The sequence below is a fragment of the Phalangium opilio genome, unplaced genomic scaffold (genome assembly GCF_054372755.1).
Source record: "Phalangium opilio isolate 3A_F unplaced genomic scaffold, DU_Popi_V2 ptg000329l_1, whole genome shotgun sequence".
Classification (NCBI taxonomy): Eukaryota; Metazoa; Arthropoda; class Arachnida; order Opiliones; family Phalangiidae; genus Phalangium; species Phalangium opilio.
Window position 1 is genome coordinate 2,963,939 of NW_028324226.1, and position 121,896 is coordinate 3,085,834.

Consider the following 121,896-nt stretch of genomic DNA (forward strand, 5'->3'; position numbering starts at 1 on the left):
GTCGCCGCGTCGAGCACCTATACCAAGGGTATATTGTGCGCCCCGAGCTGGTTAGACTGCGAAGAGTCCTGTCGCCTCGATGAATCGGAGAATCCGATTGGCCGAGACAGTAGAGAACTGGTGAGGTTCCATAGTATGCATATCAAAGTGCTCAAATCTCATGGCCGCGAGGTAGTCGCAGCTGCAGAGGATATGGGAGGAGGTTTCCTCTACCTCCCGGCAGAACCTACAGAGTGGGTCATCAACGATGCCCAATAAGTGCAGGTGTCTATTCAGCCGGCAGTGTCCAGTGAGGAGACTGGTGACCTGCCTAATTTTGCTTTTGGTGAGGGCAAGCAGTTCCTTTGCCCTAGTGATAGAAGGACCCGGGACAAACTCCTTGGCTTGTCTCTGCCCATCCATGTCAAGCCAGAGCTGCAGTTGAAGTGCAGACATCCGGCAGTGAATCCTATGGCGAATGATGCCATGGGGGATGGGAACCGCAGGCTCAGGTCCGAAGAACTTCGCCTCAGCCCCCCTTTTGGCATACATATCAGCCCTCTCATTGCCCAGGTATCCGCAGTGCCCTGGCACCCACAACAATTGAACCTTGTTGCGGGCAGCCAAAGAACCCAGCAGATCCAGTCAGCTGAGAACCAGTCTAGAATCGACAAGGCACTGATTTAGTGCCTTGAGGGCGGCCTGACTATCCGAATAAATCTGAATCGTCCGTCCGCGGTAGTTTTCTTGTTGCAGAAATCCGCGCATAAACAAATGGCCATGATTTCCGCTTGGAAAACACTGGCAAAGTTGCCAAGGCTCTCGTAAAAACCAAACTTCTTGGTCAAGGAGTAGACCCCGGCACCAACACCAGAGTCCGTCTTAGAGCCGTCCGTGAACCAGACGGACTCCCCCCCCAGTTCCAATGACTGGGGTAGTCTCCCAAGCAGCGCGACTGGGAAAGTGCAAGCTGAAGGGCTTGTCGAAGTGGTATGATATAACAGACTTATCTGAGACCATCGCAAGTGATGGCTCAGAACTGCTAAACTCACTGAAAAGCTTGGTGTGACTGAAGTCCCATTGCTTGGGCTTCCACCAGCCGAGGTTGTTGAGCCTACAGGCTCCCATAATAGCTTCTTCCTCAATAAAGAGGTGAAGGGGAAGCATATTAAGAAGGATTTCCAGAGAAGCTGTGGGGGCTGTCCTCATGGACCCCGTGATACCTATGCACGCCAGCCTTTGGAGCTTGCGTAGTTCATCTTGGGCTGTCTTAAGGCGAACCCTGGGCCACCAGACAAGAGCTCCATAGGAGACCACTGGCCTGATGATCCTAGTATAAATCCAGTTTACAGCGCTAGGGCTTAAACCCCAGGACTTGCTGACTGAACTCCTTAAACGCCAAAATAGAATTTTGGCCTTCTTGATGCTCAGATCAAGATGGGATTTCCAAGTAAGCTTGGCATCAAGAGTCACGCCAAGATACTTCACCTCGGAGGACTTCTTTAAAACCTGTCCAAAGAAGGAAATATCGTTGAAGAGGTCATTGGTCCTTTTCCGGGTAAACGGTATAAGGACAGTCTTGTTGGGATTGACGGTCAGGTTAACTCCCCTACACCATTCCTCAACATCATGCAGGACAGATTTCATCAGTGCAGCGATAGTCACAGGGAACCTCCCTGTAACAATCACTGCGATGTCATCCGCATAGCCAAAACAGTGACACCCCCCTCCCCGAGTCGACCCAGCAGCTCATCCACCACCAGGCACCAAAGAAGAGGGGAAAGAACCCCTCCCTGAGGACAGCCACGGTCGGTGGAGATCTCCAAGGATTCCCCGAGAAGAGACGCCGTCACCCTACGATGCGTGAGCATGGATTTTATCCAACGACACAAAGTGTCGTCAATACCAAACCGCTCCGTAGCGCGAAGGATAACTTCACGAGGGACCCTATCAAAGGCTCCCTCAATATCAAGGAAGATGGCCAAGGACATCTCCTTGAACTCGATGGCCCTATCAAGGCAGTTCAAGATGCCATAAAGCGCCGTCTCTGTAGACTTGCCTTTCTGATAGGCAAACTGAAAAGTGGACAGGGGTGTGTGGGAAAGAACACCATCCCGCAAATACCTGTCCACCAATTTCTCTAAAGTCTTTAGGAAGAAAGAGGTAAGACAGATAGGTCTAAATGCCTTAGCCTCAAGATAGCTCGTCTTCCCTGGTTTGGGAATAAAGATAACCTTCGAGCGCTTCCAGATATCTGGAATATGGGCCAGAGCAATGCTGGCTCTGAATATCCTGCAGAGATAAGGGCCAATGGCGTCTATGCCTTCCTGGAGGAGGGCGGGAAAGACACCATCTGGGCCAGGGGACTTATAGGGCTGAAACGAGTTTACAGCCCACTTAAGTCTAGAGTATGTAACTATCTTATTGGCGATGCCCCAGTCCGCCCTGTGTGCTCTCCGAAAGAGCACGGGGGGAGCGTCGGTGCTTGTGAGGTCAAAAGCCTTGGAATCCGGAAAGTGTACCTTGAGCATATGCTTAAGAGTATCAGTCCCTGACTTGGTAAACTCACCTTCTGCCACCTTGATGATGCTGAGCTGGTGAGTGTTATCCTGAGCCAGGATCTTCATGATCTTGGCAGTAGCAGGAGTTCCTCTTGGCCTCCCGGATGGCTTTATTATACTTGTTGAGGGTCTGTCTATAAATAGTCCAGTCCCCAGTCCTCTTAGCCCTATTAAAGAGTTTACGAGTAAGCTTGCGAAGCTTGCCAAGTTCCGTATTCCACCAAGGAACGAGCCTCGGCCGGCTGGCAGGCTTCGCCGGACAGTTGTGGTGGTAGGAATTGATAATGGCTTGTTGCATGAGATCAACTGCCAAATCAAATTCCAGCACCGAGGAAAGCTTTGGAGCATTACCTCTGAGTAGGAGGCAAAGTTCCTCCCTGTAGCCGGACCAATCGGTCCGACGGGGGTTGCGCAGTTCCGTCTTAACCGAAGTTGACTTGACCGCGACCGAGCAGATGTGCCTATGGTCCGAAAGAGACGGTTCATTAGACACATGCCAATTAGAAACCGACAGACTGATATTGTCTGTGGCCAGGGTGACATCAATGACCTCCTTTCTGTTAGAAGTAACGAAGGTTGGCTCATTGTGCCTGTTGAGAATATGCAGGTTCGTACCGACCAGATATTCAAGTAGTTCATCACCACGTCTGTTGCAGTCACTACTGCCCCACGTGACATGGTGGGCATTGGCATCACAGCCCAAAATGAGCCTGTCCCCCTGCCTCTCACATCGGTCGACAAGAGCGACAACCTCCTGTGGTGGAGGGGAACCCGTGGCATCACGGGGAAAGTAAGCAGACGCCATGATAAGGCCAGTTGCCACTCCAGAAGAGGAGGGCATTACCTTAATCACAGCAGTATCCCTAGTGAGGTAGTTCGGAAGCGGAAGGATGTCAAGACCCTTCCTGGTCAGAACACACGCCCTGGGGTTGGGTGAGGTAAAGACATAAGAGATATTACCTGCATTCTTTAAACCAAGGATTTTACCATTATGAATCCAAGGTTCCTGAATGAGGGCCACATCCAGGCCCTCTAAGGCAAACCTCCGGCATAGAACTGCCGAGGCTGCTTTGCAGTGATGCAGGTTGATCTGGATCACCTTGATGCTCATGTCTTAGGAAGAGAGGCGGCCCCGGCTACTTGCTTGGCGGTAGCGCGGAGTCCCGATCCAGGACCGGTATCTCCTTCGCCTCCACCAGCAGCACCCTCGGCCCCCAACTCCATCCCAGTAACAGGAGCGTAGGTCCTCTCGGTATCAGAGTCTTTCAAAAAGTCGGACTCTGTCCCGAGGTCTATGTCTGGCGACGTCGCAGTAAGACTTGGTCTTCTTTGACGCCGCAGCTTGTAAGCTAGGCGAGGGATCAGGGTTCTCCGCCCTAGCTCTCTTTCTAGAAAGGGTGGTAGCTTCTCTTGCACCAGGCGTAGAGTCCGTACCCGGGACGTTACTCCCAGCACCCGACAGGAGTCCCATCTCGGCCCGTATCTCTTGCACCCAGTGCAGAGTTCTGGCCACCTTTTTGGGATTGTTTTCTTAGGCGGTTGGCCTTGCGCCTCCTATTAACCTCACTCAACTTGGTGGAACCCGATTGAGGAGCAGGAGGTGACTTTTGGCCTTCCGCCGATTGCGGGTGGGTGCTGCCGGAGCACCTCGCCCAGAAGCAGGTTGGGAGTTGCCTCCGCCCCTGAGAGAAGGCTGGGTACCGGTAGAACCGGCTCCATGCCCAGGTTTGTTTTTGGTTTTTGTTATTAAAGAATCCATAAAGATCCCACGAGTAATGAGGCAAGTAAAAGGTCACCACCCGGTAGTCCTCAACCCGGGTGGAAGGCTAATTACAACGGAGTTGCGCCTGGTGCCCCGAGGGGATCGTTCGAGATACCGTAGATTAACTTCCCCGGTACCACACAGCCCTCAGCACGATACCTGCACACCTTGGCTTGGGAAGGGCGCGTATCAGCTCAGCCCACAAAACGCAGTGGTTGACCAGCTCTCACCACCGAGGAGGTGTGATACAACGCACTGTTGAGGACCCAAGCTGGCGGTCGCGCAAGCGAAAGAAAAGGCAGAACAGCAAGGCAAGGGGGGGAAATTAAGCGCGTCATCCAGCTTCCGTCTCCAACTTCGAGAGCCACAATGATACTAAGAACTTGGGAATCGAGTAAACAGGAGCCGAGAAATTAAGGTAAATGCCCAACTTGGGGTAGATTCTCACTTATAGTTAGAATGTAACTTTTGATATTTCCACACTAAACTTTGACGGCTCGTAACTATGGTTCTACTATAGATACGGGGATGTCCTTTGAGTATCTTATAGTCCTATTTGCTCCCCATCCAACGATACTAAAAACGTGGGGATCGAGTAAACAGGAGGGGTCGAGTAATTAAAGCATATGCGGCTTCATTGGATCCCCTACAAGTTTGCTTTCCTTACGAACTCCAGTTTTGGCTTGGCGAAGCTAGAGGCATTATCCAAGCCAAACCCGGAGTTCAGGAGGAAAGTCCTATTTTTCCCCCATCCAACGTTTGACTAAATCCTATTCGAACTAAAAACTAAATTAAAAACAACAAAAAAAAACACCTGTATTCAATGGCTCTACCAACTGAGCCATGATACACGATGTCGAACCCTCTTTGAGCTAATTCTGAGAGAGCGGTAGCTCTCTTAGATATGACTTCATACTGCTCTTAATGTATAAGGAGGGTTTTTTGTTTGGATGTAGATTTTTTTGTATTGCATTAACTGTTTTGAAAAAATTCCACAGAACTACAATTCTGGCCCACAATATGTGGTTAAAATTTCAAAGAGATCCATTAATTAGTTAATTTTATAAAAAATAAAGTTTTTAAGGGTGGTTTTCATTTCCATAAAATTTTTCACACCTTATTATGAAAAACAGGAATTTTTCCCATAGAAATAACATGGGAAATTTTAAGAAAAAAACATTCCGGTTAATCCGATTTTAGAAAAACTATACGTTTGTTAGACTTGAAAACGGTTTTAAATGGAAGGTACAACACTTAACATGGCGCTAAGCAATTTTCATTGACTATAATTAAGTCTAAGTATGTTTAAATTTAAATCTTCAAAACCATTCCAATCTGCGATATTTAAGCAGTGTAAAGAGTCAGTTTATGATGTTAGCACTTTTAAAGCTATTTGGTTCATATTTCGTGGTGGTTGAAAAACAGAGGGACCTAGCTTTGTGTGAGCTAACAAGTTAAGTTGGAAAAGGTCCCCCACACTAATAAATTATGTAACCAACTGCCTTTGGTACTTGTGGGTACTTGTAGGTGCTTGTAGGTGCTTGTAGGTGCTTGTAGGTACTTGTGGGAGCTTGTAGGTACTTTTGGATGATTGTAGGTACTTGTGGGTGCTTGTAGGTACTTGTGGGTGCTTGTAGGTACTTGTGGGTGCTTGTGGATGCTTATGGGTACTTGTGGGTGCTTATGGGTACTTGTGGGTGCTTGTGGGTGCTTAAAATTTAATTAGATTTAGGATTAACTAATTAGCCAATTGGATTTTCAATTTATCTTTTACGCCAATTTGTTGTAAAAAATCGAGGAATTAACTCTTGATTCATCTATTTGAATATGAAAAAGCCTTATTATATCGATGAGGAAACCTTAGTGCTACTCTAAATTTTTCAGCTCCTCAAATATGAGAGAATACTAGTACTAGTAGAAAATTTCGTAGTTCGCAACTGCCCCATTTCGAAATTTCGACTGTTTTACCTACTCGAATTAATAGCAGTGCGCATGTATTTACTACTCAGGAGTCCATTATAGGAACTGTGGCAAGAAAATGAAGAAATGAGAAAAATTTTAACATGACGGAAGGCTCAAGGCTTGTCTCATTTTTCGAGAATAATTCATGGCTTCCGTACCCGTTTTTCAATGGCATTAAAACATCACCAAAGTACTAAACCCATGAGCACTTTTAAACTTTTATGTTTACTTATGGTTTCTTTTTACCTTAATTAGAAAATAGTAATTCTAATTAATTAGTTTGATAAATAAATGTCTAATTTCTAATTGAACTGAATTAGTTTCTATGTCTAATTGCTAATTTGCTAATTAATTAGTTCATAAATATTTCCCTAATTGCTAATTTACTAATTAATTAGTTCATAAATATTTCCCTAATTGCTAATTCTAATTCAATTAGTTGTCAGCTAATTAGCACAGCTCTGAAATGAAGACTGAAGGAACAGATATTAATCAAAAATGTCTTGATTAGAATCAAGACCTAAAAAGTATCGATAAGACTGAGGTTATCACTTGTCTGAAGGATCAGATATTAATTTTTCTTTTTAATTGAAACTTAAATGCATGTTTAAGAAAAAACAATGTTCCATTACCGTTTTCCGTTGAAATAAATTATTTTACTGGTAATCAATTTCAAAAATTTACTTATCTCGGCTTTTCGACCACAATTCCATTCCCCGAAAACATTTTATCATTACATTAATTACTTTTGGGAGATAACGTGTCAAAATAACCTATAAAACAATAAAAAACTGTAATAGCGGTCTGTTTAGCCATGACAAGAACCTTTTAAAAGTTTCAAGCACTATATAACCCTTTCGAGACTAACAGGACCTGCGCAAACTATAGCTTAACCTGCTACTAGTACGACCAGGGAGAATTGATGTAAACTGGAGTTGAAATTTCATCATGTGTGACCTCGGCCTTGAAATTCCCTAATAGTCCCAGTGTGTGTAGAACATAATTTTTTCGCTGCTATCTGCCAAAATCAATCTTTCTTGGTAGTGCCGCCTCGACCTCACTTGAATTTTTCAGGATATATTAAGGTTTGAACGAACAAAATTCTAGATTACCATTTTCACTACCATGTCCCTCTGCTAACTTGAAGCAAACTTTCCTCTCTTTTTGCTGCTCATTACCGGTGCCATTCCCTTGACTTTCTGTTCGTTATAACTACTATCATGAGTTTATTTAATTCAAACCAAAATATAAAAAAAATCGGATTTTTTTCCTTTTGTGCTACTTAGAATTTACAAATGTATATAACGTTGTCCGTGCCATATCAAATAGTCTCTAACCATTGTTAGAAACTAGAGAGAGAAATTGGGGCAGTAACACTGATCATGCCCTGAACTATGAGAAAGAACAATACGACGGTTGACTAAAGTACACTTGATATTACATCATTTTGCAAAACCGCGAGTAAAAATCTTACTGTCCCTATTGAATTTGGCGCCATTGGTTTTAGAATAATTTAAATGTTCCACTGCGAAGCGCGCCGGTCACGAATGGGGATGTAACGTCTTTAGGAACCTTTTAAAATGCAAAACCATACGCGTACTCTCCCAAAAGTAATTAATGTAATGATAAAATGTTTTCAGGGAATGGAATTGTGGTCGAAAAGCCGAGATAAGTAAATTTTTGAAATTGATTACCAGTAAAATAATTTATTTCAACGGAAAACGGTAATGGAACGTTGTTTTTTCTTAAGCATGCATTTAAGTTTCAATTACAAGTTGGGAAAACCAAAATATTACCTCTCCGAGTCAAGAGGTCTACTACTACAAACTTATTTACCTAGATATGGGATTATTTCTCTTTTTTGAAGTAAAAATTTACGAAATATTGAAGCAGTATTCCAAGCATAGCGAATAATACAGTAAAGCAAACGACATTTTACATCCAATAAGGATAAATCTTGGACACATGGAAATCAGTCAATGGGGAAAAGATCAGGAAATGAAGTCTACGCTTCAGCTGTTTACGGTATATTCTGAGAGCTTCATTCACAACTGGTTTGCAATGTAAACACTCGTCTCGTCTCGCCTCAACAATATTCTTAGTTTGCCAACATGAATGTTAACGTTAATTAACACCAAAGCTAAATTGTAGCTAGACGCACTAATAGTCAATGCGCACCATAAACAGAATAAAAAGTCTGTAGCTACTACCCGTTTACCATTAGCCCTTTTACTATTCTAATTGCCACCATAATCTTTTTTTCTATTATAAAATCTTAACCTGATTATTTGATAGTGTATTTAACTTTCGGCTCACTCTGAACCGTTGATGTCTCTTCATTTCAGAGACGAAAATCAAAGCCCAAAGTTTACTTCACCTCAGGCCTCAATTATTTGTTTCACTAAGCCTATTGCGGATTCTACTTAATATACCCGCCTGAGTCTAGGTCTTATTTTTTTTCATGAAATCACTAAACCAAGCATTATTCTATATACAGATGTAGTATAGCTTCAGTAATATATAAACAGCCATTTCAAATAACAATATTAAACAAAATCTTTGGAATATCAAAATGAAACAGAGCTTTAAAGCTACAAAAGTACTAAATGCATCATAATTACGAAAAATACTTCCACATATTCACTTTATATTATGGATAAAGGGAATATTAAGGTTCTGTATGATTTCTTAACACATCAACACAAGGCTAACTGCTAACGCGACGCGCTAGTGTAACAATGGACGGACACACACAGACAAAAACATAGACTGCTTTTTAACTCTTTCCGTATTAATTCTGAGTTGAGAAACAAGATTATCTTTAATATTTAAATAAATATAATTATTTTTAATTATTTTAATCTTCAATAATTAACATTAATAATAGTTAAATCGTTTAAAATAAAGTTATACCTATTATCATCTCAAACTTTGCTAATATTGACGTTTAAAGTGAAGGGTACCCCTCTTGCCCGCTTTCTTCAAATTTTGGGGTATATATACGATTCGTTTCCATTATAATAGTAAGGAAAAAGCGCAATTGCGAAAACCTTTGGTGGCGATCCCACCTTAAGGAGGCTAGACGTTTCTCGTAACCCTAGCTGATCGCCGCGTATATCCTAAAGCCAAACGACGATAATGGAGTAGAAGCCAATGAGACAGATTGGTGTCTATGTGGAATAGACGGAAGACCAGTAGATGGTGGTGTTTAAAAGCCAGTATGTACAGACTGGTGTGCAAGTGGGATGGACAAAGACCAGAAGATGGTGGTGATTAGAAGCCAGTATGTACAGACTGGTGTCCAAGTGGGATGGACAAAGACCAGAAGATGGTGGTGATTAGAAGCCAGTATGTACAGACTGGTGTCCAAGTGGGATGGACAAAGACCAGAAGATGGTGGTGTGAGAACTCAAGTAGAGGAGCCATTTCCGAACCTGTGAAAGCAGTTCGGAAATGGCGAACACGTTAGCTCCGATTTGGAAACTGCGAACGCGGTCACGTGGGTGTAACAACACACACACACACAAACACACACAAACAGACACACACGATCGTTACAGAACCTCTCCGTGACATACGTCACTCGGAGAGGTAAAAAAGAAAAATTAATATCTGATCCTTCAGACAAGTGATAACTTCAGTCTTATCGATACTTTTTAGGTCTGGATTCTAATCAAGACATTTTTGATTATTTAGTTGTGAATTTAAACTAACGAGCATAAAAGAATATTTCCTCACCCACGTGGGCTCGAACCCGGGACCTTCCGGATGCGAAGCGGATGAGATAACCACTACACAGCACATCCATATACAAGTCGGCATCGTTTGACTAAATCTTATTTGTATAAAAATTCTCAATTTGGCGTAGCGTCTCACTTATAGGTAGAAGGTTACAAATGATTTTCCCACACTAAACTTTGACGGCTCGTAGCTCTTGATCTACTAGAGATACAGGGATGTCCTTTGAGTATGTTATAGTCCAATTTGTCCCCCATCCAACGATACTATAAACTTAGGGCTACGACAAACAGGCGCCAAGTAATTAAGCAAAACGTAAACAAACAAACCCCTCCATAGGAAATGCATTAGACCCAACTTTGCAGGCTCGTAACTCTGTGTCTACTAGAGATACGGGGATGTCCTTTGAGTATGTTATAGCCCAATTTGTCCCCCATCTATTCATACTAAAGACTATGGGCCACGACAAACAGGGGCCAAGTAATTAAGCAAAACGTAAACAAACAACCCCTTCATAGGAATTGCATTAGACCCAACTTTTCAGCCTCGTAACTCTGGGTCTAGTAGAGATACGGGGATGTCCTTTGAGTATGTTATAGTTCAATTTGTCCCCCATCCAACCATACTATAAACTTAGTGCTACGACAAACAGGGGCCAAGTAATTAAGCAAAACGTAAACAAAAAACCCCTCCAAAGGAATTGCATTAGACCCAACTTTGCAGCCTCGTAACTCTGTTTCTACTAGAGATAGGGGATGTCCTTTGAGTATGTTATAGCCCAATTTGTCCCCCATATAACCATACTAAAAACTTAGGGCTACGACAAACAGGGGCAAAGTACTTAAGCAAAACGTAAAGAAACAAACCCCTCCATAGGAAATGCATTAGACTAAATTTTTGAGGCTCGTAACTCTGGTTCTAAAAGAGATACGGGGATGTAAATAATGTGACCTTGACACAAATGTTCGGATAATTATAAAGGTCTTTACATATCCCAAGCGAAAAAAAAAAAAAAACTTCGCGGTTTCGACCCTGTGGCCTTCCGGGAGTGAGGCGGATGTGATAAACACTGCACTACAGATATGTTCATATTTTTAATCGAAAATACAGGCCCAAGTAATTAAGGAAAACGTGAACAAACAAACCCCTCTATAGGAAATGCTTTAGACTATACTTTGCAGGCTCGCAACTCTGTGTCTACTAGAGATACGGGGATGTCCTTTGAGAATTTTATAGCCCAATTTGTCCCCCATCTAACCATACTAAAGACTTTGGGCTACGACAAACAGGGGCCAAGTACTTAAGCAAAACGTAAAGAAACAAACCCCTCCATAGGAAATGCATTAGACCCAACTTTGCAGGCTCGTAACTCTGTGTCTACTAGAGATACGGGGATGTCCTTTGAGCATGTTATAGCCCAATTTGTCCCCCATCTAACCATACTAAAGACTTTGGGCTACGACAAACAGGGGCCAAGTAATTAAGCAAAACGTAAACAAACAACCCCTCCATAGGAATTGCATTAGACCCAACTTTGCAGCCTCGTAACTCTGTTTCTACTAGAGATACGGGGATGTGCTTTGAGTATCATATAGCACAATTTGTCCCCCATCTAACCATACTAAAGACTTTGGGCTACGGCAAACAGGGGCCGAGTACTTGAGCAAAACGTAAAGAAACAAACCCCTCCATAGGAAATGCATTAGACTAAATTTTGGAGGCTCGTAACTCTGGTTCTACCAGAGATACGGGGATGTAAATAATGTGACCTTGACACAAATGTTCGGATAATTATAAAGGTCTTTACATATCCCAAGCGAAAAAAAAAAAAAAAAACTTCGCGGTTTCGACCCTGTGGCCTTTCGGGAGTGAGGCGGATGTGATAACCACTGCACTACAGATATGTTCTTATTCTTAATCGAAAATACAGGTCAAGTTATTAAGCAAAACTTGAACAAACAAACCCCTCTATAGGAAATGCTTTAGAATATACTTTGCAGGCTCGTAACTCTGTGTCTACTAGAGATACGGGGATGTCCTTTGAGTATGTTATAGCCCAATTTGTCCCCCATCTAACCATACTAAAGACTTTGGGCTACGACAAACAGGGGCCAAGTAATTAAGCAAAACGTAAACAAACAACCCCTCCATAGGAATAGCATTAGACCCAACTTTGCAGCCTCGTAACTCTGGGTCTAGTAGAGATACGGGGATGTCCTTTGAGTATGCTATAGTTCAATTTGTCCCCCATCCAACCATACTATAAACTTAGGGCTACGACAAACAGGGGCCAAGTAATTAAGCAAAACGTAAACAAACAACCCCTCTATAGGAATTGCATCAGACCCAACTTTGCAGCCTCGTAACTCTGTTTCTACTAGAGATACGGGGATGTCCTTTGAGTATGTTTTAGCCCAATTTGTCCCCCATCTAACCATACTAAAGACTTTGGGCTACGACAAACAGGGGCCAAGTAATTAAGCAAAACGTAAACAAACAACCCCTCCATAGGAATTGCATTAGACCCAACTTTGCAGCCTCGTAACTCTGGTTCTAAAAGAGATACGGGGATGTAAATAATGTGACCTTGACACAAATGTTCGGATAATTATAAAGGTCTTTACATATCCCAGCGAAAATAAAAAAAAAACTTCGCGGTTTCGACCCTGTGGCCTTCCGGGGGTGAGGCGGATGTGATAACCACTGCACTAAAGATATATTCTTATTTTTAATCGAAAATACAGGCCCAAGTAATTAAGCAAAACGTGAACAAACAAACCCCTCTATAGGAAATGCTTTAGACTATACTTTGCAGGCTCGCAACTCTGTGTCTACTAGAGATACGGGGATGTCCTTTGAGTATAATATAGCCCAATTTGTCCCCCATCTAACCATACTAAAGACTTTGGGCTACGACAAACAGGGGCCAAGTACTTAAGCAAAACGTAAAGAAACAAACCCCTCCATAGGAAATGAATTAGACTAAATTTTGGAGGCTCGTAACTCTGGTTCTACCAGAGATACGGGGATGTAAATAATGTGAACTTGACACAAATGTTCGGATAATTATAAGGGTCTTTACATATCCCAAGCGAAAAAAAAAAAAAAATTCGCGGTTTCGACCCTGTGGCCTTCCGGGAGTGAGGCGGATGTGATAACCACTGCACTACAGATATGTTCTTAATTTTGATCGAAAATACAGAGTCAAGTAATTAAGCAAAACGTGAACAAACAAACCCCTCTATAGGATATGCTTTAGACTATACTTTGCTGGCTCGTAACTCTGTGTCTACTAGAGATACGGGGATGTCCTTTGAGTATGTTATAGCCCAATTTGTCCCCCATCTAACCATACTAAAGACTTTGGGCTACGACAAACAGGGGCCAAGTACTTAAGCAAAACGTAAAGAAACAACCCCTCCATAGGAATTGCATTAGACCCAACTTTGCAGCCTCGTAACTCTGGGTCTAGTAGAGATACGGGGATGTCCTTTGAGTATGTTATAGTTCAATTTGTCCCCCATCCAACCATACTAAAAACTTAGGGCTACGACAAACAGGGGCCAAGTAATTAAGCAAAACGTAAACAAACAACCCCTCCATAGGAATTGCATTAGACCCAACTTTGCAGCCTCGTAAATCTGTTTCTACTAGAGATACGGGGATGTCCTTTGAGTATGTTATAGTCCAATTTGTCCCCAATCTAACCATACTAAAAACTTAGGGCTATGACAAACAGGGGCCGAGTACTTAAGCAAAACGTAAATAAACAAACCCCTCCATAGGAAATGCATTAGACTAAATTTTGGAGGCTCGTAACTCTGGTTCTACCAGAGATACGGGGATGTAAATAATGTGACCTTGACACAAATGTTCGGATAATTATAAGGGTCTTTACATATCCCAAGCGAAAAAAAAAAAAAAAAAAAAACTTCGCGGTTTCGACCCTGTGGCCTTCCGGGAGTGACGCGGATGTCATAACCACTGCACTACAGATATGTTCTTACTTTTGATCGAAAATACAGAGTCAAGTAATTAAGCAAAACTTGAACAAACAAACCCCTCTATAGGATATGCTTTAGACTATACTTTGCTGGCTCGTAACTCTGTGTCTACTAGAGATACGGGGATGTCCTTTGAGTATGTTATAGCCCAATTTGTCCCCCATCTAACCATACTAAAGACTTTGGGCTACGACAAACAGGGGCCATGTACTTAAGCAAAACGTAAAGAAACAAACCCCTCCATAGGAATTGCATTAGACCCAACTTTGCAGCCTCGTAACTCTGGGTCTAGTAGAGATACGGGGATGTCCTTTGAGTATGTTATAGCCCAATTTGTCCCCCATCTAACCATACTAAAGACTTTCAGCAACGGCAAACAGGGGCCGAGTACTTGAGCAAAACGTAAAGAAACAAACCCCTCCATAGGAAATGTATTAGACTAAATTTTGGAGGCTCGTAACTCTGGTTCTACCAGAGACGGGGATGTAAATAATGTGACCTTGACACAAATGTTCGGATAATTATAAAGGTCTTTACATATCCCAAACGAAAAAAAAAAAAAAATACTCCCCGGTTTCGACCCTGTAGCCTTCCGGGAGTGAGGCGGATGTGATAACCACTGCACCACAGATATGTTCTTATTTTTGATCGAAAATACAGGGCCAAGTAATTAAGCAAAACGTGAACAAACAAACCCCTCCATAGGAAATGCATTAGACCCAATTTTGTAGGCTCGTAACTCTGTGTCTACTAGAGATACGGGGATGTGCTTTGAGTATGTTATAGCACAATTTGTCCCCCATCTAACCATACTAAAGACTTTGGGCTACGGCAAACAGGGGCCGAATACTTGAGCAAAACGTAAATAAACAAACCCCTCCATAGGAAATGAATTAGACTAAATTTTGGAGGCTCGTAACTCTGGTTCTACCAGAGATACGGGGATGTAAATAATGTGACCTTGACACAAATGTTCGGATAATTATAAGGGTCTTTACATATCCCAAGCGAAAAAACAAAAACTTCGCGGTTTCGACCCTGTGGCCTTCCGGGAGTGAGGCGGATGTCATAACCACTGCACTACAGATATGTTCTTACTTTTGATCGAAAATACAGAGTCAAGTAATTAAGCAAAACGTGAACAAACAAACCCCTCTATAGGATATGCTTTAGACTATACTTTGCTGGCTCGTAACTCTGTGTCTACTAGAGATACGGGGATGTCCTTTGAGTATGTTATAGTTCAATTTGTCCCCCATCCAACCATACTAAAAACTTAGGGCTACGACAAACAGGGGCCAAGTAATTAAGCAAAACGTAAACAAACAACCCCTCCATAGGAATTGCATTAGACCCAACTTTGCAGCCTCGTAACTCTGTTTCTACTAGAGATACGGGGATGTCCTTTGAGTATGTTATAGTCCAATTTGTCCCCAATCTAACCATACTAAAAACTTAGGGCTACGACAAACAGGGGCCGAGTACTTAAGCAAAACGTAAATAAACAAACCCCTCCATAGGAAATGCATTAGACTAAATTTTGGAGGCTCGTAACTCTGGTTCTACCAGAGATACGGGGATGTAAATAATGTGACCTTGACACAAATGTTCGGATAATTATAAGGGTCTTTACATATCCCAAGCGAAAAAAAAAAAAAAAAAAAAACTTCGCGGTTTCGACCCTGTGGCCTTCCGGGAGTGAGGCGGATGTCATAACCACTGCACTACAGATATGTTCTTACTTTTGATCGAAAATACAGAGTCAAGTAATTAAGCAAAACGTGAACAAACAAACCCCTCTATAGGATATGCTTTAGACTATACTTTGCTGGCTCGTAACTCTGTGTCTACTAGAGATACGGGGATGTCCTTTGAGTATGTTATAGCCCAATTTGTCCCCCATCTAACCATACTAAAGACTTTGGGCTACGACAAACAGGGGCCATGTACTTAAGCAAAACGTAAAGAAACAAACCCCTCCATAGGAATTGCATTAGACCCAACTTTGCAGCCTCGTAACTCTGGGTCTAGTAGAGATACGGGGATGTCCTTTGAGTATGTTATAGCCCAATTTGTCCCCCATCTAACCATACTAAAGACTTTCAGCAACGGCAAACAGGGGCCGAGTACTTGAGCAAAACGTAAAGAAACAAACCCCTCCATAGGAAATGTATTAGACTAAATTTTGGAGGCTCGTAACTCTGGTTCTACCAGAGACGGGGATGTAAATAATGTGACCTTGACACAAATGTTCGGATAATTATAAAGGTCTTTACATATCCCAAACGAAAAAAAAAAAAAAATACTCCCCGGTTTCGACCCTGTAGCCTTCCGGGAGTGAGGCGGATGTGATAACCACTGCACCACAGATATGTTCTTATTTTTGATCGAAAATACAGGGCCAAGTAATTAAGCAAAACGTGAACAAACAAACCCCTCCATAGGAAATGCATTAGACCCAATTTTGTAGGCTCGTAACTCTGTGTCTACTAGAGATACGGGGATGTGCTTTGAGTATGTTATAGCACAATTTGTCCCCCATCTAACCATACTAAAGACTTTGGGCTACGGCAAACAGGGGCCGAGTACTTGAGCAAAACGTAAATAAACAAACCCCTCCATAGGAAATGCATTAGACTAAATTTTGGAGGCTCGTAACTCTGGTTCTACCAGAGATACGGGGATGTAAATAATGTGACCTTGACACAAATGTTCGGATAATTATAAGGGTCTTTACATATCCCAAGCGAAAAAAAAAAAACTTCGCGGTTTCGACCCTGTGGCCTTCCGGGAGTGAGGCGGATGTGATAACCACTGCACTACAGATATGTTCTTAATTTTGATCGAAAATACAGGCCCAAGTAATTAAGCAAAACGTGAACAAACAAACCCCTCTATAGGATATGCTTTAGACTTTACTTTGCTGGCTCGTAACTCTGTGTCTACTAGAGATACGGGGATGTCCTTTGAGTATGTTATAGCCCAAGTTGTCCCCCATCTAACCATACTAAAGACTTTGGGCTACGACAAACAGGGGCCAAGTACTTAAGCAAAACGTAAAGAAACAACCCCTCCATAGGAATTGCATTAGACCCAACTTTGCAGCCTCGTAACTCTGGGTCTAGTAGAGATACGGGGATGTCCTTTGAGTATGTTATAGTTCAATTTGTCCCCCATCCAACCATACTAAAAACTTAGGGCTACGACAAACAGGGGCCAAGTAATTAAGCAAAACGTAAACAAACAACCCCTCCATAGGAATTGCATTAGACCCAACTTTGCAGCCTCGTAACTCTGTTTCTACTAGAGATACGGGGATGTCCTTTGAGTATGTTATAGTCCAATTTGTCCCCAATCTAACCATACTAAAAACTTAGGGCTATGACAAACAGGGGCCGAGTACTTAAGCAAAACGTAAATAAACAAACCCCTCCATAGGAAATGCATTAGACTAAATTTTGGAGGCTCGTAACTCTGGTTCTACCAGAGATACGGGGATGTAAATAATGTGACCTTGACACAAATGTTCGGATAATTATAAGGGTCTTTACATATCCCAAGCGAAAAAAAAAAAAAAAAAAAAACTTCGCGGTTTCGACCCTGTGGCCTTCCGGGAGTGAGGCGGATGTCATAACCACTGCACTACAGATATGTTCTTACTTTTGATCGAAAATACAGAGTCAAGTAATTAAGCAAAACGTGAACAAACAAACCCCTCTATAGGATATGCTTTAGACTATACTTTGCTGGCTCGTAACTCTGTGTCTACTAGAGATACGGGGATGTCCTTTGAGTATGTTATAGCCCAATTTGTCCCCCATCTAACCATACTAAAGACTTTGGGCTACGACAAACAGGGGCCATGTACTTAAGCAAAACGTAAAGAAACAAACCCCTCCATAGGAATTGCATTAGACCCAACTTTGCAGCCTCGTAACTCTGGGTCTAGTAGAGATACGGGGATGTCCTTTGAGTATGTTATAGCCCAATTTGTCCCCCATCTAACCATACTAAAGACTTTCAGCAACGGCAAACAGGGGCCGAGTACTTGAGCAAAACGTAAAGAAACAAACCCCTCCATAGGAAATGTATTAGACTAAATTTTGGAGGCTCGTAACTCTGGTTCTACCAGAGACGGGGATGTAAATAATGTGACCTTGACACAAATGTTCGGATAATTATAAAGGTCTTTACATATCCCAAACGAAAAAAAAAAAAAATACTCCCCGGTTTCGACCCTGTAGCCTTCCGGGAGTGAGGCGGATGTGATAACCACTGCACCACAGATATGTTCTTATTTTTGATCGAAAATACAGGGCCAAGTAATTAAGCAAAACGTGAACAAACAAACCCCTCCATAGGAAATGCATTAGACCCAATTTTGTAGGCTCGTAACTCTGTGTCTACTAGAGATACGGGGATGTGCTTTGAGTATGTTATAGCACAATTTGTCCCCCATCTAACCATACTAAAGACTTTGGGCTACGGCAAACAGGGGCCGAATACTTGAGCAAAACGTAAATAAACAAACCCCTCCATAGGAAATGAATTAGACTAAATTTTGGAGGCTCGTAACTCTGGTTCTACCAGAGATACGGGGATGTAAATAATGTGACCTTGACACAAATGTTCGGATAATTATAAGGGTCTTTACATATCCAAAGCGAAAAAACAAAAACTTCGCGGTTTCGACCCTGTGGCCTTCCGGGAGTGAGGCGGATGTCATAACCACTGCACTACAGATATGTTCTTACTTTTGATCGAAAATACAGAGTCAAGTAATTAAGCAAAACGTGAACAAACAAACCCCTCTATAGGATATGCTTTAGACTATACTTTGCTGGCTCGTAACTCTGTGTCTACTAGAGATACGGGGATGTCCTTTGAGTATGTTATAGTTCAATTTGTCCCCCATCCAACCATACTAAAAACTTAGGGCTACGACAAACAGGGGCCAAGTAATTAAGCAAAACGTAAACAAACAACCCCTCCATAGGAATTGCATTAGACCCAACTTTGCAGCCTCGTAACTCTGTTTCTACTAGAGATACGGGGATGTCCTTTGAGTATGTTATAGTCCAATTTGTCCCCAATCTAACCATACTAAAAACTTAGGGCTACGACAAACAGGGGCCGAGTACTTAAGCAAAACGTAAATAAACAAACCCCTCCATAGGAAATGCATTAGACTAAATTTTGGAGGCTCGTAACTCTGGTTCTACCAGAGATACGGGGATGTAAATAAAGTGACCTTGACACAAATGTTCGGATAATTATAAGGGTCTTTACATATCCCAAGCGAAAAAAAGAAAAAAAAAAACTTCGCGGTTTCGACCCTGTGGCCTTCCGGGATTGAGGCGGATGTCATAACCACTGCACTACAGATATGTTCTTACTTTTGATCGAAAATACAGAGTCAAGTAATTAAGCAAAACGTGAACAAACAAACCCCTCTCTAGGATATGCTTTAGACTATACTTTGCTGGCTCGTAACTCTGTGTCTACTAGAGATACGGGGATGTCCTTTGAGTATGTTATAGCCCAATTTGTCCCCCATCTAACCATACTAAAGACTTTGGGCTACGACAAACAGGGGCCGAGTACTTAAGCAAAACGTAAATAAACAAACCCCTCCATAGGAAATGCATTAGACTAAATTTTGGAGGCTCGTAACTCTGGTTCTACCAGAGATACGGGGATGTAAATAATGTGACCTTGACACAAATGTTCGGATAATTATAAGGGTCTTTACATATCCCAGCGAAAATAAAAAAAAAACTTCGCGGTTTCGACCCTGTGGCCTTCCGGGGGTGAGGCGGATGTGATAACCACTGCACTACAGATATATTCTTATTTTTAATCGAAAATACAGGCCCAAGTAATTAAGCAAAACGTGAACAAACAAACCCCTCTATAGGAAATGCTTTAGACTATACTTTGCAGGCTCGCAACTCTGTGTCTACTAGAGATACGGGGATGTCCTTTGAGTATGTTTTAGCCCAATTTGTCCCCCATCTAACCATACTAAAGACTTTGGGCTACGACAAACAGGGGCCAAGTACTTAAGCAAAACGTAAAGAAACAAACCCCTCCATAGGAAATGAATTAGACTAAATTTTGGAGGCTCGTAACTCTGGTTCTACCAGAGATACGGGGATGTAAATAATGTGACCTTGACACAAATGTTCGGATAATTATAAGGGTCTTTACATATCCCAAGCGAAAAAAAAAAAAAAAAAAACTTCGCGGTTTCGACCCTGGGGCCTTCCGGGAGTGAGGCGGATGTCATAACCACTGCACTACAGATATGTTCTTACTTTTGATCGAAAATACAGAGTCAAGTAATTAAGCAAAACGTGAACAAACAAACCCCTCTATAGGATATGCTTTAGACTATACTTTGCTGGCTCGTAACTCTGTGTCTACTAGAGATACGGGGATGTCCTTTGAGTATGTTATAGTTCAATTTGTCCCCCATCCAACCATACTAAAAACTTAGGGCTACGACAAACAGGGGCCAAGTAATTAAGCAAAACGTAAACAAACAACCCCTCCATAGGAATTGCATTAGACCCAACTTTGCAGCCTCGTAACTCTGGGTCTAGTAGAGATACGGGGATGTCCTTTGAGTATGTTATAGCCCAATTTGTCCCCCATCTAACCATACTAAAGACTTTCAGCAACGGCAAACAGGGGCCGAGTACTTGAGCAAAACGTAAAGAAACAAACCCCTCCATAGGAAATGTATTAGACTAAATTTTGGAGGCTCGTAACTCTGGTTCTACCAGAGACGGGGATGTAAATAATGTGACCTTGACACAAATGTTCGGATAATTATAAAGGTCTTTACATATCCCAAACGAAAAAAAAAAAAAAAAATACTCCCCGGTTTCGACCCTGTAGCCTTCCGGGAGTGAGGCGGATGTGATAACCACTGCACCACAGATATGTTCTTATTTTTGATCGAAAATACAGGGCCAAGTAATTAAGCAAAACGTGAACAAACAAACCCCTCCATAGGAAATGCATTAGACCCAATTTTGTAGGCTCGTAACTCTGTGTCTACTAGAGATACGGGGATGTGCTTTGAGTATGTTATAGCACAATTTGTCCCCCATCTAACCATACTAAAGACTTTGGGCTACGGCAAACAGGGGCCGAGTACTTGAGCAAAACGTAAATAAACAAACCCCTCCATAGGAAATGAATTAGACTAAATTTTGGAGGCTCGTAACTCTGGTTCTACCAGAGATACGGGGATGTAAATAATGTGACCTTGACACAAATGTTCCGATAATTATAAGGGTCTTTACATATCCCAAGCGAAAAAAAAAAAAAAACTTCGCGGTTTCGACCCTGTGGCCTTCCGGGAGTGAGGCGGAAGTCATAACCACTGCACTACAGATATGTTCTTACTTTTGATCGAAAATACAGAGTCAAGTAATTAAGCAAAACGTGAACAAACAAACCCCTCTATAGGATATGCTTTAGACTATACTTTGCTGGCTCGTAACTCTGTGTCTACTAGAGATACGGGGATGTCCTTTGAGTATGTTATAGTTCAATTTGTCCCCCATCCAACCATACTAAAAACTTAGGGCTACGACAAACAGGGGCCAAGTAATTAAGCAAAACGTAAACAAACAACCCCTCCATAGGAATTGCATTAGACCCAACTTTGCAGCCTCGTAACTCTGTTTCTACTAGAGATACGGGGATGTCCTTTGAGTATGTTATAGTCCAATTTGTCCCCCATCTAACCATACTAAAGACTTTCAGCAACGGCAAACAGGGGCCGAGTACTTGAGCAAAACGTAAATAAACAAACCCCTCCATAGGAAATGAATTAGACTAAATTTTGGAGGCTCGTAACTCTGGTTCTACCAGAGATACGGGGATGTAAATAATGTGACCTTGACACAAATGATCGGATAATTATAAGGGTCTTTACATATCCCAAGCGAAAAAAAAAAAAAAAACTTCGCGGTTTCGACCCTGTGGCCTTCCGGGAGTGAGGCGGATGTGATAACCACAGCACTACAGATATGTTCTTACTTTTGATCGAAAATACAGAGTCAAGTAATTAAGCAAAACGTGAACAAACAAACCCCTCTATAGGATATGCTTTAGACTATACTTTGCAGGCTCGTAACTCTGTGTCTACTAGAGATAAGGGGATGTCCTTTGAGAATTTTATAGCCCAATTTGTCCCCCATCTAACCATACTAAAGACCTTGGGCTACGACAAACAGGGGCCAAGTACTTAAGCAAAACGTAAAGAAACAAACCCCTCCATAGGAAATGCATTAGACCCAACTTTGCAGGCTCGTAACTCTGTGTCTACTAGAGATACGGCGATGTCCTTTGAGTATGTTATAGCCCAATTTGTCCCCCATCTAACCATACTAAAGACTTTGGGCTACGACAAACAGGGGCCAAGTAATTAAGCAAAACGTAAAAAAACAACCCCTCCATAGACCCAACTTTGCAGCCTCGTAACTCTGGGTCTAGTAGAGATACGGGGATGTCCTTTGAGTATGCTATAGTTCAATTTGTCCCCCATCCAACCATACTATAAACTTAGGGCTACGACAAACAGGGGCCAAGTAATTAAGCAAAACGTGAACAAACAAACCCCTCTATAGGAAATGCTTTAGACTATACTTTGCAGGCTCGCAACTCTGTGTCTACTAGAGATACGGGGATGTCCTTTGAGTATGTTATAGTTCAATTTGTCCCCCATCCAACCATACTAAAAACTTAGGGCTACGACAAACAGGGGCCAAGTAATTAAGCAAAACGTGAACAAACAAACCCCTCCATAGGAAATGCATTAGACCCAACTTTGCAGGCTCGTAACTCTGTGTCTACTAGAGATACGGGGATGTGCTTTGAGTATGTTATAGCACAATTTGTCCCCCATCTAACCATACTAAAGACTTTGGGCTACGGCAAACAGGGGCCGAGTACTTGAGCAAAACGTAAATAAACAAACCCCTCCATAGGAAATGAATTAGACTAAATTTTGGAGGCTCGTAACTCTGGTTCTACCAGAGATACGGGGATGTAAATAATGTGACCTTGACACAAATGTTCGGATAATTATAAGGGTCTTTACATATCCCAAGCGAAAAAAAAAAAAAAAAAAACTTCGCGGTTTCGACCCTGTGGCCTTCCGGGAGTGAGGCGGATGTCATAACCACTGCACTACAGATATGTTCTTACTTTTGATCGAAAATACAGAGTCAAGTAATTAAGCAAAACGTGAACAAACAAACCCCTCTATAGGATATGCTTTAGACTATACTTTGCTGGCTCGTAACTCTGTGTCTACTAGAGATACGGGGATGTCCTTTGAGTATGTTATAGTTCAATTTGTCCCCCATCCAACCATACTAAGCCTTATTATATCGATGAGGAAACCTTAGTGCTACTCTAAATTTTTCAGCTCCTCAAATATGAGAGAATACTAGTACTAGTAGAAAATTTCGTAGTTCGCAACTGCCCCATTTCGAAATTTCGACTGTTTTACCTACTCGAATTAATAGCAGTGCGCATGTATTTACTACTCAGGAGTCCATTATAGGAACTGTGGCAAGAAAATGAAGAAATGAGAAAAATTTTAACATGACGGAAGGCTCAAGGCTTGTCTCATTTTTCGAGAATAATTCATGGCTTCCGTACCCGTTTTTCAATGGCATTAAAACATCACCAAAGTACTAAACCCATGAGCACTTTTAAACTTTTATGTTTACTTATGGTTTCTTTTTACCTTAATTAGAAAATAGTAATTCTAATTAATTAGTTTGATAAATAAATGTCTAATTTCTAATTGAACTGAATTAGTTTCTATGTCTAATTGCTAATTTGCTAATTAATTAGTTCATAAATATTTCCCTAATTGCTAATTTACTAATTAATTAGTTCATAAATATTTCCCTAATTGCTAATTCTAATTCAATTAGTTGTCAGCTAATTAGCACAGCTCTGAAATGAAGACTGAAGGAACAGATATTAATCAAAAATGTCTTGATTAGAATCAAGACCTAAAAAGTATCGATAAGACTGAGGTTATCACTTGTCTGAAGGATCAGATATTAATTTTTCTTTTTAATTGAAACTTAAATGCATGTTTAAGAAAAAACAATGTTCCATTACCGTTTTCCGTTGAAATAAATTATTTTACTGGTAATCAATTTCAAAAATTTACTTATCTCGGCTTTTCGACCACAATTCCATTCCCCGAAAACATTTTATCATTACATTAATTACTTTTGGGAGATAACGTGTCAAAATAACCTATAAAACAATAAAAAACTGTAATAGCGGTCTGTTTAGCCATGACAAGAACCTTTTAAAAGTTTCAAGCACTATATAACCCTTTCGAGACTAACAGGACCTGCGCAAACTATAGCTTAACCTGCTACTAGTACGACCAGGGAGAATTGATGTAAACTGGAGTTGAAATTTCATCATGTGTGACCTCGGCCTTGAAATTCCCTAATAGTCCCAGTGTGTGTAGAACATAATTTTTTCGCTGCTATCTGCCAAAATCAATCTTTCTTGGTAGTGCCGCCTCGACCTCACTTGAATTTTTCAGGATATATTAAGGTTTGAACGAACAAAATTCTAGATTACCATTTTCACTACCATGTCCCTCTGCTAACTTGAAGCAAACTTTCCTCTCTTTTTGCTGCTCATTACCGGTGCCATTCCCTTGACTTTCTGTTCGTTATAACTACTATCATGAGTTTATTTAATTCAAACCAAAATATAAAAAAAATCGGATTTTTTTCCTTTTGTGCTACTTAGAATTTACAAATGTATATAACGTTGTCCGTGCCATATCAAATAGTCTCTAACCATTGTTAGAAACTAGAGAGAGAAATTGGGGCAGTAACACTGATCATGCCCTGAACTATGAGAAAGAACAATACGACGGTTGACTAAAGTACACTTGATATTACATCATTTTGCAAAACCGCGAGTAAAAATCTTACTGTCCCTATTGAATTTGGCGCCATTGGTTTTAGAATAATTTAAATGTTCCACTGCGAAGCGCGCCGGTCACGAATGGGGATGTAACGTCTTTAGGAACCTTTTAAAATGCAAAACCATACGCGTACTCTCCCAAAAGTAATTAATGTAATGATAAAATGTTTTCAGGGAATGGAATTGTGGTCGAAAAGCCGAGATAAGTAAATTTTTGAAATTGATTACCAGTAAAATAATTTATTTCAACGGAAAACGGTAATGGAACGTTGTTTTTTCTTAAGCATGCATTTAAGTTTCAATTACAAGTTGGGAAAACCAAAATATTACCTCTCCGAGTCAAGAGGTCTACTACTACAAACTTATTTACCTAGATATGGGATTATTTCTCTTTTTTGAAGTAAAAATTTACGAAATATTGAAGCAGTATTCCAAGCATAGCGAATAATACAGTAAAGCAAACGACATTTTACATCCAATAAGGATAAATCTTGGACACATGGAAATCAGTCAATGGGGAAAAGATCAGGAAATGAAGTCTACGCTTCAGCTGTTTACGGTATATTCTGAGAGCTTCATTCACAACTGGTTTGCAATGTAAACACTCGTCTCGTCTCGCCTCAACAATATTCTTAGTTTGCCAACATGAATGTTAACGTTAATTAACACCAAAGCTAAATTGTAGCTAGACGCACTAATAGTCAATGCGCACCATAAACAGAATAAAAAGTCTGTAGCTACTACCCGTTTACCATTAGCCCTTTTACTATTCTAATTGCCACCATAATCTTTTTTTCTATTATAAAATCTTAACCTGATTATTTGATAGTGTATTTAACTTTCGGCTCACTCTGAACCGTTGATGTCTCTTCATTTCAGAGACGAAAATCAAAGCCCAAAGTTTACTTCACCTCAGGCCTCAATTATTTGTTTCACTAAGCCTATTGCGGATTCTACTTAATATACCCGCCTGAGTCTAGGTCTTATTTTTTTTCATGAAATCACTAAACCAAGCATTATTCTATATACAGATGTAGTATAGCTTCAGTAATATATAAACAGCCATTTCAAATAACAATATTAAACAAAATCTTTGGAATATCAAAATGAAACAGAGCTTTAAAGCTACAAAAGTACTAAATGCATCATAATTACGAAAAATACTTCCACATATTCACTTTATATTATGGATAAAGGGAATATTAAGGTTCTGTATGATTTCTTAACACATCAACACAAGGCTAACTGCTAACGCGACGCGCTAGTGTAACAATGGACGGACACACACAGACAAAAACATAGACTGCTTTTTAACTCTTTCCGTATTAATTCTGAGTTGAGAAACAAGATTATCTTTAATATTTAAATAAATATAATTATTTTTAATTATTTTAATCTTCAATAATTAACATTAATAATAGTTAAATCGTTTAAAATAAAGTTATACCTATTATCATCTCAAACTTTGCTAATATTGACGTTTAAAGTGAAGGGTACCCCTCTTGCCCGCTTTCTTCAAATTTTGGGGTATATATACGATTCGTTTCCATTATAATAGTAAGGAAAAAGCGCAATTGCGAAAACCTTTGGTGGCGATCCCACCTTAAGGAGGCTAGACGTTTCTCGTAACCCTAGCTGATCGCCGCGTATATCCTAAAGCCAAACGACGATAATGGAGTAGAAGCCAATGAGACAGATTGGTGTCTATGTGGAATAGACGGAAGACCAGTAGATGGTGGTGTTTAAAAGCCAGTATGTACAGACTGGTGTGCAAGTGGGATGGACAAAGACCAGAAGATGGTGGTGATTAGAAGCCAGTATGTACAGACTGGTGTCCAAGTGGGATGGACAAAGACCAGAAGATGGTGGTGATTAGAAGCCAGTATGTACAGACTGGTGTCCAAGTGGGATGGACAAAGACCAGAAGATGGTGGTGTGAGAACTCAAGTAGAGGAGCCATTTCCGAACCTGTGAAAGCAGTTCGGAAATGGCGAACACGTTAGCTCCGATTTGGAAACTGCGAACGCGGTCACGTGGGTGTAACAACACACACACACACAAACACACACACAAACAGACACACACGATCGTTACAGAACCTCTCCGTGACATACGTCACTCGGAGAGGTAAAAAAGAAAAATTAATATCTGATCCTTCAGACAAGTGATAACTTCAGTCTTATCGATACTTTTTAGGTCTGGATTCTAATCAAGACATTTTTGATTATTTAGTTGTGAATTTAAACTAACGAGCATAAAAGAATATTTCCTCACCCACGTGGGCTCGAACCCGGGACCTTCCGGATGCGAAGCGGATGAGATAACCACTACACAGCACATCCATATACAAGTCGGCATCGTTTGACTAAATCTTATTTGTATAAAAATTCTCAATTTGGCGTAGCGTCTCACTTATAGGTAGAAGGTTACAAATGATTTTCCCACACTAAACTTTGACGGCTCGTAGCTCTTGATCTACTAGAGATACAGGGATGTCCTTTGAGTATGTTATAGTCCAATTTGTCCCCCATCCAACGATACTATAAACTTAGGGCTACGACAAACAGGCGCCAAGTAATTAAGCAAAACGTAAACAAACAAACCCCTCCATAGGAAATGCATTAGACCCAACTTTGCAGGCTCGTAACTCTGTGTCTACTAGAGATACGGGGATGTCCTTTGAGTATGTTATAGCCCAATTTGTCCCCCATCTATTCATACTAAAGACTATGGGCCACGACAAACAGGGGCCAAGTAATTAAGCAAAACGTAAACAAACAACCCCTTCATAGGAATTGCATTAGACCCAACTTTTCAGCCTCGTAACTCTGGGTCTAGTAGAGATACGGGGATGTCCTTTGAGTATGTTATAGTTCAATTTGTCCCCCATCCAACCATACTATAAACTTAGTGCTACGACAAACAGGGGCCAAGTAATTAAGCAAAACGTAAACAAAAAACCCCTCCAAAGGAATTGCATTAGACCCAACTTTGCAGCCTCGTAACTCTGTTTCTACTAGAGATAGGGGATGTCCTTTGAGTATGTTATAGCCCAATTTGTCCCCCATATAACCATACTAAAAACTTAGGGCTACGACAAACAGGGGCAAAGTACTTAAGCAAAACGTAAAGAAACAAACCCCTCCATAGGAAATGCATTAGACTAAATTTTTGAGGCTCGTAACTCTGGTTCTAAAAGAGATACGGGGATGTAAATAATGTGACCTTGACACAAATGTTCGGATAATTATAAAGGTCTTTACATATCCCAAGCGAAAAAAAAAAAAAAAACTTCGCGGTTTCGACCCTGTGGCCTTCCGGGAGTGAGGCGGATGTGATAAACACTGCACTACAGATATGTTCATATTTTTAATCGAAAATACAGGCCCAAGTAATTAAGGAAAACGTGAACAAACAAACCCCTCTATAGGAAATGCTTTAGACTATACTTTGCAGGCTCGCAACTCTGTGTCTACTAGAGATACGGGGATGTCCTTTGAGAATTTTATAGCCCAATTTGTCCCCCATCTAACCATACTAAAGACTTTGGGCTACGACAAACAGGGGCCAAGTACTTAAGCAAAACGTAAAGAAACAAACCCCTCCATAGGAAATGCATTAGACCCAACTTTGCAGGCTCGTAACTCTGTGTCTACTAGAGATACGGGGATGTCCTTTGAGCATGTTATAGCCCAATTTGTCCCCCATCTAACCATACTAAAGACTTTGGGCTACGACAAACAGGGGCCAAGTAATTAAGCAAAACGTAAACAAACAACCCCTCCATAGGAATTGCATTAGACCCAACTTTGCAGCCTCGTAACTCTGTTTCTACTAGAGATACGGGGATGTGCTTTGAGTATCATATAGCACAATTTGTCCCCCATCTAACCATACTAAAGACTTTGGGCTACGGCAAACAGGGGCCGAGTACTTGAGCAAAACGTAAAGAAACAAACCCCTCCATAGGAAATGCATTAGACTAAATTTTGGAGGCTCGTAACTCTGGTTCTACCAGAGATACGGGGATGTAAATAATGTGACCTTGACACAAATGTTCGGATAATTATAAAGGTCTTTACATATCCCAAGCGAAAAAAAAAAAAAAAAACTTCGCGGTTTCGACCCTGTGGCCTTTCGGGAGTGAGGCGGATGTGATAACCACTGCACTACAGATATGTTCTTATTCTTAATCGAAAATACAGGTCAAGTTATTAAGCAAAACTTGAACAAACAAACCCCTCTATAGGAAATGCTTTAGAATATACTTTGCAGGCTCGTAACTCTGTGTCTACTAGAGATACGGGGATGTCCTTTGAGTATGTTATAGCCCAATTTGTCCCCCATCTAACCATACTAAAGACTTTGGGCTACGACAAACAGGGGCCAAGTAATTAAGCAAAACGTAAACAAACAACCCCTCCATAGGAATAGCATTAGACCCAACTTTGCAGCCTCGTAACTCTGGGTCTAGTAGAGATACGGGGATGTCCTTTGAGTATGCTATAGTTCAATTTGTCCCCCATCCAACCATACTATAAACTTAGGGCTACGACAAACAGGGGCCAAGTAATTAAGCAAAACGTAAACAAACAACCCCTCTATAGGAATTGCATCAGACCCAACTTTGCAGCCTCGTAACTCTGTTTCTACTAGAGATACGGGGATGTCCTTTGAGTATGTTTTAGCCCAATTTGTCCCCCATCTAACCATACTAAAGACTTTGGGCTACGACAAACAGGGGCCAAGTAATTAAGCAAAACGTAAACAAACAACCCCTCCATAGGAATTGCATTAGACCCAACTTTGCAGCCTCGTAACTCTGGTTCTAAAAGAGATACGGGGATGTAAATAATGTGACCTTGACACAAATGTTCGGATAATTATAAAGGTCTTTACATATCCCAGCGAAAATAAAAAAAAAACTTCGCGGTTTCGACCCTGTGGCCTTCCGGGGGTGAGGCGGATGTGATAACCACTGCACTAAAGATATATTCTTATTTTTAATCGAAAATACAGGCCCAAGTAATTAAGCAAAACGTGAACAAACAAACCCCTCTATAGGAAATGCTTTAGACTATACTTTGCAGGCTCGCAACTCTGTGTCTACTAGAGATACGGGGATGTCCTTTGAGTATGTTATAGCCCAATTTGTCCCCCATCTAACCATACTAAAGACTTTGGGCTACGACAAACAGGGGCCAAGTACTTAAGCAAAACGTAAAGAAACAAACCCCTCCATAGGAAATGAATTAGACTAAATTTTGGAGGCTCGTAACTCTGGTTCTACCAGAGATACGGGGATGTAAATAATGTGAACTTGACACAAATGTTCGGATAATTATAAGGGTCTTTACATATCCCAAGCGAAAAAAAAAAAAAAAATTCGCGGTTTCGACCCTGTGGCCTTCCGGGAGTGAGGCGGATGTGATAACCACTGCACTACAGATATGTTCTTAATTTTGATCGAAAATACAGAGTCAAGTAATTAAGCAAAACGTGAACAAACAAACCCCTCTATAGGATATGCTTTAGACTATACTTTGCTGGCTCGTAACTCTGTGTCTACTAGAGATACGGGGATGTCCTTTGAGTATGTTATAGCCCAATTTGTCCCCCATCTAACCATACTAAAGACTTTGGGCTACGACAAACAGGGGCCAAGTACTTAAGCAAAACGTAAAGAAACAACCCCTCCATAGGAATTGCATTAGACCCAACTTTGCAGCCTCGTAACTCTGGGTCTAGTAGAGATACGGGGATGTCCTTTGAGTATGTTATAGTTCAATTTGTCCCCCATCCAACCATACTAAAAACTTAGGGCTACGACAAACAGGGGCCAAGTAATTAAGCAAAACGTAAACAAACAACCCCTCCATAGGAATTGCATTAGACCCAACTTTGCAGCCTCGTAAATCTGTTTCTACTAGAGATACGGGGATGTCCTTTGAGTATGTTATAGTCCAATTTGTCCCCAATCTAACCATACTAAAAACTTAGGGCTATGACAAACAGGGGCCGAGTACTTAAGCAAAACGTAAATAAACAAACCCCTCCATAGGAAATGCATTAGACTAAATTTTGGAGGCTCGTAACTCTGGTTCTACCAGAGATACGGGGATGTAAATAATGTGACCTTGACACAAATGTTCGGATAATTATAAGGGTCTTTACATATCCCAAGCGAAAAAAAAAAAAAAAAAAAAACTTCGCGGTTTCGACCCTGTGGCCTTCCGGGAGTGACGCGGATGTCATAACCACTGCACTACAGATATGTTCTTACTTTTGATCGAAAATACAGAGTCAAGTAATTAAGCAAAACTTGAACAAACAAACCCCTCTATAGGATATGCTTTAGACTATACTTTGCTGGCTCGTAACTCTGTGTCTACTAGAGATACGGGGATGTCCTTTGAGTATGTTATAGCCCAATTTGTCCCCCATCTAACCATACTAAAGACTTTGGGCTACGACAAACAGGGGCCATGTACTTAAGCAAAACGTAAAGAAACAAACCCCTCCATAGGAATTGCATTAGACCCAACTTTGCAGCCTCGTAACTCTGGGTCTAGTAGAGATACGGGGATGTCCTTTGAGTATGTTATAGCCCAATTTGTCCCCCATCTAACCATACTAAAGACTTTCAGCAACGGCAAACAGGGGCCGAGTACTTGAGCAAAACGTAAAGAAACAAACCCCTCCATAGGAAATGTATTAGACTAAATTTTGGAGGCTCGTAACTCTGGTTCTACCAGAGACGGGGATGTAAATAATGTGACCTTGACACAAATGTTCGGATAATTATAAAGGTCTTTACATATCCCAAACGAAAAAAAAAAAAAAATACTCCCCGGTTTCGACCCTGTAGCCTTCCGGGAGTGAGGCGGATGTGATAACCACTGCACCACAGATATGTTCTTATTTTTGATCGAAAATACAGGGCCAAGTAATTAAGCAAAACGTGAACAAACAAACCCCTCCATAGGAAATGCATTAGACCCAATTTTGTAGGCTCGTAACTCTGTGTCTACTAGAGATACGGGGATGTGCTTTGAGTATGTTATAGCACAATTTGTCCCCCATCTAACCATACTAAAGACTTTGGGCTACGGCAAACAGGGGCCGAATACTTGAGCAAAACGTAAATAAACAAACCCCTCCATAGGAAATGAATTAGACTAAATTTTGGAGGCTCGTAACTCTGGTTCTACCAGAGATACGGGGATGTAAATAATGTGACCTTGACACAAATGTTCGGATAATTATAAGGGTCTTTACATATCCCAAGCGAAAAAACAAAAACTTCGCGGTTTCGACCCTGTGGCCTTCCGGGAGTGAGGCGGATGTCATAACCACTGCACTACAGATATGTTCTTACTTTTGATCGAAAATACAGAGTCAAGTAATTAAGCAAAACGTGAACAAACAAACCCCTCTATAGGATATGCTTTAGACTATACTTTGCTGGCTCGTAACTCTGTGTCTACTAGAGATACGGGGATGTCCTTTGAGTATGTTATAGTTCAATTTGTCCCCCATCCAACCATACTAAAAACTTAGGGCTACGACAAACAGGGGCCAAGTAATTAAGCAAAACGTAAACAAACAACCCCTCCATAGGAATTGCATTAGACCCAACTTTGCAGCCTCGTAACTCTGTTTCTACTAGAGATACGGGGATGTCCTTTGAGTATGTTATAGTCCAATTTGTCCCCAATCTAACCATACTAAAAACTTAGGGCTACGACAAACAGGGGCCGAGTACTTAAGCAAAACGTAAATAAACAAACCCCTCCATAGGAAATGCATTAGACTAAATTTTGGAGGCTCGTAACTCTGGTTCTACCAGAGATACGGGGATGTAAATAATGTGACCTTGACACAAATGTTCGGATAATTATAAGGGTCTTTACATATCCCAAGCGAAAAAAAAAAAAAAAAAAAAACTTCGCGGTTTCGACCCTGTGGCCTTCCGGGAGTGACGCGGATGTCATAACCACTGCACTACAGATATGTTCTTACTTTTGATCGAAAATACAGAGTCAAGTAATTAAGCAAAACTTGAACAAACAAACCCCTCTATAGGATATGCTTTAGACTATACTTTGCTGGCTCGTAACTCTGTGTCTACTAGAGATACGGGGATGTCCTTTGAGTATGTTATAGCCCAATTTGTCCCCCATCTAACCATACTAAAGACTTTGGGCTACGACAAACAGGGGCCATGTACTTAAGCAAAACGTAAAGAAACAAACCCCTCCATAGGAATTGCATTAGACCCAACTTTGCAGCCTCGTAACTCTGGGTCTAGTAGAGATACGGGGATGTCCTTTGAGTATGTTATAGCCCAATTTGTCCCCCATCTAACCATACTAAAGACTTTCAGCAACGGCAAACAGGGGCCGAGTACTTGAGCAAAACGTAAAGAAACAAACCCCTCCATAGGAAATGTATTAGACTAAATTTTGGAGGCTCGTAACTCTGGTTCTACCAGAGACGGGGATGTAAATAATGTGACCTTGACACAAATGTTCGGATAATTATAAAGGTCTTTACATATCCCAAACGAAAAAAAAAAAAAAATACTCCCCGGTTTCGACCCTGTAGCCTTCCGGGAGTGAGGCGGATGTGATAACCACTGCACCACAGATATGTTCTTATTTTTGATCGAAAATACAGGGCCAAGTAATTAAGCAAAACGTGAACAAACAAACCCCTCCATAGGAAATGCATTAGACCCAATTTTGTAGGCTCGTAACTCTGTGTCTACTAGAGATACGGGGATGTGCTTTGAGTATGTTATAGCACAATTTGTCCCCCATCTAACCATACTAAAGACTTTGGGCTACGGCAAACAGGGGCCGAATACTTGAGCAAAACGTAAATAAACAAACCCCTCCATAGGAAATGAATTAGACTAAATTTTGGAGGCTCGTAACTCTGGTTCTACCAGAGATACGGGGATGTAAATAATGTGACCTTGACACAAATGTTCGGATAATTATAAGGGTCTTTACATATCCCAAGCGAAAAAACAAAAACTTCGCGGTTTCGACCCTGTGGCCTTCCGGGAGTGAGGCGGATGTCATAACCACTGCACTACAGATATGTTCTTACTTTTGATCGAAAATACAGAGTCAAGTAATTAAGCAAAACGTGAACAAACAAACCCCTCTATAGGATATGCTTTAGACTATACTTTGCTGGCTCGTAACTCTGTGTCTACTAGAGATACGGGGATGTCCTTTGAGTATGTTATAGTTCAATTTGTCCCCCATCCAACCATACTAAAAACTTAGGGCTACGACAAACAGGGGCCAAGTAATTAAGCAAAATGTAAACAAACAACCCCTCCATAGGAATTGCATTAGACCCAACTTTGCAGCCTCGTAACTCTGTTTCTACTAGAGATACGGGGATGTCCTTTGAGTATGTTATAGTCCAATTTGTCCCCAATCTAACCATACTAAAAACTTAGGGCTACGACAAACAGGGGCCGAGTACTTAAGCAAAACGTAAATAAACAAACCCCTCCATAGGAAATGCATTAGACTAAATTTTGGAGGCTCGTAACTCTGGTTCTACCAGAGATACGGGGATGTAAATAATGTGACCTTGACACAAATGTTCGGATAATTATAAGGGTCTTTACATATCCCAAGCGAAAAAAAAAAAAAAAAAAAAACTTCGCGGTTTCGACCCTGTGGCCTTCCGGGAGTGAGGCGGATGTGATAACCACTGCACTACAGATATGTTCTTAATTTTGATCGAAAATACAGAGTCAAGTAATTAAGCAAAACGTGAACAAACAAACCCCTCTATAGGATATGCTTTAGACTATACTTTGCTGGCTCGTAACTCTGTGTCTACTAGAGATACGGGGATGTCCTTTGAGTATGTTATAGCCCAATTTGTCCCCCATCTAACCATACTAAAGACTTTGGGCTACGACAAACAGGGGCCATGTACTTAAGCAAAACGTAAAGAAACAAACCCCTCCATAGGAAATGCATTAGACTAAATTTTGGAGGCTCGTAACTCTGGTTCTACCAGAGATACGGGGATGTAAATAATGTGACCTTGACACAAATGTTCGGATAATTATAAGGGTCTTTACATATCCCAAGCGAAAAAAAAAAAACTTCGCGGTTTCGACCCTGTGGCCTTCCGGGAGTGAGGCGGATGTGATAACCACTGCACTACAGATATGTTCTTAATTTTGATCGAAAATACAGGCCCAAGTAATTAAGCAAAACGTGAACAAACAAACCCCTCTATAGGATATGCTTTAGACTTTACTTTGCTGGCTCGTAACTCTGTGTCTACTAGAGATACGGGGATGTCCTTTGAGTATGTTATAGCCCAAGTTGTCCCCCATCTAACCATACTAAAGACTTTGGGCTACGACAAACAGGGGCCAAGTACTTAAGCAAAACGTAAAGAAACAACCCCTCCATAGGAATTGCATTAGACCCAACTTTGCAGCCTCGTAACTCTGGGTCTAGTAGAGATACGGGGATGTCCTTTGAGTATGTTATAGTTCAATTTGTCCCCCATCCAACCATACTAAAAACTTAGGGCTACGACAAACAGGGGCCAAGTAATTAAGCAAAACGTAAACAAACAACCCCTCCATAGGAATTGCATTAGACCCAACTTTGCAGCCTCGTAACTCTGTTTCTACTAGAGATACGGGGATGTCCTTTGAGTATGTTATAGTCCAATTTGTCCCCAATCTAACCATACTAAAAGCTTAGGGCTATGACAAACAGGGGCCGAGTACTTAAGCAAAACGTAAATAAACAAACCCCTCCATAGGAAATGCATTAGACTAAATTTTGGAGGCTCGTAACTCTGGTTCTACCAGAGATACGGGGATGTAAATAATGTGACCTTGACACAAATGTTCGGATAATTATAAGGGTCTTTACATATCCCAAGCGAAAAAAAAAAAAAAAAAAAAAACTTCGCGGTTTCGACCCTGTGGCCTTCCGGGAGTGAGGCGGATGTCATAACCACTGCACTACAGATATGTTCTTACTTTTGATCGAAAATACAGAGTCAAGTAATTAAGCAAAACGTGAACAAACAAACCCCTCTATAGGATATGCTTTAGACTATACTTTGCTGGCTCGTAACTCTGTGTCTACTAGAGATACGGGGATGTCCTTTGAGTATGTTATAGCCCAATTTGTCCCCCATCTAACCATACTAAAGACTTTCAGCAACGGCAAACAGGGGCCGAGTACTTGAGCAAAACGTAAAGAAACAAACCCCTCCATAGGAAATGTATTAGACTAAATTTTGGAGGCTCGTAACTCTGGTTCTACCAGAGACGGGGATGTAAATAATGTGACCTTGACACAAATGTTCGGATAATTATAAAGGTCTTTACATATCCCAAACGAAAAAAAAAAAAAATACTCCCCGGTTTCGACCCTGTAGCCTTCCGGGAGTGAGGCGGATGTGATAACCACTGCACCACAGATATGTTCTTATTTTTGATCGAAAATACAGGGCCAAGTAATTAAGCAAAACGTGAACAAACAAACCCCTCCATAGGAAATGCATTAGACCCAATTTTGTAGGCTCGTAACTCTGTGTCTACTAGAGATACGGGGATGTGCTTTGAGTATGTTATAGCACAATTTGTCCCCCATCTAACCATACTAAAGACTTTGGGCTACGGCAAACAGGGGCCGAATACTTGAGCAAAACGTAAATAAACAAACCCCTCCATAGGAAATGAATTAGACTAAATTTTGGAGGCTCGTAACTCTGGTTCTACCAGAGATACGGGGATGTAAATAATGTGACCTTGACACAAATGTTCGGATAATTATAAGGGTCTTTACATATCCAAAGCGAAAAAACAAAAACTTCGCGGTTTCGACCCTGTGGCCTTCCGGGAGTGAGGCGGATGTCATAACCACTGCACTACAGATATGTTCTTACTTTTGATCGAAAATACAGAGTCAAGTAATTAAGCAAAACGTGAACAAACAAACCCCTCTATAGGATATGCTTTAGACTATACTTTGCTGGCTCGTAACTCTGTGTCTACTAGAGATACGGGGATGTCCTTTGAGTATGTTATAGTTCAATTTGTCCCCCATCCAACCATACTAAAAACTTAGGGCTACGACAAACAGGGGCCAAGTAATTAAGCAAAACGTAAACAAACAACCCCTCCATAGGAATTGCATTAGACCCAACTTTGCAGCCTCGTAACTCTGTTTCTACTAGAGATACGGGGATGTCCTTTGAGTATGTTATAGTCCAATTTGTCCCCAATCTAACCATACTAAAAACTTAGGGCTACGACAAACAGGGGCCGAGTACTTAAGCAAAACGTAAATAAACAAACCCCTCCATAGGAAATGCATTAGACTAAATTTTGGAGGCTCGTAACTCTGGTTCTACCAGAGATACGGGGATGTAAATAAAGTGACCTTGACACAAATGTTCGGATAATTATAAGGGTCTTTACATATCCCAAGCGAAAAAAAGAAAAAAAAAAACTTCGCGGTTTCGACCCTGTGGCCTTCCGGGAGTGAGGCGGATGTCATAACCACTGCACTACAGATATGTTCTTACTTTTGATCGAAAATACAGAGTCAAGTAATTAAGCAAAACGTGAACAAACAAACCCCTCTCTAGGATATGCTTTAGACTATACTTTGCTGGCTCGTAACTCTGTGTCTACTAGAGATACGGGGATGTCCTTTGAGTATGTTATAGCCCAATTTGTCCCCCATCTAACCATACTAAATACTTTGGGCTACGACAAACAGGGGCCGAGTACTTAAGCAAAACGTAAATAAACAAACCCCTCCATAGGAAATGCATTAGACTAAATTTTGGAGGCTCGTAACTCTGGTTCTACCAGAGATACGGGGATGTAAATAATGTGACCTTGACACAAATGTTCGGATAATTATAAGGGTCTTTACATATCCCAGCGAAAATAAAAAAAAAACTTCGCGGTTTCGACCCTGTGGCCTTCCGGGGGTGAGGCGGATGTGATAACCACTGCACTACAGATATATTCTTATTTTTAATCGAAAATACAGGCCCAAGTAATTAAGCAAAACGTGAACAAACAAACCCCTCTATAGGAAATGCTTTAGACTATACTTTGCAGGCTCGCAACTCTGTGTCTACTAGAGATACGGGGATGTCCTTTGAGTATGTTTTAGCCCAATTTGTCCCCCATCTAACCATACTAAAGACTTTGGGCTACGACAAACAGGGGCCAAGTACTTAAGCAAAACGTAAAGAAACAAACCCCTCCATAGGAAATGAATTAGACTAAATTTTGGAGGCTCGTAACTCTGGTTCTACCAGAGATACGGGGATGTAAATAATGTGACCTTGACACAAATGTTCGGATAATTATAAGGGTCTTTACATATCCCAAGCGAAAAAAAAAAAAAAAAAACTTCGCGGTTTCGACCCTGGGGCCTTCCGGGAGTGAGGCGGATGTCATAACCACTGCACTACAGATATGTTCTTACTTTTGATCGAAAATACAGAGTCAAGTAATTAAGCAAAACGTGAACAAACAAACCCCTCTATAGGATATGCTTTAGACTATACTTTGCTGGCTCGTAACTCTGTGTCTACTAGAGATACGGGGATGTCCTTTGAGTATGTTATAGCCCAATTTGTCCCCCATCTAACCATACTAAAGACTTTGTGCTACGACAAACAGGGGCCATGTACTTAAGCAAAACGTAAAGAAACAAACCCCTCCATAGGAATTGCATTAGACCCAACTTTGCAGCCTCGTAACTCTGGGTCTAGTAGAGATACGGGGATGTCCTTTGAGTATGTTATAGCCCAATTTGTCCCCCATCTAACCATACTAAAGACTTTCAGCAACGGCAAACAGGGGCCGAGTACTTGAGCAAAACGTAAAGAAACAAACCCCTCCATAGGAAATGTATTAGACTAAATTTTGGAGGCTCGTAACTCTGGTTCTACCAGAGACGGGGATGTAAATAATGTGACCTTGACACAAATGTTCGGATAATTATAAAGGTCTTTACATATCCCAAACGAAAAAAAAAAAAAAATACTCCCCGGTTTCGACCCTGTAGCCTTCCGGGAGTGAGGCGGATGTGATAACCACTGCACCACAGATATGTTCTTATGTTTGATCGAAAATACAGGGCCAAGTAATTAAGCAAAACGTGAACAAACAAACCCCTCCATAGGAAATGCATTAGACCCAATTTTGTAGGCTCGTAACTCTGTGTCTACTAGAGATACGGGGATGTGCTTTGAGTATGTTATAGCACAATTTGTCCCCCATCTAACCATACTAAAGACTTTGGGCTACGGCAAACAGGGGCCGAGTACTTGAGCAAAACGTAAATAAACAAACCCCTCCATAGGAAATGAATTAGACTAAATTTTGGAGGCTCGTAACTCTGGTTCTACCAGAGATACGGGGATGTAAATAATGTGACCTTGACACAAATGTTCGGATAATTATAAGGGTCTTTACATATCCCAAGCGAAAAAAAAAAAACTTCGCGGTTTCGACCCTGTGGCCTTCCGGGAGTGAGGCGGATGTCATAACCACTGCACTACAGATATGTTCTTACTTTTGATCGAAAATACAGAGTCAAGTAATTAAGCAAAACGTGAACAAACAAACCCCTCTATAGGAAATGCTTTAGACTATACTTTGCAGGCTCGCAACTCTGTGTCTACTAGAGATACGGGGATGTCCTTTGAGTATGTTATAGTTCAATTTGTCCCCCATCCAACCATACTAAAAACTTAGGGCTACGACAAACAGGGGCCAAGTAATTAAGCAAAACGTGAACAAACAAACCCCTCCATAGGAAATGCATTAGACCCAACTTTGCAGGCTCGTAACTCTGTGTCTACTAGAGATACGGGGATGTGCTTTGAGTATGTTATAGCAAAATTTGTCCCCCATCTAACCATACTAAAGACTTTGGGCTACGGCAAACAGGGGCCGAGTACTTGAGCAAAACGTAAATAAACAAACCCCTCCATAGGAAATGAATTAGACTAAATTTTGGAGGCTCGTAACTCTGGTTCTACCAGAGATACGGGGATGTAAATAATGTGACCTTGACACAAATGTTCGGATAATTATAAGGGTCTTTACATATCCCAAGCGAAAAAAAAAAAAAAAAAAACTTCGCGGTTTCGACCCTGTGGCCTTCCGGGAGTGAGGCGGATGTCATAACCACTGCACTACAGATATGTTCTTACTTTTGATCGAAAATACAGAGTCAAGTAATTAAGCAAAACGTGAACAAACAAACCCCTCTATAGGATATGCTTTAGACTATACTTTGCTGGCTCGTAACTCTGTGTCTACTAGAGATACGGGGATGTCCTTTGAGTATGTTATAGTTCAATTTGTCCCCCATCCAACCATACTAAAAACTTAGGGCTACGACAAACAGGGGCCAAGTAATTAAGCAAAACGTAAACAAACAACCCCTCCATAGGAATTGCATTAGACCCAACTTTGCAGCCTCGTAACTCTGGGTCTAGTAGAGATACGGGGATGTCCTTTGAGTATGTTATAGCCCAATTTGTCCCCCATCTAACCATACTAAAGACTTTCAGCAACGGCAAACAGGGGCCGAGTACTTGAGCAAAACGTAAAGAAACAAACCCCTCCATAGGAAATGTATTAGACTAAATTTTGGAGGCTCGTAACTCTGGTTCTACCAGAGACGGGGATGTAAATAATGTGACCTTGACACAAATGTTCGGATAATTATAAAGGTCTTTACATATCCCAAACGAAAAAAAAAAAAAAAAAATACTCCCCGGTTTCGACCCTGTAGCCTTCCGGGAGTGAGGCGGATGTGATAACCACTGCACCACAGATATGTTCTTATTTTTGATCGAAAATACAGGGCCAAGTAATTAAGCAAAACGTGAACAAACAAACCCCTCCATAGGAAATGCATTAGACCCAATTTTGTAGGCTCGTAACTCTGTGTCTACTAGAGATACGGGGATGTGCTTTGAGTATGTTATAGCACAATTTGTCCCCCATCTAACCATACTAAAGACTTTGGGCTACGGCAAACAGGGGCCGAGTACTTGAGCAAAACGTAAATAAACAAACCCCTCCATAGGAAATGAATTAGACTAAATTTTGGAGGCTCGTAACTCTGGTTCTACCAGAGATACGGGGATGTAAATAATGTGACCTTGACACAAATGTTCCGATAATTATAAGGGTCTTTACATATCCCAAGCGAAAAAAAAAAAAAAACTTCGCGGTTTCGACCCTGTGGCCTTCCGGGAGTGAGGCGGAAGTCATAACCACTGCACTACAGATATGTTCTTACTTTTGATCGAAAATACAGAGTCAAGTAATTAAGCAAAACGTGAACAAACAAACCCCTCTATAGGATATGCTTTAGACTATACTTTGCTGGCTCGTAACTCTGTGTCTACTAGAGATACGGGGATGTCCTTTGAGTATGTTATAGTTCAATTTGTCCCCCATCCAACCATACTAAAAACTTAGGGCTACGACAAACAGGGGCCAAGTAATTAAGCAAAACGTAAACAAACAACCCCTCCATAGGAATTGCATTAGACCCAACTTTGCAGCCTCGTAACTCTGTTTCTACTAGAGATACGGGGATGTCCTTTGAGTATGTTATAGTCCAATTTGTCCCCCATCTAACCATACTAAAGACTTTCAGCAACGGCAAACAGGGGCCGAGTACTTGAGCAAAACGTAAAGAAACAAACCCCTCCATAGGAAATGCATTAGACTAAATTTTGGAGGCTCGTAACTCTGGTTCTACCAGAGACGGGATTGTAAATAATGTGACCTTGACACAAATGTTCGGATAATTATAAAGGTCTTTACATATCCCAAACGAAAAAAAAAAAAAAAAACTTCCCGGTTTCGACCCTGTAGCCTTCCGGGAGTGAGGCGGATGTGATAACCACTGCACCACAGATATGTGCTTATTTTTGATCGAAAATACAGGTCCAAGTAATTAAGCAAAACGTGAACAAACAAACCCCTCCATAGGAAATGCATTAGACCCAACTTTGCAGGCTCGTAACTCTGTGTCTACTAGAGATACGGGGATGTGCTTTGAGTATGTTATAGCACAATTTGTCCCCCATCTAACCATACTAAAGACTTTGGGCTACGGCAAACAGGGGCCGAGTACTTGAGCAAAACGTAAATAAACAAACCCCTCCATAGGAAATGAATTAGACTAAATTTTGGAGGCTCGTAACTCTGGTTCTACCAGAGATACGGGGATGTAAATAATGTGACCTTGACACAAATGATCGGATAATTATAAGGGTCTTTACATATCCCAAGCGAAAAAAAAAAAAAAAACTTCGCGGTTTCGACCCTGTGGCCTTCCGGGAGTGAGGCGGATGTGATAACCACAGCACTACAGATATGTTCTTACTTTTGATCGAAAATACAGAGTCAAGTAATTAAGCAAAACGTGAACAAACAAACCCCTCTATAGGATATGCTTTAGACTATACTTTGCAGGCTCGTAACTCTGTGTCTACTAGAGATAAGGGGATGTCCTTTGAGAATTTTATAGCCCAATTTGTCCCCCATCTAACCATACTAAAGACCTTGGGCTACGACAAACAGGGGCCAAGTACTTAAGCAAAACGTAAAGAAACAAACCCCTCCATAGGAAATGCATTAGACCCAACTTTGCAGGCTCGTAACTCTGTGTCTACTAGAGATACGGCGATGTCCTTTGAGTATGTTATAGCCCAATTTGTCCCCCATCTAACCATACTAAAGACTTTGGGCTACGACAAACAGGGGCCAAGTAATTAAGCAAAACGTAAAAAAACAACCCCTCCATAGGAATTGCATTAGACCCAACTTTGCAGGCTCGTAACTCTGTGTCTACTAGACATACGGCGATGTCCTTTGAGTATGTTATAGCCCAATTTGTCCCCATCTAACCATACTAAAGACTTTGGGCTAAGACAAACAGGGGCCAAGTAATTAAGCAAAACGTAAACAAACAACCCCTCCATAGGAATTGCATAAGACCCAACTTTGCAGCCTTGTAACTCTGGGTCTAGTAGAGATACGGGGATGTCCTTTGAGTATGTTATAGTTCAATTTGTCCCCCATCCAACCATACCATAAACTTAGGGCTACGACAAACAGGGGCCAAGTAATTAAGCAAAACGTAAACAAACAACCCCTCCATAGGAATTGCATCAGACCCAACTTTGCAGCCTCGTAACTCTGTTTCTACTAGAGATACGGGGATGTCCTTTGAGTATGTTATAGCCCCATTTGCCCCCCATCTAACCATACTAAAGACTTTGGGCTACGGCAAACAGGGGCCGAGTACTTGAGCAAAACGTAAAGAAACAAACCACTCCATAGGAAATGCATTAGACTAGATTTTGGAGGCTCGTAACTCTGGTTCTACCAGAGATACGGGGATGTAAATAATGTGACCTTGACACAAATGTTCGGATAATTATAAAGGTCTTTACATATCCCAAGCGAAAAAAAAAAAAAACTTCGCGGTTTCGACCCTGTGGCCTTCCGGGAGTGAGGCGGATGTGATAACCACTGCACTACAGATATGTTCTTATTTTTGATCGAAAATACAGGGCCAAGTAATTAAGCAAAACGTGAACAAACAAACCCCTCTTTAGGAAATGCTTTAGACTATACTTTGCAGGCTCGTAACTCTGTGTCTACTAGAGATACGGGGATGTCCTTTGAGTATGTTATAGCCCAATTTGTCCCTCATCTAACCATACTAAAGACTTTGGGCTACGGCAAACAGGGGCCGAGTACTTAAGCAAAACGTAAAGAAACAAACCCATCCATAGGAAATGCATTAGACTATATTTTGCAGGCTCGTAACTCTGTTTCTACTAGAGATACAGGGATGTCCTTTGAGTATGTTATAGTCCAATTTGTCCCCCATTCTACTATACCAAAGGTTTGGGGTTGTGTCAAACAGGGGCCGAGAAATTAAGCGAAATATTCATAAACATGCCATAGAAATAGCGTCACACCCAATTTTAGAGGCTCGTAACTCTGGTTCTACTAGACATAGGGGGATGTCCTTTGAGTATGTTATAGTCCAATTTGTCCCCCATCCAACCATACTAAGAACATAGGGCTACGACAAACAGGGGCCGAGATATTAAGCAAAATGTTCGTCAACGTATGGTATCGTCTCACTTATTGTTATTATGTTACTTATGATTTTAACACTAAACTTTGTAGGCTCATAACTCTCGTTCTATTAGAGATACGGGGATCTCCTTTGGATATGTTATAGTACTCTTTGCTCCCCATACAAGGATACTTTAAACTTGAGGCTACCTCCAAATCGTCGTCAACTTATTTTTTGTCTCAATTATTGTGAGAGGGTTACTTTTGATTTTTGAAAATAAACTTTGCAGGCTCGTAACTCTGTTTCTACTAGAGATACGGGGATGTCCTTTGAGTATGTTATAGCCCAATTTGTCCCCCATCTAACCATACTAAAGACTTTGGGCAACGGCAAACAGGGGCCAAGTACTTGAGCAAAACGTAAAGAAACAAACCCCTCCATAGGAATTGCATTAGACCCAACTTTGCAGCCTCGTAACTCTGTTTCTACTAGAGATACGGGGATGTCCTTTGAGTATGTTATAGCCCAATTTGTCCCCCATCTAACCATACTAAAGACTTTGGGCAACGGCAAACAGGGGCCGAGTACTTGAGCAAAACGTAAAGAAACAAACCCCTCCATAGGAAATGTATTAGACTAAATTTTGGAGGCTCGTAACTCTGGTTCTACCAGAGACGGGGATGTAAATAATGTGACCTTGACACAAATGTTCGGATAATTATAAAGGTCTTTACATATCCCAAACGAAAAAAAAAAAAACTTCCCGGTTTCGACCCTGTAGCCTTCCGGGAGTGAGGCCGATGTGATAACCACTGCACCACAGATATGTTCTTATTTTTGATCGAAAATACAGGGCCAAGTAATTAAGCAAAACGTGAACAAACAAACCCCTCCATAGGAAATGCATTAGACCCAATTTTGTAGGCTCGTAACTCTGTGTCTACTAGAGATACGGGGATGTGCTTTGAGTATGTTATAGCACAATTTGTCCCCCATCTAACCATACTAAAGACTTTGGGCTACGGCAAACAGGGGCCGAGTACTTGAGCAAAACGTAAATAAACAAACCCCTCCATAGGAAATGAATTAGACTAAATTTTGGAGGCTCGTAACTCTGGTTCTACCAGAGATACGGGGATGTATATAATGTGACCTTGACACAAATGTTCGGATAATTATAAGGGTCTTTACATATCCCAAGCGAAAAAAAAAAAACTTCGCGGTTTCGACCCTGTGGCCTTCCGGGAGTGAGGCGGATGTCATAACCACTGCACTACAGATATGTTCTTACTTTTGATCGAAAATACAGAGTCAAGTAATTAAGCAAAACATGAACAAACAAACCCCTCTATAGGATATGCTTTAGACTATACTTTGCTGGCTCGTAACTCTGTGTCTACTAGAGATACGGGGATGTCCTTTGAGTATGTTATAGTTCAATTTGTCCCCCATCCAACCATACTAAAAACTTAGGGCTACGACAAACAGGGGCCAAGTAATTAAGCAAAACGTAAACAAACAACCCCTCCATAGGAATTGCATTAGACCCAACTTTGCAGCCTCGTAACTCTGTTTCTACTAGAGATACGGGATGTCCTTTGAGTATGTTATAGTTCAATTTGTCCCCCATCCAACCATACTAAAAACTTAGGGCTACGACAAACAGGGGCCAAGTAATTAAGCAAAACGTAAACAAACAACCCCTCCATAGGAATTGCATTAGACCCAACTTTGCAGCCTCGTAACTCTGTTTCTACTAGAGATACGGGGATGTCCTTTGAGTATGTTATAGTCCAATTTGTCCCCAATCTAACCATACTAAAGACTTTGGGCTACGGCAAACAGGGGCCGAGTACTTGAGCAAAACGTAAATAAACAAACCCCTCCATAGGAAATGAATTAGACTAAATTTTGGAGGCTCGTAACTCTGGTTCTACCAGAGATACGGGGATGTAAATAATGTGACCTTGACACAAATGTTCGGATAATTATAAGGGTCTTTACATATCCCAAGCGAAAAAAAAAAACTTCGCGGTTTCGACCCTGTGGCCTTCCGGGAGTGAGGCGGATGTGATAACCACTGCACTACAGATATGTTCTTAATTTTGATCGAAAATACAGAGTCAAGTAATTAAGCAAAACGTGAACAAACAAACCCCTCTATAGGATATGCTTTAGACTATACTTTGCTGGCTCGTAACTCTGTGTCTACTAGAGATACGGGGATGTCCTTTGAGTATGTTATAGCCCAAGTTGTCCCCCATCTAACCATACTAAAGACTTTGGGCTACGACAAACAGGGGCCAAGTACTTAAGCAAAACGTAAAGAAACAACCCCTCCATAGGAATTGCATTAGACCCAACTTTGCAGCCTCGTAACTCTGGGTCTAGTAGAGATACGGGGATGTCCTTTGAGTATGTTATAGTTCAATTTGTCCCCCATCCAACCATACTAAAAACTTAGGGCTACGACAAACAGGGGCCAAGTAATTAAGCAAAACGTAAACAAACAACCCCTCCATAGGAATTGCATTAGACCCAACTTTGCAGCCTCGTAACTCTGTTTCTACTAGAGATACGGGGATGTCCTTTGAGTATGTTATAGTCCAATTTGTCCCCAATCTAACCATACTAAAAACTTAGGGCTATGACAAACAGGGGCAGAGTACTTAAGCAAAACGTAAATAAACAAACCCCTCCATAGGAAATGCATTAGACTAAATTTTGGAGGCTCGTAACTCTGGTTCTACCAGAGATACGGGGATGTAAATAATGTGACCTTGACACAAATGTTCGGATAATTATAAGGGTCTTTACATATCCCAAGCGAAAAAAAGAAAAAAAAAAACTTCGCGGTTTCGACCCTGTGGCCTTCCGGGAGTGAGGCGGATGTCATAACCACTGCACTACAGATATGTTCTTACTTTTGATCGAAAATACAGAGTCAAGTAATTAAGCAAAACGTGAACAAACAAACCCCTCTCTAGGATATGCTTTAGACTATACTTTGCTGGCTCGTAACTCTGTGTCTACTAGAGATAGGGGATGTCCTTTGAGTATGTTATAGCCCAATTTGTCCCCCATCTAACCATACTAAAGACTTTGGGCTACGACAAACAGGGGCCGAGTACTTAAGCAAAACGTAAATAAACAAACCCCTCCATAGGAAATGCATTAGACTAAATTTTGGAGGCTCGTAACTCTGGTTCTACCAGAGATACGGGGATGTAAATAATGTGACCTTGACACAAATGTTCGGATAATTATAAGGGTCTTTACATATCCCAGCGAAAATAAAAAAAAACTTCGCGGTTTCGACCCTGTGGCCTTCCGGGGGTGAGGCGGATGTGATAACCACTGCACTACAGATATATTCTTATTTTTAATCGAAAATACAGGCCCAAGTAATTAAGCAAAACGTGAACAAACAAACCCCTCTATAGGAAATGCTTTAGACTATACTTTGCAGGCTCGCAACTCTGTGTCTACTAGAGATACGGGGATGTCCTTTGAGTATGTTTTAGCCCAATTTGTCCCCCATCTAACCATACTAAAGACTTTGGGCTACGACAAACAGGGGCCAAGTACTTAAGCAAAACGTAAAGAAACAAACCCCTCCATAGGAAATGAATTAGACTAAATTTTGGAGGCTCGTAACTCTGGTTCTACCAGAGATACGGGGATGTCCTTTGAGTATGTTATAGTCCAATTTGTCCCCAATCTAACCATACTAAAAACTTAGGGCTATGACAAACAGGGGCCGAGTACTTAAGCAAAACGTAAATAAACAAACCCCTCCATAGGAAATGCATTAGACTAAATTTTGGAGGCTCGTAACTCTGGTTCTACCAGAGATACGGGGATGTAAATAATGTGACCTTGACACAAATGTTCGGATAATTATAAGGGTCTTTACATATCCCAAGCGAAAAAAAAAAAAAAAAAAAACTTCGCGGTTTCGACCCTGGGGCCTTCCGGGAGTGAGGCGGATGTCATAACCACTGCACTACAGATATGTTCTTACTTTTGATCGAAAATACAGAGTCAAGTAATTAAGCAAAACGTGAACAAACAAACCCCTCTATAGGATATGCTTTAGACTATACTTTGCTGGCTCGTAACTCTGTGTCTACTAGAGATACGGGGATGTCCTTTGAGTATGTTATAGCCCAATTTGTCCCCCATCTAACCATACTAAAGACTTTGGGCTACGACAAACAGGGGCCATGTACTTAAGCAAAACGTAAAGAAACAAACCCCTCCATAGGAATTGCATTAGACCCAACTTTGCAGCCTCGTAACTCTGGGTCTAGTAGAGATACGGGGATGTCCTTTGAGTATGTTATAGCCCAATTTGTCCCCCATCTAACCATACTAAAGACTTTCAGCAACGGCAAACAGGGGCCGAGTACTTGAGCAAAACGTAAAGAAACAAACCCCTCCATAGGAAATGTATTAGACTAAATTTTGGAGGCTCGTAACTCTGGTTCTACCAGAGACGGGGATGTAAATAATGTGACCTTGACACAAATGTTCGGATAATTATAAAGGTCTTTACATATCCCAAACGAAAAAAAAAAAAAAAAATACTCCCCGGTTTCGACCCTGTAGCCTTCCGAGAGTGAGGCGGATGTGATAACCACTGCACCACAGATATGTTCTTATGTTTGATCGAAAATACAGGGCCAAGTAATTAAGCAAAACGTGAACAAACAAACCCCTCCATAGGAAATGCATTAGACCCAATTTTGTAGGCTCGTAACTCTGTGTCTACTAGAGATACGGGGATGTGCTTTGAGTATGTTATAGCACAATTTGTCCCCCATCTAACCATACTAAAGACTTTGGGCTACGGCAAACAGGGGCCGAGTACTTGAGCAAAACGTAAATAAACAAACCCCTCCATAGGAAATGAATTAGACTAAATTTTGGAGGCTCGTAACTCTGGTTCTACCAGAGATACGGGGATGTAAATAATGTGACCTTGACACAAATGTTCGGATAATTATAAGGGTCTTTACATATCCCAAGCGAAAAAAAAAAAACTTCGCGGTTTCGACCCTGTGGCCTTCCGGGAGTGAGGCGGATGTCATAACCACTGCACTACAGATATGTTCTTACTTTTGATCGAAAATACAGAGTCAAGTAATTAAGCAAAACGTGAACAAACAAACCCCTCTATAGGATATGCTTTAGACTATACTTTGCTGGCTCGTAACTCTGTGTCTACTAGAGATACGGGGATGTCCTTTGAGTATGTTATAGTTCAATTTGTCCCCCATCCAACCATACTAAAAACTTAGGGCTACGACAAACAGGGGCCAAGTAATTAAGCAAAACGTGAACAAACAAACCCCTCCATAGGAAATGCATTAGACCCAACTTTGCAGGCTCGTAACTCTGTGTCTACTAGAGATACGGGGATGTGCTTTGAGTATGTTATAGCACAATTTGTCCCCCATCTAACCATACTAAAGACTTTGGGCTACGGCAAACAGGGGCCGAGTACTTGAGCAAAACGTAAATAAACAAACCCCTCCATAGGAAATGAATTAGACTAAATTTTGGAGGCTCGTAACTCTGGTTCTACCAGAGATACGGGGATGTAAATAATGTGACCTTGACACAAATGTTCGGATAATTATAAGGGTCTTTACATATCCCAAGCGAAAAAAAAAAAAAAAAAAACTTCGCGGTTTCGACCCTGTGGCCTTCCGGGAGTGAGGCGGATGTCATAACCACTGCACTACAGATATGTTCTTACTTTTGATCGAAAATACAGAGTCAAGTAATTAAGCAAAACGTGAACAAACAAACCCCTCTATAGGATATGCTTTAGACTATACTTTGCTGGCTCGTAACTCTGTGTCTACTAGAGATACGGGGATGTCCTTTGAGTATGTTATAGTTCAATTTGTCCCCCATCCAACCATACTAAAAACTTAGGGCTACGACAAACAGGGGCCAAGTAATTAAGCAAAACGTAAACAAACAACCCCTCCATAGGAATTGCATTAGACCCAACTTTGCAGCCTCGTAACTCTGGGTCTAGTAGAGATACGGGGATGTCCTTTGAGTATGTTATAGCCCAATTTGTCCCCCATCTAACCATACTAAAGACTTTCAGCAACGGCAAACAGGGGCCGAGTACTTGAGCAAAACGTAAAGAAACAAACCCCTCCATAGGAAATGTATTAGACTAAATTTTGGAGGCTCGTAACTCTGGTTCTACCAGAGACGGGGATGTAAATAATGTGACCTTGACACAAATGTTCGGATAATTATAAAGGTCTTTACACATCCCAAACGAAAAAAAAAAAAAAAAAATACTCCCCGGTTTCGACCCTGTAGCCTTCCGGGAGTGAGGCGGATGTGATAACCACTGCACCACAGATATGTTCTTATTTTTGATCGAAAATACAGGGCCAAGTAATTAAGCAAAACGTGAACAAACAAACCCCTCCATAGGAAATGCATTAGACCCAATTTTGTAGGCTCGTAACTCTGTGTCTACTAGAGATACGGGGATGTGCTTTGAGTATGTTATAGCACAATTTGTCCCCCATCTAACCATACTAAAGACTTTGGGCTACGGCAAACAGGGGCCGAGTACTTGAGCAAAACGTAAATAAACAAACCCCTCCATAGGAAATGAATTAGACTAAATTTTGGAGGCTCGTAACTCTGGTTCTACCAGAGATACGGGGATGTAAATAATGTGACCTTGACACAAATGTTCGGATAATTATAAGGGTCTTTACATATCCCAAGCGAAAAAAAAAAAAAAACTTCGCGGTTTCGACCCTGTGGCCTTCCGGGAGTGAGGCGGAAGTCATAACCACTGCACTACAGATATGTTCTTACTTTTGATCGAAAATACAGAGTCAAGTAATTAAGCAAAACGTGAACAAACAAACCCCTCTATAGGATATGCTTTAGACTATACTTTGCTGGCTCGTAACTCTGTGTCTACTAGAGATACGGGGATGTCCTTTGAGTATGTTATAGTTCAATTTGTCCCCCATCCAACCATACTAAAAACTTAGGGCTACGACAAACAGGGGCCAAGTAATTAAGCAAAACGTAAACAAACAACCCCTCCATAGGAATTGCATTAGACCCAACTTTGCAGCCTCGTAACTCTGTTTCTACTAGAGATACGGGGATGTCCTTTGAGTATGTTATAGTCCAATTTGTCCCCCATCTAACCATACTAAAGACTTTCAGCAACGGCAAACAGGGGCCGAGTACTTGAGCAAAACGTAAAGAAACAAACCCCTCCATAGGAAATGCATTAGACTAAATTTTGGAGGCTCGTAACTCTGGTTCTACCAGAGACGGGGTTGTAAATAATGTGACCTTGACACAAATGTTCGGATAATTATAAAGGTCTTTACATATCCCAAACGAAAAAAAAAAAAAAAAACTTCCCGGTTTCGACCCTGTAGCCTTCCGGGAGTGAGGCGGATGTGATAACCACTGCACCACAGATATGTTCTTATTTTTGATCGAAAATACAGGTCCAAGTAATTAAGCAAAACGTGAACAAACAAACCCCTCCATAGGAAATGCATTAGACCCAACTTTGCAGGCTCGTAACTCTGTGTCTACTAGAGATACGGGGATGTGCTTTGAGTATGTTATAGCACAATTTGTCCCCCATCTAACCATACTAAAGACTTTGGGCTACGGCAAACAGGGGCCGAGTACTTGAGCAAAACGTAAATAAACAAACCCCTCCATAGGAAATGAATTAGACTAAATTTTGGAGGCTCGTAACTCTGGTTCTACCAGAGATACGGGGATGTAAATAATGTGACCTTGACACAAATGATCGGATAATTATAAGGGTCTTTACATATCCCAAGCGAAAAAAAAAAAAAAAACTTCGCGGTTTCGACCCTGTGGCCTTCCGGGAGTGAGGCGGATGTGATAACCACTGCACTACAGATATGTTCTTACTTTTGATCGAAAATACAGAGTCAAGTAATTAAGCAAAACGTGAACAAACAAACCCCTCTATAGGATATGCTTTAGACTATACTTTGCAGGCTCGTAACTCTGTGTCTACTAGAGATAAGGGGATGTCCTTTGAGAATTTTATAGCCCAATTTGTCCCCCATCTAACCATACTAAAGACCTTGGGCTACGACAAACAGGGGCCAAGTACTTAAGCAAAACGTAAAGAAACAAACCCCTCCATAGGAAATGCATTAGACCCAACTTTGCAGGCTCGTAACTCTGTGTCTACTAGAGATACGGCGATGTCCTTTGAGTATGTTATAGCCCAATTTGTCCCCCATCTAACCATACTAAAGACTTTGGGCTACGACAAACAGGGGCCAAGTAATTAAGCAAAACGTAAAAAAACAACCCCTCCATAGGAATTGCATTAGACCCAACTTTGCAGGCTCGTAACTCTGTGTCTACTAGACATACGGCGATGTCCTTTGAGTATGTTATAGCCCAATTTGTCCCCATCTAACCATACTAAAGACTTTGGGCTAAGACAAACAGGGGCCAAGTAATTAAGCAAAACGTAAACAAACAACCCCTCCATAGGAATTGCATAAGACCCAACTTTGCAGCCTCGTAACTCTGGGTCTAGTAGAGATACGGGGATGTCCTTTGAGTATGTTATAGTTCAATTTGTCCCCTATCCAACCATACCATAAACTTAGGGCTACGACAAACAGGGGCCAAGTAATTAAGCAAAATGTAAACAAACAACCCCTCCATAGGAATTGCATCAGACCCAACTTTGCAGCCTCGTAACTCTGTTTCTACTAGAGATACGGGGATGTCCTTTGAGTATGTTATAGCCCCATTTGCCCCCCATCTAACCATACTAAAGACTTTGGGCTACGGCAAACAGGGGCCGAGTACTTGAGCAAAACGTAAAGAAACAAACCACTCCATAGGAAATGCATTAGACTAGATTTTGGAGGCTCGTAACTCTGGTTCTACCAGAGATACGGGGATGTAAATAATGTGACCTTGACACAAATGTTCGGATAATTATAAAGGTCTTTACATATCCCAAGCGAAAAAAAAAAAAAACTTCGCGGTTTCGACCCTGTGGCCTTCCGGGAGTGAGGCGGATGTGATAACCACTGCACTACAGATATGTTCTTATTTTTGATCGAAAATACAGGGCCAAGTAATTAAGCAAAACGTGAACAAACAAACCCCTCTTTAGGAAATGCTTTAGACTATACTTTGCAGGCTCGTAACTCTGTGTCTACTAGAGATACGGGGATGTCCTTTGATTATGTTATAGCCCAATTTGTCCCCCATCTAACCATACTAAAGACTTTGGGCTACGGCAAACAGGGGCCGAGTACTTAAGCAAAACGTAAAGAAACAAACCCATCCATAGGAAATGCATTAGACTATACTTTGCAGGCTCGTAACTCTGTTTCTACTAGAGATATGGGGATGTCCTTTGAGTATGTTATAGTCCAATTTGTCCCCTATCCTACTATACCAAAGGTTTGGGGTTGTGTCAAACAGGGGCCGAGAAATTAAGCGAAATATTCATAAACATGCCATAGAAATAGCGTCACACCCAATTTTAGAGGCTCGTAACTCTGGTTCTACTAGACATAGGGGGATGTCCTTTGAGTATGTTATAGTCCAATTTGTCCCCCATCCAACCATACTAAAGACTTTGGGCTACGACAAACAGGGGCCAAGTACTTAAGCAAAACGTAAAGAAACAAACCCCTCCATAGGAATTGCATTAGACCCAACTTTGCAGCCTCGTAACTCTGGGTCTAGTAGAGATACGGGGATGTCCTTTGAGTATGTTATAGTTCAATTTGTCCCCCATCCAACCATACCATAAACTTAGGGCTACGACAAACATGGGCCAAGTAATTAAGCAAAACGTAAACAAACAACCCCCCCCCATAGGAATAGCATCAGACCCAACTTTGCAGCCTCGTAACTCTGTTTCTACTAGAGATAAGGGGATGTCCTTTGAGTATGTTATAGCCCAATTTGTCCCCCATCTAACCATACTAAAGACTTTGGGCTACGGCAAACAGGGGCCGAGTACTTGAGCAAAACGTAAAGAAACAAACCCCTCCATAGGAAATGCATTAGACTAAATTTTGGAGGCTCGTAACTCTGGTTCTACCAGAGATACGGGGATGTAAATAATGTGACCATGACACAAATGTTCGGATAATTATAAAGGTCTTTACATATCCCAAGCGAAAAAAAAAACTTCGCGGTTTCGACCCTGTGGTCTTCCGGGAGTGAGACGGATGTGATAACCACTGCACTACAGATTTGTTCTTATTTTTGATCGAAAATACAAGGCCAAGTAATTCAGCAAAAGGTGAACAAACAAACCCCTCTATAGGAAATGCATTAGACCCAACTTTGCAGGCTCGTAACTCTGTGTCTACTAGAGATACGGGGATGTCCTTTGAGTATGTTATAGCCCAATTTGTCCCCCATCTAACCATACTAAAGACTTTGGGCCACGACAAACAGGGGCCAAGTAATTAAGCAAAACGTAAACAAACAACCCCTCCATAGGAATTGCATTAGACCCAAATTTGCAGCCTCGTAACTCTGGGTCTAGTAGAGATAGGGGGATGTCCTTTGAGTATGTTATAGTTCAATTTGTCCCCCATCCAACCATACTATAAACTTAGGGCTACGACAAACAGGGGCCAAGTAATTAAGCAAAACGTAAACAAACAACCCCTCCATAGGAATTGCATTAGACCCAACTTTGCAGCCTCGTAACTCTGGGTCTAGTAGAGACACGGGGATGTCCTTTGAGTATGTTATAGTTCAATTTGTCCCCCATCCAACCATACCATAAACTTAGGGCTACGACAAACAGGGGCCAAGTAATTAAGCAAAACGTAAACAAACAACCCCTCCATAGGAATTGCATCAGACCCAACTTTGCAGCCTCGTAACTCTGTTTCTACTAGAGAAACGGGGATGTCCTTTGAGTATGTTATAGCCCAATTTGTCCCCCATCTAACCATACTTAAGACTTTGGGCTACGGCAAACAGGGGCCGAGTACTTGAGCAAAACGTAAAGAAACAAACCCCTCCATAGGAAATGCATTAGACTAAATTTTGGAGGCTCGTAACTCTGGTTCTACCAGAGATGCGGGGATGTAAATAATGTCACCTTGACACAAATGTTCGGATAATTATAAGGGTCTTTACATATCCCAAGCGAAAAAAAAAAAAAAAACTTCGCGGTTTCGACCCTGTGGCCTTCCGGGAGTGAGGCGGATGTGATAACCACTGCACTACAGATATGTTCTTACTTTTGATCGAAAATACAGAGTCAAGTAATTAAGCAAAACGTGAACAAACAAACCCCTCTATAGGAAATGCTTTAGACTATACTTTGCAGGCTCGTAACTCTGTGTCTACTAGAGATACGGGGATGTCCTTTGATTATGTTATAGCCCAATTTGTCCCCCATCTAACCATACTAAAGACTTTGGGCTACGGCAAACAGGGGCCGAGTACTTAAGCAAAACGTAAAGAAACAAACCCATCCATAGGAAATGCATTAGACTATACTTTGCAGGCTCGTAACTCTGTTTCTACTAGAGATATGGGGATGTCCTTTGAGTATGTTATAGTCCAATTTGTCCCCTATCCTACTATACCAAAGGTTTGGGGTTGTGTCAAACAGGGGCCGAGAAATTAAGCGAAATATTCATAAACATGCCATAGAAATAGCGTCACACCCAATTTTAGAGGCTCGTAACTCTGGTTCTACTAGACATAGGGGGATGTCCTTTGAGTATGTTATAGTCCAATTTGTCCCCCATCCAACCATACTATAAACTTAGGGCTACGACAAACAGGGGCCAAGTAATTAAGCAAAACGTAAACAAACAACCCCTCCATAGGAATTGCATTAGACCCAACATTGCAGCCTCGTAACTCTGGGTCTAGTAGAGACACGGGGATGTCCTTTGAGTATGTTATAGTTCAATTTGTCCCCCATCCAACCATACCATAAACTTAGGGCTACGACAAACAGGGGCCAAGTAATTAAGCAAAACGTAAACAAACAACCCCTCCATAGGAATTGCATCAGACCCAACTTTGCAGCCTCGTAACTCTGTTTCTACTAGAGAAACGGGGATGTCCTTTGAGTATGTTATAGCCCAATTTGTCCCCCATCTAACCATACTTAAGACTTTGGGCTACGGCAAACAGGGGCCGAGTACTTGAGCAAAACGTAAAGAAACAAACCCCTCCATAGGAAATGCATTAGACTAAATTTTGGAGGCTCGTAACTCTGGTTCTACCAGAGATGCGGGGATGTAAATAATGTCACCTTGACACAAATGTTCGGATAATTATAAGGGTCTTTACATATCCCAAGCGAAAAAAAAAAAAAAAAAAAAAACTTCGCGTTTTCGACCCTGTGGCCTTCCGGGAGTGAGGCGGATGTGATAACCACTGCACTACAAATATGTTCTTACTTTTGATCGAAAATACAGAGTCAAGTAATTAAGCAAAACGTGAACTAACAAACCCCTCTATTCTAGAGGGCCGGTAGGCCCTTCTAGATAAGATCCCACACCCTCCCGTAATGTTAAATGAAAATTCACAGATTTTCGCCGATTTTCCCATAGGAATAACATGGGGTTTTTGGTGCTCCTGTACATCGAATCATTTAAAAACTACATGGAAGTTAGCTTTCGGAATACTTTTAAATTAACAAGTAACTGTTCAAGGTGTGCCTTTTTCAAGTTTCATCAAAATTAATTAAGTCTAAGTATGTTAATTTAATTAAAAATGTAAGTACCTAGAAAGATTATTCTACAGCAGACGACGCTAATTGTTCATTACTCTACAGTAGACGACGCTAATTTGCCATTTCACCGCCTTGAAACTTTAACTTGATTTTTTTCAATAAATATAACACTATATTTATTAAAAACTTCTCTGGCGGGTCTAATTTTCGTTTAATTATGTGTCTCGGTTGAAATTCTATACTTAAGATACCTTTTTAATTTATATTTTAGATGTTAGTTTCGACCAAGGCTTAAGTTGCCTTACTTAGGCCATGGATTTATAATAGAAGCTTACGCTTCATGGATATTTCCCTGTAGCCTTCAGTAAGGCATTTTGATTTTAAACACATTTATGTCACAAAAATTCGCGCGGGTGGGGACTAGGGGGCTGATGACGTAGAAATTGAGGCAAACTTTTTTCTTTTGGCGCGCGTGCGCGCGCGCTATTCAAAATTAGAACTCGATCAGGTGAAAAACTTCAACCCCCCTCTGAATTTGCCTCAAATTCTACGTCACAAACGCGCGTGCCAGGCTGGTACTATTTCAGACGAGGAATAAATGTTGTGCGCGTTTTAAGGTGAGTGAAATATCCAGAAATCGTAAGCTTCTATTATAAATCCATGCTTAGGCAGACTATTGAGTGAGTCTATGCAATGGGTGATTGTAAAAGCTGGAAGGATAGATGGATCAGTGTTGGAAATAAGGATATTTTTAAAACTGGACCTGTGGCCTAGGTATTTTAATTAAAATAACTGTCCACGGTGCCAATCACTGTAAACGTACAAGGGCAGTGCACGCAATGTCATGGATAATTGTAATCGTAGAGTGGACTGTAAAAGATACGGCTTTGATAGTTTAAAATCGTGGCAGGTTTGTTTTGAAGTTGACTATAAAGCTCGGGTTCTAAAACGAATTGTGAGCCGTATCATATAAGAATTAGTAGAAGTGTAGAACCATTTTTAACCTCGTCCTAGAAGTGAAAAATTTCGCATTTCAGGCAAATATTATTTTATAATAGATTAATACAAATAAAGACTGAAGGAACAGATATTATATAAAAAAGGACTTGGTTTGCCCAAGCCTAAAAAACAAAACGATAAGAGTTTTTTCCAGTTGACTGAAGCGCGGATATTTTATTTTTCTATATAATTTTAAAGACAATCTGTATTTTACTACTCTTTAATTCAATCTCCTGATTTTACTGGTAATGGATTTATTTCCTATAAATTAATTGAAATAAAATATTACTTATCTCAGATTTTTCATGATAAAATGTTTACGAAAATGGAATTGTTGTTGAAAAATCTGAGATAAGATATTTTATTTCAATTAATTTATAGGAAATAAATCCATTACCAGTAAAATCAGGAGATTGAATTAAAGAGTAGTAAAATACAGATTGTCTTTAAAATTATATAGAAAAATAAAATATCCGCGCTTCAGTCAACTGGAAAAAACTCTTATCGTTTTGTTTTTTAGGCTTGGGCAAACCAAGTCCTTTTTTATATAATAGGAAATGCTTTAGACTATACTTTGCAGGCTCGTAACTCTGTGTCTACTAGAGATACGGGGATGTCCTTTGATTATGTTATAGCCCAATTTGTCCCCCATCTAACCATACTAAAGACTTTGGGCTACGGCAAACAGGGGCCGAGTACTTAAGCAAAACGTAAAGAAACAAACCCATCCATAGGAAATGCATTAGACTATACTTTGCAGGCTCGTAACTCTGTTTCTACTAGAGATACGGGGATGTCCTTTGAGTATGTTATAGTCCAATTTGTCCCCTATCCTACTATACCAAAGGTTTGGGGTTGTGTCAAACAGGGGCCGAGAAATTAAGCGAAATATTCATAAACATGCCATAGAAATAGCGTCACACCCAATTTTAGAGGCTCGTAACTCTGGTTCTACTAGACATAGGGGGATGTCCTTTGAGTATGTTATAGTCCAATTTGTCCCCCATCCAACCATACTAAAGACTTTGGGCTACGACAAACAGGGGCCAAGTACTTGAGCAAAACGTAAAGAAACAAACCCCTCCATAGGAATTGCATTAGACCCAACTTTGCAGCCTCGTAACTCTGGGTCTAGTAGAGATACGGGGATGTCCTTTGAGTATGTTATAGTTCAATTTGTCCCCCATCCAACCATACTATAAACTTAGGGCTACGACAAACAGGGGCCAAGTAATTAAGCAAAACGTAAACAAACAACCCCTCCATAGGAATTGCATTAGACCCAACTTTGCAGGCTTGTAACTCTGTTTCTACTAGAGATACGGGGATGTCCTTTGAGTATGTTATAGTCCAATCTGTCCCCCATACAATGATACTAAGAACGTGGGAATCGAGTAAACAGGAGCCGAGAAATTAAGGTAAATGCCCAACTTGGGGTAGATTCTCACTTATAGTTAGAATGTAACTTTTGATATTTCCACACTAAACTTTGACGGCTCGTAACTATGGTTCTACTATAGATACGGGGATGTCCTTAGAGTATGTTATAGTCCTATTTGCTCCCCATCCAACGATACTAAAAACGTGGGGATCGAGTAAACAGGAGGGGTCGAGTAATTAAAGCATATGCGGCTCCATTGGATCCCCTACAAGTTTGCTTTCCTTACGAACTCCAGTTTTGGCTTGGCGAAACTAGAGGCAATATCCAAGCCAAACCCGGAGTTCAGGAGGAAAGTCCTATTTTTCCCCCATCCAACGTTTGACTAAATCCTATTCGAACTAAAAACTAAATTAAAAAAAAAAAAAAAACACCTGCATTCAATGGCTCTACCAACTGAGCCATGATACACGACGTCGAACCCTCTTTGAGCTAATTTAGTTGTGAATTTAAACTAACGAGCATAAAAGAATACTTCCGCACCCACGTGGGTTCGAACCCGCAACCTTTCGGATGCGAAGCGGATGAGATAACCACTACACAGCAGATACATATACAAGTTGGCATCGTTTGACTAAATCTTATTTGTATAAAAATTCTCAATTTGGCGTAGCGTCTCACTTATAGGTAGAAGGTTACAAATGATTTTTCCACACTAAACTTTGACGGCTCGTAGCTCTTGATCTACTAGAGATTAATAAAAAGTGTCTTTGTACACAAAGACGCAAAAAAGTAAGAGATAAGTGTAGAAAATTAATTGTTTGAAGTAACAGATATTCAAATTTTCATTTTTGAAGACGTGATTATAAAACATCAATTATTTTAAAAAATTTCTTATCTTAGTTTTTTTCACCAAAAATTCTTTAAGTAATATATTTTATCCTTAAACATGTGCATCATTTTAAAAATAGAAAACGTATGCATTTTATTTTTTTTTTTTTAAATTTAGAGATAGTTTGAGTATTCGGGCCTATAAAGAGAATAAAATGGACAGAAAATCGTTCATAGCAGACAAAATAAAATAAGCATGAAAACTAAACAAAACGTGTTCGTTAATTTTAAAGTTTTCGAGTTTTCAAAAATTGACGTGTTGTATCTTTCTCAAAAGATCACGATCAAGCTACATATCCTTTTGACTCTAATAACTACATCACAGTCAAAGGGCGAATGTAATTTTCGGTTCGCAATATTTTCAATTTTAAAATAAAAAAATAAATTCTTTTAGCTCTATTTTTCAGATATCCGAGTATTGGAACTTTCTCGAAGCAAATGTTTCAAGAAAATAAACAGTAGTATCAAGGTAGTTTCTCTGAAATTTTTGTGAAAAAAACTAAGATAAGAAATTTTTTAAAATAATTGATGTTTTATAATCACGTCTTCAAAAATGAAAATTTGAATATCTGTTACTTCAAACAATTAATTTTCTACACTTATCTCTTACTTTTTTGCGTCTTTGTGTACAAAGACACTTTTTATTAATATCTGTCACTTCAGTCTTAATATGAGTTAAAACTGTTTAGAAACTAGTATTTTAAAACTTATACTGAAAAAGCAGGCGCTCCATTTAAGTCTTGTGGTGTTGCTCGTTTATTAGTTACCGCGTTTGAACTAACAAGGCCCTAACCATCTATTATAGAAGTATTAATCTTGATTGCTTCAACGCCCAGTCCAACTCAAATTGCCTTCCCGTCGTTTTCACGTGCAAAGCACAGTGGATGCAATAATACAAATAGATTCCGAAGACTTAGGCTAAAAAATTATTACGTAGACCTGTGTACAAAAACAATCTATACACCTGTGCACAAACATATTCCATAGACCTGTGCTGGGTGACCACATATCCTAAATTTTTTCTATTTTCGGATGTCTTCCTATTAGTTCCTATAATTTCGATAATTTCGATAATTTTCCTATATTTTCCTATTTTTTGAAATTGTAGATATTGTAGTACCTACAAGCACCCACAAGTACCTACAAGCACCTAATAGCACCCACAAGTACCTACAAGCACCCACAAGTACCTACAAGCACCCACAAGTACCTACAAGTACCTACAAGTACCTAAAAGTACCCACAAGTACCCACAAGTACCCACAAGTACCCACAAGTACCCACAAGTACCTACAAGCACCCACAAGTACCTTCAAGCACCCACAAGTACCTTCAAGCACCCACAAGTACCTTCAAGCACCCACAAGTACCTTCAAGCACCCACAAGTACCTTCAAGCACCCACAAGTACCTTCAAGCACCCACAAGTACCTTCAAGCACCCACAAGTACCTTCAAGCACCCACAAGTACCTTCAAGCACCCACAAGTACCTTCAAGCACCCACAAGTACCTTCAAGCACCCACAAGTACCTTCAAGCACCCACAAGTACCTTCAAGTACCTTCAAGCACCCACAAGTACCTTCAAGCACCCACAAGCACCCACAAGCACCCACAAGTACCCACAAGTACCCACAAGCACCCACAAGTACCCACAAGCACCCACAAGTACCCACAAGCACCCACAAGTACCCACAAGCACCCACAAGTACCCACTAGTACCCACAAGTACCCACTAGTACCCACAAGTACCCACTAGTACCCACAAGTACCCACAAGTACCCACTAGTACCTACAAGCACCCACTAGTACCTACAAGCACCCACTAGTACCTACAAGCACCCACTAGTACCTACAAGCACCCACTAGTACCTACAAGCACCCACTAGTACCTACAAGCACCCACTAGTACCTACAAGCACCCACTAGTACCTACAAGCACCCACTAGTACCTACAAGCACCCACTAGTACCTACAAGCACCCACTAGTACCTACAAGCACCCACTAGTACCTACAAGCACCCACTAGTACCTACAAGCACCCACTAGTACCTACAAGCACCCACTAGTACCTACAAGCACCCACTAGTACCTACAAGCACCCACTAGTACCTACAAGCACCCACTAGTACCTACAAGCACCCACTAGTACCTACAAGCACCCACTAGTACCTACAAGCACCCACTAGTACCTACAAGCACCCACTAGTACCTACAAGCACCCACTAGTACCTACAAGCACCCACTAGTACCTACAAGCACCCACTAGTACCTACAAGCACCCACTAGTACCTACAAGCACCCACTAGTACCTACAAGCACCCACTAGTACCTACAAGCACCCACTAGTACCTACAAGCACCCACTAGTACCTACAAGCACCCACTAGTACCTACAAGCACCCACTAGTACCTACAAGCACCCACTAGTACCTACAAGCACCCACTAGTACCTACAAGCACCCACTAGTACCTACAAGCACCCACTAGTACCTACAAGCACCCACTAGTACCTACAAGCACCCACTAGTACCCACAAGCACCCACTAGTACCCACAAGCACCCACAAGTACCTACAAGTACCCACAAGAACCCACAAGTACCCACAAGAACCCACAAGTACCCACAAGTTCCTAAAAGCACCCACAAGTACCTACAAGCACCCACAAGTACCCACAAGCACCCACAAGTACCCACAAGAACCCACAAGTACCTACAAGCACCCACAAGTACCTACAAGCACCCACAAGTACCTACAAGCACCCACAAGTACCTACAAGCACCCACAAGTACCTACAAGCACCCACAAGTACCTACAAGCACCCACAAGTACCCACAAGCACCCACAAGTACCTACAAGCACCCACAAGTACCTACAAGCACCCACAAGTACCTACAAGCACCCACAAGTACCTACAAGCACCCACAAGTACCTACAAGCACCCACAAGTACCTACAAGCACCCACAAGTACCTACAAGCACCCACAAGTACCCACTAGTACCCACAAGTACCAACAAGCACCCACAAGTACCTACAAGCACCCACAAGTACCCACTAGTACCTTCAAGCACCCACAAGTACCCACAAGTACCAACAAGCACCCACAAGTACCTACAAGCACCCACAAGTACCTACAAGCACCCACAAGTACCTACAAGCGCCCACAAGTACCTACAAGCACCCACAAGTACCTACAAGCATCCACAAGTACCTACAAGCACCCACAAGTACCTACAATTACCTAAAAGCACCCACAAGTACCTACAAGCACCCACAAGTACCTACAAGCACCCACAAGTACCTACAAGCACCCACAAGTACCTACAAGCACCCACAAGTACCTACAAGTACCCACAAGTACCAAAGGCAGTTGGTAACATAATTTATTAGTGTGGGGGACCTTTTCCAAGTTAACTTGTTAGCTCACACAAAGCTAGGTCCCCTTGTTTTTCAACCACCACGAAATTTGAACCAAATAGCTTTAAAAGTGCTAACATCATAGACTGACTCTTTACACTGCTTAAATATCGCAGATTGGAATGGTTTTGAAAATTTAAATTTAAACATACTTAGACTTAATTATAGTCAATGAAAATTGCTTAGCGGAATGTTAGGTGTTGTACCTTCCATTTAAAACCGTTTTCAAGTCTAACAAACGTGTAGTTTTTCTAATATCGGGGCCACAGGATCGTTTTTTTCAGAAAATTTCCCATGTTATTTCTATGGGAAAAATTCCTGTTTTTCAACAAAAGGTGTGATGAATTTTATGGAAATGAAAACCACCCTTAGCAACTTTATTTTTTATAAAATTAACTAATTAATGGATCTTTTTGAAATTTTAACCACATATTGTGGGCCAGAATTGTAGTTCTGTGGAATTTGTTCAATACAGTTAATGCAATACAAAAAAAGTTACATCCAACCAAAAAACCCTCCTTATACATTAAGAGCAGTATGAAGTCTTATCTAAGAGAGCTACCGCTCTCTCAGAATACGGGGATGTCCTTTGAGTATATTATAGTCCAATTTGTCCCCCATACAACGATACTAAAAGCTTAGTGCTACGACAAACAGGAGCCAAGAAATTAAGCAAAACGTGAACAAACAACCCCCTCCATAGGAATAGCATTAGACTATACTTTGCAGGCTTGTAACTCTGTTTCTACTAGAGATACGGGGATGTCCTTTGAGTATGTTATAGTCCAATTTGTCCCCCATCCAACGAAACTAAAAGCTTAGTGCTACGACAAACAGGAGCCAAGAAATTAAGCAAAACGTGAACAAACAACCTCCTCCATAGAATAGCATTAGACTATACTTTGCAGGCTTGTAACTCTGTTTCTACTAGAGATACGGGGATGTCCTTTGAGTATGTTATAGTCCTATTTGTCCCCCATACAATGATACTAAGAACGCGGGAACTAAATCTTATTTCACATACAACAGGGTTCATACAAGATTTCAAAACCGATTTCACTGAGTTTTACAATTATTTCCCCCATGGAGTAGTAACAAAGGGAGTGGTTTTTTTATAGTTGAGGGAACCCCTTCAGAGCAAACTTAAGGCTCTTTCAGACGATCCAACTTTTTGACTCAGCTTGATGGGTCAACTCGAGGTGACTCAACTAGTAGTGGGATCGTGTGAATAGATGCTGGATGAGTTGAGCCACCAAAAAAGTTGGCTAGGAAAAATTGGATCAGTGAGCATACCGTGTTTTTCGGTTTCAATTTTCAGTAGCTGCATACCGAGTTCAAATTATAGGATAATAAAGGAATTATCACGAAATTATTGGAAAAAGTGGGAAGAACTTTACTTAAAAATATCGGGAAAAAACCACGGAAATATAGGAAAGTGGTCAAAAACTCTTAACTCATATATCAATCAGGCGATAGTACTACTGCCCGTTCCTTTTGAAAAAAAGAGTCTATTAATTGGTGTACATGGAATCCGAGAGTGTGTAACCCCTCGTGGATATACCATAGGGTATTTGTGCGCCTTTCGAGGAACAGTATAGCATCGGTACAAGGAGGCTAAACCAATGCCGAATGTCACTCTAACCGCACCATCAATCGTCGACAGTATAGATGAGAACCTTCTGGGGGTATGGTAACGAGGGAATGGTCGTCGGTTTTAGGCGGTGGACTTCTAAAGAGATGAGGGGATTTTGGTTACTGTCCGAACGTTTAATGTAGCGTCCAGAAGAGGAAATAGAACTTATGGATGAAGGAAGAATAAGGGAGAAAAAAGAAGTTGAGAGCACATGCGCAACAAACGTCAACAAGGCTCTCCCTGGCAATATGTTTTATGGATCACTTCGTTATGATGATAAAAAATATTATTCCTCAACAACCAACCATGATTTTGAGGAAATAAACGGCGAGGGGTTGGATACTCGTAGTTTTCATAGCTATATATTCTCTCGAGCCTACCTTTGGCCGATGTAAATTCGCTTTAATGACCATTTGGTATATGATCTAATTGACCAAAACCAGGAATGGATATTCCTGGTCTAAAAGTAGAGGATTTGGTATCATATCAAAGGACAGAGAACAATTTAGCCCATCACACCAGTTGGATTAACACGTTTTTCTAGTCTAAAAAAATGTTCCGAATACGGACGAATTTTTTATATTGAAAATCCCCGACTTTTCATGAGGCTTATCCCTGACCAAATTTTTGTCAATATCCCTAACCATTTTAAGGTGTTTACCAGAGCCCACTTCATCATGATCACACCTGACCGATATTTATCATAACTCGAACCATGGTTTGATATACCAAACGAAATCCCTGACACATCCCTGAAGTTTTAGGATAAAAAAACTTTAAATCCCTGATTTTCGCCCCTTCCATTTTCAAAATCCCCGAGTTACCCAGGTTTCGTAGGAACCCTGTAGTTACAAGTTGGGCAAACCCTTATATTTTTCTTGATAAAAAAAAAACCAACTGTGGTCAATGGATGACCTTTCACCGTTACTACTTACAAGTTAGTCAAAAACCCTTACATTTATCTATAGACTAATAACCAACCGTGGTCACTAACTACCAGTCGGGTAAACCTTAAAACTTTTCTTGCCTAATATCCAACAAGTTTACAAGTCAGACAAACCCTTAAAATTCATACGATTAATTGTTATACAATCTCCAGTGAACATAGTTCACCAGGATCCAAAAAAAAGAAAAGACCTGTCGCTTCGACTTTCATCAGAATTAGTCAACTCCAAGACGCGTACCATGACGGGGCGTATACAAGCCATATTTTAACAAGTGTCCAGTCCCTAGGAAATGGCGGGCCCCCTAGATCCAATACTTCTTATTCGTGTCAAATATAAAGGCTCAGCCCCCTTTACCCTTAGTCGCGGTAACATGTAAAATGTTTTTGAAAAAACAAATCGCTCTTTTGCTTATTTTTAGTGTCGAGGTTAGGCGATTTGACGCGATTTTGACCGATGTTTTAGGAATGGGGAGAACTGGAGATTTTTCCGCTTATTTATTCTTGATTGATTAGTTGACCCATTTTGGGCTTAGAGCCAATGTGCGGCTTCACTCGATGTTAGAGGATATTATTTATTTTACACCCCCGCGCCTCCCTCGCATCATAATATGAGTTTTTCCTTTCTATGGCGCAATATTGGATTGGAATTAGTCTTATGTTATGTACAGGGTACGGGTATCCACCCAACACGGCGCATTTTCGCTAACACCATAAGAGAATAATCCTCTCTAAGTGTCCATCATTCGGTCCTGCCCCCTTCTTTCCGTCAGCGTCTAAGAGTACATCAGGCGCCAATAATACAAGAGAGATTTTTATTTCTCTGGTAGCGCCGCTCGTGGCTATTAGTAGTATACAAGGGGATGGCCTGACTCTCTTGGGTGGAATTTTTAATTTAGGGCGTCTCTTTTTATCGTGTGCTTTTTCCCCCGATATGTCCTACCTATGTTTTATCCGAATTACGTGGTACTTGATCCTAATGAACTCGTAGTCAAGTTCAAACTAAGTTCGAAATAGATAATCCCTCGTTGATAGCCAAATGTGGCCCTTCGAAGATCAAGTGACCTCCAGATTTGCAGATTAGGGTAAGGGACTATGGGACGCAGCGCTCTGCAGACCTGAAACTTTGTTAATGCGCACCAAAAGATTCACAGGCTTTAGAATGCAGCGCTCTGACATCAAACTTTGTTAATGCGCACCTTAAGATTCGCCTAACAGGGAAAGGGACTATAGGACGCAGCGCTCTGACTTCTATGCCTATCAATGCGCGCAAGACAAAGATTTGGTACTCACTCGTTTGTTGAGGCACCCCGATGAACTGTTGATAACCGTAAATGGCGTCACACAACCAAAGTTCAAAATTTGTTCGAGTAACCCGATTTAAAAATACCGCGGAAAAAAACTACGCGTTCGGAAACCGTCGTGACGTCATTGTAGTCGGCCAGAACGTGACTGGTTTCCGCGATCCTCCGTGCAGGCGTGCACTGGACCGCCAAAAATCTTGATCCCACGCTGATGGCCAAACGTGGCCCTTCAAAGCAATTTAAACTGCAGGTCCGTGACGTCATTGTAGTCGGCCAGAACGTAATTGGTTTCCGCGATCCTCCGTGCAGGCGTGCACTGGACCGCCAAAAATCTTGATCCCTCGCTGATGGCCAAACGTGGCCCTTCGAAGAAATTAAAACCACTAACTAGTCCGTGACGTCATAGTAGTCGGCCAGAACGTGACTGGTTTCCGCGATCCTCCGTGCAGGCGTCCACTGGACTGCCAAATTCTTGATCCCTCGCTGATAGCCAAACGTGGCCCTTTGAAGTAATTTAAACCACGAGTGCGTGACGTGATTCGGTCAAATGATGACCTGGAATTAAAACAAATTCCATGATTTCAAACAAAGACCACAAAAATTTAGCGATCACACAACAATATTCGTCTGAAAACCACTGTACTAGACCAAAAAAATTAATAATTCTCCAATCAGGTCACTGAGAACCAGAGTGGTTCGCCCCTCGACCCAAAACAACCACAAAGGGAATGTGAAACTAATTAAAATATGTTGGTGCATTCGGTGCCCTTGAAAACTTGTATAATTGGACTCGCTGTTAGCATACCATCAAGTAAAGTATAAGCACTTCAAAGAATGGAATATTGGCCCGAAACTTCCTTATATTTGGTACAATTTTGGACCATATTGAAGCTAATAATTTGCTCCTCAAGATTACATTTTATAACCAGGTGTGGGCGAGACTGATTTTAGGCATCAGGGAGCAGACTAGTCCTCTAAAGATCCCATTTAGACACATAAACTTAATGTTAGATTATCGGTTTATGCTAACAGTTACACTGACTTCGCAATTTGATTAATTGGACGATGGGAAAGACCGTTAATCTTTACGAGCAGAGTTTTCACGTGACGTACGCGATTACTTCGGCATTTTGCAAAGAAATTTACAAGTATATAATCCCATAAGAGCGCTTAATTTACGTAAACACCTCGAGTGCCGATTTTCCTCTGGAAGTTTTCCAAGTGTAACAAACAAAATGTTTGTCTTTCTCATAAAGAACAAGTCTCGTGTAGGTTCAATTACTTCAATAAGACACCATAAGTTCATAATATATGTCCCCCATAAGTTCATAATATATGTCCCCCATAAGTTCATAATATATGTCCCCCATAAGTTCATAATATATGTCCCCCATAAGTTCATAATATATGTCCCCCATAAGTTCATAATATATGTCCCCCATAAGTTCATAATATATGTCCCATAAGTTCATAATATATGTCCCCCATAAGTTCATAATATGTCCCCCATAAGTTCATAATATATGTCCCCCATAAGTTCATAATATATGTCCCCCATACGTTCATAATATATGTCCCCCATACGTTCACAATATATGTCCCCCATAAGTTCATAATATATGTTCCATACGTTCATAATATGTCCCCTAAGTTCATAATATATGTCACCCATAAGCTCATAATATATGTCACCCATAAGTTCATAATATATGTCCCCCATAAGTTCATAATATATGTCCCATAAGTTCATAATATATGTCCCATAAGTTCATAATATATGTCCCATAAGTTCATAATATATGTCCCATAAGTTCATAATTTGTTCCATAAGTTTGTCACTGGTTACTGAACTGGAACTGAATGGCAATGCTAATTTGAATAATAATGGGGTCATCCGTAAAACACACCCATCATAACTTAAAGGGCAAAATGTCATCTAATATTTTTGACTCAAAATCGCCCATAGAGCAGAATAAACTGTACTCCAGATATACAACCCTATTTGTAACACATTGTATCTTTAGTATCCCTTGGCAACATTTAAATTTATTACTCTCAAATATAAGCCTACAATCACATATTGTTAACTAAAACATAAGACTTATCCTTTAAAGATTAGGTAACGCTATTTACGCCTGCCTCTTTTTCCCCCTAGTTACTAGAATACAACTTGATTAATTGGGATGTAGTTTCAAAGTTCACCTATACCTAGAAAAAGTTTCGGTTTTTTTGCCTTACGTTGTAACACCCCTGTTATGTCATTTGACGAGAAACACCAGTTTTTCAGGTTTTAATCTCTTCGATAAGCTCTTAATTAAATCAGTCGGAAGTTTCATCAAATTTACGAGCGCTAAGCCTAAACCCCGATTAAAAAAACACTTAAGACAGAACTTCCACAGTTGAGCAAAGTGAAGGTGGTTTAAAAAGTCACCGAGATAACAGAAAATTGCGTAAAGAAAAAAAATTTAAACCACACTCACCCATTTTATGACGATAAAAAAGTGCCATTGACATCAGAAGACATCCCGGCCTTGATCCAGTCTCCATGTTAGGCTTATCAGTTATCAGTTATCGTCAATCTGAGATCAGAAAGAAGAAAAAAAAAACGTTTTAAAACTATTAATTTCTTATCATTGCTTACTACAAAACGTCTTTATTAATATAATATCCATGACCCCTTACATATTAAATAACATAATTAAGGCAATTATCACAATTATCGCATTTAAATACGTTAAAAATAACTTTTAAATCCCTTATTACGAGATGCAGCGTGATATTTATAGCACGTTCCAAAAACGCGGCTTTCCCCAATCCCAATCCCATAGTTTCCCGCCATAACGCTAAGCAACCAATCAGAAAGCGGGAATGTCATATGTTTTTCCATTGACGTAAAAGTAAAAGCCCGGGGAAAAAGAAAACCATCGAAAACAGGGGATGCAGTAAGGGGGATGGGGAATCGGCTAGATATCGATTTCTCCCGAGTTCCCTTTTCGAATCATTAAATAGGAAAGTCTGCACCGAATGACATCTCTGTAACAGTTACGTAAGGTGCGTAATAATAATTTTTCTCGAACTTAATTGCGTAATTAAGTGACTAATTAATGAATATTTCTCATTTTTCTTTAAAATTAAATTTAGAAAGTTTCTGGCCTATTTGTTCTCGTCACTATAGGCTAGGAGGATAAAATTAAAAACATGTTTCCAAGAGCTAACAGAGCCAGTGGCATAATTTGGAGTGCGCAGTTATCTAATAAATCCTTAGGAGGTTGCGTAATAAACCCCATATTAGGAGCAAAAAATCAGCGTTTCATTTCTGCTTCATCCCGCGCGAATAATAATAATAATAATAATAATATTAATATTAAAAATAATAAATGTGCCGCATTAACGTGGAGGCTCGTAAAGAAGCAAAAGAATAATTTGCAGTTAACGAATATTGCCAGAACTTTAGTCACTCAAGTTCAACATTTAACTAAACCAGCTAAAACAGTTTCCGTTCAAGTTTTGCCAAAATTAGATGATTTTAGCGAGAGACATGTCGGGCCCCGAGAGAAAGAAATTGAAGATATGCTCAAAATTTTGGGTCTCAAAGTAAATATTAGTTTAAATTAAATCAAACACAAAAATCATGAATTAAATTTAATAATTAATTAATAAGATAAAAGTCTAAAACGTCTGATTGTTTTCCAAAAATAATATAATTTTGTTAAAACTAAAAGAATTATTATTAGATTATTTAAAAAATTGTTAATTATTAATTATTATCTATTATTCATGAAATTTAAATTAAATTAAACACAAAAATCATGAATTAAATTTATAATAATTAATAAGATAAAAGTCTAAAACGTCTGGTTGTTTTCCCAAAATAATATAATTTCGTTAAAACTAAAAGGAATTATTATTATATTATTTTCAAAAACTGTTAATAATTAATTATGATCCATTATTCATGAGAAATTTGTGTTAATTATTTAAACCTATAATTAAATGAATTCCGGTCTATTTTTATAGTCACTGGATGAACTGATTGAAAAAACGGTGCCGGAGAATATTAGATTAAATCAAAGCCTTAATATTGATCCTCCAAAAGGTAAAGGTAAAATAATAAAACTTTGGACTTAAAATTAATTAACTCAAATTAATTACATAGGCGAACGAGAACTAATTGAAACCTTAAAGAAAATTGCCCAAAAGAATAGAGTATGGAGAAGTTACCTCGGAATGGGTTATTACAATTGCCAAACTCCGCACACGATTGTCAGAAATATTTTTGAAAATCCAGGATGGTAAAACGCCGGTCAAAAGAATCCCCTTTTAATTAAAATTATAATTAACTTAAATTAAATTTATTGTCAATTAGGACAACTCAATATACGCCTTACCAAGCCGAAGTTGCTCAAGGAAGGTTGGAGAGTTTGCTCAATTATCAAACGATGGTGACAGATCTGACTGGTCTTGATTTGGCCAATGCCTCCTTATTGGATGAAGGAACGGCAGCCGCTGAAGCCATGGGGCTTTGTTATAGGTACGTTAATTTGCAATTAAATTTAAGCATATTAAAATAACTCGTTAAATTTATAAATTATAATAAACAGGCACAACAAGAGACGGGAATTCTTTTGCTCGGACCGAGTGCATTTACAAACTCTGGCTGTCTTAGAGACGAGAGCGAGGTATAATTTAATTTTTCGTTAAAACCCAAGAAATCCCAGACCCTAATTATAAGGAGCTCAATTAGAAGTTGTAATGAATTATCAAGGCGTGATTTATTTATCTAACCCCCTTTAAAGGGAGGGTGAAGTGGAAAATCAAGTGATTTTTTTTATCGATTCTTCTACTAATTATAAGACCAGTCTGCATAGTCAAACATTCAGGAAATACTTCCGAATAATTTTAAAATTCAAATTAGGTTCAGATTTTAAGGATAATTTTAAACAAGGACTGCCGACCAATCGCGTAACGCCCTGCCTTTTTATTAACAAAATTCTCGTGGCATGTTCTGTGTTGAATGAAATTTATCACGAGATTTCATAAAATTCGCGCGCGACGTGATAATCGTGGCGAGAGACATGGAACGTGCCACGAGAATTTTGTTAATAAAAAGGCAAGGCGTTACGCGATTGGTCGGAGGTCCTTCTTTCAAATTATCCTTAAAATCTGAACCTAATTTGAATTTTAAAATTATTCGGAGCTGGTATTTCCTGAATGTTTCACTATGCAGACTGGTCTTATAATTAGTAGAAGAATCGATAAAAAATCACTTGATTTTCTACTTCACCCTCCCTTTAACAAGGCACAGCTAGCCTTCAATCGGTAAATAATTTAAAAATCATCAATCACAGTGCAATGGGAATGAAAGTCGTCGTTGGTTCCCAAGAAGAAATGGTGCAAGCAGTGGCTTCTAAAAAATACACCGGTGTTTTATTCCAATATCCTGACACCGATGGTCAAATTTGTGATTTTTCCGATGTAGTTGAGGCTAGCCATTCCAATGGGGTAAGGAAGTAACGAAAATAAAAGATAAAACGACGCCCGACCACTAATATAGTTTATGTCCTCAGACTCTGGTTGTTTGCGCAACGGATCTCTTAGCTTTAACAATATTAAGGCCGCCTGGAGAATTTGGAGTTGATATTGCCGTTGGAACCAGTCAAAGATTGGGTGTACCACTTTATTACGGTGGTCCCCATGCAGGATTTTTCGCTGTAAGGTCATCTTTAACTCGTTTAATCCCAGGAAGGATGGTGGGAGTCACTAAGTAATTTAGTTTTTAAGCTATCTCTCTTGTAAAAGAAAGATTAATTTTTTTAACGGTAACATTTTCACCCCCCCTCTCCAACAGAGATGCAGCTGGTAACCTGGCATACCGTCTTGCATTGCAAACCAGAGAACAGCATATAAGGAGGGATAAAGCAACCAGTAATATATGCACGGCTCAAGTATGGCAACATGTCATGTCCAGGACAGAAATTTAACGAAAAAGAAATCTTACCTAATTGAATTTTAGGCTCTTTTGGCTAACATCTCCGCAATGTACGCCGTTTATCATGGTCCTAATGGTCTCAAGAAGATTGGAAAGAAAGTTCATCGTGCCACACAGATCCTAGACAAAGGTAAAATAAAAATACTGTAAGGCAATTTAATTACAGTCTCAGAGTAATTAACAAACGAAAACATTTAAATTTTAGGAGTAAGAGAGGCTGGAAATCGAGTCGAATATGCCTTATATTTTGATACCCTTAAAATAAAACCTTATTTGGGTTCGCAAGTAATTCGTCAAAGGGCAGAAGAGAAAGAGATAAATTTAAGATACTTTGAAGACGGAACAATTGGAGTCTCAATGGATGAAACTGTTGAGGAGCGAGATTTGGATGATCTATTATGGATTTTTGGGTCAAAATTATCCGCGGTATTAATTTAATCATCCTGTTATTAAATAATTTAAAAAAAAAATCTAATGAGGGACTTTAAATGTTTTTTTAGTCTGAGGTTGCATCTTTATTGGAGGCCGATAAAGACCCATCTCTAATGGATACGGCATTTCGAAGGACAACTCCTTACTTAACACATTCAGTATTTAATCGGTAAATATTAATTATATCGAAACGAGTCGGCCAACAAAACCTTAACTAATTAATATTCTAAATAGTTATCAATCTGAAACTGAATTGGTTCGTTACATGAAGATATTAGAAAACAAAGACGTTTCTTTGGTACATTCAATGATACCATTAGGTTCATGTACCATGAAACTAAACAGTACAACAGAAATGATGGTAAATATAATCCTATAATTAAGTTTAATTAAGCCTTTTCCCCCTTGATTTAGAATCCTAAGTTAATTAAACTAACATATTCCATATTTGTTAATTTCTTTTCTATAAGCCAATCTGAAAGATTCTCTTTTAAAAATAATCACGTAGGTTTTTAAATTTTTAATCGCCCGTTACTACAGTTTAATCTTTAATTTCGAGTACTTGTTGATAAGAAATTTATACAACTTAACAAAAAAAAAATAATAATCATCTTTCCACAGGCATGTTCATGGCCAGAATTTGCTAACCTTCACCCTTTTGTGCCTATCGAGCAAGCCCAAGGTTATCAGCAATTATTCGAGCAGCTGGAAGCTGATCTATGCGAAATTACGGGATACGATAATATATCATTTCAACCAAACAGGTTAAAGAAAATTTAAAATACCTTGTTTGTGTATTTAAGGTGGAATTCATAAAGGTCGAACGCAACGCAATTTAGTACAGGCGAAGGCAGGGCGTCGTGCGCAAACTTCCGCCTTTTGCGCACGACGCCCTGCCTTCGCCTGTACTAAATTGCGTTGCGTTCGACCTTTATGAATTCCACCATTAATCTCTAAAAATTCTAACCTTAACTATAATAACTCAATACAGCGGTGCCCAAGGTGAATACGCGGGACTCATGGCTATCATGTCGTACTTAAAATCAAAGGGGGAAGATCATCGAAATGTCTGTTTGATACCGGTATCAGCCCATGGCACCAACCCCGCCAGTGCTCATATGGCTGGGATGACAATAGAGCCAGTTAACATAAAACGAGATGGCACTATCGATATGAGTCACTTCAAAGCCAAAGTACATAATCTTAATAAATAGGAAAGGCCTAAAATTAACATGTACTTCAAATTTTAATTAAAGTTAGAGAAACATCGAGCAAAACTAGCTTGTTTCATGGTAACTTATCCGTCCACAAATGGCATTTTTGAAGAGGGCATAAGGTAATTCGAGTGTCAATCTTGATTTAACATGAATATATTCCAAATATGACAGAATGGAGCAATTAAATAGGTCTCTAAGATTTAAATTAAGATTTCCTTGGCAGAAATGTTTGTGAAATGGTTCACGAAGCTGGAGGTCAAGTTTATTTAGACGGAGCAAATATGAATGCTCAAGTGGGTCTTTGTCGGCCAGGTGATTATGGATCTGACGTATCTCATTTAAATTTGCACAAGACTTTCTGCATCCCTCATGGAGGAGGTGGTCCAGGAATGGGGCCCATTGGAGTGTAATTAATTTACTAATAAGCTAACTAATTAAGTTAAATGTTTTAAGGTTTTTCATTCCATCATTTATAGAAAGGCCCATTTAGCGCCTCACCTTCCATCTCATCCTATTATCAACCCTATGGCAGCTTACGGTAAACATTCCAAATCATTTGGAGTTGTAAGTGCAGCCCCATGGGGTTCTTCAGCAATATTACCCATCTCTTGGGCGTACATAAAAATGATGGGGCCGCAAGGACTTAAAAAGGCTACGGAGGTAGCCATTTTGAATGCCAATTACATGAGTGCCAAATTGGAGAAATACTACAAGATCCTCTTCAGAGGACATAATGGTAAGTTCACTAGTTAATATTTGCGTGATTGGGAAGCCGTTTCAATCTTTAATGTTGTTTAAAAGGTTTTGTGGCACACGAATTTATTGTCGATGTTCGAGACTTTAAAAAGAACACTAATGTTGAAGCCATGGACATTGCTAAACGATTGCAGGACTATGGGTTCCACGCACCAACTGTGTCGTGGCCAGTTTCAGGGGCACTTATGATTGAGCCTACTGAATCAGAAGATAGGAGTGAGCTAGATAGGTTCTGCGATGCCATGATTAGTAAGTCTTCAATTATGACATATCAGTGACGTTTCAGGTCTAACTTAACTCTTTGTTACCCCATAGATATTAGAATGGAAATCAAAGATATTGAAGATGGTCGTATGGACCCTAAAGTCAACCCACTGAAGGTATTTTTAAACTAAAATTGTGTATTTGGCAACAAGATTTATGCTAATATAATTTCTTTAGTTGGCGCCTCACACCCAAAGAGCCGTTTGCTCATCTAAATGGGACCGTCCATATTCCAGAGAATTAGCTGCCTTTCCAGCTGTAAGATAACTATCATAACTATTTGCGGCACCTTATCTGACTCGAATATTGTTACAGAGTTTTGTAAAGCCGGAAACGAAACAATGGCCGACTGTTGGTCGTATTGACGACATATATGGAGATACCCATTTATTCTGTACTTGTCCGCCAATGGAAGCTTATACTTCGCAGGATTAAATACTTATTAACATTTGAGGCTCTAGTAAGGAACTGTTCAAGACGAAAGTACATGAGGAAAGACAAGTGTTAGCAGCCATAGGCTAACATCTTAGGTTATCAGCAATTTGTAACCCGATAAATTAATTGTTAACACGGTTCTAATAATATTTTAATATTTTTAAGTTTTAAGTTATATGCCAAACTATTAAAAAAAAAACACTTATGTGATAATGCACTTCTTATACAAAATAAAAAACACACTTGGGCCTAACATTCCAACCAGATCAGGATTTAATCTGGTGTATTTTTATCGTTAATAAAGTTGATTCTTTAAAAAATTGCGTTTTTTTAACTTTTTTTATACTTATGATAATTTTATGTAAAAATACCTACGAGGGGGGCTAAAATTGTGCCATGCCACTTTTTGGGGTAGAAAGAAACAAAAATTATAATATTATGGAAAAGGTGGTAATAAATAAGCTAATTAACAATAATTTAGAAATTGTAGCAATATTTAGGGGTGATAAACATATCCAATTCAGTAAAATTTAGGAAAAGAGGAAATGTATTCAGATGATTAAATTTGATAGTGTTGCTTCTTGGCGCAAGGGAGAATACCCCAATGGTGGCCTCACCCCTGTGGGTTGGTTTCTCTGTACATAATTTCCGAAATGGTCTATAGAGTGCTGTCAGTTGTGACGTCAGATCCAAGGTTAAACGTCACGAGTCTGCCTTTAGCAATGGGCGGCCATGACAGTTACCGTTTTTTCTTTATGGGAAAACAGCATGGGTGACGTCACACCGGCGCTTCTGACAGCACTCTCATAAAGAAAAAACGGTAACTGTCATGGCCGCTCATTGCTAAAGGCAGACTCGTGACGTTTAACCTTGGATCTGACGTCACAACTGACAGCACTCTATAGGCTTAATTCCCCATTGAGCAAAAATTAAAAATTTCTGGTCATATAAGATTAATAAATGACCTTTCACACTTCCAGATCCTGTATCAGTAGCCAACTGTTGACCTAAAACGAAGCACTGCCCTCCCTCTCCAAAATGGTTACTTAAGAGAGGTACTTTAAACAGTACTTACAGGTATTAACATGTTGAACAGATGACTCCAAATTGCCACGTAGTAGATCAGAAGGAGCCACAAGTTGGTTGAGATGAAACCCATTATTAGTACTGTTCAGAATGCGATCTAATTCCATCGTTGATTTTTATCCACCATCCCTTATTTCATGTTGATTTAGCTTTCTTTTCCAAAATTTGCATCACTGTAAATAAATAATAAATGTTAAGTTGAAAAAATTATTTCTAATTTCAAAAATATTTCTAATTATCCAAAAATAATTACCTAATTTTGGTCTATTTCTATTTATAATTAGTTTATCTAACTATTATTTGTGCTATTCAACATTTAATCGTGTTTAAAAGCCATTTTAATTGCTTAATTGTAAAAATTATTTTAATTCCAAAAATATTTCTAAATATCCAAAAATAACTACTTAATTTTGCTCTATTTCTATTCATAATTAGTTTAACTAACTATTATTTACGCTATTCAACATTTAATCGCAATTAAAAGCTATTTTAATTGCTTAATGTACTGTCAGATTGGAAAAACTTTTTAAATCCAAAAATATTTCTAAATATCCGAAAATAATTATCTAATTTTGCTCTATTTATATTCATAAACAGTTAATCTAACTATTATTTAAGTGATCCAACAATTAATTGCAATTAAAACCGATTTAAATTGATTGGAATTGCTTAATTATCTAATACGGCTACTCCGCTTTGGACAATTTTGTTAAGCCTAGTTTGAAATTTTAAAATGCGTGGAAAGTTGCGCAGAGATCTAATTTTCGTCCAACTGTTCCATCCCCCTCCCCCTCGTTGTAGAACTTCCTTACTAACCTTTCCCCTTTGAACCTATTTTTTTAATGGCTATTTCGCCGGTTTGAAGTGGTTTTTGGCTTCCGGACCAAAATAAATTACATAATTCAAGACAGAAACCTATACTAGGCTTACAAATTTTGTTTATTAAAAACATTATTAAGTTTTAATCGAAATAAAATGTGTAAATTTAGTCAATCAGTCTTAATTGACGAAAATATTTAGTTGTTACCAAGGCTTAACGACATCAGCTCATTTCTTTCCCTTAAATCTTTATTTATTAATTCATTCAGAATAATATTAATACGCGCGTTAAAACAACAACAGGCCCATATTTAGTGCTCATAAAAAATTTAAAAAAAGAACGGTAATATGTTCCCTCTTCCAAGCTAAAAACGTTTTGGAGGGAAAGTCAAGCCTTGGCTTCATTGTTTCCGAGTCAAACAAATATGAACTAAATAATCTACGCGTGAATGATTCAGCCTCACTTCCATTTAATTAAATTAGTTAATAGTTTTTAGAACATGCTGTTAATTAAAAATAAGTTTAAGGTTAAAATTAAAAAGTAATTAAACAAACCTAGCAAAGAAAATTCCACCGGCCTCGCAAGGAAGATCTTGGAAAATTTGCCGAAAGTGGGCGGAAATGACGTAATAGAGAGAGTCGCTGCATGTAGACGCCCTCTATATTTTGAAAACGGAGAGCACACGTGCTTTCTTGAATCCAGTTTTCAAGCTCCATCCTAAAAAGTATATTAATTATTTAAAATTAGAAATTATTATATGTATTGCACTTTGAAATTAAGTTTAATCAATATGAGAAATTTGGTTTTAATTGCGTAGTTCAAACATTTGTTATGATTAGAAATTTTACAAGAAAAACGGGTATAAATGCGGAGTTTGATATTTTGAAAGTGTTTTCAGGAGAAAGCTTTGGTCTATTAGATTTGCATGGCGGAAGGAGCCATCTTATTTACAACCGGTGATTTGACACAAGGAATTTTAATATTATGGAAATATGTGGTTTTCCGTTAAATTTTTTGATTTTTTTAAATGCGCTTTCGGGAGAATGCTTTGCAATTAGGGAAAATTCGACAACACTAGTTTAAAGAGGACATTTTGGTCTATTAGATTTGCGTGGCGGAAGGAGCCATCTTATTTACAACCGGTGATTTGACACAAGGAATTTTAATATTATGGAAATATGTGGTTTTCCGTTAAATTTTTTGATTTTTTTAAATGCGCTTTCGGGAGAATGCTTTGCAATTAGGGAAAATTCTACAACACTAGTTTAAAGAGGACATTTTGGTCTATTAGATTTGCGTGGCGGAAGGAGCCATCTTATTTACAACCGGTGATTTGACACAAGGAATTTGAATATTACGGAAATATAGAGTTTTCAGTTAAGAGATTTACATTACGATTTCGGATTGAGTATAAATATAAAATCCCTGACGGAATTTTCTTAATGTAACGAAGAAAATATTATATTATAAAACAGGCAGAAAAAATATGATCGTTGTCGATGTTTGTAGCCAAAGAATGCCGCCACTTTTGCAACAATATTCAAGAGTAAAAATCAATAAAGTGAATTCATTTCAAACTTCTAAAAATCCAAAGGAAATTTTTGAGTTTTGGATTAATTTAACTTCGAAAAAGTTATTTCGGGGGGAGGGGTAAAATCACGTGACCTTTGGTATTTTCAATATTTGTGAATTACTTTCGATGTTAATTTTCAATCGAATATCGCGTGGTTTCAGTTCGTGATACATGGAGAAACATTGTTAGGGAGTGTATAAATAGGTCATACGAGTCGTCTGAAGTCAATTTAGCAGTAAGGAAGCGGGGAAGTTATAGAAGAAGAAAAAAAAACGTTTATCCGTTAAACGCCCATTCACCGACCCGCTCCAAATTTCTAGGAAATCTAGCGACTTTTAAGGGCAAAACCCCTTTTGTTTACGTATTAAAAAGAACTTTGGAAATGTCAGAGTTCGTCTCTACCCGAATAACTTCATTTACCGATATAAAACACGGTCTCCTTTCATTGTTTTTCTATACAAACGTTTTAAAAGAAAGATAAAAGATCCAAGATTATGTTGGATAAAACTAATTACCATATTTGGGTCGTATGTTGATAATATAATCAACTTTCAGTCTTGCTATTTTGGGGACTAATTAGAGACTTCCGGTTATGTTTACTTGCATGGCACTGCATGGGGCATCTGTTAAGATAAAGAAAGCTTTTGACCAGGAATTAGGGAAATTCGTGCTGAATTTGTATCTGTGGGCCTAGTACCCCCACGAATTAACACAATAAAAACAAACGTGTGGAAGGAATTATACGTATGAAGATAGAGTAAAATATAAAAGAGGGGAATAATAATAAAGAAACACACGATCAGAGGGAACCTCCCGAGTTTAGTAGTTTTTGGGTCGCCAGTCGAATGTTTATCTGTGCAAAAGGTATTGGCCTCTTCTATATCAAACAACCTCAACCAAGTGTTGATTTTATTTTCCCGATAATATCTTAGTATAGAAAACTTTCAGGCTTCGACAAAACCAAGCCATTATAACGTTCAAACATTATGTGAGCACTGGGTTCAGAATGAAGAAAGGTAATGTTTGTCCGTTTAGAAGCCCTCTTTGCATTCAACAAAAAATGGAAAGCTAGGCTATGCTTAACAAGAAAGGTCATCAAGGGAGGGCACCCGATGAAATAAAACTTTCTAGGGGTTATTTTTGAGAGACATTTTGAGCATTTTTGCGGGTACTCCGTGGAGTCCGCCTTCGTTATAATACCATCAGTGCCAGATTACCCACTAGGCACTGTAGACACGTGACTAGGGGCCCTGGAGCTCAAGGGGCCCCCGATGGTCAGTCTTAAGCTCTCAGTTGTCATATAATAATCTAGGCTTTGTCTACGAAGGGATGTCCACACTAAGCCTGTGGCTTGTTTACAGGTGGGTCCCTTTACATTGCATAGAGGGGTGGTGGCTAGCCCCTATGCCACAGCTAACCTACAGCGCCCTATACTAACTATTACCGTTAACCTCCGCCGTTAGCAGTGGGCCCCCGAGGGTGTTAATCCGGCACTGAATACCATAGTGGTCTCATTTCACATGGAATAATGGTGTAGCAGTGGGCCCCCGAGGGTGTTAATTCGGCACTGAATACCATAGGGGTCTCATTTCACATGGGATAATGGAAGAGACTCGTGGCAGTGGGCCTCCGAGGGTGTTAATCCGGCACTGAATACCATAGTGGTCTCATTTCACGTGGGATAATGGAAGAGATTCATGGCAGTGCCTACTAAAGGCAGCACCACCAGGAGAAAAAACATAAGGGGTAAAAAGAGAGCGCTGGAGAGCGAAGCCTAGAGAAGGAAGCGGGAGAGTAGTATTTTGATTGGCGCGAAGAGAAGGAGCGCGTGGGGGGAAAGCCGAATCTCTCTCTCTCTCTCTCGGGCGCGCTCTCTGGACGAAAGGATCTCTTCAGTTGCCCGTGGCAACGGAGTTAGATCGGCGCGCGTTTTCCCAGCCAGCCTGGGTCCGGCTTAAAAAAGGGGGACCAAGAGTAACATGGCAGCCGATTTCGCCATGGACGAAACTGGATACTATTGACGGCCGAAGGCCGCGGCCTTTCGGACCGGGGCCCGAGGGTCATGAGCCGGCCGAAAAAGGCCAGGCCAGGCCAGCCGCCGACCCAGGTGAGTCCCAACCTCTTTTCCTAAATATCCAGCTTTCAACTATGGACAAACTTTTCAAAATTAAAGAGCAGCCCCGGACCGCCAACCACCGCCGGGGTTGGGCGACGGAAATACGCGGCTGAACCTTACTACGTCGAAAACCCGAGTTAGGCTTAGCGAAATGTCTCCTACTACTTCCCTCTCTTTCCTCTATTCCACCTCCTCCTGTCTCTCTCTCTCTCTCTCTCTCTCTCTCTCTCTCTCTCTCTCTCTCTCTCTCGACGTTTCCAGCCGCTCCGATAGGATAGTATAGGAAACTAACCGATTTTAGCCTTGCCTAGCCGAGAATGGTATAGGGGGAGAAAACAGGAAGTAACGTGAAAAACGATGTCCCTCGTTCCCCCCTCCTCCCAAAAAGAAACTAAAGTTACGAAGGGGGAAACACAGTTCGCGTGATTTCTCCACTCACAGACGGAAAAATGATTACGATTCTCGTTACAGGTGAATCTCGCTAATTGATATTTAATCCTTGGTCGCGCGAATAAATTTTACTTGTTTACAGGACTTCAATTTAAAAAATTTACAAGTGTAAATATTTTATTTTTTCTAATCACGCTTGGTTGTTAATTGTTGCTGTAATTATTTCCTGATACAAAATATTTCACTTTACGTTATTGTTTTTTTTTAACCTCCGTAAATCTGTCCGATTTTAACCCAAACAAATTAGAAATAAATAAATAAATTGATTGATTAATTAAGGAAAAGTTGGACTTAATTTAGTTAAATCTATGTACTTTTCTTAAACTGAACCAGTTTAGAATCGAGCAAATAATAATTTAGTGGTAATAGTAATACGCGAACCTAAAGGGTTGTAGGAAGATTTGGAATGAAGCTATAGCTACCTGTGGCAATCTGCTTCTCAAAAAGGGATCGATTTTAGTGTACTAGTTCTATTTTAATCCCCTGAACCGCTACTAATCGTCTGGCGTGTATATTATTAACGAAAAATTAACTCATTTAATTATAACTTCACAAAAATACTCAGTTTTGTTTCTATGGCGCCTGCACAAGTGTTCAAGTGCGGTACACCGGTGTTCAGGGTGAAGTTATCTACCAGGAGAAAGGAAGTAATATTTCAATCCATAACCTCCCAACTACTTCCCCAACATCTGTTTCTAATTGCATTTGTATGTCATTTCATTTTGTATTTAATTTCAAGTGTGTTAATTTTAATTTTATAGTATTTAATTTCGTTTTGTTAATTTCATCTATACGTATTTCTATGTTTTCGTATGTATCTAAGTTACATTTTCACTGCCGAGCTCTCAACCAGGGAGGGAGCCGCCCTGCTCAAAAGGGGTGCTACCAAAATAAACCTATAAACCTGTATATTTAATTTTTTAAGGATTAGTTGTGGTGAATATAAATGGAACTTAAGTATGAATAGTTAAGAGAGGGCAGAATTAAGTCGTATTTAATGATAAAATAATTTAATTTTTTGATTGATGATAAAATAGATATTTGAATAGAAAGACGATGACTAAAAGTATATATGCCGATATATATTATGTACAGGGTGTTTCTGATTAGTCTGCCGTAAAATATAGCACAGACTGAGTGGAAAGTGTCAAAGAAAATGGATGGGTCTAATATGGGTTCCCAAACATTGATTGGCCCCTAAAACAAGGAACTAGGCACACCTGTGGAATAGATAGTTTTACTTTATAAGTGTACGACACTTCTACCCATTTAATAGTATACTTCTGATAGATAAAAGATTCAGTAACGTTCATGGACTGAAGATTAAGTCATGTGTAATCTATTTCCTTAATTGTTTTAGGGGACAATCAATATTTGGGAGCCCATACTGATCCGTAACTAAATGTTGTAGACCCCATCCATGGTCTGTAACACTTTCCAAACAGTTTGACCCAAAGAACATGTCACCCTTAAGGCAGACTTATCAGAAAAACCCTGTATATATAGAAATTGTATTAACGACTTGGGTTAGGCCTACTACTTAAACGAAGGTAATAAATATTTTAGATAAAATATTTGTGACGTCAGGAACTTCCAGTAACGTATCTCTACAAATATATATGTATAGAAAATCAATTAATCTATGAAACCAATTGATAAATCATAAAAGTATCAAGCAAAACGTCAAAATGTCTCTCGATCACGAGACATAACCGTTTTAGAGTCGAAGATATTTGGCAACAAGGAGTTAAAAATCGTAAAAAAATAGCTCTTCAATCTAAATAAACACTTAAACAACCATAAGGCTTCCATCACGTCAGAACATAAATATTTTTGGATGTTAAATCCTCCCCTAAAACTGGTCTACATTACTAAATCTAATTATACAAAGTTTTAATGTAGAAAAAGGAAGGAGAGTTATTCCGAAGCCAATAAATTTAGCGTACTTAAAAAAACTCTGTAAGATATAGACGGGTAGGGGTAAAGCAAAAAGGGGAAAAAACCCTAGCATATTTTTTCTCCTATTGACATTTAAAACTGAAAAGTTCGCTCTGTTCGGAGCAGGACGAGCAGATCTATCAGAGAGGTAACAAAAGATTTGGGGATTCTAGCTCCAAGCGCTAACCAAGCTTAGTAGAAGACGCGAGTGGAGGTTGCAGTGCTTCTCAAAGCCACTAATCCATGTGAGAAATTGTGTTCAAATTGTAAAGCCCTATTCAGACTAGAATCTAAAATGTTAAATTCACGTCGGTGAAGTCAGTCGCTTTGCTCGCTTAATTAGACAGGTGTTAACGACTACGTAAAAGATTCGTGCACGGGTTTAGGTTTGAAAACTTTCAATTCTGTCTATCGATGTTGAGATGGCACCACCTCGTTAGCGCCTTTTTTGGTCATAGCTCACTGGATCATGCCTTACTGACGCGTGACTGAGTAAGCTACGCTTTAGAAGACGATTTTGGGATTCGGCTATTTTATAGTATTCTTAATCTTAAGTCTTGGTTCAGAAATCACGCTATACGCGATTCGTTTTAAGTAGTCGTCTGCTTTCACGTCTGAACAGGGAAATGAAGGAACCGATAAAGAGGACGTAATATTTTACCCTAGTTTTTATGGGCCTTTAGAAGACAAAGGTCCAAAAAATCAAAATTGCTCTTAAGGCGTGTTTACATTAGACACTCTGAGACCGTTTTGAAACCGACTTGGAAAGGCCTAACCCATTTTTTAAATAATAATAATAATTTTAAATTTCTCATAAACGATCTCCATGGTTAAGATTAATAGCAAAATGCTCAGTTTCGGCCCTTTCAATACGGTTTCAAAGTGTCTAACTGTAATTAGATTAACCCTAACAAATGTGTCTATTTTGACCTACTGATAAGGCTAATCTTGTGTAAATATATTAGCCTTATCAGTAGTTCAAAATCTATTTACACAACACTAACATAAACGGGACTTTAGTCAATCAGGCAATGGAATTTTAATTTAATCATTAGCCTCTTCCCGCCAAAATTAGAATCTACAATTGAATAAAAAAATCCCCATTGTGAAACAAGTTTGTGATCGATTACAATCTACCAATACGCTTAAAATCTGTAACGACTGACTGACGTCACGTAATACATGCAAATATTCTAAACTGGTATGGAGGCAATAGTGTCTAAGAGAAGAGAAGCCGTCTCATGACGTCATTTCGTGTACACTACACATCATTCTCCATCCCTATAAATCATTTCCTCTTGGACCGGCAACCTCCACACGCATCATCTAGCACCCTTGCTCAAAACTCTCATTCTTCGCTCCCTCAGTCTCCAATGGCATCCCCGCTCCCAGCCACCCCAAAATTTTATTTCCACTTTGGTCTATTCAACTAACGTCCGGATGACGTCAATGTGACGTCATTCCTAAAAGAGGGTGGGAGAAAGGGGGGGTGAGGGGGAAGAGTACGAGAAACGCAGTTAGGCTTAAGGTGTGGGCATTGATCGCGGAATGGGTTAGAACTTGGGAGGAAGCAACGGGGTTGGAGGTTGAGAGAATCGCGCCGCTCTCTGTCTCTCTCTCTCTCTCTCTCTCTCTCTCTCTCTCTCTCTCTCTCTCTCCTCTGATAAAGAATAAAAGAGATAGAGAGAGAGACCAAACGGGAAGCTAAAGAGCGCGGCAGATTTACCGAAACTTTAGGAGAGCTTGATGGTGGTGGTATAACGAAAAATGGGAGGATGAGAGAATATCCATCCATAGGTTTGCGAGGAAACGGGATGCAGACAAGCTAGAATACCCCAAAAATCAAGAGAAAACCGGACGAATTGACGATGAAAGTTTCCCTTTTATTGAATCGAAACTCGAAAGGATTCATCTTCTTTATAAAGTTTTTAAAGATAATATTCCGTTTTGTTTCATTTTTTTTTCATCTAATTTTCCCTGAAGATTTAAATGAAGACTAAAATATTCAATTGTTTTAAAATGAGATGACGTACGCTACGACGTCACTAGCATAGAGATAAATTATTTCGTATAAACCCTTATGGAATAATTGAATTTGGTTATGTATACCAAGATTTCTCCTATGAGAAATTTAAATATTTTTTCATTTGAAAGAACATTTAAAATATTGAATATTTATATTTGAAATTGAAGCCACGGTAATTTACAGGATCATAGGTGTTAGGCCTATTAACAAGCGGATAAATTTGGGCTATCAAATTCTTTTGTACCACCACCAGAAGTATATAATACTATTCTTTCGAGAGAAGTGTACTACCACAAAGCGGCAGGGTAATTGTAACATGATTCTTCCCAACATCATTTTACATTTGGAGTGCACAACGTTACTAAACCGAATCACATACGCGATAAATAGTTCTCCCTCCTCATTACTCTATTAGCGCTTAACTATTTGCCAAGGCGAGTGCGCTTGTGGATTTTTGCCCCACGTCAAGACAATCAAGGTTTGTGGGTTGATTGCTGAGGATTTAGTATCAAACAGTTATAAAATTCACCCTGCACGGTGCGATGCCCATTTGAAGTCTGATGAGCAGAAGAGCAAACAAAAAGGGGGAGTTTAGCTGGGAAGAATCTTGTTACATAACTAAAGTATTAAGAGGAGGTCTCATGTAAGTTAAGTTAAATACTGTGATGTATCTTCAATAATGTTGTAATTTGAAATAATTAAAATTCTACATTTAATACGCTCATTCTAGTAAAACAAGAAATTCCATAATTGATCCTCCCTTCAATTTTATATCAACATTTTTGACCCCCTGGTGTTAATTAACCCTAAAATTGACCTCGATAAGAAAAAGGCGCGTTCTATAGCTTTAGGCGTATCTACAATTTCCCGGATTCAACGATAGGTCACTCGAAATAGACCTGTGAAAGAGAGAATGAGAGTGAACCTCTGACCCGACCCCTCCTAGGCGTTACAACTAGTTGCTCTTTCGAGACGAGCACAGTCAATGAAAGATTTTTACGAAACGACTACTATCAGGAAGAATAAAGCGAGTGGGAGCCAGCCATACTAAACCAACAATACATTTTCGAAACCTCCCTTCCTTCGTTACGTAACGTAATTCGAAAAGGAAAAAAAAACAGCCGCCTAGCTGCTCGACATTATCGATTATTCTTTCTACCATAAGTTCATAAGATATGTTCCTACCATAAGTTTGTCACTGGTTACAAACTGGAGCTAGTCATGAAGTGACGTAGGTCATAGATTTGAGGTAAAGATACGCCTGGTGACTGGGTGCTGTCAAAGGCTTAGTACAGACTAAATAGGACTAGATGGACTGCAAAATTAACCGAGTGTATAGTACTTCAATTCTCGCTTGTTGTTCTCGAACTAGCTCGAGCTGTAAGTCTCTAGCATTACGAACTGTATAGAAAGTGACATACTTATGGATGTAACACATCTTATAAACTTATGTTTTACTTTTACATATAGTAATATCAAGAATTGATTTTATTCCATCAAGAATATTTTAGGATAAATTTAAAATTTATTGATGTACCTAGCGGTTTATTCCTGTTTTAAATACCAGTTGTGTTGCGAGATTTCAACTTAACAAAATTAAGGCGCAGAATGTCTAGAGTGCTACAAGTTTTAGGCCAATTTCATAAACTGTACTGACCCCTTTTTAAAAGGGGGTCGAGAAAGGGTTAAGAAAGAACATTAATTGTTTTGTGAAACCAAAGACGTAATATAATAGATAGGGCTTCAAAGTTACCAGTCCACAAAAGTTCTTAGTGTTTGAAGTCATACCTAACGTCATTGTTTCTAAACATACCGGATGTTAATATGTCTAAGACAAAAAGTTGGTCAAACAAGAGACTCTATTTCATTTGGATGAAATTTCGGATTCGGTATAATTTTTGAAATCACAAAACGAGTATCAGACACATTTGTGAAAATGAAAGAGATGATTCATGGTTATTACATAACGTAACGAGATCGAATTATTTATTCCTTCTCGTTAAAGAGGAGATGGATTAACCTCTACTCTCCTATAGATATATGCTCGAAAGAATGAAAATGAGGGTTGGATAAAAAAAAATAAAACTCTTTTATACGCGGCGCAGTCTATGAAATAGTAATTACTTTTTAACTATCTAATCGCTCAATGTCGACTCAAATTAACGAGTACCTAACACCCCTTTCTTCTTTTTCTACCGGTATACTTTGGTCTGGCCTTAGGATTAAGCTTTTTTCTCGCGTTAGGCATAACTCTGGTCTAAGGTCAAAGTTAGCCTTCGGGTTAAGCCTAACTTTGGTCTAAGGTCAAAGTTAGTCTTTGGGTTAAGCCTAACTTTGGTCTAAGGTCAAAGTTAGTCTTTGGGTTAAGCCTAACTTTGGTCTAAGGTCAAAGTTAGTCTTCGGGTTAAGCCTAAGTCTGGTCTAAGGTCAAAGTTAGCCTTCGGGTTAAGCCTAAGTCTGGTCTAAGGTCAAAGTTAGCCTTCGGGTTAAGCCTAACTTTGGTCTAAGGTCAAAGTTAGCCTTCGAGTTAAGCCTAATTCTGGTCTAAGGTCAAAGTTAGCCTTCGAGTTAAGCCTAAATGTGGCCTAAGGTCAAAGTTAACTTTGGGTTAAGCCTAATTCTGGTCTAAGGTCAAAGTTAACTTTCGGGCTAAGCCTAACGTTGGTCTAAGGTCAAAGTTAGCCTTCGGGTTAAGCCTAATTATGAAAGGACCGAAGTACAGTGGATTCTATGGGCGATTTTTAGTCGTAAATGTTTTATGACATATCATAACTTGTAAACGGTATAGGGCAAAATGTCACAGAACATTTTATACTGAAAATCACCCATAGAACCCTGGACTATACTTCGCTTCTACCAGGCTGTTCGGATCACCCTACATAGTATGATAACTTCGTTTTGCAATGTTTAATCTACTTTTTTTGAGAGAAGAAAAATAATAAGAAGGTGGTCATTCGATAAAAAAAAGTAAAATCGTGGCGTGGATGTAAACGGGCAAATTTCACTCAAATCCCACGCTTGCCTTCCTTTTCAAACAAGATTTTTGCGGGATGAGAGAGAAAAAAAACCACCGCTCTCCAATACACCTCCATCCTTCCATCTTCATCCTCATCTCTTTTCTCTAAGGCATTGATTGACCTTTCGGAAAGTAAAGTTTCTACGTCCCGCGTAAAATACCGTGGGTGGCGTTCTACACTCTAGTCTAGGAGGCTCCGTTTAAACCAATCGGAAGACGCGGTTTAAAAATAATACAAGATGTCTGTCCAATTACTATGAGTCATCCACGAAGGGGAGGATGGAGTGATGAGGAATAGTATTGTCACTAAATTTTGGAGGGACGGTCACAAATAACCACTAGTGGTTTAGATTATATTAATAAACGCCTACGTGTATACTTGTTACAACACAACCGTAAGAATTTTGGCGGGATATAAATTTGAGACCTTAGACAGAACTGGCGGACAGGTGGGATGGGATGTATATTTCTCATTTAGTCTCAGCCAAGGTTTAGGGAAAAGAGTATAAAAACTTTCTAATTCAATCTCGGGGGTATTTTTATCAATTTTAAACCATTCAGCAGAAAAATAATATTACAGGAATACAATCTTATTATCTCCTAAAGAAAGAAATCACTAATAACAAGAGTAAATCAACTTAGAGTGTAATAAACAAATTGTATCATTAACACCTGTCCCCGTTACCTTTGGGAGTCGGTTTCAAATTTTTAATTTGGGTATACCACTAAAGTGGGAGATCGTAACAATTCGTAATCAAGTGGAGATGATAGAGAGAGCGAGAAAGAAATACAGAATAGAAAAAACTCGACCATCCCGAGTTTGGTGCCGAGCTCGGGCGAGATATCGCTAACAACTTGGTCCCGGCAGTTTCTTACTCCAAGATGATTTACTCTCGGTGCCATTTACGTATGGTTTCTTTTAACTTTTAAAGGAACTGTAAGGAAGACGTTGTCGGATGGGTATACATTTTTTAAATACGTCACAGGCACCACGTGACGTCAAGATACAAAGACTCGACATAGAGTTTGACTGGACATTTAGTCCTTGTTTTTCGCTTGATTGCAGCAAGCGCCAATTCCCCTAAGTGGTTGGTATAGTTTTTGAAATAAAACGAACCAAGTTTCTTTCAACCACGCCTCTCCTCGGTCACGTGGTGTCTCTGACGTATTTCCAATAATTTTACCCACTCGGCAATGCCTTCATTATAGTCTCTTTAAAAGGAACCAAGTTCCCACTTGAAACATCTAAGACCCAACTTAACTAACTTAATAACTTCAGATTTGTGGGGATGATATTCAAGTACATCCATTATGCCAAGCTTAATTCTCCTTTTTCCTCTTTTTTGCCAATAGGGGTACCGCTGTACGAGCAGCTGAACCTAAGGGGGAAGCCGAAATTCGAGCGGGGACCAACTGAAGACCGATGCATCCGACGGTAAGTGACCCGTAACCCTTTAACCTTTTCAACCTCGGAGAGAGTCTCATTTTTTTTAAATGCCAACTCCTTTGGCAGCCCGAAGTATCGGCTCTGCCCGACCCCCACCTAACTCTCTACGTCCTTTTGGCCGGGGTGATGGGGGGACTTGTCTTGGCGGTCGTAGTCATGGTCTGTTGCAAAGTTTGCCTCAAAAAGAAGAAACCACTTACGAGGTAAGATAGCCTAAACAATCGACTATACCATAACAAACAAGAATTTCTTCAAATTCCCAAGAACATTTTACAAAATAATTTCACGTCTTAATCGTCAATCTCGCATTTAATACGATGGTCAATAAATAAGTTTATAAGATATGTTCCATAAGTATGACACTACCTATACTTCGTAATGCTAGAGACTTACTGAGAGCTAGTTCGAGAACGACGAGAGGGTTGACTAAGCACAGCGCCTCATCAGGCGACGATGACGTTTCACCTACGTCACTTCATGAAGCTCTCAGTAACCAGTGACAAACTTATCTAACATAACTTATGATAAACGCAAAAGTACATAGTACGGTTCTCGGCCTTTGGCTTGTACAATGAAAACAAACGACCCTCCTCTCAACCCCTAACGAACGAACCAATCAGAGAAGAGCTTTTCTGAGGTCAAAGTTTTATAGAAAAGAGTACTAGTCTCTATGGTGGCGATCCCAACGTTAATTCTTGGTACTATACGAGCCGATTTACGCATGTACTCTTTGCTACGGTCGTGAAGATAATAATACGCAGGGGGGGTTGACACTTCTGAGGATAAGAGGGGGTTTCTCGAGCTGGCTTCAATGAAGTATACTTTTTGTTTCAATCCATGAGCTTTTGATAAAGGGTTCAATATTCTTTGGACAATTGAATAAATTAACTATAAAATAGGATAGTTTTACACGCGAACTATATATAAATTCGCTTTGTAAATTGTATAACAGGCAACACGTTGTGTTCAGTCGAAGTTCAGAGAGACAACATAGTCGGGCTAGGAAGTATCATAGCTTGGATTCTAGCGTTAGCGTTGACATCGAGACCAGCTGGGGAGGGATGTCCGATAGCAGCCCATCACCAAGGTAAAGACATATCATTTCTGTCATGACTGTTAGTCTTTCATTGGGTTTATGCATGTTTGGACTTTGGAGTAATTAAGTAAGCTACTTCATTTATTATATAAACGATTTGGGCTTAGTTTTCAGAATGCTGAGTTTTTGCGTTTATAAACTTTAAATATGGGTGAATGTTTTTTGAAATACGTAAGAGGCACCACGTGACCGAGTAGAGGTGTGGTTCAAAGAAACTTAGTTCGTTTTATTTCGAAAACTATCAACCACTTTGGGGAATTGGCCCAGCAATCTCGCGAAAAACAAGGACTAGGTGTCCAGTCCCATTACATATTGTTTCTTTGGATCTTGGCGTCACGTGGTGCCTGTGACGCATTTCAAATAAATTTTACCCACCCGCCGATGCCTTAATATTTCACAGTACCTTTAAGTCAAACTTTTTTAAAGTTTTCAAAGCGTATGCACATTTATAGTTTATGAGCGAATTAGAACTTACAACTTGTAAAACAAACAAAATTGCTAGAATATTTGTCGGTTACAAGTTTCTCAAATACTATAATCACTGTAACATATAGGCCTACTTAAAGGTAAGATTTATATACGAGCTAGAATATGTCTTTGTTTTCAAACTCTCCAAATGAAATGAACACGTGTTCACCCAAATGTGGCTTGCAACCAAATTGACGTTCACCCAAAATGACACTATCGCGCAGTTAACAGGTTTATAAGATGTTGTTATTTACCACGACGTTTCCGTATTGACACCGTCCTCGTGCGGTGCCAACCACTGTCAATTCCTTAGACCCTATAGCTGACTAGTTTAGAGTTTCCAAACATTGCGATTAAAAAAGATCAAAGTCCCTTTACCCAACGTTTCAAAAATAAAAATAAAAATCAAGCTAGGTATATAGATGTTGAATCTAAAAATACTGTTCCATGGGGAAAGATAACCGTTAAGACTAAGGAAATTTATGACGTCACGCGTTAAAATGGCGGCGACCTTGCTGGCTTTCATACACGGGGCTTTAATCTGGAAAAGTAGAAACCGGGATTCGGGCCGCGAAACCAATCAAAGGTAAGCAAACCTTTACTTCATTTAACTCGCCGGGCCAATTTGAAATTTAAGTACCTTTCGATGAAGGGTAGTTCTGATTTTAAAGATTTTAATTTCAATGTATAAAATGGTCTAAATTGAGTAAAAAAATAAGCCTAAAACTTGATCAGCCGCTAAATTCTGAGAGTTTTAAAAGAGGGAGGGAGGGTTGTAGAGTGAGATGAAGATGAGAGAGAGAGAGGCAGAAGAGATAAAGGACCGTTTCAGCGAAATGAGTGACCTAAAAATAGCTCAGACATCCCCGGCCAAGAACGCTTCACCCTGGTCTCTCCGAACCCTCTCTTTAGGTTAGCCTGCTGCTGGAGTTTTTCAAAACGTACATTTTATAAGACCTCATCTATTGTCACTAGATCCAGGCAAAAATAAATAGAAATAAAAGTGAGGTACAATGGTGGATGTAAGCTGTTCGTAGTACCCAGTTTTGACGACGGCCAAGTCTTGATTTCTTTATCTGTAGCTTCTTTAGTCTACCAATCAGAGCTCTACTTTATAGACAGTAAAAATGGGTAAAATTATTTTAAATACGTTAGAAGCACCATGTGACGTCAAGATACAAAGACTCCACATAGAGTGGGACTGGACATTTAGTCCTTGTTTTTCGCTTGATTGCAGTAAGCGCCAATTCCCCTAAGTGGTTGGTATATAGTTTTCTAAATGAAACTTAGTAACCAAGTTTTTTTGAGCCACGAACTTTCCTCGGTCACGTGGTGCCTGTGACGTATTTCAAATAATTTTTACATACCCACCAAAGCCTTCATTGCAGCCCCCTTATTATTACGATATTTTTGTCTATCTCTCACACGAAAATAGTTCGGCTTTTGAGACGTTAGAATATTTTTCGTATTTTGTGATCATAGATTTCGTATAGTGCAAAACCACTATAGTAAATGTCATTTAGTTTGCGACAGTATAAGCCTACATACGCGAGGTTTCCCTTGGCAACGTCAATCTCGCCCACGCTCTGTCTCACATTCTGTTATTTTCTATTTGTATTTGCTTAAGGCAATACTAACTAATATAAGGAAGTAGAACCATTCGCATCAATAAACATTCTCTATTCATGGGAAATAAATACAAGATGTATCCATTTCTAAAATTGCCCGAAACCAAATTATTCACGTTCCTGGTAATAATATAAAAAATTAATGTCATTTAAAATTAATAAAAACTGTCTTTGCAGACAAAGACTTGAAAAAGTAAGAGATAAGTTTATAAATTAATTGCCTGAAGTAACAGATATTAAACTTTTGACTTTTGAAGACATGATTATAAAACATTTAATATTTGAAAAAAATTCTTATCTTAGTTTTTTTCACCAAAATACCTTTAGTAAAAATATTTCATTATGAAATATCTGCATCGTTTTAAAAACACATGTGCATTTTACTTTCTATTAAAAATGTACAGTTAGGTTTGAGTATTCGGCTCTAAAAGGAGAATAAAATGTACTAAAAATCTTTGATACCTGATAAAATAAATTTAGTATTAAGACCTAACAGAACGTGTTCGTTAACTTTAAGTTTTCGAAGTACCAAACATGAACGTGTTGTATAGCTCTCAAAAGATCACGATCAAGGTACTGATCTTTTCGAATTTAACAACTATATCACAGTCAAACGGCCTATGTTATATTCCGCTTCGCAATATTTTCAATATTAATATATCAAAAATTAAATTCATCAAGTTAAATTTTTCAGATATCCGAGTAATTGAACTTCTTAAAAGCAGTTATTAATAAATAAAAAAAAAAACACTGGTATAAAGCTAGTATCCATAATCCCTTAAAATATTCTTGGAAATGCCATTTTTTCTAGAATTGTTATTAAGAGCAAAATGTTGGAAAATATTTTCGGCAAATTAAATTTTGGTGAAAAAACTAAGATAAGAATTTTTTTCAAATATTAAATGTTTTATAATCATGTATTCAAAAGTCAAAATTTTAATATCTGTTACTTCAGGCAATTAATTTATAAACTTATCTCTTACTTTTTCAAGTCTTTGTCTGCAAAGACAGTTTTTATTAATATCTGGAACTTCAGTCTTAATATTAATTAAAGTTGTTTAGAACTAACGTTTTAAACCTTAGGAGAGAAAAGCAGGAGCTCCTTTTAAGGGTTTTGCGTGTCCATTGTTTAAAATTTCATCCTGACTGGTTGACATGACAATCAACGCCCAGTCCTACTCAAATAGCTTTCCCTTCGTTTCCACAGTGGAAAGTTACCCTTGATCGCTAACCTAGTTCAATCACCCTTGATCGCTAACCTAGTTCAATCACCCTTGATCGCTAACCTAGTTCAATCACCCTTGATCGCTAACCTAGTTCAATCACCCTTGTTCGCTAACCTAGTTCAATTAACCTTGTTCGCTAACCTAGTTCAATTAACCTTGATCGCTAACCTAGTTCAATTAACCTTGATCGCTAACCTAGTTCAATTAACCTTGATCGCTAACCTAGTTCAATTAACCTTGATCGCTAACCTAGTTCAATTAACCTTGATCGCTAACCTAGTTCAATTAACCTTGATCGCTAACCTAGTTAAATTAACCTTGATCGCTAACCTAGTTAAATTAACCTTGATCGCTAACCTAGTTAAATTAACCTTGATCGCTAACCTAGTTAAATTAACCTTGATCGCTAACCTAGTTAAATTAACCTTGATCGCTAACCTAGTTAAATTAACCTTGATCGCTAACCTAGTTAAATTAACCTTGATCGCTAACCTAGTTAAATTAACCTTGATCGCTAACCTAGTTCAATTAACCTTGATCGCTAACCTAGTTCAATTAACCTTGATCGCCAACCTAGTTCAATTAACCTTGATCGCCAACCTAGTTCAATTAACCTTGATCGCTAACCTAGTTAAATTAATCTTGATCTCTAACCTAGTTTAATTAACCTTGATCTCTAACCTAGTTTAATTAACCTTGATCGCTAACCTAGTTTAATTAACCTTGATCGCTAACCTAGTTTAATTAACCTTGATCGCTAACCTAGTTCAATTAACCTTGATCGCTAACCTAGTTCAATTAACCTTGATCGCTAACCTAGTTCAATTAACCTTGATCGCTACCCTAGTTCAATCACCCTTGGTCGCTAACCTAGTTCAATTAACTTTGATCGCTAAACTAGTTCAATTAACCTTGATCGCTAACCTAGTTCAATTAACCTTGATCGCTAACCTAGTTCAATTAACCTTGATCGCTAACCTAGTTCAATTAACCTTGATCGCTAACCTAGTTCAATTAACCTTGATCGCTAACCTAGTTCAATTAACCTTGATCGCTAACCTAGTTCAATTAACCTTGATCGTAAACCTAGTTCAATCACCCTCGATCGCTAACCTAGTATAATCGTCTATAAAGGCGGTATAATTGGGGTGAAACAACTACCTAACCCATACCACTAAAAAGTCGTATGTTCCACAGTTTAGGGGTAAACAACGCAATTTAGAGTATGTAATTAAAATTAAGAAAAACAATACTTCAACTTAATTGTTTTTAATGAAACTTCAAAAGGCACCAGTTTAATGTTCAACCTTTCATTTAAAACCATTTTCAGACCTATCGAATAAATAGTCTTCAAAAAATGGTCGAGTAGCTTTGGCCATCACAGCAAACATTTCCCATGTTATTTCTATGGGAAAATTTCCCTTTTTTTGCCAAAATGACTGAATCATTTTATGGAAATGAAAACCACCCTTAGCAAGTTTATTTTTTATAAAATAAACTAATTAATGGATCTCTTTGAAAATCTAACCACATATTAAGGGCCTGGATTGTAGATCCGTGGAAATTTTTCAAAACAGTAAACATAATACGAAAAAAGTTACATCCAAACAAAAAACCCTCCTTATACATTAAAGTCAGTATGAAGTCTTATCTAAGAGAGCAACCGCTCTCATAGAATTAAAGCGAAAACGCTTGTCTATATAAAGGCCTGTCCAGACTGACACATTTTGCGAGTTCGCATCTTCGCTTTGCTTGTTTGAAAGATCGCGTTACTGTCCACATTGGGTTTTCGCTACTTTGCGTCCTCAACTCGCGAAGATACAAATTTCTTGCAACTAGGCCAAGAATTTCGCGCCTTCGCGAGAAAAGCACCAATCACAGACGAGAGGAAGGCAGGGGCGATTAGTTTCGTTTTAATCTTTGGACAACGTCGATGGAGAAGGGCAGATGGCGCAATGATTGCTCAAACTTTATTGGCTCTTAGAATGGGAAAAGCAAATTTTTTGCGTGTATCAGAACAGAAGTGCAAATTTTTTTCGTGATCTGTTGCGAAGATGCGAATAGACGAAGGCGCGAACACGCGAACGCGAGTTCAATGTGGACAAGGCTTAACACACTACTTTTGATAAATTAATGGTCATCTTTCAATCGGTACTCGGATAATTGGTGCAAATTCTTTATCATTTAATCGGTTTAATAAGGAGTTAATCGATATATTAAAATCGGTTTAATCATAAAAACAGAGTTTTAGAAATTAACCGAAAAACATCTAAGCATAGGCGTACGGTAAGATTCTGAGTTTCAATTTAGTTTAGTCGAAAAACTTCACAAGAACTTGTTAAGCCTAGTTTGAAAATATTGCGCCTTTTCACGCGTATTCCCTGTGCTAAGGTCGTGAAGGTATTCATACGCAGAGGGATATTTCTCATATAGTCTGCTAACACGAACTTTCTAGTGACGTCACACCTTCCTATCTCTTAATTACCTCGGTTTTGGCGACCATCTTGGAAGTCAGACCCTACAATTAAGACCATCAATATTGACGTCACGTCCGCGTAGCTCCTCCCCTCTAGTACCACTCTATTACACGGCGCGAGCAACCTTCAATGAAGAATACTTTTTGTATTTATCTACGAATGTTTGGTAGTAGGCCTTGTAGAGAAATAAATCTATCACATTTGTGGTGCTGTAGAACTTTAAATGTTAGACCGCCCATCTCTGAAACTCATCCCGGAATAGCGGTGGCAACAACGATAAGGGAATATAATGAAAAGAGTGTCGTAAGTTGACTATATACAACGACCGCGATTCCGACCTAAATGTTATCCGGCATCATGGAAGGAAGAGGCAGCGTGGATAGGGGGTCGCCCTTAAAACTAACTAAGCAAAGACAGCCCTAAAGAATACTAAACCCTTCGAACCGAGATATTTTCAGAAGACTGATTTATCTTTAAATAAGATCCCGGCCCTAACTGACCAATCTTATCAGATATACGGTCAAACCTATATATATATATATATATAGTGGACAGTGCTGTGGCCTAGATAAAACTACACGTTAAAAGATTAGGGAAGAATTAAACTAAACCCACAAATATGTCAAAGGACAAGAGCTACGAAAAACGTTATCAAGTAGGTCGTGCGGTTGAAAATGATGCTATAGCAATATACTATCGGATAGACCCGTATCTATGTCACCTTGGTGTCAAGCGTAATTATGTCATTGTTTATCTATCTGGCCCAGTGAATAAACTATGTTATACATAGTGTTTCTGAGAAGTCGGCCATAAATTAAAGGTGCTAATGTCTCGTATAATTTAATACCAGGTTAGGAGTGAGACTGATTAGTACTCTATAGATCCCATTCAGACATAGGAACTTAATGGTGATTATCAATTTATGTTATTTTACATATGTTGGTACACTCATAAAAAGAGCTAAAAATGTGAAGTCAAATTTAGGAACCTAGTTCGCAAACCATAACAAAACTTTACGGAGTTGTTGAAAAAGAGGTCCCAGACTAGAGTCGAGCAAAATATGCCACAACATTTCCAAAGCACGAATTCATTCGTCCTAAAAAATCTTTACAAAAAAGAAGTAAAAACATTTTCATCACAAAATCCACCACAAGTCAGTCGACCGATATACGACGCATTTAGACCAAAAACCATGAAAGTCCGACCCCTAACAGCTCGGATTTAGGTCGAGGGACCCCCTCCCCTACCCCTCGGTCACTTCCCCCTTTGATACCCCCGATTTTATTGGTAAAAGAGGGTCTGGTATGGCTATGGAATTCCAGCTAGCGCACCAACCTATAAATATATATGTACAGTGTGGGGTGAGAGTAAAGCGAGAAAGAGGGTGGAACAGGGGCAAAATAGGAAGGAGATCGAGGAAGCGAGCTGTTTTGGATCCTATACATGGATATATGAATAAAATACTTTAAACGCATTCGATAATTTGATAACAACCAATATGGTCACTAGAACCATTAGTTCATAAGATATGTTCCATAAGTTTGTCACTGGTTACAAACTGGAGCTTGACATGAAGTGACGTAGGTCATAGATTGGAGGTAAAGCGACGCCTGGTGACTGGGCGCTGTCAAAGGCTTAGTACAGACTAAATAGGAAGATGTAAGTCTGCAAAATTAACCGAGTGTAGTCAATTCTCGCTTGTCGTTCTCGAACTAACTCGAGTTGTAAGTCTCTAGCATTACGAAGTATAGGAAGTGTCATACTCATGGAACATATCTTATAAATTCATGCTAGAGACCATTGAAGGTTCAAATTCTTGCAAGTATGGCCTTATCCACTGTCTTCCATTGCTCTCTAAACTACCCAAGACAATTCATGTCTTCAGTTCTTATCCAGGCAAAAGGAAGGTAAAAAGCAGAAGAGGCTATCAACATAGATATTTCAGTGGTGACGTTTCAGCGTCTAGGCAAAACGTCATAGGCAACGGGCGGCAGTATTTGGTATCGGTATTTTTTCTCTGTAAATCACATACTAGGCCATCCGGCCTCTTTCTATTTGAACTCAGAAAATACGTAGACATGTTTCTCGTATCTATGATCCGGCCTACATTCGGAGAAAACCTCCGCCGATCGAAACTCGGCTAGGAAAAGGGGGCCAGGGAGAGAGAGAGAGAGAGAGAGAGAGAGAGAGAGAGAGAGAGAGAGAGAGAGAGAGAGAGAGAGAGAGAGAGAGAGAGAGAGAGAGAGATGGGAACTAAACTACACGCGTGCCGCCGCCGCGACCAAAATAGCAACGGCAGTGCGTCATCGTCGACGTCATCAAAGCTCGTTATAGAAACGTCAGGAGGGAAGAGATCCTCCAATGAACGTTCGGGGTTCACCTCCTTCTACTTCCTCTCTCTGTTCTCGCGTCTCAATCGTGTAGATGTAAAGGTTATCCGAGCCAAAGGCTAGCAGCTATAGCTCTCTCTTCTGACTAACATTTTCCACTTCAATTTTTAATGAAGAATTTATTATTTTGGGCTGGGTTGGGTTGGGAAAGAGAAAACGATAGGATAGCGATGAGGGATTTAGGGACCCAAATTTTATATCGTCTTTTAACACCAAATGGAATGGTGCGTGCAGGCTTCGACGATATTTTCAAAATATATATATTACAACAGATATTGTTTTTCCGAATATTACCAAAGGGAATATACTTCGAAAGATATTGAAAGATATATACTCCGATGGGGAGTTTCTCCTGGTGAAATTGAATTCCATTTAAAAGAGATGGGCTAAAATTAGATCTAGACCTCCATTATTTGTAGTAAAATTTATGAATCAAAACTCCTGACAGGGTTGCCACGAGACTTTCAGGTTCAAATTTCCCTGACTTTTCCAGGTTACGATTTTCCCTGACTTTTTAGGCCTCATTTTCAATATATAACTATACAGGGTGTTTGTGAAAAGTCCATCAATAATGAAAGGGCGTATTTATTGGGCCATTTTGAGTCGAAAATGTTTTATGACATTTTGCCGTCCGAGCCACGGTTTTCGAGTTATGATTTGAATATTTTAGGGATGACCCCTTCATTAAATTAGCGCTGTCTTTCAATTTCTTAATTAAATTTAAGGGGTCATCCGTAAATTACTCCAATCATAACTTGAAAACAGTGGCCCGAACGGAAAAATGTCATAGAACATTTTCGACTCAAAATGGCCCAATAAATACGCCCTTTCATTATTGATGGACCTTTCACAAACACCCTGTATAATATTTCTAAATATAACAAAACAGTTGCGTTTAAATTGCATTTTTGAATACAACGTAAAACAGCTCCCCGATTTTGGTGTTTGGTCAAACGTGATCTCGCTAAAACGTCACCCAGCTGGATGGTTGAATGGCAGATATTTTAACCACTCTAATCCATGACTTTATTGAAACTCTTAAATTTCCCTAACTTTTCCCTGACTTTATTGAAACTCTTAAATTTCCCTAACTTTTCCCTGACTTTATTGAAATTCTTAAAATTCCCTGACGTTATTGAAATTCTTAAAATTCACTAACTTTTCCCTGACTTTATTGAAATTCTCAAAATTCCCTGACTTTTCCCTTACCTTTTTGACCCATTTTGAAATTCCCTGACTATTCCTGATTTTCCCTGACCTGTGGCAACACTACTTGAGAATGTTTAAAAAAGAACTGGGCTCTGGTTCCCCCCGGCATGTCTGTTTCCCACCCAATGTTTACTATTTACTTCCGGTAATAAACTTCTGGAATTAACCTTAGAAGTTCAACTCCCACGAGAAACTTCCACGCAGTCTTTTATAAACCTAAATATCACCACGTAACGTAACGGTAACGTTAATTTCTAAATCCCACGTGTTGGGGGGAAACACGAATGACGTCAAAGATGTTCCGAGAAAAACTTATCCGAAATAGACGTATACTTCTTTTCTCAAATAAAAAAATAATTATCTATAAAAGGTAAAGAAAGAAAAGGGACCGTATGAAAAGGGCGAAAGGTTAAAATTTGATATGCAGATTACATTTGGAAAAGGCGTGGCACGATTTCCCCCCGTAAGGAAGACCGATTTTCGGGGCCAAGGCGGATGTTTACCGTTTTCTCTCGTCACGAGCATCCGAGATAGCTACCGATTAATTCTGGCAAAACGCAAAAGCGACGACAAAAATGACTCGCTCTTCCTCTTTTCTTTCGTTTTGTAAGCTTTTGTCTTTTTCCTTAGTTTGTTGTAATCACGTTTGTAGAAATCTTTAGACCTCAAATGAAACGGATGTTGGAGAGTTAAGTAAGTCCAGGGTTGCCACGGAATTTTCAGAACCAAATTCCCTGACCCTTTTCTGAGATTTTCCTTGACCTTTTTAAGCCGAAAGTGTAAATGTTTACAGCACGTTTTAAGTGTTTATAATTAAATAAACTTTCTACATTAAGTTTTCCAATGTATAATTTGTTGCACCAAAATGAATAAGAAACATTTTAACTATAAATAACAGTCGAAGAGATTTTTTAAAGGTATTTAGTTTACAAAAACTATTCTAGATATTTGTAAGGATTGTTCTAGAGTTTTCTGTGTTAAGAGAGAATGAGGAGAAACTTTCATTACTCTTTCAATAAAGACTTATCGCCAGAAATTTTACCCACTAAAATCAAATTCCCTGACTTTGCTAAAACTTTTAAAATTCCCTGACCGTTTCGGCTCAATTTTAAATTCCCTGACTTTTCCAGGTTTTCCCTGACCCTGACCCGTGGCAACCCTGTAAGTAATGAACCGAAAAACGTGTATGAAAATGTGAAGCTGTTCAATTTCGCTAAGTCGAAACGCGTGGGTGTTAAGCCTAATTTGAAACTCAAAATTGTAAAGCGCCTTTAATATTTCTCCCGCTAAAAAAACACGTTCTTTTTAATATAATCCGGAACATTTCCAAGTTTCTTCGAGTCCCACGCACTTTACATAAATACTATTAAATTATTTGAAATGAAATCGTTAAGATTAAATTTCAATACCGTTGAAATATTTCTATAAGATTAAAAAGAGTTCTAAAATAAACTTTTCAAGTATTTTTTCTCTTTAAAATTTGAATTTAAAATCGCGATAAGCCTGGTGGGTGGCTTTACCCTGAACAGCAGTGTGCTGCGGGTTAAACATTTCTACAGGCGCTCGTAGGAAATACATAGGCGTTCAAACCCCTAAATGTCTGCTTCTCCCATATAAGAGTATATCAATTGACTAAAGATCAGATATTGCATGTTTTCTTTAATTATTTTTATTAATTTAATCCTTAATCACTATTTAATTCAATCAGATAATTTTACTCTTAATCGATTTATTACCTCTAAATTAATTTAAAAAAATTACATATCTAGTATCTACGCTTTTTCAAGAACAATTCAATTTTCCGAAAACATTTTATCATAAAATTATTTTGAAGGGATTTCACTAACTTGTATCTTGTAAGCACCTTAACGGACATGGTTTTCAGAAGTTTCCACGGTTATAAGTGGCTAAAAAGACTGATGTTCAAAAAATGTGATAAACAATAACTTATTTTGCTCGGACTAATTAAAAAAATGGTGTCGTCTACTTAAGACAAAGCAACAACGTTTGTTCTATGTGGTTTCTTTTAGTAGGTAGCTCTCCTTTTATGGACTGGAAAAATATGATATGGGCATAACCATAACCAAAGGTTCAGGTAAAGATTACATAAAAAGAAATTATTTCTCTTTCGGAAAATGGAATTGGATAAGTACAAATACCAGTACTTGTACCGGTGCTAGTACCAGTTCAAGTACCGGTGCACAAGAATATTTCAAATATTCAATATTGATCCCTTAACAGGTACTCCCTTCAAAATAATTTATTTCACGAGAAAATGTTATGTTTACGGAATACGGAATTGTACAAGTATCGGTGCAAGCACCAGTACAAGCATCGGTGCAAGTACCAGTACTTAAAAGTTATCGGTTAAAGTAAATTCAGTTGATTGAAATAATTAGCAATTAAATTTATAAAAAATAATTAAAGAAAAAATTAAATATCTTAAACTTCAGTCAAATTGATATACCTCACTCATATCGTTTCTTTTTCGGACTTGGTCCAAACCAAGACTTTTTTATAATTTAAAATTGTCGTAAGCCTGGTGGGTGGCTTCACCCTGAACACCAGTGTGCTGCGGGTGAAACATTTCTACAGGCGCTCGTAGGAAATACATAGGCATTTAAACCCCTAGATGTCTGCTTCTCCCATAAATCTTAACATTAGTGATTTTTTTACAGAAATGGAACAAATTATATATGGTTGGTTAACTGATCACTTTAGAGATTATAAATTTAACAAAATAAAACTTATTAACTCGTTATTAATAATTATATGTTGACTTATTTGGTGTAATTAGTAAACAAATGTGATAAATAATATTCTCATAATATTAACAGCGTTAGACAATTAAAGTAACTTACATGGGAGGCATTTTCCAAGATGACGGAGGATTAGAAAAAGCTTTCATAGCGAGCATATAGTACTTAAGAATATATCAACTAGTTTCAATATCGTAGGGTAGGTCAAGGGGTTCTAGAGATTTTTTGAATGATCAATTAGTGAGTAAGTTAGTCGATTTCCCAAATATTGATTTCTTCATATATGGGAACTTGGAAAATACATTAAACCTTATCTAGGAGTTTTTCCCCTAAGCCATATTTAAAGAGGGACCTTTAGTTTTTAGATTAAATCAGACCAATATCGAATAAAACTTGTTTCTTAAAATAGACGAAAAAAAACTAAACAAAAGCTAGTACCTACCAAATTTGAAAGGAATTACTATTATTTCTTAGCGATTTTGAAAACAAAGCGAAGAAAACTCCCCCCCCCCCGCAAAAACATGCGGTATGGTGTTTTTTACTCTACAAGTCGTAATAAAAACCAACTAGGATTTTTTTTCTTTTTCGAAATGGAAAGGTTGTTTGATTCTAAAAATAACCCAGAAGAGAGAAAATGAATAAAAAGTAAAAAAAGGAAAGCAATAGTGGGGGAGGTGAGGAAGTGACCCCAATAATACTGGTCAAAATTAATCCGAAGTTAATAAAGTATTTATTATCAGAATTTCTAATATATTTCCCCCATTTTCAGTAAATTTCCAAATTATAGATACACTCGTGTAATACTAAACGCCAACTAAGATCTATACCCTCAATTCCTCGCGTTAGTTTCTTATAGATCGCCTTATATCTTCGAATAAATTTATTTCAGATACAAATGTTGGAAAATCATAGATGGAAATTAGGATAGACCAAATACAGTTCCATATTAACAAAATGCGTCCGATTATTTTTTCGGGTTAATCCAGGGATCTATGTAATTTTAGAAGTAGGAATGAAAAACAGAGTAATCTGGGCGCGCGTCAAAGTCCACGTTCCTCTTCTCCGTGACAAGGGGGGGGGGTGTGTGAAAGAAGAGGCGGGTCATAGCGACAGAGGTAAAAGGAACTACGTATTTTTCGCCGTCCCATTCAGCAACGTCATCATAACGTAGTTTAAGTGAGCCAATAAGATAATTTAAAATTATCGTTACGTGTTGAAGGCAGGAGGCTCTATACTGGGCTATGAGTCGGACTGAAGTAAAGGCTAACCGTTCTCCATTCCTGCTTCGAAAATTACACACAGTTTCTCATCGATGACTTGACCGATTACGACAATTATTTCTTCTAATTTAAAGACATTTTAAAGAGCCTTGTCGTGACGAAGCTCCATTTCAAAAATTCCATACGTGACCCGAGATATTTAAGGTCAAAGGTCATCCCATAAAATCCATGTCTATAACGAAATTTTGACACATTTTTCTCTCCTATCCCTTTATCTCTCGACCTATATGAAATGTCCCAATGAAATATTACTTGTCTTTGAGAGACAGACATAAACTGGAGGGGGGGTCGCAGAGAGGGTGTTTGAAAGTAAAACGTGGAATAGAGCAGCTATGTATGGGGATAAAAAAGGCACGCGCGCGCCGCGACTGATGTAAAATGTCAAATGTGAATGTGGAAATAGGGCAAAAGAGTGGATGTATGTTCCCACGCATCCTAGATAGCGTATCTTTCTCTATAGCTAGCGGCGTTGCTTCGTTGTCGCCTATTGGATTTCAACAACGCAAGAATTTGGATTTCGCCTAAAGGGGAAAGGGAAAGAATCCGTTTTTGGTCACCAAAGGGTTTAAATTGTTTAATCTCTGTGGGCGTTTAAAATGGCAAAACAAACGTGACGCGTGTTACGACAGCTTCCAGCCTCCCTTTACTAGTTTTCATACTAAATGTACGTTTAATCATTTATTCCCTATTACTATTATTATTATATCTATAAAGGGTGTTTCTGAAAAGTCTGCCATAAATTAAAGGGTGACATGTTTAGGGTCAAACTAAGTTGAAAGTGTCTCAAAGAACATGGATGGGGTCTACAACATTTAGTTACGCCATAAGATATGGGCTCCCAAACATTGATTGGCCCCTAAGACAATTACGGAACACACATGTGTAGTAAGACATCAGTCTTCAATCTAGCAGAAGTGTATACTATTAAATGGGTAGAAGTGCGCGTACGCTGGTAAAGAATTACTCCATGCACATTTGTGACCATTTCCTTGTTTTAGGGGCCAATCGATGTTTGTTAAGCCCGCATTTCAGTAACTAAATATTGTAGACCCCATATGTTCTTTGAAGAACACTTTCCACTCAATTTGACCCTAAGAACAGTACACACTCATTTCATTTATGGCAGACTTATCAGCCTGTAGAAGTTCCGACTGACTGATATAAAGTAGTTGGACTATGGCTTTTAATATAAGTTTATAAGATATGTTCCATAACTTCCATAAGTATGACACTACCTATACTTCTTAATGCTAGAGACTAACTGAGAGCTAGTTCCAGAACGACAAGCGAGAATTGACTACACTCGGTTAATTTTACAGTCCATCTTCCTATGTGGTCTGTACTAAGCCTTTGACAGCGCCAAAACCAGGCATCGCTTTAAGAGAATCTATGACCTACCTCCCTCACTTCATGACAAGCCCTAAGTAACCAGTGACAAACTTATGGAACACATCTTATGAACGTCTGATTACACGCAATCCGTTTAACACCTATTAAGATGAGTGTCTGTCCCCTCGAAATACGCCTCAGTTTTCTTTGTATACAAAACCAACGATAAACATTAAAAAAGAAAATCAATTAAGGTAATTAAAACATTTCGAGATCTAAAAACCGCCCGTATGCATGCATGCATTCGGAAAGGTCTATAGTCTCAAAATTAATTCAGAATATGTAAGCTATTTTGGGAACAACTCTATCATACACAAAACTACGTGGTTTCTAAATTTAGAAAGCTCGACCCAGAAAAATTAGTGCTAAAAACTGTATTTCCTAGAAAAAGGGGGAGGAAAGGAGGAGGTACAAACGAAAATATGAATTCGAAAGTAGATCTCGTATCATCATAGAAAAATAGAGCCTCCTGAGACAATGCACGGTTTTTTTTAAAGTACGCTTAATAGAGTTGAGATATGAATTAGACACATCGTTAAGCCTATAATTCCGGACTAAGATGCGCACCAAATAAAATTATGGGATTAAAGAAGATGATCATTTGCGTCATTATAAAATGTTAATTTTTTTAATCTTATATACAGGGTGTGTTTCTGATAATTCAGGTATAAATTAAGGGTATTTGTTCTTTGGACGATTTTGAGTCGTAAATGTATAACTTCTATGTTATTTTAAGGTCCGGGCCACTGTTTTCGAGTTAAGATTGTTTTGAGTGTTTTACGGATGACCCCTTAAATTTAATTAAGAAACCGGAAGACAATGAATGATTTCTAATTTAATTAAGGGGTCATCCCTAAAACACATATCAAATCATAACTCGAAAACAATGACCCTTAGGACAATCAAAATGGCGATAGAAGTTACATTTTCGACTCAAAATCGTTCGTCCAAAGAACACCCCCTTAATTTCTGCCAGGCTTATCAGAAACACCCTGTATAGTTTGTGTAAGTTTGTCTTAACAGAAAAAAACGCGTATCGAGTAATTTAAACTTGGGTATAGATCGAGTAATTTAAACTTGGGTATAGAAAAAGGTGGGGGGGGGGGCAGAATGGACGTTTTGACCGTTTGACCTTTTCCGGAGGAATTCCACGCTTCTCTATAATGCCTATCCTTGCCTCGTTCTCTCTCTCGTCTAAGTTCTAACCTATGACCTTTGGGGTCTGTCTTACCTCCTTCTTTAACCCACTCTCCCCCAGAACACGATATATAGGGTAAAGGGGATAAAATACGAAGAGGGGTAGAAATTGAGAGACCCCCCCTTTGGTGGCCGACGACTAAAAATATAAATGACGAAAAACCCTGAGAACATTTCTCCATCTTCTCATCCTCATCCTCATCCTACGCTTCCTTCATCTTATAGTCCCATTCTCCGGCGCGACGCGACGCGAGATTCCAAATATGTAAATATATATCTATATCTATATATATATATATATATATATGTATGTACACGTATGTTCAAACTGAAAAAAAACTTGAGCACCCAAAGCGAAAGTAATATTCAGAAAGATAACAATATCGACGAAAGAAGAAATATTATTCTTATCTCTTTTTGCTAGACTATATATCAAGAAGTGATACCTAGGTTATTAGGGTGAAGGTATAAATTCGCCACATTTCCAGCTTTATCTCCAGTTAAACCCGTAGGTCCGGAGTTAATCCCCGCCTCTAAATTATAACCAGCATCTCATTGATTCTTGAAAACTCACGTCAGCGCGACGCGAGAGACGAAAATTACGTATTTTCCGACTGAGGAGAGGCGAAATAGCCCGGCCTCCTTTTACTTCCCCCCTTGTATTTTGAAAGGGGAACTGGGACTATGGCGGGCGAATACTTCGGCATCTTATAACTTCTCCCTAGTAAACTAGATATCACTTCTTGTGGATATATAAAGTTTTTGGGTATCTACTCTACTCCGTCGGTCGGTGTAAGTTTGAGAAACGGTGGAAGTTTTTAATAGATAAGTGCAATCAATTCTAGAGGTTGTTTTACGGTGGTATAGAAGGAAAGCCAAATTAAGTGAAAATAGAAGTCACAATGTCAATAAAGAAAGAAATTAATTATGGGCATGTGATGGTAGATCAAAAATCCAAGAGGACGTCCCAAGGGTGTTATTACTCCAGTAGAGTAATAACACTCTAGGTAGGTCACCTTTGACCTTTGACAGTAATAAAAAAAACCTGACTTCTCGTAGTTATCAGGCAGTCATCAGTCACGATGCAGTAGTAGCAGGTCGTGCTAGTTGATTGAGGCTCTCGTGTTATCTAACTTCATTTAATAATTAGATTCATCTCCATTATTTTAAACTTTAAGGTAAGTTTTAATCTTAATTAGTTTTATCCTTGGCCTCTTACAGGGCTCGGTCGAAATTTTTATATTGAAAAATCCCTGAGGTTTCATGCAGCTTATCCCTGACGAAAACTACCAATATCCCTGACCATTTTAAGGTGTTTACCCGCAGAGCCCACTTCATCCTCACACCTGGCGCTTATTTAGCATTGCGCGAAGCATGGTTTGATACCAAACGAAATCCCTGACTTTTTAGGACAAAACTTTAAATCCCCGACTTTTCCCTGAGTTTATAGGACAAAACTTTAAATTCCGGAACTTTTCCCTGAGTTTTTAGGACAAAACTTTAAATTCCGGAACTTTTCCCTGAGTTTTTAGGACAAAACTTTAAATTCCGGAACTTTTCCCTGAGTTTTAGGACAAAACTTAAAATTCCTGACTTTTTAGGACAAAACTTAAAATCCCCGAATTTCAGGACAAAACTTATAATCTCTGACTTTTCCCTGAGTTTTTAGGACAAAACCTTAAATCCCTGACTTATCCCTCACTTTCCCCCCATTTTCCGAATCCCTGAGTAATCCAGGTTTTCCAGGTTATGCAGATTTCGTACCAACGCTGTCTTAATTTTAATGAAATTAAAGAACTTTATGGCCTCGTGTTAGTCAAGACTTAAAGTTACCAGAATGCAGAATTGTTTTTTATATATATATTCTATTCAAAGATTTGAAATGAAGTTACGGATAATAGTTAAATAGTATAAAAATTTGTTAAATTATACCGAGTTCTAAATACTCGCTTTTAACAAGAGCGAATAAACTTTTAGAAACGTGTAAAGCGAGTTATATAAAGTATGTCGTTAAATATAGAAGATAGCGACGTCGAAGTGTGCGTAATCATTTCTGAAAGCTATTCCTGTTGTTTCTCTCTTTCGATTTGAGTGGGAAGATATTTAAATCGCGTAGGTAGTTCCACTATATAGTTCCTATACTCTATAGTATCTACGAAAAGAGCGGGAAAGGGGTAGAAGGGATGGGCCCGACGGGTGGGCCTCTTAAAAGACGTAAACTTTAAGATGCATTATCCAAAAATATATTTAAATTATCTCTATTTTATATTGAACAAACTCCAAGGCCTTTTCGTCTATGAACCTCGTGATATTTCAATGGGTCGAACTTTGATTAGTTATAAAAAAAAGGAGTATCTTATTTTTATGTCTATGGAGCGAATTTGACTAAAACGAATTTCTTCTGAACGGTGTTAAAGGGTTAGTGAACGTATAAGTAGATCTTTCGTGTCTACAATTCTACATTTCCAATGTTTTGAGTGAGAATTGTACATTATCATGAGTTTAAAGATATGTTCCATAAGTTTGTCACTGGTTACAAACTGGAGCTTGTCATGAAGTGACGTAGGTCATAGATTCGAGGTAAAGCGAAGTCGCATGGTGACTGGGCGCATGTCAAAGGCTTAGTACAGACTGGAAAACTAGCCGAATATAGTCAATTCTCGCTTGTCGTTCTCGAACTAGCTCTAAGTAAGTCTCTAGCATTAAGAAGTACAGGTAGTGTCATACTTATGGAACATATCTTATAAACTTATGAGTCATTATTTTAATAAACCGAAGTTAAAATTTTTGTAAACATCCTGAAGAAAACAACAAAGTTGTGACGTCATCTTTGGGATTAGATTCTATTATTAATTAGTCCGTGGTGGAACAATTAAACCCCAGTAGCGAGTTAAAGATCTTTCCATGACAAAGATGGCGCAGCTATGAATGACATCATCACCCAGCTCAAATTGTGATAGAATTTTTTTTTTTAAATATTCTTGAGATTTTAATTCTTAATAAGGAAACTAACTTATTGGTCTTTATTTTCGCGATTTCAATTAATATTAAAAACTATATCAAATCCTTACGATAGTCAGGGATAGATTTAATTTTAGAAGTAGGAATGGAGATCGGTTAGTATTTACTTCAGTCCGACTCATAGTCCAGTATAGAGCTCCTCCCTCCAACACGTAACGAAAAGTTTAAATTATCTTATTGGCTCACTTAAACTACGTTTTGATGACGTTGCTGACGGGGACGGCGGAAAATACGTAATTCCTTTTTACCTCGGTCGCTATGACGGTATCGTTCCTTTGAACCGAATTCCCAATGGACCGAAATCCCATTCGACCGAATATCCCGCAATGATTTTAGATTTCTAGCCCAATGGCTATATTCCCGATGGACCGAAATCCCAATCGTCCGAATATGCCCCTAAAAAATACATGAATATAACTTAAAAACACTGTAGCCGTCAGCGATTCGGTGGTGTAGTGGATACGATGTTGGACTGCGAAGCGATAGGTTGTTGGTTCAAATCTCCGAAAGGTATGTTAATAATATTAAAAGTAAATGTTTCGTGATACTAATTAAAACGCTCACTTTCATTCCTTTCAAGGCAAGAGATATATAGAATTAATAAACAAATTGTGTTTAAAATGAAGTACAGTCTTAATGGTAGTTCCATCAATGTCTTTAAATTAAAATTTTAATATTTTGGTTTCGGGTGGGTTAGGTTAGGTTAGGTTTGGTTCCAATAATTCGTTGACACCTTTTCCAAAATATGCTCCTTTTAATTAGCTACCACCTTTTCCAAAATATTCTCCCTTTAAATAGCTGCCACCTTTTCCAAAAGATTTTCCTATTAATTAGCTGCCAACTTTTTCAAAATATTCTCCTATTAATTAGCTGCAACCTTTTCCAAAACATTCTCCTACTAATTAGCTACCACATTTTCCAAAATATTCTCCTTTTAACTAGCTACCACCTTTTCCAAAATATTCTCCTTTTAATTAGCTACCACATTTTCCAAAACATTCTCCTATTAATTAGCTGCCATCTTTTCCAAAATATTCTCCTATTAATTAGCTGCAACCTTTTCCAAAACATTCTCCTACTAATTAGCTGCCACATTTTCCAAAATATTCTCCTTTTAATTAGCTACCACCTCTTCTAATATATACTCCTATTAATTAGCTGCCACCATTTCCAAAAGATTTTCCTATTAATTAGCTGCCACCTTTTTCAAAATATTCTCCTATTAATTAGCTGCTACCTTTTCCAAAATATTCTCCAAATAATTATCTGACATCTTTTCCAAAATATTTCTATTATTGCTATTAAATTGTTCGTGGTAAGAGGCGGGCTTTTAATACTCATATAAATAATCTTTTTATCTCCAAACAAGGTTGGGTTGGGTTAGGTTACGTTTGGTTAGGTTAGGTTAGGTTAGGCTAGGGTAGGTGAGGTTCGACGTAATTAAAACTTAGTTAAAATAAGTGCAGTAATACATTTTCAACTCACATTTATTTTAACAATAATACGTTGTGAAATTAAAAATATATTTAATGCAAAACCACACAGTATGTCTTCTTCCAGTTCAATAGAATTTCGGTCCAATGGGACTATAATAAAATCGCACCTTTGGCTACGTTCGGTCGAATGGGACCCCCCAAAAAACCCCCCTTCTGTCGAATGGGAATTCGGTTCAATGGGACCAAAGCGCTATGACCCGCCTCTTCTTTCATACCCCCCCTCCTGTGGAAGGGGGGTATGAAGGGGGTATGGAAGGGGGTCCGGGACTTTGACGCGCGCCCAGATTACTCTGTTCTCCATTCCTACTTCTAAAATTAAATATATCCCTGGTATAAACTCATTTCCCTAATAAAGTCACTATTAAATACTTAATTCTCACTAACACCTGACTGGCTTGTAATATTGCCCTTGACATTCCATATATGTCTACGATACCATTTCTAAAATATCCCTTACGCTAAAAAATTCCTTGATCATCTCAAGAAACTCTGGTTTGAACTTCGACCTTCAAAATATCAATATTGGAATTTTGAAAGTAGATAAGGGTGGTGGCCATTTAGTTATTAAATTAAATTTCAAAAGTTCAAACTGAAAATAATAATGACGATAATATTAAAGAAAAAAATGTAGTATTAATAAAAAAAATGAAAAAACACACAGTGGACGCGAGAGATGCTGCGGCAAAGCCTATTTACCGTCGAGAAAAAAAAATTCTATAGAAAACGTTAATATGCCAGGAAAGGGGGAAGGGGCGAAGATTTTTTCATCTATCGTAGGAGAGAGAGAGAGAAGCGAGCTTTTTTCCTCTTCTTCTTCTCTCTCCCGATCTTTCTCCTTATTTTTTTCCTCTCTCCCTCTCTCTCTCTCTCTCTCTCTCTCTCTTGGCTGTTCGTCCGCCTTCCTTAAGTTCGCTTCAAACTCCCCTCTTACTCCCACTCCCACGATGACCTCCGGCTCACTACACTCCAGAGCTCCGAATGACGTCAAAGAATGGTTACCAAGGAAACAGTCATATATAGAATTAGCACCGTCAAAGGCCGCGTGTGCTAGAGACAGCATCCGCATCTTTCGGGAGCACGTTGTCATAGCAACGGAGAAGAGAGAGGGGGGGACGTCAGAAGGAGGGGGAAACGCGTGGGCCGATAGAAAGAGAGAGAGACCGGTGTTGCCCAAAAGACCCTGTCCGAAAGCGAGGTTGCGCCGCGTTGCCAATGATTGTAACTCACTATATTCTCTACAACCTTACGATTGAGACGCGCTTTTTGGTGTCAGGACTCTCTCTCCTTCGTTATACCCCCAACCAAGAAACCAAAGCGGGCCGCTTTAGTCATATACGTCATTTTACTTAAACAACTAAACCACCACCCACTTGTCCGTTTAATATCTATCTACCTTTGATTTATACCACCGCACCAATACGAGAAAAACTTTTCTACAACTTTGAGACCCGAGTTTCGCTTAATTCCTTAACATATCTACGTCTCTTTTTTTTTTGCGCGGCAATTTTAAACACGGTTTCATTATGATACGTACGTCATTTTCGCGCCTTAGACAATTTCGCGCAATACGGGAGTTGACAAAACTTGTGATTGAAGGAGTTACGCGTTTATGTTGAAACTAAGTGAAAGAAAGAAATCGTATTTTCTTTGAGAAGAAAAGCGTGTCGTTGTTTGTGGAAGAAGAAGGTGAGGTGAATTTTACTAAGGTGTACGTAAAACTAAGAAGGAATAAACTTGTCGCCTCTTTGGTGGGCCAGAGCCAAATTATTTCACGATACAAGAGCCGCAGTGCCAATGGCCACCTTTGACCCTGGCGAACCGAGGACGGGACAACAACCAAAGAAACACGTCGGCTCGGGACCGACTCATGTTCTGTTTGGCTTGTTTTGGAAAGAAATCACGGTAACATTCATTTGCCTATCTTAAAAAAAATATCCTTAGTTGAAGCGTCTAAATTTTTCGTTCGATAATTGATTGATTTTGGGGCAGAATAATAGAATTTTTTTATGGATTTTGCGGCTCATATTTAAATTAATTTAATCCTAATAACTTCTAGTATCGTATTTCACACTATTTCTTCAACTTTTGCTGAGAGACTTTGTGTTGTAGCAAAAGTTGAACAGCTTTTGCGTTCACACTCCCGGCGATTATTTGCGTTATAAATTGTACCCAACAGCTTTTTTTTCTAGGGTGAATAGTCCTTACGCTTAATGAAAATGCCTCGTAGCCCGGACGGAAAATGTTATAGAACATTTTCGACTCAAAGAACATGCCCCTTAATTTCTGACAGAACTTTCAGAAACACCCTGTATACCCGGCACACCGTCATGTTACTTAATAACGGTAGCCCACAATATAGTCTATCGCAATGACAATACTTGTATAGTTTAGAGATTCCGAGAGAGAGAGAGAGAGAAGAGGATAGGATAGTCTAGATCTTTCCCGACCCTCTCTGCCTCTCTCTCGTTCTCTCATCCAGCCTGTTGAATCGTACCTTTAACCTTTATAAAACTACGCGGCTAGATATTGCGCTATAAAAAGGTCATTGGTTAGAACCCTAAGGCTGGGTTAAACGTCGTGATAAGTAACCTATTTTATTAATTTCATTGTAGACTCTATAAAAAAACCCCAGGAAATTTAAGATATTAAAAGTTTCAGAAGTATATCTTTTATCGCCACTGTTGGCGCGCAAATCAGGGCTAATACTCAAAAGGGTAGGGGGCTTGAAGTGAATTAAGGCCCGAGGTCGCTGAGATCGAAACTAATAAACAACTGGCTAATAGAGATTAATTTGAATTTTCTTTACCATAATTAGAATGTACACTGCATTAATTACTACCTCAATTTGAATTTGATCCTATCAACATTTCAAGGTGAACTTGATTATATTCGCTTAGTGATGTCTAAATAGACATCAAACAAAGGTGATGAAATTGGCGCCCCGGTGTCTAACAAGCTGTTAATTCTAGCATCAAAGGGTCGTTTAAGGAAACACGGCGCCGTTAGTCATTAACCCTTTCCATAACAAGGGGCGGGTCTATTAATAATACCAGCAAAACATTTCTCGCTATTTCATTAAACATGGGGTCATTGAGAACAAACACCAACAAAGAGGTCGAAATCAATGACCATGGTGTTTCGTTAAGCCTTGGCTTCATAACTTCAAAAACTAAAATAAAAATATGTTGAACTTACCTGAACTCTTGAAGATGGGATGATGTTTTTCTAAGGTACTGGTCATTTACAGCGTACTTTTTTTTTCGTTTGTCACTTAAGTTCCGGTTATTGTTAGTTCTCAAAATCCGTTAAAACGCGGGACCATAAAGTACTTTTCATTCTTTCGCGACAAGTGATTTTCATTGCGACTGCGCGTTGGAGTCACGTGTATACTGAGTCTTATGAAGTCACAAAAAGTTTACATGGTTTTTCAAATGGGCGCGAACTGCTATAAAACACAAAACTGACTTTTTGAAACATAATTTTTGGTGAGAATTTTTTTTTTTTTTTTGTTCTTGTCTTTTGTAGAGAGCCGAAAGAGTTTTGTTCCCCGGAAGAAGGTCCCAGATCTGTCCCTCCCTTTGCATCGGCATCACCTCGGTCTTTACCTGGTAAGAATGGTAACTCAATAAGACTATAAAAATGACGATTTTCATTGGAGTTTCAACGTTTTTTTTCCAGACATTCCGGAAAGTAAAACCCCGGAGGAAGATCATAAATGCATAGCTGGTCCATCTCAGCCAAAAAAGTAAATTGTCTTCGACCAGAACTACAGTTTATTAAACGATGATATCTCCCACAGGGTAACGGATCCTTTATCCGGACGTCGACGCTCATCAGCCGGAATCCAACGTCAAGCGTCCGTTTGTCTCTCGGACGAAGATGACGACGCTTCTTTATACCAAGTGGAGCGCAAAGAAGCGAGAGACCAAGATGAACTACGGGGTGTCAGAGCGAACGGCGACAGGTCCGTTTCGGGCGACGATCGCCGTTCGCCATTCAATTCGCCTCGGGGAACGCCTCCGACACCTCCGTCGGTGTCGAGCGTATCCTTCCACCCACACAGGTCCCCTCATTATACGCCAACAACGCAAACACACACCGCCGTCGTGCACAGAAACGGCGGCGACATGAACCCTAATAACGCTGGAAGGAGTCCCGATAGAAACTCTCAATGTTCGTGCTGCAGGAACAGTCGCGGTTCCCAAGGCAGCCACTCGCATAATTCGTCGGTGGATTCGGGTAGCGCGAGAACTGTGATAGCCGTCAACGATCATTCGTACGGCGTGGTGAGCGGCGGAGGCGGGAGCAGTGTTTCTAACGGTTTTTCCAACGGGGAGAACGACGACCCCAAACACTTAAAAACGTTCGCGGAAGAAGACGACGACGCGCCAGGAACCGTCGTGACTAGGACGTCCGTTTCGGTAGTGGACGAATCCTACGAAAGAGAAAAAGTGGTCAAAAGGAGATCGTCAAACGGACAAGCCAAAACGCCAAACGGGGAAGCCGGTGCTTCCGGCGGAATGGGTTCTTGCCCAGCTTTACGTCTTTCCCGAGAAGTCCATTCGTCGTCCAGTTTAGACGCGGCCGCTTCGGGCGAGGGATGGGCGGAAATCCCGGCTCCCTTGCGGGAAGCGGCGAGCACGGAAAAAGGTCTTCTAGAAAGAGCTCTCGAGCTCCATCAAGAAGAAACGAGACGACGACTCAAAACTCTTCAGCGACCGGAGAGCGGCCTCGAAGCCAATAGCGGAGACGACGATAGCGAAGCTAAAAGGCCCGTTAGATACAACGACACGGGTAGCCGAGAAGAAATTCGCGAAGAGGAGCTCTCCGGTATTTCACCCTCTCCGCCGACAACGTCGGAGAGCGAGATAATCGAGGAAGAGTTGGAGGACATGGAGGACGGGACTGACTACGAAAGTTTGAGGGAAGCGTATAGACAATTATGGGAGCTGAGAGCCACGTTCGAAGAAGAAGAAGAACTAAGCGACACATTAAGGTTCGACGAAGACGAGGAAGACGAAGAAGAGGAGGAGGAGGAACAAGAACAGGAAAAAGGCGTCGAAGAAAGCGAAGAAGTGGTGGAAGATTGTACGCCCGACGAAGACGCCCGTTCCGGGACGCCCGGCGTGACTCCGGAACGGGAACCGTCGTCGCAAGCTACTTCTTTCGAATCCAACACGGAACCGTGCGCTCAAGATGACGAAAACGAGACCGGGACCGCCACCAAATCTTCGGAAGCATCGAGCGGGGAGAAGAAGGAGGAAACGGAAGCCAAGATTTTAAGTAATTTGCTCAGTTTACCTACTACAGAATCACGAAGAAGTAGTTTTACAAATCGAGTTGGTAGACGTTTGAAAAGATCCCGGCCACCAGGAGGCGGAGTCCCGGGCGGATCAGAAGGGCCAGAAGGCTCGGCCGCCACGGGAACTAGTTTCGACAGCGTAGAAACCGAGTGGTCTTCGACCGAAGCCAGTAGAACGGGAGAAGACCAATCGACCTCTTTCGAATCGACGACGACGACGGATAGTAGCGCCACGGAGAGTCTACAGGCCAGGAGACTCCAACAGATGAAAGCCGATAGCGGTTATAAATCTATGGAGAATAACGGCAGGAGACCGCCGAAGCTAAGCCGAGGTAAACCTATGAGGTCGACGGTGGACAGCGTCAGCATCGAGGAACTAGACGAAGCGAAAGGCGTTTGCGAATCTTTGGTCATATCACGCGCCGAACAACCTTCGGCCGTCATTTTGATCGGAAAAGACGTCACGGCCGCCATGGTGGAAAGGCAGAAGAGCGCGAGTGCCTTGAAGAAACGTCTTCAACCTTGGAAAGACTGGCTTCCACCGGCCACTACTTGCACCACGCTTCAGATCTCGACTTCGACGTCGCCAGGAACGGCGGCAATCAGCCCCGTCAAGGCTACGGTTACCGCCGTCGTCGTTTCCTCGACGACCAACGTCGGCTTGACCACCAGCGTCTTGTCGTCCAAAGCGGAAGACAGCGCGGTAGTACGCGTGCCGACGAGTCTCAAGGCCGAGACTGACAGCGAAAGAATATCTGGCGGAGGTTTGTCGCCGTCGCCTTCGACAACCTCTTCGATCGCCTCGGACCTTCGCGGCAAAATATCGGTGTTCCAAAGATTCTTCCGGTCCAGTAGACCCAGTAGGGAAGAGAGATTGGCCCGCGATTTCAGCATCGACGAAAAATCCGACTCCCTCTTCCGAGAATTTTCGCGACAGGACCCTTCGCTAGACGCGAGCGAATCTCATCGCTGTCGAAGCGCCGCTTCTTGGATACAAAGCCACACCAGGCTTCATCACGCTCATCCATACCACCACTCTCACCCCCCTCCCCATCACGGTCTGGTGCATCATCATAGCCACCACCCTCCTCCTCACCAACATCACGCGCCTCTTCCGGTCCATCATCATCACCACCACCATCACAGTCATCACCATAGCCACGGCTCGCGCGCCACTGTCTCCTCCAAGTCGTGGTCCGAAATGCGAGAGGACGTGGAAATGGTGGTCCTCGCTGGTAAAGGGGCGTCCGTCTTCTCGCCACAGCTCAGTATCGATGAGGAAAGCTCCGGCTTGGAAGGTGGTGGCAGCAGACCCGCGTCCAGAAGCGGCGTCTCTGACAGATCTCTCGCGCTTCAAGACATTCCCGTCATTAGGCTTCCGGCGTCAGACGACTGATCTCTAAAAAACAAATAAAAAGAGACAAAAAAACAGTGTATAAAGATGATAAAATATATAAATATGTATACCGAAAAACAATTCGCCAAGAACCTAACGAGTTTTAGGAGCGAGCGAGCAAAAAAAAATTAAATTTAAAAAAATGTTTAAAGCTAATTTTACGCGCGTTCTAGCGTCTTACAGGCTCAACGATTCCAATTTCATCATACAAAATTTACGACGAGTTAACAAAAAAAAAGTAATTCATGTTATACAAATTTATATACATATCTACGGTTGTTTTCCTGATTATTTACGATCTTTCATTCTTCATTCTTCAAGAAAAAAACAAAACAAAAACAGAAACAAGCTATGTTTTATGTTTTTCTACAATACTAATCGAAAACTAGATATGATATAAATTACATTTTCAAAAGCTAAGATTTTTTGGTATCGGATATGCAAACTAAAAAAACATAAAAAAATCTCAACTCTATAACATTATCCCATATACTTCATAACGGTATGCAAATTTTGCGAGAAAAAAAAAATACGATAAATTATGATAATTGTTGTATCCATAAAGAAATTAATTAAATTTCAAATTCTATAACTTAACTAATCTTTCATTTCTTTAAAAAAAAAGCAATATTTTGAAAAGGAAAAAAAAAAGGTTTAATTAACAGCTTTTACCAACCAATTATTATTAATTATTTCATAAAAAAATTAATATGGATTAATAATTTTAATTAAAAAAAAACCGGTGGAGAAAACTTTATTATTAGCTGTCATCTATAGATATTATAAAAAAAGCCTCAAATTGGCATATAAAAAATTATATATATATATAATTATATAAAAAAAAACGAAAAAAAAGTTCAATATGAAAGTTTAAATTATAAAAAGCAAAAAAAAAAGAAATAAATAAATTATATATATATATATATAACAAAATGTATTAATGTGTACAGTGCATGCGCGATTTCCACATTACAATAAAAAAATTATAAAAGAAATAATACCCTGTTTTGTTATATATAAAAAATATATATAATATAATATATAAATATATATATTCCGCTTTGATCCATATTTGAGATCCAATTTTTACACGTTTTTAAAAAAAAAGCGGGGGTTGAATTTGGTCGATATATCTTATATACAAAAAAAATATATGAAAAAAAAGATATCCTAAAACAACTAAAATATACATAAACCAATTAAAAAAATAAACAAAGAAAAAAAGGGTGAAAATTGAAGAAATTATTAACAGAAACAAGTGTGCCTCCCGTTCAAATAAATAAATAAATAAAAATTATAAAAATACCTTATAAATTATAGCAGAAAAAAATGGACAAATATATGCCTAAAAAATTAAATTAAATATAATTAAAAACAACCCCCTTCTTCCGGTCAGTAAATAAATAAATAAACAAACAACCATCCACAGGATTACCTCTCTTAACCCTTTTAAAGAAGCTTGCGCAAAAACAAAGTCTATTTTGTCTGAGAAACAATTATGAAATAAAAACTAAAGTTTCTCACCAACAAAAACAACTCGAACATATGTAAGCATACAAACAAACAAAACCCATTAACATGATTGTACATGTACTTGCTGTATAAAAAAAATACGACCGAGTGTTAATTATACATAAAAAAGGTACCAAATTATATAAAGAAAAAACAAAACAAAAATTGACTTCATAATTTTGAAAAAACTACAACTCATAATGTTTCTGTTAATGAGTTTGAAAAAATAAAATTTTTCTTCTAAAAACTAAGAATTTACGGGACAAATATAGTGAGTTTATTAATTACCTGAATTGTAATTACGTAAATCAACGGAATTCAACTTGATTACTTTTTGATAAGTGCTGAAAATTTAGGACATATTTTGGTAAGTTTCAAGTCTTTCATTAGAAAATACATTGTGTTTAATAAATGGTGGTAGGACCGAAGTATAGTTGATTCTATTGGGGATTTTTTAATTTCTATTAGCATTGTCTTTCAGTTTCATAGTTAAATATAAGAAATCATCCGTTAAACATTGAAATCACAACTTTCCTCAGAAATACATGGATAAGATTTCTCGAAAAGGATTAAGACGGTCTTACCTTTACTTCATTGAAGTTTCTCGAAAGTTTGGAAAGATTCGATTAGTCGTAAACATAAAATTTCGTTCTTTTTTCATATATTTTTTCTTTCTGAGATGGGTTATTTGAATGACATAAATACGATTTTCAGACTTTTATGGACCATAATACTTCAATTTGAAAATTATATTATGTCCCTCTATAATTCATGTATATCATTCGGAATGTTTAACCAAGTTTGCAAATTAATGAAACCCAGTCCCTCAGTTAATCATCACTGGGATTGGTTTCATTTGTCCCTCCGTAATTCATGTACATCATTGGGAATGTTTTACCAACTAATGCAACCCTTTTTCACAGTTGTTCATCGAAGGGATTGGTTTTATTGTCCCTCCGTAATTCAAGTACATAATTGGGAATGTTTCACCAACTAATACATC

General features: G+C 39.4%; 3 protein-coding genes and 1 long non-coding RNA gene across 9 annotated transcripts in view; 2 read left to right on the forward strand and 2 right to left on the reverse strand.

The window, feature by feature from the left end:
• The window catches only part of LOC149610317 (uncharacterized), a 3,788-nt gene extending 407 nt beyond the window's left edge, over positions 1-3,381 (reverse strand). Inside the window, exons 1-4 of one of the 4 annotated variants that reach the window (XM_089858879.1) lie at positions 3,091-3,320; positions 2,892-3,001; positions 2,549-2,707; positions 1-1,488 (exon numbers count right to left, since the gene is read on the reverse strand). The exon at positions 1-1,488 is cut by the window's left edge and continues 407 nt beyond it. In XM_089858879.1, the coding sequence (XP_089715005.1) occupies positions 1,442-1,488; positions 2,549-2,707; positions 2,892-3,001; positions 3,091-3,320 (546 nt within the window). In that variant the 3' untranslated portion in view covers positions 1-1,441. Of the gene's footprint in view, positions 1,489-2,548; positions 3,002-3,090 lie in introns of those variants that run through there. The other 3 variants (XM_089858876.1, XM_089858878.1, XM_089858877.1) reach the window with 3 other exon arrangements.
• A 66,992-nt stretch (positions 3,382-70,373) lies between these two features.
• On the forward strand, positions 70,374-76,788 carry LOC149610318 (glycine dehydrogenase (decarboxylating), mitochondrial). Its single transcript, XM_089859329.1, has 22 exons — positions 70,374-70,533; positions 70,624-71,076; positions 71,500-71,578; positions 71,639-71,774; positions 71,849-72,013; positions 72,084-72,161; positions 72,831-72,984; positions 73,050-73,246; positions 73,331-73,427; positions 73,496-73,601; positions 73,677-73,897; positions 73,972-74,072; positions 74,138-74,264; positions 74,525-74,667; positions 74,895-75,096; positions 75,160-75,239; positions 75,344-75,526; positions 75,597-75,856; positions 75,922-76,125; positions 76,192-76,256; positions 76,318-76,398; positions 76,456-76,788. The coding sequence occupies exons 2-22, from the start codon at positions 70,681-70,683 to the stop codon at positions 76,573-76,575; spliced, it is 3,195 nt and encodes a 1,064-aa protein (XP_089715455.1). The 5' UTR covers positions 70,374-70,533; positions 70,624-70,680; the 3' UTR covers positions 76,576-76,788.
• Positions 76,789-76,888: 100 nt separating this feature from the next.
• Positions 76,889-116,535, reverse strand: LOC149610319 (uncharacterized). Its single transcript, XR_016376727.1, has 3 exons — positions 115,879-116,535; positions 79,036-79,198; positions 76,889-77,834 (listed from the first exon to the last, which is right to left on the reverse strand). It is a non-coding gene; the product is annotated as an uncharacterized LOC149610319 (long non-coding RNA).
• On the forward strand, positions 81,882-121,147 carry LOC149610320 (uncharacterized). Of its 3 annotated transcripts, XM_089859326.1 has the most exons (7): positions 81,882-82,161; positions 90,954-91,035; positions 91,114-91,250; positions 92,000-92,134; positions 116,209-116,291; positions 116,362-116,428; positions 116,483-121,147. In XM_089859326.1, exons 2-7 carry the CDS (start codon positions 91,024-91,026, stop codon positions 119,379-119,381), a joined length of 3,333 nt encoding a protein of 1,110 aa, XP_089715452.1. In that variant the 5' UTR covers positions 81,882-82,161; positions 90,954-91,023; the 3' UTR covers positions 119,382-121,147. The 3 variants fall into 3 exon arrangements, with proteins under 3 accessions (XP_089715452.1, XP_089715454.1, XP_089715453.1); XM_089859328.1 differs by lacking the exons at positions 81,882-82,161; positions 90,954-91,035; positions 91,114-91,250; positions 92,000-92,134 and adding exons at positions 113,583-114,369; positions 114,441-114,585; XM_089859327.1 differs by lacking the exons at positions 81,882-82,161; positions 90,954-91,035; positions 91,114-91,250; positions 92,000-92,134 and adding an exon at positions 113,583-114,585.
• The last annotated feature ends 749 nt before the right edge of the window (positions 121,148-121,896 follow it).

Bases quoted from the DNA above. Each gene is read 5' to 3' on its own strand.
- LOC149610318 (XM_089859329.1), top strand. From the start codon at position 70,681: ATGTTTCCAAGAGCTAACAGAGCCAGTGGCATAATTTGGAGTGCGCAG. The intron at 73,898-73,971 runs GTATTAATTTAA...ATGTTTTTTTAG, and splicing joins TTGGGTCAAAATTATCCGCG to TCTGAGGTTGCATCTTTATT. The intron at 75,857-75,921 runs GTAAGTTCACTA...GTTGTTTAAAAG, and splicing joins CCTCTTCAGAGGACATAATG to GTTTTGTGGCACACGAATTT.
- LOC149610320 (XM_089859326.1), top strand. The intron at 92,135-116,208 runs GTAAAGACATAT...TGTCTTTTGTAG, and splicing joins GATAGCAGCCCATCACCAAG to AGAGCCGAAAGAGTTTTGTT. The intron at 116,429-116,482 runs GTAAATTGTCTT...TATCTCCCACAG, and splicing joins GGTCCATCTCAGCCAAAAAA to GGTAACGGATCCTTTATCCG.